Source organism: Helianthus annuus, chromosome 7, assembly GCF_002127325.2.
Source record: "Helianthus annuus cultivar XRQ/B chromosome 7, HanXRQr2.0-SUNRISE, whole genome shotgun sequence".
In the NCBI taxonomy this organism is placed as follows: Eukaryota; Viridiplantae; Streptophyta; class Magnoliopsida; order Asterales; family Asteraceae; genus Helianthus; species Helianthus annuus.
The window spans coordinates 31958267-32102445 of NC_035439.2; the positions used below are offsets into that span (position 1 = coordinate 31958267).

General features: G+C 37.7%; 4 protein-coding genes, 1 non-coding gene and 1 pseudogene across 7 annotated transcripts; 2 read left to right on the forward strand and 4 right to left on the reverse strand.

Annotated features, from left to right (window-relative positions):
- Window positions 1–1522, forward strand: part of LOC110887719 — a 25711-nt pseudogene extending 24189 nt beyond the window's left edge.
- Window positions 1523–26157: 24635 nt separating this feature from the next.
- LOC110887720 lies at window positions 26158–26727 on the reverse strand. Its single transcript, XM_022135292.1, has one exon. It carries the CDS (start codon window positions 26725–26727, stop codon window positions 26158–26160), a length of 570 nt encoding a protein of 189 aa, XP_021990984.1.
- A 23218-nt stretch (window positions 26728–49945) lies between these two features.
- On the forward strand, window positions 49946–56205 carry LOC110868115 (AP-5 complex subunit mu). Of its 2 annotated transcripts, XM_022117200.2 has the most exons (7): window positions 49946–50096; window positions 50242–50388; window positions 51140–51451; window positions 52552–52835; window positions 53919–54862; window positions 54981–55028; window positions 55742–56205. In XM_022117200.2, exons 1-7 carry the CDS (start codon window positions 50029–50031, stop codon window positions 55811–55813), a joined length of 1875 nt encoding a protein of 624 aa, XP_021972892.1. In that variant the 5' UTR covers window positions 49946–50028; the 3' UTR covers window positions 55814–56205. The 2 variants fall into 2 exon arrangements, with proteins under 2 accessions (XP_021972892.1, XP_035831572.1); XM_035975679.1 differs by lacking the exon at window positions 52552–52835 and having other exon boundaries at window positions 51140–51456; window positions 55742–56095.
- A 156-nt stretch (window positions 56206–56361) lies between these two features.
- Window positions 56362–58909, reverse strand: LOC110868116 (probable protein phosphatase 2C 35). Of its 2 annotated transcripts, none has more exons than XM_022117202.2 (3): window positions 57457–58909; window positions 56881–57012; window positions 56362–56783 (listed from the first exon to the last, which is right to left on the reverse strand). In XM_022117202.2, the coding sequence occupies exons 1-3, from the start codon at window positions 58366–58368 to the stop codon at window positions 56607–56609; spliced, it is 1221 nt and encodes a 406-aa protein (XP_021972894.1). In that variant the 5' UTR covers window positions 58369–58909; the 3' UTR covers window positions 56362–56606. The 2 variants fall into 2 exon arrangements, with proteins under 2 accessions (XP_021972894.1, XP_021972893.1); XM_022117201.2 differs by having other exon boundaries at window positions 56362–56786; window positions 57457–58906.
- Window positions 58910–84197: 25288 nt separating this feature from the next.
- LOC110868114 (S-adenosylmethionine decarboxylase proenzyme 4) lies at window positions 84198–85524 on the reverse strand. The gene has a single exon (XM_022117199.2). It carries the CDS (start codon window positions 85487–85489, stop codon window positions 84479–84481), a length of 1011 nt encoding a protein of 336 aa, XP_021972891.1. The 5' UTR covers window positions 85490–85524; the 3' UTR covers window positions 84198–84478.
- A 3992-nt stretch (window positions 85525–89516) lies between these two features.
- LOC118480680 lies at window positions 89517–89622 on the reverse strand. The gene has a single exon (XR_004863658.1). It is a non-coding gene; the product is annotated as a small nucleolar RNA R71 (small nucleolar RNA).
- Between the last annotated feature and the right edge of the window lie 54557 nt (window positions 89623–144179).

Here is a 144179-nt window from a genome sequence, read left to right on the forward strand (position 1 = left end):
TTCCCGGTGGTTTGGGAAACGGAACTACAAACAACACTATCCCCCTATGAGGGATACAACTTACTTTTCTTCCCTTGTTATTGGGAACCTTTGGTTAATTACTGTTTATACGGATTGCAACTAACGGCACTAAACGAAACTCTATCACTCAAGTCCCTACTACATAATACCGATTAGTCGCCGGGGCCAGGCGAACGGGTTATTAGTTGATAGCGCTATTTAGGTTTTACCAACCTCACACCGTGCCATGGTTTGGGATCGGTCGTGAACTAATGTACTCAGGCATCCGTCAATGATGATAGAACATTGACATCGGGGCATCCTGCGGAAACGCAAACGGTTACCTAGTGTTCGGTATTGGAAAAACAGTTTAGTCGCTAACTTTTGGGGTAGCTCCCCTTGGCATGTATAAACGAGTAAATTAACTGGTGAAACAAGTTTTTGGTAATTAAAACTGGACAACTAGTGAACTCACTCAGCATTATTGTTGACACCTTACTGCATGCTTTGCAGGTAACCAGTGACTGAGGAGCTGCTGCTTAGGGATGTGTAGTGTTCGTCAAAACCCGTGTGTTGGGTTTTGCTTATCTTGAACCATGAACTATCTTTTAAAACTATTTGGTTTATGCTTCCGCTGTTTTGTTTAAACTTACTATTAAACTTAAACTAAAACGTTGCCAACTACTTTGGATAGCAAATACTTTACTATTAACCAATGCTTAGTATAATTGGTGGCTGGATCCTGGTCAGTCACGCCCTCAAGCGGATGTTACTCCGCAGGTGGAATTTGGGGGTGTGACAAACGAATTAACGACTTAAACTAATGTGACACACGACACCATATCATGCATAGATTCGCTTATAGGATGAAAATATTTAGGTTATAGGCGAGTGAACGTGGTTAAATGACAAAAGATTCATGTATCTCATGTCTGCATGCTTGAAATTGTTAAAGAGGTATAACACATTAGACAAATGGCTACTTTCATGATTTTAACTTAAGTAACATCTCCTTTTTTGTATGATCATAGAATCATGATTATCTTTCTATCTTTCAACAGAATTTGCGCGATATGGCATTGGCAGAGGTAGGTGAAGGGTGCCCTTTGCTACAGGATATCGTACTATCACATTGCCGTGAGATAACAGACGTTGGTTTAGCCCATCTTGTTAAAAGATGCAAATGACTCGAGTCCTGCCACATGGTCTACTGCCCCGGTGTGAGTTCAGCCGGGGTGGCCACTGTCATTTCAACATGTGTGAATATCAAAAAGGTTCTGATCGAGAAATCAAAGGTTAGTGAGAGGACCCTAAGGCGTGCAAGGTCCATCATCTCCTACCTTTCGATTGATCTTTGAGACCTTAAAAGCGTTCACTTTTATTTATGGTTGTGTTAGTTTTATTACAATTTATAAAGGGCTTTTATATGGTTGTGTTAGGTTTTTATTACAATCTATAAAGGGCATAGTTTAGCATTTTTAAGAATACTTGTACATCAAGACAGTATACTTCTATACTCAAATTTGGGTAGAAATAAAATTATATTGAGTATTTGTTGAATCTATAATCTATCTATATAAATTATAATAAATCAAAACCAACTTTAGCCACATGTCCCTTTTTAGGCTTTTAAGTGCCACGTGTCAATTATACATCCATTCTTTTTTGGTTCGAGCGGCAAAACCAAATGCTAAAGACACGGTTTCTTCGTCACCGTTATTTATGGTATAAGTATGCAATATTCGTTTTCCTCTCACGCAGCTTTCTCTCACAATATTGTTTTCAAAATATGAAACCCTTTCCTTTCTACATTATTAATACGTAGAAAGCTAGTTTAAGAACCCGCGAGTTTCGCGAGTTGCTTAACACAAATATATAATATCTACTGGCATTGAGATGAACTTTGTAATGAAAGGACTTTTCAATATAAACGAATAAAAAATAAACTGAAATAAAGAAATTATAGATAAATAAGTACATGGTAAAGGCATAATAATCGCCAATTCTGTCCAAACATGGTACGATGACAAAAAACTTTAAACATGATTAGTATCGGCATAATTGTTTACTGCTTATATTATTGACAAAACATACATTCCCTAAACGTTGGGGTTAGCAATCAGCAACCTGTAGAGATTCCTATCATAACGAAGCACGAATTGACCTCCATTCTCCAAGCCAACTTGCAACATGAAGTTTTCCCATCCTCTTAACGCATACCTAATCTTGCCATGTGTAGTTTCTTCCTACATCTCCAAAGTCATTGAAAAGCCGTCTTCAGTTTGAATTGTCATTTCATCAAAACGAAAAGTGACATGCTATGTTACTTCGTACTCATCAGGGTGACCAACAACTGGTGGAATAGGTGGAACATCTAAAACCTCTTGTTCCAAGACATATTCGGCTTCTACAACTGGGACATTAGGCGGAACATTTACCACATCATCTTCCAAAACATCTTCTTTTGCTACTTGATCATCGTCCAAATGCTCGCCTTGTAAGGCCACATCAGCATTACCATCGCTGACATCTTATTGTTCGTAATTCATGTCCTGTTGAGAGCCATCTACTAAGTAATCTTCAGTGAGATCCATTTCTTCACTTTGTTCCTGTTCGTCAACACCAACAGTAAAAGCAGAATGTTGAAAACATGACTGGCAACTAACTCAAACACAATAAAATCACCAGGTATGAGATGAAGATCATTTGTGATTTGTGAGAAATCAACAATGTAATAGTTGGACCCCCACAACCAATTGACTTTAACACTCCACATATTATTGCTTCCAAAACGAATAGTAAATCCAAAGTCTAAAGTGTCAGTCTTGAAATAACGCTCCATGAAATCTTTCGGCAACCACTACAGTTAACATACAAAGTATATCATGACATCAGTTGGTAAGAATAAGTAAGAAAGTCTGAACATAAAAACTGCACCAATTTTGCCATGATACTTCCCTAGACTTCGGCTTTGATGATACTAATCAAAGGGAGCCTCCTTAATTTCATCCACCATTTTGAAGAATGAAGTAACCATTCCTTTGAATACCTTGTCATCCTGACACTGCCATAATCTCCAAATTGTTAAATAGAAAACATCAAGAACTATTTGTTTTCTTTGTGCATACATACCAACCTAATGTACACTAAGAGTCACCTCCTTAATGGATTCATAGCTATTGCACATGGGCATTTTTACCCACGCTCAAATCTGCTACCATACGGATTGTCGCCATACAATGAATAAGAATGTGGTTAGCCAAGTCTAGTAAAGAACCACATAACTAACAGGACATGGATAGAAAAGTCACACCTCTTGCCCCCATCGCATCCAAAGTAGGAATTATCCCATTATTAGCTCGCCACACGAATTAGTTGACTTTGGGGGTAGCTATCTGGTTCCAGCAGAATACCTAGGCCCGACTGATTTATCTCTAGCTCCCTGTCTAATTGTTCCTTCACTTGCTTTACAGAGAATATTTAATCCGGTCATCCTTCCACTACCACGCATCTTTGTTATCTGTAACTTTTTTATGCCAATACTGACACAAGTGTTCAAATTCGGGCAATTCCCCTCATATACAATTGTTCTTATCCAGCTCCACTCTCGTACCTCAAATTCGACGCGAACCTGTTTTGACACATTAGATATACCTAATTATTAAAAGAAGTTATGTAATTATTTGACATGGTAATAGTTATTCTTTAAAATTTTGGAAACGAAAAGGTGATTGGATCATCCTAACCCGACCCGAAGCTGTTTTGATCAAATAGTGAGATTCCAGGATCCGGCTGGTTTGATGGAATTTTGGCTCCGAGATAACTGATTCGGTAGAATACTATTGATAAGAAAGGAGTAGAAGCACCGAACAAGTTAATTTAAACTGGTTTCTATTCAATGTTTGAAGTTACAAAACCGCGAAACTAATTGGACAGAGTTTTCCCTCTAGGAACCAAAACTTGTCCAAATGAGGAGACCTCATCCCTATTTATAGGCATAGCCCATCCGTGAATACATGTAAGGACAGATGGACATTACATGCAGATGTACTATAGGGACGGATGGCTCTCTCAGACAGTTGTGATGTCCCATTTGTGCGAATCGGCCATCCGCACGAATGTGACATTTACATTACAAAACCTGGTCCGTTTTCACACTAATCTATAAAATATTCAACACATGCTCGATCTAGCCTATTCGCACAGCGGTGGACATACAAAATAAGCACCAACAGATTCCCCGTTGGCCGTCACTATCGAATCTTGAACTTTGAAAATAAGAGCCGTGTTTTGAATATTCTGCAACTTTAATCAGGCATATTGAAATCATCAATAGATCCCCCCTTGATTGATGATCCGGGCTGCATTATCTACATTTTGCACAAATTCCCCGTGAAATGTATCTTCAGGTCTTTGTTTGCACAGTTCCCGACATTCTCTGATTAATTACAGTACTGCAATCTTCACGGCTAATCACCAAATTGAATTTAATCAATGAAGTATCTCTGTTTCGACTTTAACCACATCCGCGTTCGGTTTTTGATTTAACATTTCAGTTTCATCGTGCATTCTGCCTGCTCGATTATCTTATCTTCAAAAACCCAACCGGCAATTGATAGAAACTTTGAACACTACACCGATAAACCTCAAGTTTATGAATACCCATGAAAATTTGAAATCCCGTTTTTTTAAGCACCTTTTTGAATGACTGGTCAGTATAAATAGTAATCTTCACATTAGTAAATCTTCACCGGATAACAAATCATCTGGATTTTAGAAACAATCATCCACGATCAAATTCACATTCTTCCTCTTCAGTCACGATAACAGATATATAGTCTTCTCCGCTAGTTCCAGCAGCAACTTAATCAACAAACATCTTCATTCCCTGACATTTAATCCGAAAAACAATTCATCTGCTCGAAGATTAACCATTCTGACACTCTAGACTATCATAATGCTGTGATAATAAGTATCCACAATACAGTTGCATCTACTGACGCTAATCCTGCTGACCTGCTTGACGAAGACCCGGGACTCAAACCCTAAGACGTCAATCTGACCCTGATCTGTAGAGTCTGAACTTCCTATGATCACGAATTCACTAATCCAGATCCTATGCATCCCCAGACAATCTGAAGTTGGAACCACCAAGAATGTTGTTGCATTGTCACGAATTTCAAAAATGTTGGAATTTCAATATGAAATTTTTATTCCACCTCATTTTTTGTAAATTCTGACATCTTATCACTGAATTCCCCCTCAAATTGAGCAATTCAGTCTTTTCTTATCTTTGAAAAACTCGACTATACTGAAAATATGACATTTTGACATCCAGAAGTCAGTTTTTCAGCATTGCGGATTTTACGTTAAGGCTCCTTAATAGTCAGATAACCCAGATGATAAACATTCTATACCAGTAGCATGACTACCCCACTAATTTCCACAATCTGTGATCGCATCATCATATATATTCTCTGAGGAGCCAGACGGTGTCCCCGAACAACCAACTTGGTCGTAAAAACTCGAAAAAATTTTCAATCACCAAATTTTTCCTGTAGACTCATCTCGTCATTGCGATCAAAAAATGCAGTTTTTAAGCATTTGCTCATTCGTGCGAATAGAGACATGATTGTGCGAAAATCAATCACGAACCTAATGATGTCTTCAATTTCAAATTCCATCCGTGAATTGACCTTCAATTTGATGTTTAACGTCAAAACCTCCTAAAAATCCAAAATTCATGAGCGTAGGTGATTCAATCAACTGTTAGATGGATTGAATCGGTACCGTAGCTCTGATACCAACTGAGATTCCAGGATCTGGCGGGGTTGACGGAGCTTTGGCTCCGAGATAACCAAGTCGGTAGAATATTATTGATAAGAAAGGAGTAGAAGCACTGAACATGTTAATTTAAACTGGTTTCTATTCAATGTTTGAAGTTACAAAAACATGAAACCAATTGGATAGAGTTTCCCCTCTGGGAACCAAAACTTGTCCAAATGAGGAGACCTCATCCCTATTTATAGGCATAGCCCATCCGCGAATACATGTAAGGACGGATGGACATTAAATGCGGATGCACCATAGGGACGGATGACTCTCTCGGACGGATGTGATGTCCCATTCGTGCGAATCGGCCATCCGCACGAATGTGACATTTACATTACAAAACCTCGTCCATTTTCACACTAATCTATATAATATTCAACTCACACTCTATCTAGCCTATTCACACAGTGGCGGACATACAAAATATGCATCAACAAATAGATATACCTAAATACAATAAATCCATTTACTTTAATCTACTTGATACGCTAATTATTACTTTGGACCTTCTGGGAGATGATTAAATGTTGACGTGTCAATTTTCGACTGGGGTTGTCCTCTATATATATGGTAAAGGAATCTTGTTAGCGAAACCAAATGTGGCTATAGCTTCCCCACATAGTATCATCATCTTAGATTTGGTGTTCAACACATAAGCTAATTGATGGTTCTAGATCGTTTGGATTTTCAACCTTTATTCTCGGTTTCAATGACCCAGTCTCAATTGCACCCTAAACCATTTATAATACTCATAAAACAATGTCCTAAATTTTCTTTCTTTAAGTAAATACTGACTTTAAGACTTAACAAACCTGTCCACGTCGCCAATGAAGTCGAGGACGTGCAGCCTTGGCAAGAATCCTCAGTTCCAACTCTTCTTCCAAATTCAGATTATGAAGCTCAGATTCGTTAGAAATAATTAATGTAAGAACCTAAAGTAACTCAAGCTACAAAGATTCATTAGAAATAATACATAACCTTTTAAAGCTCTATCATATTACATATGGTATCCAAATCAAATGACTTACAAATGGTATCTTAGAAGTGTTGTCAATCAGAGTAGCAATCAATCCAGTTGTAAAAAAAAGGAATCCCAATCCACTACATAACTGTAAGAGCCATCATCTTTGTTAATGATTCTTCACGTACACAACCTCTTGAATTCAGTTGATTGTAACAAAGTTGACTTTCATAATTATTAGTGGTTCTGTTCTCACTGCTATTCTAAGATTTCATATGCACGCAATTTAACCACCACTTCCGATTGCAATCTACCCACTTCACCTTTCTGATACAAACCAGACGAACATGGATCTTCAAAGTCTCGTCGTTGTTCTAAAAGCAACACTCACTCACTCATACCCTTACCTGTAGGTACAAACCACAACATAGATAAGAGAAAAGGAATCATGTCAATCAATAGTGATGTTATACATAGTTAAAGAAATGACTAACTTACAGATAATCTGATTGCTAGCTACATAGACATTATCGTAGAACTCAACAAACTCGCCAACAACACCATGCTTTCTTAACATTTGGGTCACAGTTAAGTAGTTAACACCAATAGGTGCTTATGACACCAATTTGTAGCTTTATAGACAACTTGAATACAACAACACCAGGCAAGACCATGCTCATGAGCTGTCAATGTCAGAAAGAAGTCAAGCATTTACAGTCAACCTGATTAAAAGTTAGTCATTGTATACGCGGTTAGGTACACAGTACATGGCCGCTCTGAATTACCATATAAGTTGCATAATTAGAACAGTAACAATTGAAAGCAACATGCTATTTACTTAAAACATGATGTTATTTACTTAAGTGTGATGATGAATAAGTTATTACATATCTATTATATATAATAGCTAAATGATGGACCAAAAGTAGCAGATGCAACTCAATCCTACCGTAAGATCACAAATATTACTTCACCTCATCGATATAAATAATTATGGTATCTTCATTTCGGTCTGATTTAAGTTAATAGCCACCTCATAGAATGTACAAAACCTGTCATTTAATCCAGCACCTTTGTCACACCCCAACCAATGGCGGAAACATCGGGATGAGACGAAGTGTGAAGATTGCTAGAGACATCATAACGCTATTTGTGACAATATTTAATAAACCGATTTCATTTCATAAAGTAAATTGTCAACATTACAAGAAATTCAAATACAACAAGTTCAAAGAAGTACATAACAACATAAGCAAAATTGATACAACATATTAAACCTAAACGTCTATATGTGTATCTAGGCCTCAACGCTACTTCTTTTCATAGCATCGTCATCATCAACCTGTAACATGTTTAAAATACAATTCAATGCAAAAACAAAGGCGAGTATACAAGTTTGGTATGTACATAACAAAAGATAAGTTTTAAACACATTCCTCATAGCAAGCATGTGATTCAAGATAAACAATAAATTTGGCATGTGTCTAACATATCAAACCAATGATGAACGCAATATGCTCATGACATAACCACAAGTCTACGGGCGGGTCATTAATCCTATAGCGCTACATATGTCATGGTTAGGCTCGTACGAAGTTAATGATAAGTTTAACACATAATGTCCTCAACCCAAGTTTAAAGTATCAAGCAATCACGTATACAAGTATGTTATAGGAATGTTCATGTGTTTAAGCAAAATGTTCATGTGTAAGTTTTTGATAAGTAAACATGTTACACCCCAAAAAGTGGTAAAAGTAAAGAGGGGAATACGAGTATACTCACGGTTTTGCAAGTTGTTCCTACTTGAATCCGAGAGTAAGTTGGTTGTTGGATTAGCTAGTTGGAGCACCTTGTCCTTCTACACAAAGGAACAAAGTGTACAAGTTTGGGGAAATCGGAAGATTTTAAGGATTCGGAATTAAAAAAAATGATATGAAAGTATTATATCAAAATAATCGTCTTTAATGCACAACACTTGTATGACACTTGGTAACCACAAGGGCTATAATGATTTCATGAGTTGAACACTCATAAGAATCATAACAAGGTTTAGCCTTAGATGACGTTCTACTACTTTGACAAATGAATATGAATTCAACATCAAAGGTTCGAATGTACATAGATATTATTTAGGTTATATAGTATATATTATTAAGTCCAAATGTTCAAGTATTTCAAGCATGAGGTAGAAGATTATATCTTCATTTAGGTACCTCAAAATGTGTCATAGAAGTCATGTAGGAGGTACGAAGAACGAGCTTCCATTTAGGCACCTCGTATGCGTTCACCAGTACACTTGTTGTAAAAACAAACAAGGAGGGTCATGAACTAAGACTAGTACAATAATGTAAACAATCTAAGCTATGAGAAATCATCAAATCATGTGGGGATTTTATGTTGGAAAAACCCAAGTTGTTCCATAATCACTCCTACATCAAGTTTGAAGCTTGAACATGACTTGTGGGTTAAAACCCTAATCAAAACAGAATTTATTTGAGGTTTAACCTCTGATGTTGTATGTCTCAGCCCCGTTTTTAAGCTTAACTAACCATATAAGTGGTTGTAGGCATAAGCACGTGGGTTTGAGTGAGTTAGACTAATGTTTAAGCAAGGATTAATGAAAACAAACTTGAACAGTGGACTTTGAAGCCTTTTTGCCGGAGTTCCAAGGACTTGTTTGCTGTGAAACACCCCTAGAATCGAAGCCAAGGTCAAGCCAAGTGTTCTGGAAAAAGAATGAGCGAAAACGGTTGAGAAACGAAGAAGTTATGCATACTTTTGTGAAGAGATGCAATTCTGCTCGAACTTCTGCTTGGCAGCTTGTTTATGACGATTTGAGAGTGATTTAGAGTGATTTGATTGTATTTTCAAAGTGAAATGAACTTGGAGAAGGGCTTGTATTTATAGGGAGGAGTTTAGGTTAGTTGTTTGTTGGTTATTTAATGCTAAACTTGTTCAAAAACACAAAAAGAGCCAAAAAATCGCGCCCATTTACGAGCTGGAACAACAACAGCGAACTGGGCTAAGGTGGCGAGCCGCAAAACAGATCTGAGCCTGGCCGTGGGCCGCCAGGACTTGAGCGGAGCGGGTTCTTAAATATAAAGGGGGCCGGTTTACGTTCGATGTGTAGCTGCAGCTCAACTGGTTGGTTTGCGCGTGTTTGGGGTGGTCGACCCGGGTTCGAGTCCCGTGGTCCTCCATTTTTTTATTATTTTGTTTTTCAAACTTTAAAAGTTACACCTTTGGTCCCCTAACTTTAACTAACCCAGTTAATAATTACCTTAAACTAACTAAGTTAATAGTTAACCTTATACTTAAATTAACTAAGTTAATTATAAAATCTTAATCATTTAGTTTATTTAAACAATTGATTAATTAATTTAACTAGGTTATTTCTTAACTTTAGAATCTAACGGGACTAACTGGATTATTAGAAAATAAACTTTTAAATTTACAAAATTACCATATTTTATGAGCAAACTTAAATTAGGAAAAATTCATTAAACGGTTATTCATTTTACGAGACTTCCACTCTCATTATTAATTATTTTAACGAGCATCAAGTGTCGGTCAAAAAAATGAATCAAGAATCCTTGAACAATATTTCGTTCAAATAATGCATTATTCACAAGTTTCATGTATTTGCAATATTAGCACAAGGTTTCCAAGAATTACGAATACGCATCGAATGTATCACGAAATTAAACGTATGAGTATGTATCAAGTATGTATAACACGAAATTAAAGACATACGAATTTTATTCATGATTCAAGTCTCGGATTCACAACGATTAAAACGAAAGAAAAGATTACAAGAAATACAAGATTTCCGAAAATGGAAGTACAAACAAGACTTGCTATAAATGGAAAGTACAAATAAGCAGGGCGTTACAGTCTCCCCTCCTTTAGGGAATTTCGTCCCGAAATTGAGGAAGACTTAGGGAAAAGATGTGGATACTTCGCCTTCATATCACTCTCGAGTTCCCAAGTAAATTCAGCGCCACGTTTTCCTTCCCATCGAACCTTGACAATAGGAATTTGACTGCGCCTCAATTGCTTGGCTCCTCAGTCCATGATTTCGACCGGTTTTTCCACAAAGTGAAGTGTTTCGTTGACTTGTAAGTCTTCGAGAGGAACTTGTAGTCCTTCGTCAGCTAGACACTTCTTCAAGTTGGATACGTGGACGACAGGGTGTACATTGTTGAGTTCTTCAGGCAGTTCTAGTCTATACGCAACCTTGCCAATCCTCTCGAGAATTTTGAATGGACCAACATAGCGAGGTGCGAGTTTCCCTTTCTTGCCAAATCGAACCACGCCCTTCCAAGGGGATACCTTGAGAAGCACGAAGTCACCTGTCTCGAATTCCAAAGGTAATTGTAGACCGTTTAACGAAATTACCAAGGACGCCCAAGGGCCATGATACAATTTGGGTAATTGTAGACCGTTTAACGAAATCTGCACACTTTTTGCCAATCAAGGAAAAAGACAGCACGACCAAACTTGCTGAGATATACATGAGAGAGATTGTTGCACGACATGGAGTGCCTCTCTCAATTATCTCTGATAGAGATGGACGCTTTGTGTCAAGGATTTGGCAATCCTTTCAAGAGGCATTTGGTTCTCAGTTAAATCTGAGTACAACATTTCACCCGCAGACAGACGGACAGAGCGAACGAACAATTCAAACATTGGAAGACATGCTGCGAGCTTGCGTAATGGATTTAGGAGGGAGTTGGGACACTCACCTACCATTGGTTGAATTTTCATACAATAACAGTTACCATGCAAGTATTCAAGCCGCACCGTTCGAAGCTCTCTATGGACGCGAATGTCGATCACCGATTTGTTGGGCTGATGCGGGTGATAGACAATTAGTTGGTCCAGAATTGGTCCAGGAAACGATAGACAAGATTGCACAGATCCGAGAAGGAAACCTCTGGAATTTGAGGTAGGAGATATGGTGTTATTGAAGGTTTCACCCTGGAAGGGTGTGGCACGCTTTGGGAAGCGTGGGAAGTTGAATCCACGTTACATTGGCCCATTCAGAATCCTGCAAAGGATTGGGCTTGTAGCATACAAATTGGACTTACCTGCTGAACTTAATGGCGTTCACGATACATTTCACGTATCTAATCTGAAAAAGAGTCCAACTCAAGAGACAGTGGTCATTCCTGCCAATGAAGTTCATATCGACGACACGCTCCACTTTACTGAAGAACCCCTTGAGGTTACTGATTGGAAAGTTAACAAGACACGCCAGAGTAGTGTCAAACTCGTCAAAGTTCGATGGAATGCACGACATGGGCCAGAATTCACGTGGGAACGTGAGGATCGCATGAAGGAAAAGTACCCACATTTATTCCCCAAGACCCCTGCATCTCGTAGCAGAACTAAAATTTCGGGACGAAATTTCTCTAACAGGGGGAGAATGTGACAACTCTCACAATTTCAGGTACCGTACAATTAATTAATCTTAATTATGTGCTTAATGACTGTGCTTGATTACAACTGACAATTTAAACTGCTTTATGATTTCTGTATCATACATACATATGCATCACATTTCATACTGTCACTTCATATATTACACACAAACTTTAGTGACAAACTCGATGCACAAAGCACAGTTAGCACAGTGAGCGGATAACCCAGAAAACATGCTGACAATGCCAGCACCTAGACAGACAATGTTTTTGAGGCCAATATGAGTCAGAGACAGGACACTACACTAGTAGGGAGTGTAGGGAAGTGAGGACCATAAAACTGCGTCACTAGGTGATAGTTAAAGTGCCAGGAAGTGCCTAAAACCCACTCTAAATGCAGAATTCTGCACTTATTATCAAAATTCAGCATTTAAAGGTGCCAGTAATGTGCAAAAACTTGACAAAATGGTCCTGTGTACTTTCCTAAGTGTCAGGAATTGAAAGTGTCACTAAAAGTTATATAAAAGACACTTTACGGATTAATTAAGCACTTTAACGGAACAGTATCAAACCGAACAACCGGACATTACCCGAAACACCAAAATAATGCTAGAAGCATTGTTTTTATTTTTCTAAGCTAGTTAGGGTACCCGAACACCCTAACACACTATATATTACACCACACACATAAAACACCAACTTAACTTTGGATTTCAAACTAGACCACTAACTATTTAGTTGAAACCCAACCAAGCAACCCCCCCTTCTTACGGTTTCAAGGGTGGTACCCCACCCTTGATTTTCTTCATTTGTTTATTTGGTTTGCCATGTACTTAGGGAGCATTAGACCTAATGGACAAAGAAGTGTTGGAAGACTTTCTATTTAACCATAAGATCAACACTCATTATCATCATTCACTAAAACTCAACAACACTTTCCTCTCTCCCTCTCTTCCTTGTTCGGCCGACCCCAAGAGACACCACTACCATCATCACTTGATCATCTTCAACCATTTCAAGAGTGTACAAAGGTGTTAAAGTGCATACAACGAAGCTCGGTGTTCTCGGAAGTGGAAGGACCTCCCTTATCTTCTTTTATCCACTCAATTTCTTCACTTGAACTTCCCTAACCTTGAGCTAGTGGTAAGAACTTAGATCCTTTCATTTTTCATCTTATTTAAGTGGTTAATGATGTATCACGATCAAAAATATTAAGAACACTAATGAATCATATGAAGAAGACATGAACATAAACTTGCTAGATGAAGATATCATGACGAATATAAGTTGATATGCATGTTGATCATTGTTTGTTGGTGGAAATGATGTGAATCATCATGTAGTCATGCTAGATCATGATTAAAAACATGATCTAGCAAGATGTGAAAGTAGGAATGTTGTAGGATGATGGATCATCCACACATAAACCATGAACTTGAATGAATAAACGGTTTTCTTGAAAAATAAAGATCAAAGTAGATTGATAAACATGTAGATCTAAAGATCCATAGGTGGTTTTTTTTCAAAAGAACCAAGTTAAAAATATAAGTTTAATAAAATCTTGGATATTACATAAACTAATCTCATTCTTGGTGGGTAAACAAGTGTAGAAACACTTGTGTAACAAGAAAATTTCATAAAGAAATATTTTTCAAAAATATGATTGGAAGTTGTAAACACTTAAACTCTTTAAAAATAAAGTTTTTAAAGAACTAATCACATTTTAAAAGGTAACAAGACTTACTAAGAATGCTAGTAAGTTACTACATATTTTTACAAATATTCAAGTTCATGAAGTAGTGGTTATTACTTGATTTTGGCAAATTGGTAAGTAAAGGTTAATTGTTAATGATTGTGAATGGATTGTGATGATTTTTACAAAAGAAAATGATATGCTTATAAGCATGGACAGCTCCATTTATAAAGGAACTCTGGCGAAATTTTTCTAAAAATCCAACACTTAATAAAAATTGATAAATATATATTTAGTATATAAATTGTATACTAAAACGCTTGTGTGAATATATGTATGTTTTGTGAACTAGTTATATTATTTTAGGGTAAAATAATATAACTTGACAAATAGCATGAAAAATTACAACTCGAAAATAATACCAAAACTCTCACGGAATAAATATTTAAGTTACGCATTTGTTATTGCAACACGGAATGCTAAAACGTAACTTATGTAATATTTCAGAAAATACTCTTACACGTACATTTTTGGTAAAATATTATTTTGGAAAATTAATGAAGTAAAATATATTAATTTTGGAAATATATATATATATATATATATATATTTTGAATTAAGATGTGTTTGGACAAAAAAAATTTAAATATATTTTTCTAAGTGGGACTTAAAATATATTTTTCGGAATTACAAATGTACATGTATAAATACCCCCATCCTTGGGAAGGAAATACACATATAAAATACTTGAGAATTGTGGATACGAAATAGTTGCCTAACTATTATTCCTAAAAACAAAATTTAAGTTAAAATTATTATTATTATTTTAACAAGAAGTCACAACTTGGAATAACATCAAAGTAACATAACTCAAACCCGTAAATACAAAAGCAAGGCACGACCCGTTCGTCTAATAAACAATAGTACGTTGTAGGTCGCCAGGTAGCTGATCGATTTGATTGACGTTACGATACAGGAGATGCACTTCAGTGAGTTCATGTCCCCCTTTTCTCTTAACTGTTTCAGTTTTATACTTCGGGGGTGAAATACATGTTACAATTACTACAGACATTTACTTACATGGTATGGTTAGCTTAAGGGGGGTTTTTACTACGCGATCATATGAGTGGTGGGCATGACACTTAAGGCCATTAATCCTCATTGTAGGACCAAGGGACATGAGTGATAGATCTATTTGGGTGTAGCGAGCCCACACCCGTGAGGCCGGGGCGGCCCATAGTGGTGACTATGTCTTCATACCGGAGACAAATTTGCTAGGTTTGAGTCTTCCTGCACCAATTTCACACATACCTTTGGCTTTGCAACCCATTGGTGATCAGTTTTTCCTTAATTGCTACATACCAGGGATTTTTATACATACAGACATTTTAAAGGTTTATACATACTCACTTACACATGAACTCGCTCAACTTTTGTTGATTTTTCAAACTACATGTATTTCAGGAAATTAGTGGATCTGGCGGAGTATGCGCTGCGTCTAGGATGCGTAGTGAATAAAGATGTCATCCGAGTGGTTGAGTTTAGGAGGTGGATCCCTTTCCTGAACCGGATACACAGTTCTAAACTTGGGTTTTTATTTACGTACTTTTGATGAGTCTTTGTGAACTCTGTTAATCATGTCATGGTTGTAACTTATCTTTGTGAACATCTTGTATTTTGTATAGTTGTATATGTTTTGTATGTAAAGCAAGTCAGGATACGGCGGCGTTTTGTTAAGTGCTATAGCTGCCAGCCGATCGGCTAGCCCAGCCGATCGGACAGCCCAACTGATCGAGGAGGCTGTTCGATCGGTTAGCATTGTCAGCCGATCGGCTAGCCCAGCCGATCGGCCAGCACTCTCATATCCTGACCTTGCCTATAAATAGCTGTTCGATCAGCTTATTTAGAACCTTTTAACACTTTCACTTTCTAGCAACCGTATGTCAGTCTGAGTTCTCTCCGGTTCTTGTACATTTTCATATCATATCAATAGAATATCAGACGGTGATTCAGAGTAGAATTTTGTCTTCGTATATCTGCTATGTGATTACATGAATTCCGCGCATTGATCACTTACGATTCAACTACGTTTTCGAACAAGAAGATCCCATACGAGGGACCAACAAGTGGTATCAGAGCATTAGGAAGCTGAATCGAGATCTACAAAGATGAATTCACCGGAATTCGAGCCGTTCTTGTTGATTTAAAGACGAATTCACCGGAATTCAAGCCGTGTTTGCTGTTTTAGAGACAAATTTCGTCGAAATTTGTTATTTCTACCGATTCAACTCAAATTTCACCGGAAATTTGACCGATTCTTCTACTCTCTTCTCAGATCTAGCTTTATTTTTCACTTTGTCACCATAAAATCCGAAAAATTTAAAATTCAGAGAGATTTTACGGTTAAAATTTGACAAATTTACTATAGATCGATTCGCAATCATCAGAATTACAATCCTACAAGTTTTCATAATCAGATTCAACCTAAAACTTGTTCAAATCGATCAAAATCTATGGAAAACTATTCATGTTTGCTGATGTCAGCCGGTCGAACGACCTAGCCGCTTCATATACTTGCTGACGTCATCATTCTGTTTGCATAATCGTTCAGATATTTTCAGTTAGAAAGTGTTGCTGACATCATATTGCTAGCCGATCGAAAGAGCAAATCGATTGAACAGCATTGTTGAAATTTGATATTGTTGCTGACATCATATTGCTAGCCGATCAAATACACCAATCGATCGGACAGTAATTGAGTGCTGTTTACATAATTCTGTTTGTCATTCGATCGAACTAGCTGATTGATCGAACGAGCCAGCCGATTGAGGGTGTGTTGATCGATCGAACGAGCCATTCGATCCAAGTGTCTTTGTGATTACATCTTTGAAATTTAAAAATCTTATAAGTGTTTGATAAACATCTCAGGTACTTAACAATGGAAGAATTCATGAACCCGTTCAGTGAAATGTATGCGTTTGCTGGTAACAGTGGTGATGATTCAACAAACCAATCGAATGAGAATACTCCAAGTATGAGAAAGACGTTGTCTGATGCACTTAGTGTGGAAAGCGCTTATGGAACCTATAATAAGCCACCAAAGCTGTTAGCAATTGAAGAATATAATCGGTGGGCAAAACGATTCGAGGAATGGTTGAAAGCCTTCGCGTACCCCAGTTGGAAAAGCTTAAAAAACGGCTTTAACAATGGAAGAGAAGACTTTGAAAACATGTCAGAAAATGAAGAGATCGAATACTTTGTGGCTGAACAGAAATGTATAGCTTTGATTAACCAGTCAGTGAGAGAAGATATAATCTCACTAATTGAGTATTCAAACGCAAAGGATCTTTGGGAAAAATTACAAAAGAAATGTGTGGGTACTGCAGAGATCATCAAAAACAAAAAGAAATTACTAGAAAAAGAATTTGATCTGTTCGGATGTCTTAAGAATGAGTCTGTTCCAAAAATGATTGAACGTTTCGGACATCTGAAGCTGGAGTTGGCGAGACATGGAGTCCTATACTCTCAAGAAGAACTAGTTGACAAGTTATTTGACTCTCTGCCAGACGAAATGGATTGGCAATACTTCGCATTGATGATCAAGAATACAATCCAGCCAAATGTTCTAACAGTTGATTTGCTGATAGAGAAACTTGAGAGTCATGAGCTCGAAATAAAGAAAACACATAAAGTCAATCACTCGTTATATCAACAAAATGTGGAACTTTATTATCCAAAGAGCTTGATTCAAAAGACAGGATCTCCGAAAACAGCCTTCACTGCAGAAAGTTCACAACCAAAGAATCAAGAGACCTCACACAGTGGTTTTCATGGAGGAATGTCTTCCAACACTACAAGTCAAGGACCATCTTCAAGCACATCAAACCAACAGCAATCAGCACCAAAAAATGTCTTTCAATGTAACATTGCAGTTGATTTGAAAAATGGTCAAAATTTCAGTGAGGAGTCAGTGAAACAACAGATGGTTTTCTTAGCATCTGTATTGGAGTCATATGAAGGGTAGTAGCTGGGAAGATTGGTAATACCAACCTGACGAAGGAAGATTATGATCAGATAGATCCTGAAGAAATGGAGCTGATCGATATTCGTTGGGCTATGGCCAGTGCTGTTCGTCGAGCACAGCGTTTCATGGAAATCACCGGCAGGAAAACAATTGGTGGTCCATCTACCAAATTGGGTTTCGATAAGTCTAAAGTGACATGCTTCAAATGCAAACAAAAAGGTCACTTTAAACGTGAGTGTAGAAACGAGTATGCTGACGAATCTGCTAATCCGTTCTGAGAAGATTACTATAAGAAAGCCATTTACCATCAGAATAAATTGGAACCTCCTAGGCTGAAGCAGATTGAAGAAAAAGATAAGGAAAAGTCAAGAGCTCTAGCGGTCATTAGGGGTGTTCAAAAAACTCGTGGCTCGCAGCTCGCTCGAAACTCGCTCGAAAAAAGCTCGAAGAAAGCTCGGCTCGAAATTGGCTCGGTTGTAAACGAGCCAGCTCGGCTCGGCTCGATTTATAAACGAGCCGAGCTCGAGCTTGGTCTGGCTCGGCTCGTGAGCTCGTGAGCTGGCTCGATAAGGTTTACATCCTTCATTTTTTTGTCCCACATCGCTTAGAAAACAAAAACTAAGAGTGTATCTCCCCTATAAAAGAAAGTAATGACAAGGAGAAAGTGAATTAACTATTTATATTTGCATATTTAGCCATATGGTTAAATTAAATGGCAATTATGGCCCTTAGGCTATGAAGAAATTCATTTTTAAAGGCTTTTTAAGTAATAAATTTTGCGGTTCTTTGTTAGTTCGAGCTAGATCGAGCCGAGCCGAGCTAGCTCGAATTCTAATCGAGCCGAGCTCGAGCCTCAAATCTCAGCTCGATTTGAAATTCGAGCTCGAGCCGAGCCAGCTCGAATCGAGTTCGAGCCGAGCTCGAGCTGAGTCTAGCTCGGCTCGACTCGGCTCGTTTACAGCCCTAGCGGTCATTCATGACGATGAAGGATATGACTGGAGTGAGATATTGCCTGAGGAAGACGCAGTTGGTTACGCGTTTGCAGCAGGAAAGATTGTTCCGTTTAAAGACACAAGAACAGAAGAAGAAAAGTTTGTGAACAGAAGAATGAAAGCCCAAACAAAAGTAAGCAGAATCTATACCATTTACAAAGAAGCAAAAAGGGCTAAAAGGTGGGATCCAGACAGAGAATGCTACCTTGATCCTCAAGGTAATATCGCAATCGATCCCAATTCACTCAGTGTTGATGCAATCATTCAGCAATATGCTGAAGAAGAGGAAGCTAGACAAAGAGAATGGTGGGGTGAAGGTGAAAAGAAAGTGGAAGAGAAAGAAAAAAAGGTGAAGTCGGCAGAAAAGAAGATCGATGGTGGGTTGATAGATACATCACAGGAGCTCACAGCCGAAAATCTGATGAAGATGGCGGACAAAGTTCTAGCTGCAAAAGAACTGGAGGTAGATTCTAGTTTTGGAACTAAGTCAAACGGCCAGGTCAGTCAGATTAACACAAATGAAGTGTCAGGTAAGAAAGATAAAAGCGAAAGTGACTGCAAGAATTGCAGGAAAAACTGCAAAGATTGTAGTACTATCGCTTACCTCAATAACAAAAAGGTTGAAGATCTGACAAAAAGGGTCAGAGAGGTAGAAAACCAGATCTTAAACCGGGATAAATTGCTAAAAGCTTCAAACGATCGTACAAAAGAGTTAACTGAAAAAAATGAAAGTGATAAAAGTGACATAGAAAGAACAAAGAAAGAAAATGAAAAACTCATTCTTGAAAATCGTCACATCACTGAAAATTTTGAGAAGCTTAAGCGAACGGTTAAAGATTCGGATGATCGAAATGGCAAAACAACAAAAGAAAATGTTCAATTGTCGGGTGTGTTAAGGGTGAAAGAGGAGTTAATAAACAAACAATTGGATGAAATTGCTAATCTGAAGGTTCAATTTCAAGAAGCAAAAATTGAAAACGAACGCATCCAATTAAAATTAACTAGCTACAATTCCGCAAGCTTTGTTTTGCAGCACATTGTTCCCAAACCCATCGGGAAAAACAAAGCTGTCGAAGATGTATTTTCGGACGGAACTGGGGTGGGATATCATCAAGTTCCACCACCTGTTTTAAACAATTTTTCAAAGAAAAAGTCTGGGCTGGTTAATGATGAGGAAGAGTTAAAAGAAATAAAACTTCCAGAGTCAATTGATGTTACATTCTCATCATCATCATCTGATGATAGTGTTCAGACTGATATTGTCAAAAGCATGGCAGAAAGTGTTTTAGAGTCTGATTCAAATGAAGATGATGGATGTTTCTTGGATAAATACATTCCGAAACAAAAGTCCAAGAACAACTTAAATGAAGAACCAAATCTTGTCATGTACAAGATGTTGGGTTCAGATAAGTTGTTTTCAGATTCTGAGTTTCCGATTGAGAATGTAAATGTGAACAAATTGAAAAATGTTTACAAATTGGTCGAAGTTGAGTTGTCAGAAGTGAACAATCTGAACCAAACAAAAAGACAAATGAGCTTTGAGAAAGATAAATCTTACTACAAGAAACCTGTAGTTCCACCACGTTTTTCTAATAACAAACGAAACAACTGGTCGGGTGGATATCAGGGGGGTAAGTCTTATCAGAAGAAAAATGTTCAAAACAAGAAGTCTGTTGTCACACCCCGATTTCCACGTGTCTCACCAGTGGGCCCGGTGGGGGATTACCGTGACGTAGTTGGCAACAATATAGTCAAACCACACAATATATGAATGCACAGCGGAAGCAAAAGATAAATATATTATATTCCGAATAAAAGTAATATCCAAGTATTACAACGGAAAGTAAGGGATCCACAGGCAGATCTATAAACATTGTTCTACAGACTTTAGACGCCTAGAACTTGCAAGATTCCTTATTAATGTCCTGAGCAGCTTCCAGCCTATTACGTACTTGTACCTGTCACTTAGACTTTTGAAAATACGTCAGTTTTCACTGATAAATACACTCAACTGACTCATTTGAAAAGAGTGTAAGAAAATTGATTTAGATGCACCAAGCACAAATTATTTTGACACTTTGATTAAAATGCACAGAGGCAAAATTAATCTTTTATAACTTGAGACGATCATATTTATGATCCTGTATACAGATTTACATGTTCGTTGTACGTTCAGGGCCCGATATAGAAACCGAGTCAAGATTAACAGACACGTCACAAGTATAGGCCCACTGAGTGTGAGATACCGTTTCCCTTATGCAGCTGTCAGGTGTATGCCTACACCCCGTGCATAAGACGTGACCATTTTATAATACAATGATGTCAAGGATATCCGGGACATGGTCATTAACCCCTAAAGGCTTTTATTTCAAACAATACAGATCAAACCGGGTTACCTCAATAATTTAATCACAATCCGATTAAATATTCAATACCCGACCAAGCGGTATTATTATACCGTATCCCAAGCCTGTATAGGGAAAATAAGTTAAGAGTATTTACCTGAGCTAGCTCCTGTCTTAAATAGCAAGAATAATAACTCAGCCGTATTCACTTAAGTAAGCGTAGGTACAATTTACCGGAAGGCTCTAGTCTGGAACGATGGTATAAATAACCAATTAGAATGCTAACAGGTCTTTAATTAAGCCTAAGCTTAGACCGGTTAGTCTTAAAGAATTGTTACGGTTTAATCGCGTGAAAGGCGAAAACCGTGAATGGAGTGTGATTTTGACCCAACAAGTTTGAAGACTTGTTTCATATGGGTATAACAATCATACTCTGGATTTTGGGGTTAAAACAATATAGTTTGACCCGTTTCGGCTAAATTATGTAAACTAGTTACATAAGCCGAATCGTGCGCGCAATAGGCGCAACGGGTAACCGTGAGAGTCCTACGCTTGTTTCCTAATTCAATATGCCTTAAAGAGGTTGTGGTATCAGTAGGATACCTTCCGTGATGCCCGAAACGAGTTTAAGTTGGTGATACGCCCCGTAGGGGTTTTTCGGTCATTTTAAAGATTTTTAATGGGTTTTTCGAGTTCTACAGGAAATCTGAGTTTCCCGAACAGTTTATAAAGTCCAAAATAATTTATTTATTATTTAAAATTAGTAGCAACTGGAATCGGGTCAAAAGACCTTATAGAACTCGATTTATGGCCGAAAAGGGCATATTCGGTATTTACCGAATCGCAGCCATAACCGCAGGTTATGAGCAAGGTAAAAATAATTAAAAATCTTTAAAAATCCCAAAATATTATTTTACATCAGTGAGTAAAAGGTTTGGTGTCGAAATCCGAGTTTAGATAGGCGTTATGCTACTAATTGCGCTATTTAATTACTAAAGTTTCGCAAATTGCGCTAACTGGCATAACTCTTATTCTGGACCTCGGATTGACATGAAATTTTAGGGACATGCTTAGAATTCAGTAACCAAGGTCATGATCCGTTCACATGTCCGAAAATCTCGTTTAAATTTATAAAGGGCGTTACGGTCAACTTTTAAGTAATTAACGGAAATGCGTAAAAGACTTGGACAATTAACGAACCGGTCACAGAGGCTTATACCATCATGTAACCTGGTCCTAAGAGAGTCCTAAGGCATATCTACATTGTACTAAAACGGGTCAGAACCGTAGTCAAAGCAAAAGTCAAACTTTTGCGACTTTCGGTTCCGAACCGGGTCAATATAGCAAATGGCCGAATCAAACGGGTTTAGATAAGTTTATATACTTAATATCATGTTTTACGAACATCAAAACAAGTTACATATCAGCTACATTACAGATTATGCAAGAAATCGCAAAATGACTTTCTGTTGACTTTTTAAGTGCACGTTTGACTCGACATTCGACATAGTTAGAGCGGTGATCAGAGGGAACCCCTTTAGGGGTTTATTACCCACATAAATACCAACTCATAACTACTTTTGATCCGACAATTCACTGGACCATTTGTGAATTATCGCTATGACAACCGTTCATTACGACGGTTTGGTTTATAAGCTAAAACCATTGAAAAACGAGACCACAAAAGGTTAGGCAACTTACAAAAGTTTAATGCGAGACTTAGGAATATAGAAGGAAGCTTGAGAGCTCCAAGAATGATCAGAAGTAGTGTTGTGAGGTGTGTTCTAAGTTGTGAACTATGTATGCCTTTTTATAGTAAAGTTTCACCACAACTTTTGACACACAAGTCCCCCAACTAACCACAACCTTCCAACATGTGTTCCTAATGCTTAGGGGTTGTTTAGGGGTCAATTGGAAAGATTTAAATGCATCTCATGGCTTTTAGAAGGCTGAACAGCCAATTTAAGCATGTTTCTGCATCTGGGCGCCTGACGCGGCCCGCATGGAGGAACCATACACATATTACGCGGGCCGCCTGAATTTTAAAAATCGGGCGCGTTCAGTCATAGGCTCGCGGCCCGCCTCAACTTAACCCGAACCCTTACGCGGCCCGCGTTAGGTTTATTTTTCAAGTTTTCTGAATCTTTTATAATCATGACTAAATCTTGGTAATAATAACAAAATCTTTAGTAATTAATAATGAAATCTTTAGTAATCATTAACTTGCCCTTTCGGGTTTTGAAGGGGTAACTTTGCGATTTGGTCCTTGATTATTTACTGCTAAGGGCCTCGTGTTATTTACTCGCTTAGTTAAGTCCCTGGTTAGTTTATTTAATTATTCTGAAAGCCTTAACTTTCATTATTGACGCTTTTAACCCTCCTCATACGAATTCGATCATAACTTTCTCGTTTTAAAGCGGAAACTTCGCGGAATTTATACAGTATATTCTAGTGAGCGTATAATACTGTTACAAAGCCTCGGGAGCGTTAAAGGGTCACTCAGAGGTATAATTAAACATGTTGACACAGTTAACCCCTGTAGCTTGTAATCTCTCACTTTCTTCCACGTTTCGCTTCCGTACGATCCATGATTCATTCGTTTGAAGGTATAAGCACTACTTAGGGTTACTATACAGTATATTTACCCTTGTTTGACATTTATAACCCTCGAATTTACATACATTCAAGGTTTGTCAATATTAGTCCTTTATTTAATATCAATGCCACGTGTAATCAAATGACACGTGTTAACACATCATTGGACACAAAAATTCGAGGTGTTACATCCTCACCCCCTTAAAATAAATCTCGACCCGAGATTTACTCAAATAAATAGGGGTACTTTTCTTTCATTGTGGCTTCGACTTCCCACGTATATTCGGGACCTCTACGAGCATCCCATTTGACCTTTACAATCGGTACGCGCTTTCTTCGAAGCTTATTCACCTGTCGATCTTCAATCGACAAAGGCTTTTCTACAAACTTTAAGCTCTCATCTATATGCACATCTGTGTGTGGGATCACCAATGATTCATCGGCGAAGCACTTCTTGAGATTGCAACACATTGTGAATTCCATTGAGCTCTTCAGGCAAGTTCAACTTATAGGCGACTGATCCGACACGTTCAATGACCTCAAAAGGTCCTATGTATCTCGGACTCAGTTTGCCCTTCTTGCCGAAACGCATCACCCCCTTCCAGGGTGATACTTTAAGTAAAACTTTTTCACCTACTTCGAAGTGAAATCTTTACGCTTCGGATCTGCGTAACTTTTCTGCCTATCTCGGGCAACTTTGAGACGGTCTCGAATCTGGACAATCTTGTCCGTCGTTTCAAAGACTAGCTCTGGTCTAGATAATTGGACATCTCTAACTTCCGCCCAACGAACAGGCGATCTACACTTTCTACCGTATAATGCCTCGAAAGGCGCAGCCTTAATGCTGGTATGGTAGCTATTGTTGTAGGAGAATTCGATTGGTGGTAGGTTCTTATCCCAACTACCACTCAAATCGATAGTACATGCACGTAGCACGTCTTCTAACGTTTGAATAGTACGATCACTCTGACCGTCTGTCTGAGGATGGTAATCCGTACTAAAATTCAAACGTGTGCCCAAAGATTGCTGGAAAACTCTTCCAGAAATGCGACGTGTATCTAGTGTCCCGATCAAAGATAATGGACACAGGCATGCCATGCAAGGCTACGATCTTATCAACGTATAACTGGGCTAACATGTCGGAGCTATAAGTCTCCTTGATGGGTAAGAAATGAGCTGACCTAGTCAGTCTGTCGACTATAACCCATATCGTGTCATTTCCTTTCCTCGTTTTGGGTAACTTGATAATAAAATCCATTGTTACACATTTCCACTTCCATTCAGGAAGTTTAGGCTGTTGTAGCATGCCAGACGGCTTTTGATGCTCAGCTTTGACTTGCGTACAAGTCAAGCATTTGGCTACATAAGTGGCTATAGACTTTTTCAAGCCTATCTACCAACAATTTGCCTTTAGATCCTGGGCATCTTATGGAAATTCTTAGTTGTTGCTTAATTGGGGTTGCGGTCATTAATATATAAGCAATATGAACCGTCTTTCTTATTTAATAACATAAAACTTTCAGAATATTGAGTCAGGCTATATGAGCCTATATCTTAAACCCCACTTAATCAAGGTTTCGATTGTTCTATAAGCAATATGGAGTTTTCGTAATACCCCAGCCCACAGCGGGATGTTAATATTAATTCTACCTGCCTTCCAGGAGGTAAGCAGGGAAAACTTATGAGAAGATAATCTAGATACAGGGAGACTACAGAGATTTTTCATATCTCAGGCTCCAGTTCATTCATTATTGTTTGTGCCAAACAAGTGACACATATAAGTCCACGAATTTCCAATTCTGGAACATTTACTTGGGCAATACCATTCTGGATATCTTCTTTGAATACTACTAGTCGACATTAGTACAATATGACCATTGGGATATCTCATGTGTTCCATGTATTAAACCCCCATACTGATCAGGCATGGAAGCAATCTATGGGACACACTAGAATACGCCAATCCTCATAATGCACTTTTATCAAACATAGTTTGGCATTCGCAGGCGATAGAAAAACAATGAAAGAAGAAAATAATTAAAATAACATATGTTGTTGTACTCTATGCGAAGAAAGAGTACTTTTAGATTTTTCAGAAGGATTTCTTGCCGATACTAGAAGAATCGGTTAATTTGGTTTCCTTGGTAAGTTATACCTTGCGAATAATATAAAAGTTTGCTAAGCTTATGGTTTATTGGTATCCAATCCAAAATAAAACTCTTAGCATTTAAATTTCTGATAAAAAGATAGGGAAAGTACCTGAGACCATTATTTATGAACTAGCTCAGGTATTTAGGCGCTTTCGTTCTTAGGCTTTCCTTCATTAGCCGCTTTTCTTTTGACATATTTAGGGCACGTGGTCTTGATGTGGCCCTTCTCATTACAGCCGAAGCAGACTGCATTCTCCATATCCCCGCAGTCCAACGTTGTATGTTCCCCCGATTTGCAGATCCCACATACCCTTGGTTGTGATCGGGATTTCGGTTCGAACCTGCACTTCCCATAGTGGCACTTCTTGCAGGTCTTGCATACCGGTTTCTGGTTGGACTTTCGTTTGTTCTTCTTTATAGAGCTCTGGGAGTTCTTTTCCTCCCTTTTTCTTTTTAGCTTATCTTTGGCATTTGAGGTATGAACAAGGTCCTCCTTACGAGTAAGGAAATGTGGTCCCAGATAAAATTGGGAACGAGTAGCCTGGGGCTCCTTGAACTTTTTCATAGCTTTCTTCACAGCCTTTCCAACAGTTGCGTCTACCATAGTTTGGAGAACGCTTTCGGAAATTCTAAGGCTCACAATTGTAGCTTCATTGGCATGTGTCACATCATTCATAACACGATCGACGGCTGTCTCATCTGAGTTTGCCATTTTCGATATTGGTCCCTAACACCAATAAAAATAGCTTCTTAGCTGCAATCCAACAACCGCTATTCTTTATCCTGATGGCCTTAAGATATACTAACCATGGTATTTATAGACCATATAGGCTAATATAGTATTAACATTCTCAATGGATGTTATTTAACATATATATTCATTATGTTTAGCCTAGGTCACGAAAGACCATCAATGGCGTTTAAGGTTTGGGCCTAATTCATCATCTTTTTGACAGGGGATCAAAACGTCACATCTGTTTTTATTATATTGATGAATTTTTGGATGGCTTGGAAGCTTGCCATAAGGATATCAGAAAAGAGTGATTCCTAGTAGATACAAACATCAATCTAGGATTTGTTGGAGCGTTTTCTTAAGTATCAACGACAAATTTCCATCTCGTATTAAATGATCGGAGTCCTAAATAGGCGGAGACAACAGTTCACAGCAACTATGATTCATTATAGAATTATATGTGTCAGTAATAACTAATTTCTGCATAACTGCTTGATAAGGAAGGTACCTGCTATATATTTATCATACTGCACTATCTCCCGGGAGTTCATCCAGACGACTCACGCGTTTGTTCTTTTGGCTTCTTCGGGCTTCTTCTGATTCCTAGGGCAGTTGGTCTTGATATGCCCCTTTTCGTTGCAACCGTAGCAGGTTGCATCCTTCAACTCCTTGCATTCCAAGGTTTTATGTTCCTGAGACTTGCAAATTCCACACGGTAGAGGCTGAGATTCAAATCTGCATTTCCCGAGGTGGTATTTCTTACAGGTTTCGCACTTGGTCTTCTCAACCGACTGCTGGCTGTCTCTTTTAAACCTGGTACTCTTCCTATCGGAGCGATGATAATTCTCACCCTCCCTTTTTCTCTTTCCATCTTCAGAGGCCTTGGCAGCCTTGTTTCTAACCACATCGAGTGTGAGAGATAGCGACAGATCTGCTGTTGACCTGAATGTAGTAGGTCTCGAAGCCTTAACACTGGCTTTGATTTCTGGGGCTAAACCCCCAATGAAGCGAGCAATCCTCTTGGGTTCTGGTGTTACTAGGTAAGGAACCAGTCTGGACAGGGTATTGAAATTGGTAAGGTAAGCTTGACAATCTAAGTTTGTCATAACCAACGATAAGAAATCCGATTCGATTCTTTCGACCTCATGTTGAGGGCAGTAGTTCTCCCTAATAAGAGTAACAAACTGCTCCCATGTCATGTTATAGAGCGGGATCTTCCCAGCAGCTTGAATGAGAGACCTCCACCATGCCAGTGCCTCTCCTTTGAACGATTGGGATACATACTTTACTACATCCCTTTCAGCACAACCGCTGATGTCCACCACCGTGTCCATTTCTTCCAACCAAGTCATACAATCTACTGCTCCCTTTTCCCCCGTGAAATCTCGGGGTTTACAGGAAGCAAAGTATTTATAGGTACAAGACTTGGTACGTTGTTCATTATCGAACACTTGCTTCTTGGATGGAACACTGTGTCCATTTGATGAATGACGATCGTCATCCTTCTTTGGTCCTTCATTCTTAGAGGGCGGCTCGTTATGAGGCTCTGAATGAGTTTTAGAGACAGATTTAGAGTGAGGTATAGATGAGGCTTTACTATTAGTCTCACTATATTCCCTAAATCGCTCCTCTACAGCTTTAGATACCGCTGAATCAATCAATGTACGAAGCTCTCCTCTGGTTATATTAATCCTTTCATCATCGCGGTTATCCAGAGAGTGACTGTTCTCTTCCTTTGACCTAGCCATGTAGCTTTATATGCTACATAAAATCAAACAAGGGCAAGGTTTATATGGAAGCTCTTACAGTTTTATCGTCTTAAACGATTTATTAACCATGGTAATATAAACCATATTGGTTAATTTGTTAGTTATATTTAATTATCATCTTCATTATAATTTATCCTAGTTATAAAACATCAAGGATATTAAGGTGGCGCAGAGGGCCTAGTCACAAGGACAAATTTTAAATCATAAGCCATGATTTCAAAGAATCAAGGCCCTTAAATCTATTAGCACAACAGGCTTAGTCATAAGGACATATATAATTTATAAGCTATGATTTCAGAGAATCACAACATGAAGGTATTCTGGCACAATAGGCCTAGTCACTAGGACATTTATAATTTATAAGCTAGGATTTCAGAGAATCAAAGCCTTGAGGTTTGAACCTAGTTCATTACCTTTTTCTGACAGGGAGTCATAGCCTACCACTGCCTTTTGTCTTATACGACAATTAGTATGGCCCGTAGGCACTACATCACTATTGGATGTCTAATAAGTTTGGCCCGTAGGCACCACATCACTAATGGATGTTTAATAAGTTTGGCCCGTAGGCACTACATCACTAATGGATGTTTTAATAAGTTTGGCCCGTAGGCACTACATCACTAATGGATGTTTAATAAGTTTGGCCCGTAGGCACTACATCACTAATGGATGTTTAATAAGTTTGGCCCGTAGGCACTACATCACTAATGGATGTTTTAAAAATGATCATCTTTATTGACGATTTAACCCATGATTTATAAATCATTAATTTGGGTTTTGGAATCCATAGAAGGATTCTCTTATAGGAATGACTTGTGCGATTTTTAATGAATCACATCTGCCATGGATGTTAACATGATCACAGAGGTTAACTGGAATTCTGAATCTTTTAATCAGGTCTTACCATCTTGGCCCGGTCTTATAATTGACCCGAAGGCTAGGTTTCACACTTAAGATTCTTAATTAATAATTATCGCAGATCAATTTTTTTAAATTGAGGTGTTAAATATGGATCTGAATCTAATTATGGAACTACCATCTTGGCCCGATCTTTACAATGACACGTGGCTAGGTCTTGCCCTTTTTAGATTTTGCCATTTTATTATAATGGTAGATCCTACAATAGGAAATATTATTTTCCATTTATTTAATATTCTTGTTTAGAATGAAAGTTTAAATTTAATCATTCCACTATATGAAAATAAAAATATAAGGTTGCCTTAAGCGGGACTCGAAAATAATAATGTTGTCCTCGAAGGGACTGAAAGGTAAATATGTTCTTATAAAGACTTATTAAGGAAACGATCTTCAGCAAGAGGAGTTTCTTCTTCATTCATTTCCTGAATGCTTTCTCCTTGGTTGCACGTTTCATCCTGGTCGCGGTACGAAGCTCAGCAGTTCAAGACTCCGGATGTGGAGACTTCCTATTACAGCTCCTTCGCTTGGCGACGTATAAAAATTTGGAAGCAAAATTTCCAGATCAGAATTTAGAACATTCCTATGTTAAGTCTAGACTCGAATATGTGCAATTGTGTGTCATTGAGATTAAACACATAAGGATAGTGTTTAATTCACTCAATGTTGGCTCTGATACCAACCAGTCACACCCCGATTTCCACGTGTCTCACCAGTGGGCCCGGTGGGGGATTACCGTGACGTAGTTGGCAACAATATAGTCAAACCACACAATATATGAATGCACAGCGGAAGCAAAAGATAAATATATTATATTCCGAATAAAAGTAATATCCAAGTATTACAACGGAAAGTAAGGGATCCACAGGCAGATCTATAAACATTGTTCTACAGACTTTAGACGCCTAGAACTTGCAAGATTCCTTATTAATGTCCTGAGCAGCTTCCAGCCTATTACGTACTTGTATCTGTCACTTAGACTTTTGAAAATACGTCAGTTTTCACTGATAAATACACTCAACTGACTCATTTGAAAAGAGTGTAAGAAAATTGATTTAGATGCACCAGGCACAAATTATTTTGACACTTTGATTAAAATGCACAGAGGCAAAATTAATCTTTTATAACTTGAGACGATCATATTTATGATCCTGTATACAGATTTACATGTTCGTTGTACGTTCAGGGCCCGATATAGAAACCGAGTCAAGATTAACAGACACGTCACAAGTATAGGCCCACTGAGCGTGAGATACCGTTTCCCTTATGCAGCTGTCAGGTGTATGCCTACACCCCGTGCATAAGACGTGACCATTTTATAATACAATGATGTCAAGGATATCCGGGACATGGTCATTAACCCCTAAAGGCTTTTATTTCAAACAATACAGATCAAACCGGGTTACCTCAATAATTTAATCACAATCCGATTAAATATTCAATACCCGACCAAGCGGTATTATTATACCGTATCCCAAGCCCGTATAGGGAAAATAAGTTAAGATTATTTACCTGAGCTAGCTCCTGTCTTAAATAGCAAGAATAATAACTCAGCCGTATTCACTTAAGTAAGCGTAGGTACAATTTACCGGAAGGCTCTAGTCTGGAACGATGGTATAAATAACCAATTAGAATGCTAACAGGTCTTTAATTAAGCCTAAGCTTAGACCGGTTAGTCTTAAAGAATTGTTACGGTTTAATCGCGTGAAAGGCGAAAACCGTGAATGGAGTGTGATTTTGACCCAACAAGTTTGAAGACTTGTTTCATATGGGTATAACAATCATACTCTGGATTTTGGGGTTAAAACAATATAGTTTGACCCGTTTCGGCTAAATTATGTAAACTAGTTACATAAGCCGAATCGTGCGCGCAATAGGCGCAACGGGTAACCGTGAGAGTCCTACGCTTGTTTCCTAATTCAATATGCCTTAAAGAGGTTGTGGTATCAGTAGGATACCTTCCGTGATGCCCGAAACGAGTTTAAGTTGGTGATACGCCCCGTAGGGGTTTTTCGGTCATTTTAAAGATTTTTAATGGGTTTTTCGAGTTCTACAGGAAATCTGAGTTTCCCGAACAGTTTATAAAGTCCAAAATAATTTATTTATTATTTAAAATTAGTAGCAACTGGAATCGGGTCAAAAGACCTTATAGAACTCGATTTATGGCCGAAAAGGGCATATTCGGTATTTACCGAATCGCAGCCATAACCGCAGGTTATGAGCAAGGTAAAAATAATTAAAAATCTTTAAAAATCCCAAAATATTATTTTACATCAGTGAGTAAAAGGTTTGGTGTCGAAATCCGAGTTTAGATAGGCGTTATGCTACTAATTGCGCTATTTAATTACTAAAGTTTCGCAAATTGCGCTAACTGGCATAACTCTTATTCTGGACCTCGGATTGACATGAAATTTTAGGGACATGCTTAGAATTCAGTAACCAAGGTCATGATCCGTTCACATGTCCGAAAATCTCGTTTAAATTTATAAAGGGCGTTACGGTCAACTTTTAAGTAATTAACGGAAATGCGTAAAAGACTTGGACAATTAACGAACCGGTCACAGAGGCTTATACCATCATGTAACCTGGTCCTAAGAGAGTCCTAAGGCATATCTACATTGTACTAAAACGGGTCAGAACCGTAGTCAAAGCAAAAGTCAAACTTTTGCGACTTTCGGTTCCGAACCGGGTCAATATAGCAAATGGCCGAATCAAACGGGTTTAGATAAGTTTATATACTTAATATCATGTTTTACGAACATCAAAACAAGTTACATATCAGCTACATTACAGATTATGCAAGAAATCGCAAAATGACTTTCTGTTGACTTTTTAAGTGCACGTTTGACTCGACATTCGACATAGTTAGAGCGGTGATCAGAGGGAACCCCTTTAGGGGTTTATTACCCACATAAATACCAACTCATAACTACTTTTGATCCGACAATTCACTGGACCATTTGTGAATTATCGCTATGACAACCGTTCATTACGACGGTTTGGTTTATAAGCTAAAACCATTGAAAAACGAGACCACAAAAGGTTAGGCAACTTATAGAAGTTTAATGCGAGACTTAGGAATATAGAAGGAAGCTTGAGAGCTCCAAGAATGATCAGAAGTAGTGTTGTGAGGTGTGTTCTAAGTTGTGAACTATGTATGCCTTTTTATAGTAAAGTTTCACCACAACTTTTGATACACAAGTCCCCCAACTAACCACAACCTTCCAACATGTGTTCCTAATGCTTATGGGTTGTTTAGGGGTCAATTGGAAAGATTTAAATGCATCTCATGGCTTTTAGAAGGCTGAACAGCCAATTTAAGCATGTTTCTGCATCTGGGTGCCTGACGCGGCCCGCATGGAGGAACCATACACATATTACGCGGGCCGCCTGAATTTTAAAAATCAGGCGCGTTCAGTCATAGGCTCGCGGCCCGCCTCAACTTAACCCGAACCCTTACGCGGCCCGTGTTAGGTTTATTTTTCAAGTTTTCTGAATCTTTTATAATCATGACTAAATCTTGGTAATAATAACAAAATCTTTAGTAATTAATAATGAAATCTTTAGTAATCATTAACTTGCCCTTTCGGGTTTTGAAGGGGTAACTTTGCGATTTGGTCCTTGATTATTTACTGCTAAGGGCCTCGTGTTATTTACTCGCTTAGTTAAGTCCCTGGTTAGTTTATTTAATTATTCTGAAAGCCTTAACTTTCATTATTGACGCTTTTAACCCTCCTCATACGAATTCGATCATAACTTTCTCGTTTTAAAGCGGAAACTTCGCGGAATTTATACAGTATATTCTAGTGAGCGTATAATACTGTTACAAAGCCTCGGGAGCGTTAAAGGGTCACTCAGAGGTATAATTAAACATGTTGACACAGTTAACCCCTGTAGCTTGTAATCTCTCACTTTCTTCCACGTTTCGCTTCCGTACGATCCATGATTCATTCGTTTGAAGGTATAAGCACTACTTAGGGTTACTATACAGTATATTTACCCTTGTTTGACATTTATAACCCTCGAATTTACATACATTCAAGGTTTGTCAATATTAGTCCTTTATTTAATATCAATGCCACGTGTAATCAAATGACACGTGTTAACACATCATTGGACACAAAAATTCGAGGTGTTACATCTGTTGAAAAGAAAGTGTTTGTGAACAGTTCGAGTTCATTTTCTAATGAAGAACCTAAATTTTTTTCAAAATCAAACAAAGAGTTCTTTGAGGAAAAAGCCTCACAACCTCGGTCTGAAGGCACAAGTCGGGTTGCTGACAACCGAACATGCTTCAGATGTAATCAAGTTGGGCATATTGCACGAAAGTGTACCAACTTGAAGCCTAAGACTGAAGTTGTTGAGAATCAAAAGAAGAAAGATGTTGTGAAAGGAAAAGCTCCATTGGTTGTTGAGAAAAAGAGTTTTAAAAATGACAACACCAAAGTCAAAACTGAACCCGTAAAGAAGGTGGTAACTAAAAATGACAAATTTTACAAACGGGTCGCAACAACTCAACAAACATGGAAGCCGAAAGTTGCTGGGATGAGAGCAAGTGGTTCAAAACCAAAGGTTTCTGAGATGGAAAAACAATCATCTTCTACCACATCGGTAAAGATGAGTGTTCCTTTGGATCTTTATGAAAAGCTTGAAAGAGAAAAATCAATTTCTGAAAAGAAATGGGTGGCAAAGAAAGACCAACCATCTGGTCAACCTAAAAAAGATGAGTTGTTCACACTTAAAGACGTTGAGGTTGAGTCTAAAGAAAGCTTGAAATTAAATGATAAAAACTTTCCGCCACTCTACACAACAAAATCTCACATCAAACTTGAGTTACCTAAGTCCAAAGAAGCTTGGGTAGCAAAATCTGTTTGATTGTGTATGATTTGCCGGAGCTTCCTTGATCGCGAAGCATGAATCGGCATCCTTAATTGAAATGTTTTAATCAGGTTGGTTTATGTGCAGGATCTTCCACAACTTGTTTCAAGATGGATCATGGATAGTGGAGCTTCCAGACATATGACACGGAAGACTGCATTGTTGTACGATGTAAGGAATATAAATGGAGGATATGTTGGATTCGCGGGTAATCAAGGTGGTCGGATCGTTGGTGAAGGAACGTTATCCAATGGGATTGTGACGTTTGAAAGAGTAAATTACATTGCTGAGCTGGAGAATAACCTACTAAGCATTTCTCAGATCTGTGACAGAAAGTATACCACTCATTTCACTGACAAAGAGTGTTTGATTCTAAAACTGGGATTTGTTCTTCCTGAAGAGTGGGTCATCATGAGGGCACCAAGAGTCAATGACCTGTATGTATTGGATATGAGCATAGCAACGACAACCACGGGTCAGGCTCATTGTTTTGTGTCAAGAGCAACTGAGAAGGAGTCAAGATTGTGGCACCGAAAGATGGGGCATATACATCTTAGAAAAATGAATTATTTGGTGCACAATGATCTGGTTACAGGAGTTCACATCAAAGGTTTTCATCTGGAAGGGGAGTGTATAAGCTGCATTAAAGGCAAACAGAAGAAAAAGTCGCACCCCAAAAAGCAAGTTAATTTAGTTTCACGACCTTTGGAAAGACTTCACATGGATTTATTTGGTCCTGTGAATGTCAAAAGCATTACAGGAGATTACTATTGTTTGGTCGTCACTGATGATTATTCCATATTTTCTTGGGTTTCTTTCTTGAAGACAAAGGATGAAACGTTTGACAGTCTGATGGCATTATTCAAAAAGATTGAGAATTTGTACCAGAGGCGTATCCGAAGAATTAAAAGTGATAATGGTACTGAATTCAAAAACAACAAGATGGAAGAATTTTGTGAAGAAAGAGGTATACTGCGTGAGTTTAGTGCTCCGTACACTCCGCAGCAGAATGGAGTAGCAGAACGCAAAACCGGACACTAATCGAGACAGCCAGAACAATGCTCGCAGATTCAAAACTTCCAATAAATTTTTGGGCTGAAGCTGTTTCCGCCGCATGCTATACTCTCAACAGAGTTCTCACTGTCAAGAAATTCAACAAAACATGCTTTGAATTGATCAATAACCGCAAGCCAAATTTGAAGTATCTTGAACCGTTCGGGTCACCCTGTACGGTGATAGAACCTTTTGGAAAGTTTGGTCCGAAGTGCATTGAGGGTATATTTGTTGGATATGCAAGTCCTTTGCGTCGTGTCTTCATGCCAAGAGAAAAGCGGATTATTGAAGCTGCAAATGTTGAATGTCAAGGTCATACGATGCCGCCTCAGAACCCAGGAGATTCATGGCGTTATCACTACGACACTTTGTGGGATTCATTTGATGTGATGGAAGAACCTGAAGATGAAGAAGACTTCTTTGATGGGTTTGGTATTCTTAGAGACTATGAGTCATCAGAAGAAAGATTTCCAGCAAAGTATTCTAGGCAATCTCAGCAAACTTCAAATGACGATGAAGCGGGTCCTAGTAATGTTGGTGAACAAGATGATAATCCACATTCTCACGATAATCAGACGGCAACAAATGATGAAACAACATCTGATGTCGGTCCAACATTTGATCATGGTGATTCAGAATCTGAGGGGGAGCAAATCCAGATCTTAGATCAAGCAGATCCTATCAGTGAAGAAGGTGCAAATCAAAATGTCACTAATCTGGAAGGCAATGTAGATGTTTCGAGTGAAGTAATGCCCAGAACTCTTTCATATCATCCAGAGGAGCTGATCATCGGAGAGCTTCAATCAGGAGTTCGCACCAGACATCAAATTGACCAAGGGCTTACAAGTTTTTATTCCTCAGTAGCACCTTTACAAACTGAAGTTTCATTATGCTGTTTTATCTCGCAGATCGAACCTCGAACTTACAAAGAGGCGCTTAATGAAGATTCTTGGGTCAACGCGATGCAAGAAGAGCTGAACCAGTTTGAAAAATTGGGTGTCTGGAAACTGGTGGATCTACCAGAGGGTCACAGGAAAATCAACACCAAATGGGTGTTCAAGTGTAAGAGAGACGACAGAGGAGTAGTTGTGAGAAACAAAGCTCGACTCGTTGTTCAGGGCTTCAGTCAACAGGAGGGAATTGATTTTACTGAAGTATACGCTCCTGTGGCACGACTAGAAGCAATCAGAATTTTCCTAGCGTTTGCATCGTGGAAAAACTTTAAAGTATATCAGCTTGATGTGAAGTCGGCCTTTCTCTACGGCAAAGTGAAGGAGGAAGTCTATGTCGGCTAGCCACCGGGCTTCGTCGACCCATACCATAAAGACAAAGTGTATCTCTTAGATAAAGCGTTATATGGCTTACACCAGGCCCCGAGAGCCTGGTATGAGACATTATCTCAGCATCTGTTAGCCAATCACTTCATCCGGGGAACAATTGACGCCACCCTCTTCACAAAGATAGTCGACGGTCACCTGCTGATAGTATAAATTTATGTGGATGACATAATTTTTGGGTCAACAAACGAGAACTTGTGCAAAGATTTTGAACAAGTGATGAAGCAAAAGTTCGAAATGTCATCAATGGGGGAAATGAAATTCTTTTTGAGACTCCAAGTTGATCAACTTCCTGAGGGAATTTTTATACACCAGACGAAGTACGTTCATGATATTCTAGAGAAATTTGGAATGTTAGGTTCTACTCCTGCGGCAACCCCATTAGCAACAAATCATGGGATTCACCCAGATCTCACCGGAGATAGTGCAGATGAAACACTTTATCGTTCCATGATCGGTTCATTGATGTATCTAACTGCTTCAAGGCCCGACATTATGTATCCGACGTGCCTCGCAGCAAGATTTCAATCTAACCCGAGAGCTTCGCACTTGATCATTGTGAAAAGGATATTACGCTACCTGAAGGGAACTCCATCGTTGGGGTTGTGGTATCCTAGAAAAGGCGACTTTACGCTCGAAAGGTATTCCGACTCGGATTTCGGATGCTGCAAAGTCAATGCTAAATCAACAACTGCAGGATGCCAGTTCTTTGGACCTCGCTTGGTTACCTGGCAATGTAAGAAACAAATGTCTGTGGCGCTATCCACATGTGAAGCAGAGTACATATCTGCCAGCAGTTGCTGCTCTCAGATCCTGTGGATACAGCAACAGATGCGCGACTACGGTTTGCAGTTTCTTAACACTCCTCTTTTTGTTGATAATGAGGCCGCAATAAATATAACAAAAAATCCGGTACATCACGCTAAAACCAAACATATAGAAATTCGTCATCACTTTATTCGCGATTGTTTCGAGAAAAAGTTGATACGAATTGAGAAAATCCACACTGACGAGCAAAAAGCTGATCTTCATACCAAAGCATTTGATAGAACACGTTTTAAATATCTTTTAAAACTGAATGGTATGATGCTATTATCGGTGTCGGATGGAATCATTGGCGTTGATGAGGATACCACTGTAGATGATGTTGATAAACAATCTGCAATGGTTTATCGATTTTTTACCAGTTTTGGTCTTTAGGGGGAGATAGGTATATTTGTATATACTTTTAGAAAATCCAAAAACATTAAAAAATCAAAAAGCCAAAAACATTAAAAAATCAAAATCCAAAAACAATAAAAAATGAAAAAGAGCTTGTGTATAAAGGGAAAATGATAGTACATCAGCTAGACTGTTACGGTATAGATTTGTAATGTCTTAAAAGGATTAAACAATCTCACTAATGATGTGTCGATAGGTTTTTACACAGTTAGTAGATTTGTTTAGGATATAAACTTAAAATTTCATAACGAAACTTATTTCGTGGGGAACACTACTTGGATATATAGGTAACCCCTGAAATCTCGTTTGATAGGTCCCTTATTATGAGATACTAGGTCTTTATACTCAGTGATATCTGGGGTATTATTCCGGGACTTCTACTGAATGGAAGTTCTGACCTAGTCCCCGAATAATACTTTCCACAAAATGCTTGAGATATAGCATCACCCTCAGCAATCTGATGAAACAATAAAATTGATAGTCATTGTTGTTGTAACAAAAGATCCTCTAAAGGGGACACACCGAAAAGTCGAAGCCGTCATCTCTTTGCGTATACGGAAGTATCGACCTGAGCTCTCACGGCCCTCGCATTTAACCCCTTACAGATATCATCTGTGGTATACTCACCTGTAAATATTGGGAACTTGATACATGAGTATATACAAGAGGTGGGACACACAAATGAGTTAAGTTCATAAGACATCTAAATCGTATCCTGAATAAATTGAAATCTGTGAGAAAACTTAAAATTGATCAGTATATCGACAATCTAGGTGAATTGTTTAATTCTAAGTATGAATTAAGCTTAACGGTACTTGTAACATGTCATTAGCTGATATGATTCCCTAACACGCTCACCAAAAATATGTCTGTAAATAGATTACTTTCATTACATTCTGTATTTCAGTTTCTGTTATACTCTTCTAGTTTAGAATCTGCATTGAAAACTCAAAAAGATTTTGCATTTCTGCTTTATTTTTGACAAACCAAAGCGGAGAGTTGATCTTCAGATTCACAGTCTGATGCAGATGCAGGAAATTGTTCTGAGCTGAAAAATGGGTTGGGAGCTAATCTTGATACAAACAGAAAAAATAAAAAGTCAAAATGCAAGTTCATTAATTTGAAACTTGTAAATTTTTTTTAGAAAAATGATTGATCAAAACATCAGTATGTCTTTGCTTCGGGTCAACCAAGGTCATTAAGTTGAACTTGGTAGACAAATTAAGTACCTAGGGTCATTAACTTGGACCTAGATGCTTAAGTGGATTTCTCGAACACTGATAATGTGAAAAAGGTCAAAGACTCAAATCGGTTTGAAAGTCAAAAGTGACATGGATCGAACAGACCAGCCGATCGGCTAGACCAGCCGATCGAATAGCCTAGCCGTTCCAGTGCCACCCTATAAATAGGAGTTCTTGTCTCATTCAATCGGTTACACACTTCGATCGAACAGAACTTTCTCTCAGCCGATTCACTAATTTCACTAAATTATTTGATTCTCTTTGCATCATATCATTGATTTGTTGGTTTGCTCATCATTTTCAATGGCAAAGGTATGTGTTTCACATTCAAATCCTTGAATTCATCATGTTCATCATGTTCTTCGTCTGTCGGTGCTTTAAACTTAGATCTAGGAAGATTTAGGGCACTTTGATGAAATCTGTTTATAGGGTTTTGATCGCACTAGCAAGATCTACATGTTTACCGTTTCAATTTTTGAAAAATCATGATTAAATTTGATAGATCTGAGTTCTTGTTAATACGGCAGTCGGCGGTTCTTTAGAGAAATTAGACACTTAGTAGGATGTTTTAGATAAAGTTAAGCATAGGGTTTTGATCGCGACATCATTAGGATTCTAGATTTGTGCTTAATTTGTGTTTTTGAGGATAAAATTTTTGAATCATCTGATAGTGTTGTTCCTAGCCGATTCTGTGACAAATGCTAGCCGATCGGCTAGACCAGCCGATCGAGCAGCAATGAAGATTATGTGTTTGTGTTGATGCATAGGGTAGTTTAATGTTGATGCCTTGAAATTTGTGCCAAATGTATGCTATGAAATCTGTGTGTTAGAATCTTTTGATGAATACTGTTTGATCATAGCATTGCCAGCCGATCAGCTAGACCAGCCGATCGAACAGCAATTGCTAGCCGATCGAACAGCACGTCATCATAGCATTGCCAGCCGATCGGCTAGACCAGCCGATCGAACAGCAACTTCTAGCCGATCGAACAGGAATTGCTAACCGATCGAAGAGCATATGCTAGCCGATCGAGCAACATTATTGATAGGATAGCATCCATTTTTCACCTAGATTTCTGTGCATAAGTTTGTCAACCGATCGAAGAGCATCTGCTAGCCGATCGGACACCATTTGTAAAAACTTCATTGACATAATTTGCTAGTCGATCGAATAGCATTTCTAACCGATCGAACATGATTTCCTATTCGATTCAAAAGACATGCTAACCGATCGAACAGTCATTATCACTTTATTCATTTCCAGCCGATCGAACAGCAATGCTCCTCGATCGAACAGGCAGTTGATTCTCTAGTGTTATCACATAGAAATTCCAAGTGTTAGAAAAATTTTAAAAATTTTCATCCTTATGCCTCTATACTTGTTCAAATGATTTATACTGAATATTCTTGCAGGGACGAGGTAAAGAAAAAGACAAGGATCATAATGTACCTTGTGCAATTGATGCTGAGTCGACAACTGGTTCTGTGGTAGAAAAGATGGCAACATTTTTTAGAGAGAGCAGAATTACTAAAGCGATGTCAAATAGAACTGTGGTTTATGAATCACATGTTAGAGCATTCTGGGATACAGCAAGGTTTGATGAAACATATAAGATGATTCATGCTGTATTAAGAAAGAAGGACAAAGATGGAAAAGATATAGATGTTGGGATTGAATTTAGTGTTGCAGATGTGAGAAGAGTTCTTGATCTACAAGATTCTGATGATGATCCTACGATCATGTCAGAACGTCTTGTAAAAGGTTTATGGTGCAGAATGGGTTTCACCGGGCACATAAATGGAAAAATGTACAAAAGATGCTTCTCCAAAGCGTATCGGTATTTGATGCATTGTATGGTGCATTCAGTGGGTCATAGAAAGGGTGCTTATGATGAGGTTGCTGATTATATCATGAACATCATAGCAAGCTTGGTGTTGAACAGAAAGTACAACATTTCTCAAGTAATATTTGAGTATATGAAGGAGAACTACAAAGCTGAAGGAGACAAATACATCATGTATCCTAGATTCATCATGATGATATTAAATGACAAAATCAAAGATCTTCCAAAGGACAGTGAGGATGTGATGGAGATGAGCATTGTAAATAAAGTCACAATTGGTAGAATTATAAAAGATAAGGATGTGAAGACCAAGCAGATGATATGCAGAATAAAAGATAAAGAGTATGTTGCTCCTGAAAACGATAAGTGGAGGCATGACAACAGTGACTCAGACAATGAAGATACAAAGATAAGTGAAATGGTTGAGAAAAAGACTAGATGGTGGTGCGTCAGAGATGGAAAAAGAAAAAGGACACCTAAGTCATCCCCTGTGGTTGTTATTCCGAAAGATGGAGAAAAGGGTATAGTGAAAGGGGGAGCATTAAGACAATTAGATCACATGTACTTTAAATGTTTCTAATCTTGTTGTCTATGTTTGTTTTGTAGGGTCTTCTAGAGAGCCACAACAGAGGCTAGTTGATGAAACAGTTTTAGAGCCATCTGTGGTGATTGAACAAGGATCTGATCTATTAAAACAATCTTTGGAAAGTTATTTGAAAAAGAATGAAGAGGTTGCAGCACAACAAGCTCAAGGAACAAGTGCTCATGCTGAAAAAGCTTCAAGAGTTGAACCAGAAATAGAAACTCAGAATAGTTCCAGTGATGAAGATTCTGAAGCCACTCAATCTGATTCTGAATTGATTCCTGAAACTCTTGGAAGAGGAAAAGCTCAATTAAAGGAAAGACCTTCAAAGAAACAAAAGGGATCAGATGAAGAAGATTCTCCATATGATCCTGAAAAATCAAAGAAGCAAAGAAAGAAAAGAAAAGCAGCTCCAGCTGGAATAATTCCAAGAAATGTCAGGGCGAAGAAATCGGGAGCTGAGTCTCAAAAAGACAAAGATGGAAAGAAAGCTCAACATGTTCAGAAAGAAAAGACTCCTATTGTTGATATTCCAAAAGTGACAAAAGAAGTTCCAGTTGTTGAAACAGAAAAGAAGACAGGTGATGATGATTACGTTGAGATCACAGGATTCAAAGCAGCTAGTCCTAAACCTGTTCAACAAGATATTCCTGAGTCATCGCATCAGAAAGAAGATTTTAACTTCGATTTTGATAATCTTGGTCCTGCTATTGGTATTTTCTCAGAAGATCTTCCAGGAGAAAGTGATATGTTCAATGATAAAGCTGTCAAAGAATTAATTCAAAAGGTGAACAAGTTGGAAAAAGAAAAGGCAAAAGCAGAATTGGAACACAATATTCTGAAGAACCAAGATGATGATTTGATGAAAGCTCATGATAAAATCGTTGCAGCATTGATAGAAAAAGAGAAAAGAATGAACAAAGTGAAGGATGATGTCGATGATAGTTCTAAAATGTTTGAATTGTTGACACTTGAGATATCTACCTTGAATGCCAAGATAAAGGAACTGGAGAATGTGAACCAAACTTTAAATCAGCTTCTCAGTGAAATGAGTGAAGCTTCTTCAAACGAGATGAAGGCGATGAAGTTGGAGATGGAAGCTATGAAAGCTGATAAAGTGATGAAAGATCAACAACTTCAGATGCTAGTTGCTGTAGTTGAAAGTCATCTAAAAATGAACATTCACGCTGCATTCGAAGAGATTGATGTGATAAAGGCAAATGAAAGAAGAATGGAGCGAGAACGTCGTTTAGCTGAAGAAGCAACCCAAAAGAACAAAGGTGTGGTTGAAGAGGTTGAGGTGGTTGATGGGTCTTCAAGTCAACTTGATGCTGGTGGTTCTTCTTCACAACCAGATGTTGATATGATCGAAGTTGTTGAAGTTCAAGAACAAGTTGAAGATGATCAGGAGATGGTTGAAAATGAAGAGCCTCATGAACCAGAATTCTTAGTTGTTGGTGAGCCTTCTGAGCCAGTAGATGTTGAAAATATTCTTCGAAGGGTTGAAGTTATTCAGAGAAAAAGAAAGGCCAGGGAAGTTCTACTACTTGAGTGGAAGACAGACAAATTTGTGCTGGTTGGTGATGCTTACCCTGTGCCATACAATTCAAAGGAAGTGGCCAAGTTGTTAAAATTTCTTGATCTGAAAAGGAAGAGAAGGATAGCTCGTGGTGAGATTGTGGATGAAGAATCAGATATAGAGATGTTTGGAGATGAAGTTGAGGAAGATGAAGATAAATCTGATGACAAAGCTGACGATAAGTCTGATAAAGATGATAAAGACGATGACGACAATGATCAAGGTGCTTCTGGATTGTTAATCAGAGATCCAGCTGTTCAAGAAAAGGTGGATGAGTTGATGAACAATGAAATGAATGAACAGGAGGATGAAGTTCAGAATGAAGCATCATCATCTGGAAAACAACCTGTTGATCAGGTACTTCTTTCGAATCCTACTGTCATTTATTTAAATGCTCAACAAGGAGAGGTAGAGGTTAGAAGAACAAGGGCTGAAATGCTTGAGGAATTGGGGTTAGAAGATGGAAAATTTAAGTTTGATATTGAAGATGAAATTCCCCAGTCTCCTGCAAAGGATTTTGAGCCCAGATACCCACATGAAGCAGATCATTATGATGAAGTAATTGTTGAAGATGCATCTGATTCAGAGGAAGATGGGATAGATTTTCACTATGAAGGGGAAGATGCTACATTTCCATCGTTTGCAGAAATGTTTAAAGATAAAAATGAAGATGAGATCAGGAGAAAGATTGTTGAAAAGATTTCTACTGAAGATATTCCTGAACCAGTTCCAAGAGAGATTTCTGCAGAAGAAAGAAAGAGATGGTTCAAGAATATGCCGAAGGAAAGAAAAACTCTCAGGGCTCTTCAATTTTTCACTCATAGCAAAAACCTTTCTTGGGGAGACATCCTGTCTTGGGGTTATTTAGAAGATCTTAAAGTTTATGCTATCAGACGGGAACAGGGAGTTCAATATTTTGAGTTCTTAGCTGATATTGCTACTTTACCTTGGTGGGACGTAGATGAATTGGTGGTAACGAAGAACATTAAACAGTTCTACTACGGTCCAGGAGTACGTAAGCATGATCAGGAACTGTGGAACTACATCAAACTACAAGCATCGAATAATTATCCAGATTGGAAGCCACAGTTCCCAAAGCAAATTGTTACTTACCTGGAGAACAGAGAGAAAGATATTACTTTGGATGTAAAGCCTCCCAGGTGTTTGAAGAATATGCCGCTCAGAGCCATTGAACAAGATTTTCATGATATATTTTTAGCATGGCTATACAATCCATCTACAGCTGAGGCAATAATTTCTTTGTATGACAAGTCCACCGGAGAATCTCAAAAAATCTGCATCTTGGATCCTATGTGGCTGGTGAACTGTTCAAAGAAAGACATAGACTGTTTGTTTATCAACAAGATAGTTTATGATAAGAAAGACAAAGAGATAGCTATGCAATATCAAGGAGTAGTAGATGTTTGCTTCGCCAAAGAAATCAATTCAGGAAGATACTGGAAGTCGAAATGGAGAGATCTTGAAATTGATGAGTTCTAAAAGATTTACAAGCGAAGTCAAAGATCTCAAGAGATAGCTAAAAGAGCTGCAGAGCTGGGAAGACGAAAACTAGGTTATGTGCCGCCTTCTGATCAGACGCCAATCGAATCTGAAGAGAACAAGATACCAAAATGGGATCGAAAGCGTGATGGCGACCCAGAATATCGAAAATGGTGGATAACTGAGGGCAGACACAAAAGAAGAAGAATGCTAGAAGAAAGAGCAGAACAAAGAAGGCAAAAAGCTAAAGAAAGAAGACGCAACAGGAGGAAGTAAAGACTATGTTGGAAGGAACTACAGCTACATCCGAGGGGGAGTCTGTTAGTGCAATAACGTCTGTAGCTTCCGTCAACATGTAGTCATATTTTGTATAGTTGTATATGTTTTGTATGTAAAGCAAGTCAGGATACGGTGACGTTTTGTTAAGTGCTATAGCTGCCAGCCAATTGGCTAGCCCAGCCGATCGGACAGCCCAACCGATCGAGTAGGCTGTTCGATTGGTTAGCATTGTCAGCCGATCGGCTAGCCCAGCCGATCGGCCAGCACTCTCATATCCTGACCTTGCCTATAAATAGCTGTTCGATCAGCTTATTTAGAACCTTTTGACACTTTCACGTTCTAGCAACCGTATGTCAATCTGAGTTCTCTCCGGTTCTTGTACATTTTCATATCATATCAATAGAATATCAGACGGTGATTCAGAGTAGAATTTTGTCTTCGTATATCTGCTATGTGATTACATGAATTCCGCGCATTGATCACTTACGATTTAACTACATTTCCGAACAAGAAGATCCCACCCGAGGGACCAACAACTCCTTTGGTCGTTTAGTGACTTCAGGTCGTTGGAGTCCGTCAAGGCTTTGGTGAGAGTTTTGTAAAACCATGGATAAGTCGTCAAGGTTAGGGTTTCACCCCTGGCTTGACAGCTTCCCTTCGAAAAATAGAGGAAATTATTCATCAAAATATGGATTTCACTCCTGATTTGGTATAATTCTCCCCGTTTGTAAGTAAAACGCGGGTCATTAAGCAGATCATGGTCGAGAGTTTGCGGTTTTCACACCTATTCTCGACTTAATCGCTTGTCTTTATTTGAAAATTCGAGTGTTTGATAGTGTAGTATAAGCGAGAATGGTTAGGTATAGCATATAAGCTCGGTCTGTTGGTTCCTAACTATAGTCTAGGTCTCTAAGACATCGACCCAGACTAGGTCGAGTCTTGCCTAATTCCCTATAGTTATGGCTCTGATACCAATCTGTCATACCCCAATCGATGGCGGAATCATCGAAGCATGGCACTGAGTGAAACAGATTGTCCAGAAGTTTCCATAACAACTATCATTACTATTTAATTTAAAATAATACGTCCCATACCGTATTTCAAACAGTAGACAAATTATTACAGACCAAATCCAGGCAATTAATTCTATTCCGACAACTCAGATTTAAATAAATAGCAATTGTTTATCTGCTTCTAGAGACCCTTGAATTGACTACTACAGACAACTATTTGTTGGACTCTAGAGCTTTATTCTAGCCTCGCTTTCCTAGCAGATAAGCATCTTAAACACCTGTCACATATGTTAAAATAAAGTCAATACATAAAATGTAAAGGTGAGCATACAAGTTTGATAATAGCATATAGAGTTCGAAATAGTTTACGCATAACCAGCACGTACACAGAGGAAAACGAAGCATGTTAATTATCGACATGGAGCTACCGATACCAATGACTGCGGGTTGACTGCCCGAGGCAGTTCGCAATACATGATTACCACCGTAATCCATGCAAGTAGTTGTCCTTAACAACCCCCGTGTGAACGGGTGCTGAGTCCAAACTATAGTACTATCGTCGTTAAGGCAGGTAGACAGCATTCCACGTGTAAACATAACAACAAGCATTCATTTTAGTATGCGATGACGGTTTGCGTTTAAAGTATTGAGTAGTGTGTTCGATTGTGATTTAGAATAAGTAAAGTATGTAACACCCAAAAGTGCTAAAGCAAAAAGGGTTCGAGTATACTCATAGTGGTTGATGGATTGAAGGGAGCGCTTGAGAGTAGGGTTAGCCTGAATAGTTTGATAGCATAATGACAAGCAACGCGTAAAAACGGAAACAAGTGTTGGAGGATCGGACAACTGGTCGATCGGACGATAGTCCGATCGGACGGCTGACCGTGCGGTTGACAGTCCGTTCAGACAGCTGTCCGGTCGGACGGTAGTCCGATCGGATGGCTGTTCGAGTGGATTGTTTCTTCCCTTGAGTAAGATGTGTTTGTGTATGATGGTTTGACTTTTGAAGTTTTTGTTGTAGCATTTGAAAACATTGAAGTATCTTTACCTTTCAGGTCGGTCGATCGGACGGTCGTTCGATTGGCCGGCAACCCGATCGGCTAGGTACCTCAGCAAAACAAGTTCACAGCAGGGTGTCACCTGATCGGACGGCTGTTTGATCAAGTGGCACTCTTAGTGCGTCAAACATGTTTTGAAAAATCGATTAAGTGTTGAAGTCAAGTATCTCATGATCCGAAGAGTAATCTAATCGGACGGTAGTCCGATTGGTTAGCCGTTCGTTCAATACCCAACTTCAAACAAGTTGATTAAGTGTGGGACCATGTGCTAGCCGATCGGATGGCCAGTCGATCGGCTGACTGTCCGATCGGCTGGCTGTCCGTTCGGACAGCAGTCCGATCGGTCAACACCCTGACCTGGTCGGCCTGTTCGCCTAACACTTGGTTGTTCTGATTGTTTGTCGTTCTATTGAGGTATTTTGACAACGAGTCAAACCACAGAACCCTCGTCTTTACTTGGTTCTCCTGATCGGACAGGAATCACCCAAATCCGGTTAGCGAACGGTTCGAGACGGTGTTTAACGTTTAACTCGAAATCGGTGAACCTCATGGATAGAATCCGGATCTGGGGCCACGCAACCACCGGAATGATTAGCAAGTTCGCACAAGCTCCGTTTCTATCGGTTTTGAAGATATTGAGTGTAAGAGAGTTGAGAGAAAGTTGGAAAACCATCTTTCAATCTCTTTCATCGTGAATATGTTTAGATCTGTGAAAGATCTTTGTTTGTTTATGTGGAAATCGGTTAGATCCAAGTTATTCTTGGTGGATTGAGGCCAAAACATGAAGTTCTTCAAGAACACCATGATGACATCATCCTAGAACACTTGAATCTTGATGATTTCACGGTTAAAAGTTAAGATTTGAAAGATAGAAAGGTGTAGGAGTGCATGTAGACCAAGAAAGTACAAGATTTAGGACGAGATCTTACCGGAATTGAGAGAAATCTGAGAAAAAGTGAGCTGAGCATGCTGGTCGGACAGAGGTTTCCAAAAGTAGAAGGTTTGACAATGACAGGGGTATTTATAGGATGCCAAAAGAGGTAAAGGCTGGCCGATCTGCCAGGCAGCTCGATTGGACAGCTTGTCCGATCGGACAGCAGTCCGATCGGCTGGCTGTTCGATCGACTGGTAGCCTGATCGTTCTGCTGCCTGATTCGAGTGTTCGGTGCGACGATTTTTGATATTTCGATTTCGATTGCGAACGATGCGAGTACGATAGAGTTTCCTATTCAAATTACTTTTAATCCCAACTATTCATATCGAGCACTATCCTTTCTCCACTAATTATCATGGTCTGATTTCGATTGAGTTCGATTGCGTTTCGATTGCGATTGAGTTTCGATTGCGATTGAGTTTCGATTGCGATTCGATTGATTACCACACATAACATAAAGTAAACATGCACAAGTAACACATAAGGCACACACATACGTATAACAGTAACCATAAATGCGATATTCGAGTTTCGAGTTCGATGATGATTTGATTAGTTCGATTATTGGTTAATTGACTTTATCGCATTGTTACTTCCTTCTTATTCACAGTCGTAAAGCGTTTCGTAGCGATAAACATTTGATTACTTCGATTATAATTAATTACTCAACATAATACAACTAATTAAATCATAAAATAGACTAACTACAGTCAAAGAAGTCAAAACAGTAGTTGAGCAAGGAGTGATAGATCGCAATTAGCGATGTTTTCTTCCTTTGACTTCAATCTTGACTTTGACTTTGACTTTCGAAAACACGGGGTGTTATATTGAGCAAGGAATAAAGTGAATGAGCTTGGGTATTTATAGTGTTCTAGGATTAATGAGATCTTGCAAGTGTTTTGTGTGGTAGCCAAGGAATAATCTCAACCTTACAAGTGTTTGGACCAGGTTATAAGCCTTGGAGAACACTTATCTTGCCCACAGGATCACAAAACAATCAAAGGAAACCAGCTGCAAACAGCTTAGAAGCTGTTTGGAACTTTCTGTCACTGGCACTCTCTCGCTCCCCATGACCCAGATAGATAATTCTCTTGCTGGCTGCCAGCCAGTCCAGATAGAACTTTCAGTTTTTGGCAAAACAGGCCCCTGCATGCTCCGAACTTGTTTTTTCGACGCGTTTAACCCCCGTTAACCCAATTTTAAGGCTCTACAAGGATGTTAAAACATAGGGAACTTGAAATATGCTTGGAAATATCATGGATGTCGGTTCGTTGTACGATCGCGTTTTTCGGTTAATTATGACGAAACTCGAACGGACGTGAAAACGATCAAAATTACGCGACGAATGGTATTTTTGCATTCCCATCACTAAAATACAATATTTTAGGGATTACAAAAATTTTTTGGATGTCCGAATATGGTCAGAACGCAAGATATGCACGCATTTGCATACTTTAGCAGTTTGACGCTTTTAGCCCCTGTGATCAAATAAGCGTATTTTTGCATACCGAACCCCTCAAAACTTATTTCTAAGCTATGTAAAGGGTATTTAAGGTATGTTTAGCTTATGATCTTGTTCTAGAGTGTACGTTGCTACACGAATTGGCAGACTTTTGCAGTTTGTCGCAAATAGTCCCTATGATCGAACACACTTGTTTTTGCCATATCAAACCTTTCAAAACTTATTTCTAAGTTATGTAAAGGATATTTAAGGTATGTTTAGCTTATGTCACTATTCCGGAGTGTACGTTGCGTTAAACTGATTACGTTTGCGTAATAGTTTACGTAAAACTTCCAAAAAAGTTTCTCGAGAGTTCGAAATCATTCGAGATTTGATATGTGTAATTGTCGCATGTCGTTATACAAATCCCGGGAATAAAACACAAGATTTCTTTGGATTCGTATTTGTATGATGGTTGTTTTTAAATGACTGAGGAAAAACCGTTGAAATGACGAAACCACATAAAGCAAAAGGGAAGTTAACTATAAAAAGTGTTTGTTTTAAGGAGTAAAAATGAAGTGAAACCTGTAGAACAAACAAACCCCTATCCGTAAAACGAACACCAGAAATCAACGATGCCAATTAGTTGCAGCATTCGAGCTCTATGGATCCTCAACAATCAAGACACCGTCGTCTTCTCTCGGTAACTTCAATCACTCTAATTCATAAATTGCTAGGGTTTCATATGCCTTTCACTTTAACAGATCCAATTTACTCGCTATAAGCATCTCACTTTTCAATTTCTACTTCTAACCGTATCATGTGTTTTTGCTGATGTAATTGAGCAGGAGGTTTTCGGTAGTTGAGAGACGTTGGAGTGTTGCTGTTAAGATAGCAAATGAGCGGTCTAAAGATGATCTAGATTTGAATGTGTTGTCTTCGTCTCTCCCGAATGATTCGGAGCTAGCTGCTGCGTTTTCGGAACGAAAAAAGAGGTTTTCTGAACTTCAGATTTGTTGTTTTTAGTTTGTATTTGATACAGAAGTAGATATGATTTAGGTTGTGAAACCTGTTGAAGTTAATTAGATTACTATATGAACTTTCAGTTATGGATTTAGTGTTAGAATTTTATGCATAATTCAACTGGTTATTGTCATGGTTGCAGTAGTCGCTACATGCTACCAGTTCGATCAACTAGGGAGTTGCGAGTACTCGGACTAGGCATCGGACATGATAAATTATAAAGAAATTTATTTTTGGTAAATCATATATATGTGTTAAATAACCTAAGTTTACTTATTATTTAAAACAAAATACCTGAATATTAATATACATAAAAAAATACATGTTCAAATGCTAAAGTATTTCAAAAAGTGATATTCGTTCATTGAAATATAATATTCATTCTTTAATATTATAGACATAAGAATTATGATTTATTATTTTTATAGTCAACCTCATCCCGAGTTGACCGGCTAGATCCCCGATTCTGACCGAGTTTGATCGATTCTGAGTAATTAGGCGGAGTTGAAGATAATTGCCTCGGCACCCTACCTTGTAGCGATTACTTGGCGAGTACTCGGCCGCCTATACCCTGTTTTACAACATTGGTTATTGTTGTATTTTCTTGTTTATAACGCGGACTTCCTTAAGTTACTTGGTAATATGTTCAAAACATAGGCATACACATTTGTCTAACTGTAAGCTGTCCTTAGCAACACTTAACTGATTCAGTACATAATGCAGGGAAGGGTCTGCGCTTGGGTATGGAATACGGGTCAAACAGTCTACTGAAGGATCAGATTCATGGGTTGATGATCCAATTATGCGTCATATAGTAAGTCTTCATGCTAAGAAAGAGGAAAACGGGGAAGATCATACACTGTGGCCGCTCATTTTGCATGCCAAGGGTCAATATTACATACTTGTATTGCCATTGGTTGAACCCGATCATTTAAAAACATACAACACGCTATGTAGGAGGTCTGATTGTGGCAATGGTGTTGGAGTTGATGGAAAATTGTCTTCCCTCTTGCTTCAACTTCCATGCATCACAGGGTATGGTAAGTTGTATTTGCAAATTTAGCTATTAGAGGAACTTTTACCAAGTGTTTGAGATGTTCGTTTGTCCACTATCTATATTCGTTATGTTTGCAGCGTCTAAAAGATAGGCCTATTTCTATGATTAATTTTCTTTACCACCGCATTAGTTGTTGCTTCATCGCATCCTGTTTGGGCATTTATATGTTACTCATTTCTATACCCTGCTCAAGATATTCCTTTTTGGTTTCAACAAGTCTACCGCTTTTGAATATATGCCTTTTCCGTATGATGTGTTTCTCTTGAATTGCACAAGTACGTTACTTAAATTGATAGAATCCTTTATCCCAAGCATCTAGTATATGCTAAACTTTATTAGATATTTAGATGTTTAAGTAATTATTCCACAATATATTCCATGACACTATTTCTCCCCAAAGAACAGTACTTGAAAGCTCTTACAAAAACATACAAAAGAGAGCCGCTGGCAAGAACAAAAGAAAACATATGGCAAACAAATGACATCGACAAAACAAGCAGTTGAAACATTATTACCCGAAAATGTTTAGGATCATGTGTTTGGAGTAAGTGGTCTCAATAAAATGTCTATTTTTCTAACAACTACACCTTTTTAAGCTTGTGTGTGAGTGTGCTATAATGCAATAGGATTGATGACTACCAGGTTTAGTCGATAAAATGGGTTCTTAGGCATTATCATTCCTCAAAGTGCACAAAAGTTATGTTTGAATTTTAACACAAAAGCCGCTGAAATGAGAACATAGTTCAATATAAGCCAAGTCATTAGAGAGAAGTCATCAGCAGCAGAAGTAACTAATCAGTGAAAAGAAACTTTCTTGATGTAACAGGAAAAGGATCCCAAACGCCTGTTTGAACTAATTAAAAGGGAGAACTAAGTTAATGTATGACGTTTTATCGAATACAAAACCTTGTACGAGTTTTTTTCTTTACAATTGACTTGTAGACAATATGCGTCTGATCCCTCTAGCCTTAAGATACCTGCATTGCTCCTGCTTTAGCTTTTTCTGTATATCATCTATTAAGGATATTGTTTTTTTTTTACCAATCGCATTAAGAAGGTTTTTCAATTTTCTCTACAGAGCATTCATGGTGGCCCATGTTCTAGGCGACATAATTACATCAGATATCCCAGAACCAGAAGTGGTTGTAAGTGCAGGACCTTCTGTTGGAGGCTTATTAGATTCCCTAACCGGAAGTATCGGCATTTCCACCAGACCGAAACCAGTAGCACCACCAGTTGCAGCTTCTACTAATTCCACCGCCATTGGCGGTGGCTCCAATACATCAGACGCTCCAAAAGTTGGTCCCAGTAACCTCGATAAAGATGCACTTCGAAGCTTCATAAGCACCGCAATGCCCTTCGGTTAGTCAACTTCTGTATTTTAAAATCTTAATTCTATCCTCATCTTCGATATGTTCATTACTAGTATTTTGACCCGCCGCGCGTTGCAGCGGCGTCGAAACTTAAAGTAACTTGAACTTATACCGTCAAATATTGACCCGACTCGTTTTCGAACGAAATTTACGTCAAAACGTAGACCAACTGAAAACGCACATGAAAATAAGCACGAAAACCTATTATAATTGACCTGACTCATTATCAATAAAGTTTACGTCGAAATGTAAACCAACTTGGATTTATAATGAAACGTACTTAAAAAATAGCACGTAAGAAAATAGTGCTTTTTACGTTAAAGAATGGTACCACGCGTTGTGGCGGAGTGCAAACGTAAAGTAACTCGAATTTTTACCGCGTAGTGAAAACGTATTATATTTGACCCGACCCTTTCCGAACAAAACGTAGACCAAACAAAAACGTACATGAAAGTAAGCACCGAAACGTATTATATTTGACCCATGAACATATTACAAAGTTTTTAGAAAGTTGAGGGGGTGTAAGTGGCAATGCTTTGGATCATAGTTATTAAAGGCGCTAGGCGCACTCAAGGCGCATAGGCCTCGCCTTAGGCCTAGGTGCAAAGCGCAAAAAAAGCGAGGGCCTGAGAAAAATAAAGCGCATAATGAAAAAAATAAAAAAAATATATTATGTATACGACAAAGAATACTATTCTTCAAATAAAATAAACAACATGTATTATATAACACTTTATATCATCTATTTAGTACCAAAAGTCATAAAATATTAGTGTAGAAAATAGTTTTCCCTAGATAATAGTAGAAATCTAGCGAGATTTTTGTCAGAATGTAGAGAATTTGGCTGGAAACTCTCCAGAATCTAGGAATCTCGCCGGAATGTGAGCCTGAACCATCACCTGGAGAATTAAATCGCATTTTTCTCGAGTTAAAGCGCAATTTCCTCGACTTAAAGCGCAACTGCCTCGCCTCGCCTGAAAAATGGGCCCAGGCGCAAGGGGCGGTGGCTTTTAACAACTATGGGTTGGATGGCATTGTTGTAAATTTGACATGCTACTTGTTTTACATATAGGTACACCCTTGGACCTCAGCTACTCGAATATAACTGCAATTAGGACCAATGGGTTCTCACCAGCTGACGTGGCACCTGTAGACAGCAAGCAACCAGCTTGGAAGCCGTATCTTTATAAAGGAAAGCAGAGACTGCTATTCACTATTCACGAGATTGTTAACGCAGCAATGTACGACCGAGACGAGATTCCCGATAGCATATCGGTCTTGGGTCAAGTAAACTGTCGGGCAGAATTAGAGGGACTGCCCGACGTCCTGTTTCCACTGACCGGATTAGACAGTAAACGGATCGAGATATTATCGTTTCACCCATGTGCTCAAGTTCCCGAACAAGGTGGCGGTGATAAACAGGCAGTGATGTTTTCACCACCACTAGGTAATTTCGTATTATTACGGTATCAAGCTCCGTGTTCTGTTCCAGTGAAGGGATTTTACCAGCTTTCAATGGTGTCGGAAAACGAAGGCGCTTTTTTATTTAAATTATCTTTAATGGAAGGTTATAAGGCGCCGTTAACTATGGAATTTTGTACGGTGAATATGCCTTTTCCTAGAAGAAAGGTAATTTCATTTGAGGGGACGCCTTCCATTGGTACGGTTTCTTATACCAAGCACTCTGTTGAATGGAAAATTATAGCGAGTGGTCGAGGGGTTGGTGCGAAGAGTATTGAAGCAACTTTTCCGGGAACTGTTAAGTTTGCTCCGTGGAAAGGTCAAAGTGCAGTTGACTCTGGATCTGTTCAAGGTGGCGATGAAGATAGTGATACGGAGATAGAGCAGGGGAGTAGCATGGTTAATGTAGAGGACTATTTGGTGGAGAAAATGAATAAGCATCTTCCAGCTGTTGATTTAGAAGAACCGTTTTGCTGGCATGCATACAACTATGCAAAGGTTTCTTTCAAGATGTCGGGGACATCTCTTGCAGGAATGATGATAGATCCTAAATCTGTGAGTCCTATTACTGCAACCTTAAGAATACAGAGAAGCATACATAAACTTTCTATAATATCTTTTTTTTCTTTTATATTCACGGAAAAAAACATTCTTATGGTTAATTGATATGTAGGTAAACATCTTTCCATCTGTGAAGGTTCCTGTGGAGTATTCAACACAGGTCATTCTAATCCTCTCATGGCTCTCTTTTACTATCGATTTCGATTTCTGAGCTGGAATTTGCTTGAACTCGTGCGTGCCCGCACGTCCTGCGGACACGAATGCAGCTCCGAAAACCCAGGCCCGCGTGCGGCAGTTTTTGCCCATTTAAGCTTTCGTTCGTTTTTTTTGCTGCCAACTGCAGTTTGTATATTAAAAAAAGTGTGAAAAACTGGCCCAGGCGAGATATCGGCGAGAAAACCGATACACGTTTTGCAAAATCTCGGCGATATATCGGTGTTTATCGCTGGCCGAGATAACACCGATATTTCAAAACGATTTTGCCCTACCACCGATAACCGATATATCGGCGCTATAACCGATATATCGACGCTATAGCGCCGATATTAACTGCATAGTCTAAAAGTATTAGCTAAAAAGTGAACCGATTAAAAATGCCAAGCAGGTCAAAATGGCCAAAAAGTTGCCTTAACTGTATAACAGTAATGGTATTCTCTTTGTAATCATATAAAACGCATGAAGTATTGTCTAGTCTACTATTAAAATAATCAGGCATAAAAGTGTTATTAGCCAAGCTTACTTGACCCTATCTGTTTTAAACCCCTGCCTGACCCGCTTGACTCACCGGATTTGCCACTTTCAGCTGTAGAAAGTTGTATATGCTTTTGAGTCCTTGTCTTTAATAATATATATTTTTTTTTTTGTCACATACAGGTCCACTCTGGGGATTATATCTTATGGAATACATTAGGAAAATGCCCGGTTGCTGTTACACCAGCAAACTGATAACTTTTGTTCAATCCTGCAAACATTTAACCGCGAGGTGCTCGGTTTCCTTTCTTTTGTGTATCGACGTGGAGTTTGATTCAAACTCGACTCAAGTGGTGTGCAAGTTTTAGTTCTTTCATTTTGTTAATGCAGTTTCCTCTCAACATTTATTTTTTAAAATTTTCCCGCTTTTTGTTGGTCGCATTATCTTCTCAAATTTTAATCCATATATGAAAGACCTCCCAAAACAGGTTGTTTTGTTTACTCATTCTTGAATTCCTTCAAAAGCAACTTCTTGTATGCTGTTATTGTTTTCTATGCTTGAGATAGTTCATAGGTTAGTTATAGAAATAACTCTACAGGCTTCGTATGTTTGACATGAAGAGAATCAATGGAAAGTTTAATGATTATGTACAATGTCTTATTTCGCCGGGTTGAATCATATCCAACATTCCGTGAACCAAACGCCCTAAGATTAAAACTAAAGCTGATTCACCCTCGACGCTCAAGTCTGTTTGCATATATATGTATATGTAATGCTATAAAAGAAGAGGTGACGCGATGAAGACATGATTAGGCCCAATGGGCTGAAGCCCGACCCAAAACGTAGAACATTTTTCGCAATGCTTTCAAACATTAGCGTTGTTTTACAAAAAGAACTCCATTTTTCTTCTTGAATCGTTAAAATCATCCACCTATGGTAACTAGACTAGTAATACCACATAATGTTACAATGATCGTCGTAGTAACACGACACTGATACAAAATGCTGCTACATGGGTTGACCATGCCCGACAAGACATGCAAACTATCATCTGGGTGGCTCGAGACGCGGTTTCTTATCATTGGTTAACAAAGCTTGATGGAAATGAAGAGCCTGTGAGAAATTGCTTCCCACTGACCGGAACCTCTCTGACCGCGGTGGTGTAACATCCGTTGGTTCGACACCACTGCTTCCACCTTCTTCATCACCATTTGTAACACCTGACTGCTGTAGAGATAATTGTTTTGCAAGTTCTAATCAGAATACAGCTATTTTACCATAATTTGCAATGAAAACCGAAACTAATTATATCATTTCTCACATTTAATAAGCCGTTAACATGTACAACAATGATGGTTATATCATCTGTACGATTCTCATGCTCTAACCATAGTTTGTATGATTCTGCAGCAACTGCAGCACACGCGCTCCTAGGATCCATGTATCTATCAACCTAGACAGCAACAAACCGAAAAACGGGTTAGTAAATAATGTTATTGTTTAAACAAAAAAGAAAAAAAAACACATTCTACATAACTACAGCCAGCTATTCCTGACACGACATGAAATGATCAGGTTTTGGGTTGTCATGTCTTAACCCGTTAATTAGATTAGGTTTTGTCCCTTTTAAACAAGTTTAACTAAACAGGTTGACTAGGCAACCCATTCTGGTTAAAAAAAGGTTAGACCCATCAACCCGCTTACGGCCGTTTAACCCATTTAGTACAAGCCTCCAACCCGATTACAACTTGATTATAACCCGTTTTAGATTGCGTGATTTTAAGTGTATCCGGGTTAAAATTATCTTTAACACAAGTAATAATATGGGTCATGTTTGGTTCAACGTTACCCATGAACCTAAAACCTGACACGACTGAGACGTGTAATAACAACGTACCATATCAACGACAGCTTGGCTAGACAGGAATTCAAACACGCCGTCACTCGCAAGTACAAAAGACGGGTTATTAGCGGTGAGTTGAACTACTGAAACTTCAGGAACCGCCACAACACCAATCTTTTCCGCAATGCTATCACCTACACTACGAGTAAACGCAGTTCCTGGATACATCGCATTCCGCATCCATAACCGTGGTGGATCACTACCCGCATTCTCTTCATCACCCCACGATTGAACGCTCGGATCTTTCACACCTTCAACTTGATCAACACTCAAAACCCTAGCCCCGCATTCTTTTACCCTCTCACATTCATCATTCCTAAAAGGGGTTTGATCTTGAGACAAATCTTGAGCAACAACATGACCATGATCATCTTTTTTAACAGCAATCACAGCTCTCGAATCACCCACATTAGCGACGTAAAGCTTATCCCCAATAACAAGAACAGTAATCGCCGTCGTGCCACTCATCGAATCATCAATGTCAGGATTTTCATGGAGCTCGGTATTAGTCGTTGAGAAAGCTACGTTAAAAGCATTAACAGGATCTTCAACTAACGTATCGTCATTGCAAAGAAGCTCGACGAGTCTGTTTTGTACGAATTCTGAACATTGTTTCCCGGCATGACCATGCCCATCAAAAACACCAAAGAAATGGACATTTGGGTTACCTTGAACACTTGTTTTGATACAAAAACAATCTTGGTTTTCTTTATTCGGCGTGTCGGGATAATACCCTCTGCGCGTAAGCACAGCACACTCAAGCTTGAAGTTATGAGAAGGAATGGGGACAACTTCTAACAACTCATCTGCAGCTGCATTTCTATCTTTCTTCCCCTTTATTTTCTTCCCACCATCCGACCAAGACGACGGAGCTTTGCGACTACATTTGCAACAAACACAACCCATGTTTCAAGAACTTAAAGCCCACTTCCAAGTTTCAAAAACCAAAACCAGATAAAAACTTGCACGCACACCACGTGTTTGTGAAAAGTCCCAAGAGAAATCACAGTGCCGATCAGACCCAAAACATATTCATGATCAAAATTAGCACGCACACCACCTGTTTGTGAAAAGTCCCAAGACAATTCAAGAACCAGAAGGTGAAAAAATCAAGCCCTGCTGTGTTTGTGAAAAGTACTGAGAGAAATTACGCAGCCGATCAGACCCAAAACAAATCCATGATGAAGAAACAAACCCTAGAAGCAAGACACCCCCTTCAAGGGGGTTAATTTAATTGCGAATTTGTCAACATCTGTCTCGATTTTTGTGATATTCTTGCTTCCGTCAACGATGATTGCGATGTTTTTGAAAGAATTTTGTCACTTTTCAACGGGAATAACCCAATCAACACGTAATTAGATTTAGATTATTATTATGTTTAAAATGTAACAGGAAGGTTCTTGGAATTGATGGGTGAAGGAAAATGAACATGAACGGGGAAACTCCAAAAATCAAATCTCATACAAAAGGTAGAGTGATTAGTGAATTAGATTTTAGTTTGTAAAATTAAAAACTAATTAAAATTTATAAAATATAATATATAGTAATATATTTAATCACATCGAGAAAACTCCAAGTTGTTCATGTCGTGTGTTCAAAATCTCGGTTTCAATCTCTAGCCATTATTATGGATGACGGTTTTGTTGTCCATTTCTTGTTATTTCAGTTCATGATTAACTCAGTTTGTTTTCGTTGTAAGAAAAAAGTCACTTATTTTCCATGTGAGGGATATTCTTGTCGTTTCTACTTCCCTTGCTAAAAACAAAATGACGCTTTACAATCTCCATTTTTCCCTAATTTATCATCTTTATGCCATGAATGATTCTATACTTCACGCTTTGTTTTGCTTGAAATGAACTAAAAGACAATGATAACATTTCGACATCGAATTATGCGTATTACCTTTGGTTTATTGAGAATAAAGGTGAAGACTTTGACCCATACGATATATGATGAGTTTACATTACTTTGTATGGTGAGTTTACATTACTTTGTTTGACATTTTCTATTGCGCTTTGGTGTTTGTAGGATTTTGTGAGATTTATCATGCATATTCTTCAGTTTACTTGTAGAGCAATACCTTTCAATTTTCGACTAAAAGTTTGCCATGAGGATCGTTTATGAAGATTACACGCTTGACGTATATTAAGAACTTAATTGATACTAGTTTTTCTTTTTTTTTTTTTTTTTTTTTTTTTTTGACGTCGTGCGTTGCGGCGAAACCGAGCAAATGATAATGTAAAACAAACGTGATTTGAATATATAACATGTTGTTTAGAAAACCAAACTATTAGAACGGTTTAGTTTATCATTGTACCGTTTTATGATACCAAATAAATACTTTATTTTAAGTACAACTTCGTTTTTTACAAAACTTATAACGGAATATCGATTGAAAAAATTAAACACAACTACGTACGTAATATTTAGTAAAAAAGTTATAAACGTAATTTATTAAAGAAGTGGCAAATTAATTGTTAAATTAATATATGTTCTAAAAAAGGAAAAAAATTATTAAAAAAGTTGGTAAAGAAAATATACGGTTTAAAAAAGGAAAAAAATAAAAATATGTTATTAAAAGTAAATATAATAATAAACTATTATAATATTAATTAAAAATAATAATAAAAAGCTATATATTATTATAAAAATAAAGTTACTATTCATGGCACTTCGTTAACAATATATATATAATATATATATAATATATATATAATATAATATATATACTAGGTTATGGCCCCGTGTGTTACACGGATTGATTAATAAAAACGATATAATTTATTATTTGTATATACTTATTATTTTTAATATACTCTTGATAGTTTTGATTGAACATACATGATAAATTCATAAATTATCATTAATAACATTGAATTTCATGGGACAAACCTCTAATAACATTAAATTTCATGGGATAAACCTCTTAAAATTATAAAATAGAAACAAAGTCATCAAAATTCACACCAACAAAAGTGGGGAAAAGTTGAATTAAAGAAAGAAATATTAGATTTTAATAATCTCAACTATTCGTCGTTGGCCGCTAGCAGTTCCAATTTAAAAACTGCCTGTCCCAACTATTAACATATTGGCTTCCAATGGACACTGACTAACAGAACCCTAATGTTGTTAGTCTTCCATCGCCGGAAAAGGTTCATAAAGGTCCGATCTAAGGTTACAAAAAGGTTTGGGACGAAAATGTTGAGTTTTCCGGCCAAAAACTTGAGTTTTCCGGACAAAAAAAAGTTTTCCGGCGATGAAAGAATTTACAGCGACCTCAATAATTGGAGCTTTTAGTAGAAAAAGGTTCATTTATATTTTTAAATTAAAAATCTAAAACATTAGTAGAAGCCATGAGTTACGTATTCTTATTTTATTATAATTCAATTTTTTTAATCACACTATTATAAATCACATTATTATAAAGTAAAGACATGATAAATATAAATGAAAAAAAATAGTAAAAGATAAAATTCATAGATTAAAATAATATATATTCTTTATTTGAATTTTATTAACAAATATTATTTAAATCTATTTGTTTAGGATATATTCTTTATTTGAATCTTATTAACAAATATTATCTATATCTAGATATTTAGGGTAAAAGATAAAATTTATGGATTAAAATAATATATTTTTTATTTAAATCTTATTAACAAATATTATCTATATCTATTTATTTAGGCGGGAAAAAATAGTTGAGATCACCTAATAGAGCGCCATGTGTCCCCATATGATTTACTTTATTATATGTATAGATAATATATATATAATATAATAATATAATATATATATATAATATAATGGTAGATTATGGTGAGTTTGAGTTCACGAGGTTAATGTTAGAAGAAGTGATATATTATCATTCTAAGATTCTACAACAAGATTTGGATTTATTTTAAGAACTCCTAAAATTGATAAAAGATGTGCTTAAATTTTTAAAAGATGTGGGAAAATTAAAAACTATTGAAATATATACTCAACATTGAAAGATCAAACTTAATGTCGGTCACCTCATAATATACAAGCTTTAATTGAGGAAGTAGTTGAAGAAGTGGTTGCCCTTTTGATGTGTTTGAAAGACAACATAGTTTTTAATGTCTAAAACCCTCATTTTTGTAGTTGTTTATTGCAACCACCTTGAATTGGTTAAATGTTGCATAGTGGTGTTTTGCAGGTTTTTTGGTTAAAAAGATGGATTTCCAAGTTAAAATACAAGTTTAATTGAAAAGATCAGAAGCTACTGGATCAGACCCAAGTACGAGCCGTACCATTCGGAGTCGAGTACGGATCGTACCAGGTGAAGATGGGTTAGAGCACACCGCCTTTAGAAGTTGAAACCCTAGTGGGCCCAACTGCTGACGTAAGGATATGGGTGGTGCCTGATTAATGATCGTACGTGTCGTACCCGGTTCAAAACTTGTGTGGAGCCTATAAATAGAACATTACGCACAAGAAACCCTAGTTTACGAAGTTGGGCGACTAAAAGAGAGAAAAAGGGTTGTTCAATGTTTTCATTCACATTTAAAGATCCAGAGGAGAGGACTAGAAGATCTAGCATACATGAGATCGCTTTAGTCATTCTTACTAAGTTAGAACCTTTATATTTACAATTTCCTGAATCTTATCACGTATTCGATGAAATCTTGTTATTTAGTTATGTGTATGACTAGCTAATCGCCTTATAGCCAGTTAGGTTGGATGAATCTTAGTATTTTGTTGAGTTGAATGATTTTGTTTATGAAAGTGTGATTTTAGATAAGTGTTTATCATTGAACTTGTTATGTGTATATCTATATGCTATGTATTGATCTTTGGATGAGTTTGTGTAGATACTCTAGGTCTTTCTATGGGGTTATGCATGTTTGATCTGATTAGTCTATCTCTAGGTTACATATCGATCATTAATCTAGGGCCTGAAACTTAGTAGGTAATAGATGAATTTGTCCCACGGTTGATATAGTGTATGGGTTACCTATGGGAAGAACTTAAATAAAAGAGTTTGGAAATTAGTTAGAGTTTGCTTGAAATTGAGTCATGTGGATAGGAAATCGCTCAGTTTGTAAATCTGTGCAACTAAACAATAAAAGAGGCTCTAAATCACAAAGGATAGGTAATTTACTTAGCTACTTAAAACCGGATAGTTATGTGTGCCTATAACCTTGTAGGGTAATGATCTTTTAGCAATCCACACCTCATTCATGGTTTCTACTATAATGAGTTTTCCATAAATACACAATCTGATAACATTGCAAAAGTATTAGGAGGACCCTGATCCTGATTAGTTATTCTTTCTTACATTTGATTTTTTAAAACCGTTTTTTAGTATTTTGTCTTTAATCACTTTTCCAATTCACAGTTACATAGGTTATATATTATTCAAAGGTTTAGTACTAATAGCTCTTGTATCCTAGGATTGATACTTGGTAACTTACCTGAACTATACTATATTCTGATAGGTATGCTTGCTTGTTACATGGGTAATTAGTAGTTATTAGGTCTTTTACCTTAAAACTGGTCTGTACGTTTTACTATCTAAGCACATCAAATTCTTGGCGTCGTTGTCGGGGACACATTACTATTTGTGAATTACCTAAGAGTAGTAGTTTAACCATGTTTTGTTTAGTATTCTGTTTACTTTGTTCTTTTCTGCTACTTGTGTTTTTCCTTTGTACATTAGTACCTTAGACTTTACATTAGGATGGCAGCAGAATGAACCATTCAGAGCATGTACATCCCTCTGATGACGCGATTCGGACTACCATCGTTAGACCTAGGGTGGGAGCGAACAACTTCACCATTCCACCTCAAATTATCTTGACAACTCAACGCTCGTGTCAATACAGTGGACTTGAGATGAAGACCCCGATTTAAAATCCAAGATGTCACTGATGATGAAGTGAAACTACATTTATTTCCCTTCTCACTCGTAAGAAAAGCTCGTTCATGGCTTAGTTCTTTAGCACTTGGTTTTGTCACTACCTGGGCAGACATGGCATAAAAATTTCTACATAAATTATTTTCTCCATCTAAAACAATCGTTTAAGAAGTAGGATATACGCTTTTGAGCAAGAAGATGATGAAAGCTTTTTGGATATGTTGGATCCTGATGTGCGTGAAGTGTGTTATATTTTTAGATATATATTTAAGCCCTTTTTACACTTTTAGCCAAGTTTTAAATTTATAAAACACGATATTTACTAACACTAAACACACATATGGGCAAGTGCACCCATCGTGGACGTAGTATAGTGTTGGTAAGATACCGAGGTCGTCCAAGGACACAAGAGCTTTTAATACCGGTTTATCCTCAACGTCTAATCAAATCAAAAGGTTAGAAAAAATGATTTAAACTAAGAAATAAAAACTAACTAAATGCTGAAAAATAAAATAAAATAAAAACAGATAGACAAGATGAATCACTTGGATCCGACACGTGTATTAGTATAACCTTTGATTATTTTCGCACTTTTGCACTTGTTTAAGATATTATCTTAGTTATTGTAGTAGGCCCCTCTTTTGAAGGCGACGTTACCCTCAACCCAGTAGTTTGAGTCAGCAAGGATACAATCCTAAAGGGTCGGATTATTGAAAGATAATGAATTAAGTTATTAATGCAAATTGTGGTAGGCCCCGCTTTTGGCGGTGACGTTACCCTCGGCTAAGTAGTCTGAGTCAGCAGGGATACAGTCCTAAATAGCCGGGTTATAGTATTAATAGTAGTTAGCTTATGAGGGGGTCAAAGAGTTTGGATCCCCGCCATCCAATACCTATGGGCATTGAAGGAGATCCTACTAAATTTGACCCAGGTCCCAAGCAGGACCTCTAAACGCTGAACAAGGGCAAGACCTTTACCAAACCGTTCTCTTAACCCCCGACCAGGTAGCCAACATACCTCCATATAGACCGTGGAGATATGAATGGTGAAAATCTTTTATTTTATATAGACAGTAAAATAATGCCAAGACACCACGGACAAACGATAAGGAAAGATCACCTTCAACATAAGTAACTAGTTATTAAAGTCATTAATACAAAACCAAATAAAAAGTGCAAAAGATTAAAAATAAAAAGTATTATACTAAACACTTGTCTTCACCAAGTGATGTAAGAGACTTAGGCAAACATGGCCTTGATTGTCAAGAACTCTTACGATCAATCTTGGATCCCGAGACGACTCACACACTCTACGATGGACAATGGATGATGGTGGTGGATGATGGTGTTATGGTGGTGGTGGGTGGTGGATGAGGTGTGAGAGAGGTGGTGTGCCAAGGGATGAGGGAGAATGAAACCAAGCTCCTCTATTTATAGGCTGGACAGAACGCTGGACACGGCCCCGTGTCCACTGGACACGGCCCCGTGCCCGTCTGACACTCTCTCTCTTCATTAATTGTAATTGCGAATTACAATTAATGCGCCTGCTGTACTTTCAACACGCCCCCGTGCCCGCTGGGCACGGCCCCGTGGTGAGCAATGGAAGCTTCTACTGGTTTGTCTTTTCTGCTGCTTCCTGGGCACGCCCCCGTGTTCGCTGGACACGGGGCGTGTTCAGACTCTGTTTTCTTCTCTTTGTTTTGGGAGGTGCCGTTGAGGGTCCGGGCAGTCCACTTTTGTTCCTTTTCTTGTATTTATGGTAGAATTAGTGGTCTTTTTGCTTCTTTTGTGATTTTGAGCTCATTTCATCCTGAAAATACAAAAGGAAGACAAAAACACTCTTTTTCCAACATTAGTACTTAAAAAGGGTTAGTTTTATGCCTTAATTGATGTGTTTTATATGTTGCATTTTACACACATCAAATACCCCCACACTTGAACTTTTGCTTGTCCTCAAGCAAAACTCTTTTAATGTGGCTTACACTCCCAAATGGAATAGGTAGAAGAGAAGTTTTTTAGCTTGTCCTAGAGTGTCGGGAATCCAAGTTTTTTTATAGGTTTTATTTTTATTTTATTTACAATCCTATTCGTTATGATTTATTTTGAACTTTTCATAAGATAAACTACTTATTTTGGCATAACATGCCTTATCAAAATTCCATTTATATACAAGTTCACATACCTCACGGGAGATCACTCAATCACTCGGCCGAAGGTGTATATTTAAGTGAATCGCTCGAGAGCGGCACGGACTTACGTTTTCCATAGGCTTGCCAAGCGATCAATCCTCCTCCTTTTTAACTTTTTACCTTTGTAAATATTAAGAGGACTTTTGGGGTGAAGGCTTGGGTTTAAAGGTGGGTGGTTGGTTAGTGGTTAGTAAAAAGGGCGAAAATCGTAATAAGTGTCGGTTTTCATAAAATACCTTATTTTTAGTGACATTTATTTTTGAAGTATTTCTCCAAACAAGCTTTTGTAGCTTTTGTTTGTTTTTGACTTCATTATTCATATATTTTTTTTTTTTCGTCACGTAGAGGGTATGTTTATGAAAAACCGAGCTTGTTACTAAAATAAGGGTGAAAAAATGAAAAAGGTTTTTGGTGGGTAAAAAAAAAATTGTTTTGGGGGTAATGAAATGAAAGGTTTAGGCTCAAAGGGGTTTTTCTAGGGGGATTTTGGGTAGGTAAAAAAAATGAAAAATAATGGTTTTTGAAAGAAAAATAGTTAGTCCTAATGCCTCCATCATTTACTTACTTGGGTTTAAGTTGGTAAGGACCGGGAATGTATCGTCGTGGCAAGTTCTAGATTTGTAAAGACCGAGCGGCTATTCACACAAGAAACGAAAAATGAGCATTTAATCTAGATATGTATATTTTTATGCTCAATAAAGGCTCAAAACTCACTTTTGTGGGAATGGGTTTTTAATGTGACCAAGCATATATAATCGAATTTTAGCTAGACTTGTTATACCGTTTCATAATTTTCTTATGTTAGTTCTTTTTATCACGACGCTATCGGTTGTAAAAAAAAATATATAACCCTTTTATAACTTGTTATTCCCAACTTAAACTAAGACAAGTAAATAAAATTTTTTTTTTTTTTTTTGAAAAAAAAATTTTGGGGTGTTTAGCGGTTCCAATAGAGTTTTGTGTAAGGCTTGTTTTAGGATTTTGCAAAATTTCAAGGTTTTAGCACCCCCCCCCACACTTAAATTACACATTGTCCTCAATGTGTCCAAAAATAAAGTTTTTGGTTGATTAGAATATGTAAAAGTGTGTTTAAAAACAAAGATTTGTGTTACTGGCACTCTGGACACGGCCCCGTGTTGACCGGGCACGGCCCCGTGGTCAAGTGCCAGTAACAAAAATTATAGAAGTGAAACAGAAGCCTGGACACGGGGGCGTGTCCGCTGAACACGGCCCGTGTCCAGTTACCTGAACTGGGTGATTTCCTGCAGGGGGCTCAGCACGGGGCCGTGTTGGTTGGGCACAGCCCGTGTGGAGCCTTCTGTTATGGAGATTTTTGTCGGTTTGTTCTGTTCTTCTGCATGGTTCCATTTTTTTTCTCGTTCCCTTTTTCATCCATTACCACCACGAGTCCATAAATCATAAAAACCATCATAACATTGCTAATAGAGAGATTACATAAAGATAGTTAATTAACTAAGGGGTACATAAGGTTATCATAAAGGTTCTACTTATTTAGGAAAATTTCGGGAATAGCTTCCCGATGTAGAAACATTCTTCAGCCCATGGCTCCTTGGTTTTCACTCAAAGCCATTCTTCTATCTCCCTTGGGAGGTAGAAGGTAGCCTCATTCTCGTCGGTATCTTGAGGAGGAGCGCTTACCGGGACTCCTTGCACTATCCTTGGTTGCGGTACTTGGTGCAAGGCGTGCCATTCTGCTGGGATGATAACCTCGGGTACTACATTCCACGCCCTGTGTGTTATCACCGGAACCAAAGGCGGGGAAGCAAGAAGGTTTAACCTTTGGTGCAGAAGGTTCACTTCTTGCAGGCAGCCCTCCAAACTTATCGTCAGATGATTAACGCGGTCCACTAAAGCTTCTTCTACACTTGTCAATTCGTCCACGGCTTCCCTTAAAGCGTAAACGTAGTTTACTAGGGAATCCTCTGCGGTGGACGATCTCCTTCCATTTCGGTTATTCCTTGAAGATGCTCCGCTGTTTCGGCTGGCCATTTTCTGCGAAATAAGCCGAGGATAACTAAATTTTTGCAAAACAGTACCTCGAACACGGCCCCGTGCTCAGTGAGCACGGCCCCGTGTTCAACTGTCTGCAGGAATTTTTTTGTCTAATGGTTCTAGGTTTTTAAATTATTTCTATATACTTTCGTCGTGTTATGAGCTCAGATAATTTAAAAACAAAGTTATAGAACTAACTTTAGACAAGAATCCATAGCGAAAATTCCTACAAACCTTGCATAGAAGGTTGGAATCATGGGTTTCCAAGCTTCCATGGAGGTAGGGTTTGAAAAATTTTTGGAAGAAGAGGAAATGAACAAAAGTGGAAAAGACAAGATGGTCCTTAGGAACCTTCTTTTGGTACTTACCTAGGATGGTATATGTGAAGATTCCAGGGATCTCTGCTTGGTGGAGTGGTCAAAAATGAGCAGGATTCAGGCTGCATTTAAAGAAAACGACAGCACACTGAACACGGCCCCGTGTCCGCTGGACACGGCCCCGTGTGCAGAGAAAATCCTGACACATTTTGTCCGTATTCTGACAGAATCAGCAGAAAATCTTCTGAGCGAACATGGGGGCGTGGTGGCCAGACACGGCCCCGTGTCGGAGGGCTGTTTTATGGAGTTTCGTCTTTTCTAAGGAGCTAACTTTTATCGGGTGGCTCCTGACTTGTTGGAACAACCCCAAAGTGCCTAAGATACCTTAATTGTCCTATACTAAGGCGAGAACGCAAGAGGTTGTCGGTGAGGGTAATTCCTATTTTCATTCTAGGTGGACAAGTCCAACCCTTTCCCGGGCTCTCGTTAAAGAAGGCGTATGCCGAATCGCTCAGGTCTATGTATGCACCGAACGAGGTCGATGGGGAGTCCTTCACGGCACAATCGGCACAGGGACGACTATCGTCCACGTCTTGTTTAGGAAGAAAGGTATTTTCGGGAGCAACGAGGTTGTCAGAATGCGATTCCAACATTTCCTCATGGTCATCTTCTTGGGATGGATCTAAAAAATCCTTCCTAAGTTCTTTTGACCAATTTAGAAGTAGTTCTTCTAGTTGAAATAGCTCGTCAAGGAGCATTTCTCCTAGAATGTCTGGCTGGGCGCATTCAAGGGAGAAATAATGTTTATTTTTACTTTCGCCCCTCTTAAGGTTACAAGGAATTGGTGGGTCTATATAGTGTGGCCTATAAGTGAGGAAGAAACATTTTATTTCCTCGTGTTCGCCTCCACATATTCGACACCACAAACCATAAGAGTGCCGAAAGTAAAAAGAATCATTATTACTCATGTTTGTATCAGAAATTACCAACCGCCGGGATCAAACGGTTCTGTTTTCAGCAACTGAATCTTGGGCACGGGGGCGTGTTGAGTGGACACGGCCCCGTGTTCAGCCTACTGTCTGATATAAAACAGGATTGCCAGTTCCAATGATTGGGCACGGGGCGTGTTCAGCGGGCACGGCCCCGTGCTGAGCTCTGCAGAAGCTGAAAAATCTAAAAAAAAAATCCTAAAAATTAAAGAAAAATAAAAAGATGATTAGGCCGTTGATTCCTAACTTTCTTAAAATCCTTGTGTCCCCGGCAGCGGCGCCAAAAACTTGATGTGCGTGAAGTGTGTTATATTTTTAGATATATATTTAAGCCCTTTTTACACTTTTAGCCAAGTTTTAAATTTATAAAACACGATATTTACTAACACTAAACACACATATGGGCAAGTGCATCCATCGTGGACGTAGTATAGTGTTGGTAAGATACCGAGGTCGTCCAAGGACACAAGAGCTTTTAATACCGGTTTATCCTCAACGTCTAATCAAATCAAAAGGTTAGAAAAAATGATTTAAACTAAGAAATAAAAACTAACTAAATGCTGAAAAATAAAATAAAATAAAAACAGATAGACAAGATGAATCACTTGGATCCGACACGTGTATTAGTATAACCTTTGATTATTTTCGCACTTTTGCACTTGTTTAAGAGATTATCTTAGTTATTGTAGTAGGCCCCTCTTTTGAAGGCGACGTTACCCTCAACCCAGTAGTTTGAGTCAGCAAGGATACAATCCTAAAGGGTCGGATTATTGAAAGATAATGAATTAAGTTATTAATGCAAATTGTGGTAGGCCCCGCTTTTGGCGGTGACGTTACCCTCGGCTAAGTAGTCTGAGTCAGCAGGGATACAGTCCTAAATAGCCGGGTTATAGTATTAATAGTAGTTAGCTTATGAGGGGGTCAAAGAGTTTGGATCCCCGCCATCCAATACCTATGGGCATTGAAGGAGATCCTACTAAATTTGACCCAGGTCCCAAGCAGGACCTCTAAACGCTGAACAAGGGCAAGACCTTTACCAAACCGTTCCCTTAACCCCCGACCAGGTAGCCAACATACCTCCATATAGACCGTGGAGATATGAATGGTGAAAATCTTTTATTTTATATAGACAGTAAAATAATGCCAAGACACCACGGACAAACGATAAGGAAAGATCACCTTCAACATAAGTAACTAGTTATTAAAGTCATTAATACAAAACCAAATAAAAAGTGCAAAAGATTAAAAATAAAAAGTATTATACTAAACACTTGTCTTCACCAAGTGATGTAAGAGACTTAGGCAAACATGGCCTTGATTGTCAAGAACTCTTACGATCAATCTTGGATCCCGAGACGACTCACACACTCTACGATGGACAATGGATGATGGTGGTGGATGATGGTGTTATGGTGGTGGTGGGTGGTGGATGAGGTGTGAGAGAGGTGGTGTGCCAAGGGATGAGGGAGAATGAAACCAAGCTCCTCTATTTATAGGCTGGACAGAACGCTGGACACGGCCCCGTGTCCACTGGACACGGCCCCGTGCCCGTCTGACACTCTCTCTCTTCATTAATTGTAATTGCGAATTACAATTAATGCGCCTGCTGTACTTTCAACACGCCCCCGTGCCCGCTGGGCACGGCCCCGTGGTGAGCAATGGAAGCTTCTACTGGTTTGTCTTTTCTGCTGCTTCCTGGGCACACCCCCGTGTTCGCTGGACACGGGGCGTGTTCAGACTCTGTTTTCTTCTCTTTGTTTTGGGAGGTGCCGTTGAGGGTCCGGGCAGTCCACTTTTGTTCCTTTTCTTGTATTTATGGTAGAATTAGTGGTCTTTTTGCTTCTTTTGTGATTTTGAGCTCATTTCATCCTGAAAATACAAAAGGAAGACAAAAACACTCTTTTTCCAACATTAGTACTTAAAAAGGGTTAGTTTTATGCCTTAATTGATGTGTTTTATATGTTGCATTTTACACACATCAATCCCTACTAGGAGTTGCAAAGGAATTTCCCTCATCATGGTATGGAACCTTGGATGGTTATGAGTACTTTTTATAAGGGTTTGTGTGTTCCATCTAAGAAAACCCTCAATATATTAGCTGGGGGAGTATTCTTGGATTTAACCCCTATTGCTGCTCGTTCTCTCATTGAGAAGATCATTGCGAATGATTACCCATCTAGGTGAGAATCCAAGTCTTCAAGGAAAGCTGATGTTCACCATGTTGAATCTAGTTCAATTATGTTAATCCAAGTTGAAGCATTTACTGCACAAGTTGGGAAGCTTACTTCTAAACAAGAAATGTGTAGTACATGTGGAGGATCTCATGCTACTAAAGACTCTCCTACTGCTATGCAAGCTGAAGAAGTTGACTTCATAGGTGACCAAATTAGGTATCAATTTGGTGCCGACAAAGGGAAGCCTAGGATGAGTTGGAGAGGTAATATAAATTCTTTTCCAGATGGTTACTCACAAAGTGGAGCATTCTAGCCTAGAAACTAAGGAGAAAATGAATAAGCAACATCAAGAGCTAGCTGGAAATAGAATTAAAATTCAAAATATTGAAAAAGTCCTCATTCAACTAGCTATAAAAGAGTCTAAAAGAGAGAAAGCCCAAGTAAAAGCTATTACCCTAAGAAGTGGTAATATTACTAAAGACAACACTCCCCTTTAGATGTTCATCAAGAGAATGAGACTAAGACTTCAAACTCTAATTAGAAAGAAGAGTTAATAATTAGGTAAATTAGTGAAAAGAAGAAGAAGACAAAGGTTAAAGAAAATAAGTTTAACCTTCCATATCCTAAGTGATAGTTAAAAAAGAAGTTTGAGAAACAGTATGGTAAATTTCTTGAGATGTTCACGAAGTTGCATGTATATCTTCCATTTTCGGAAACATTGGCCAAATGCCTAAGTATGCAAAATTTTGAAGGACTTACTTACTAATAAGAGAAAGTTATAAGATCTATCTACTGTGACCCTTAATGAAGAGTGTTCACAGTCTTGGGGAACAAATTGCCACAAAATTAGTAAATCCTGGTAGTTTTACTATTTCGTGCTTAATATGAGATCTCTTTGTTAGCAATGCATTAGCTAATCTAGGTGCAAGTGTAAAGTATTCGCTAAGAAAAGGGTAATATAGCCATTTAACACCGGGGGGTAATATTGCAGAGTAGAACAAAACATAGGGGGTAATAAGAAAGGGTAATATAGTCATTTAACATACCATTTAACAGAACTATTAAGTTCTTTGACGGTGGGGGTAAGAGTGCAACGTTTTCCATTAGTTGGGGGGTTAGAGTGCGAAATTTCCTTGGGAGGGGGTTAGAGTGCCAATTGGCTCTAACCCCAGAGGGTAAATTGCAATTATTTGGGATGTTAAGTCAGATTATATTCTGAGTTTAACTTCAAGTTCTTGTATAATGCTCTTAAATGACTATAATGCCCTTATGGCACTTAAAATGATTTTTAAACATGAATATACATACAAAATCTTTTACTTACTGATATGTTATGATAAATAACATATTTTAATTATTTAAACCTGGTCATAACATCAGATTTCATAAACCATCACATAAATCGTCATTTAACGACTTTAACGCCGTTTAGGCTCAATGTATGGTTTTAAACCATATTTAACAATCAGACTTGTTACCTACTGATTTTATAAATCATTTTAAATATTTTTATAGTAGGTATAAGTCATGAACTTCGAATCCCAAATAAGTTCTCAAAACTATGTGTGAAATAACCAAAATGCCCCTACGGTGCATAGTTTGGTCTTAAAGCATACCTACACATATATTTGATATCCTACTGATATTATATCATAAAATAACTATTTTTCCAGAATGTTTATGACCACAACATCAGTTTACTTGCAAGCTCCTTTTATAAGTCGTAAAATTACCAAAACGCCCTTATGGGGCTTAATTCAATTTTGAAACCTTAACGGGCATACATGTTGATATCCTATTGATATCACAACATGTTTTAAGTATAATAACATTTGGAACTTGTATATGACTCATCCAGTTACCCGTTAATGCTTATACGCGTACGGTTCGACTTATGTAACTAGTTTACATAAGTTTGCCAAAAAGGGTTTAACCTTATCATTTTAACTTCAATTTGCAGAATGTAATTAGTTTACCCATATTATACAAGTCTTCATACTTGTTGGGTTTAAAATACATTCTATTCCGGTTATCGCTTAATCTAGCGCATTATACCGTATTTCATTCTTTAAGCTAGTCGGTCTAAGTCTATGACTTAAATAGGACCCGTTAGCATTCTAATTGGTTAATATTACGATCATTCCAGACTAGAGCCTTCTGGTAAAAGCTATCTACACTTGTCTAGTTAATTATACGACTGAGTTATTTAAATCTTGCATTTGAATTGAGTTATAGCTTAGGTAAATACTTTTAACTTATTTTCCCTATACGGGCTTGGGATACGGTAAATTATTGCCGCTTGGTCGAGTATGGGATCACTTAGCCAGATTGTGGCTATCAAATTTGCATAACCCGTTTAAATCTGTTTTGTTTGATAACTTAAACATTGGGGGTTAATGACTGTGTCCTGGATATCCTCGGCTCATTTAAGTTACTACTAATGGCCACGACTTAACCACGGGGTATAGGCATACACCCGACAAATGCAAATGCTAAAATATTTTTACCCACAAGTTGGGGATAACTCCTTTGTGGGTTTATAAGTGGCGAGTCAGTTAATCATGTCACGGTTTCTATACTGGGCCCCATATGTATTGACAAACATGTAAAACTGTATACAAGATTAAAATTCTTAATTGTCCCAAGTTATAAAAGACTTTCATATGCCTTGTACACTTAAATCAATTTTGGAAATGTTTTCAAAATGTGTCAGTTAGTTGTATTTACCAGTGTAAACTGATGTATTTCCAAAAGACTAAGTTACAGGTACTATACTAAATAGGCTGGAAGCTGCTCGGCATTGATATGAGGATCTTGCAAATCCTTAGAATGCCTAAAGTCTGTTGATCATCATTTTGTACATTTATTTGATCCGCCTGTGGGTATTTCATTACAACCGTCTGTTTATTATTTTGAACTTTGAACACTTCGGTTTGTAACAGTAATTTTATTCCAAGACTTTCACTTTTCTATTCTGTGTTTATTGACTATGATGATATCAACTTACGTCACGATACTCCCCACCGGGCTCACCGGGTTGTGTTGGAAATTCGGGGTGTGACAATAAGTTGAGCTTTGCACCCAGTTCTAATGGTTCCTTTATTCCTTGTTTTGTATAGCTTTCTTGACTTTGAATAAGCATCGTCTATAACTAATGGCTTATGTCCCTCTTTCGAGCAGACAAAATATTTAGTTTTGATTATTACACCACTGTGGGTTTCACCACCTTTGCGGGAAGAAAAACCAGCTAACTAGCATATGTTTGGTAAAACATGTATGCTCGTTCGATAGAAATAAATTGCATTCCAACCACAGGTGTAGCTGATGCTTCAACCACCGGAATATAAAGCCTTTCATCTGCAAAATTAAATAAAAAGAGAAACCAACATGTTTTATATATAATGAAAACTACATGCGATTTATGGTATCATTCTATGCGAAACCAACATGTTATGAACGTGCGAATTGTTGGACTCATAACATGCGAACTTGGCATTTTGATTCTATGTTTTATACATGCGATTTATGATATCATAACGTGCGAAACCAACATTTATTCCTTTTGTCACATGCGAATTGTTAGACTCATCACATGCAAAGTTAAAACACTTTGATTCCATATTAATTACCCTCTAATAACATTAAAAACCTTCTAATCAATTACAATCATACAAAATTCATTACACCGAGTATACAAAACAATGACATTGAACATTTAAACATCTGAATTAACAAACTTACTATATGAACACTCATTGACACCATTTGCATTTGCAGAATTAGGATTTCTGACTTCCTCAATCGTAATTCTCTGATCAGCAGCCAATTGAACGTGATCACTGACGAATTCAGCATCTTCAAACTCAACATCTGTGTTCCGTCCGGTACTGCTTTGTGGATCCATTGAAAACAACAATCGATTAAACCCTAAACGCACAGAACGAAAACCGCATTGTATTGTTTTAAAAATTATGAAAATTTGAAACTGATATGATTCATAATTACCGGGATAGTGGTGTAACAAACTTCTCGCGATCTGCTTATTGAAGGAATAGTCTAATTTGCCCTCTGCAGATTGAATGGATTGTCTAATATACTCTTATGTAAGAAAAATAAACCAGGGACACATGTACGGCTGTGGGCATCGCGTACGTAATGTATGATTAGGGGATTTGAATTCTACACTTACCCTCTCTCTCTCTCTCTCTCTCTCTATATATATATATATATATATATATATATATATATATATATAGGATAATGCTAGATAAAAAACCCTAAAATTCTTAGAAAACTCTGGAAACCCAAATGGGAAGCCATTTTTACCCAACCTCCCGACATTTTTTTTTTTGAAAAAAATTACACATGTAATATACATGTTTTAGAGTGTTTTGGGCCAAAAAAAACAAAAAAGCGCCGAAGGGATTTTTTTAAAAAAAATAAACAAATTTCAGCTCCTAACACGTGTTAAGCAAAAAAGACATATTTTCGCTGAAAATTGCTGAAACTTGTTTTTTTTTTTAAAAATATCCCTTCGGCGCTTTTTTGATTTTTTTGGCCCAAAAGTCTTAAAAACATGTATATTACATGTGTTATTTTTTTCAAAAAAAAAAATGTCGGGAGCTTGGGTTTTCTCGGGTTTTTTATATATATAGGGTTTTCTATCTAGCCCTACCCTATATATATATATATATATATATATATATATATATATATATATATATATATATATATATATATATATATATATATATATATATATATATATATATATATATATATAGGAGAAGGATCCGTTAGGAACCACGGGAACCAACGTGAACACAACCAAAAATACCTAAAAAACACACAATTTTTTTTAATATTTTTTAAATTAAAATCGCTATATTTCGTTATTAAAGAAAAATTAAAATCTTTTTTTAAAAAAAATATTTTTTTGGCTACTAAAAGTAGCGATTTTTACATAAAAAAAATATTAAAAATTTTTTTGTGTGTTTTTTAGATTTTTGGGGGATTAGTTTTTAGCATTTTAGCTTGGGTGGGGGGTGGGGGAGGGGGGGGGTTAGGTGTTTTTTTTGGGTTAGGTTTGTTTAGATTTTTTTTGGTGTGTTCACATTGGTTCTTATGGTTCTCACAATAAAGGTGGTTCTCAAATGATCCTTACCTTATATATATATATATATATATATATATATATATATATATATATAGAGTAGGGTTCCTGCGGAAAGTGTGTTTTTTCTAGAAAGTCTAGGAAGCGATCTGGGCCATCCGATTGGTGTGTTTAATGGTTGAGATCATCTTAGTGGCATTTTGGTAATATGTGTGTGATAATAATTAATTGATTTAATAGATTGGGGGTATTTTGGTCATTCAACGTCTTTAAATCAATTAACAAACTGTCAAACATTAACCCACGTCCTAAAATCACGCGATTTTCTCTCTACCCACTTCCTAAAACCCTAATCCATACCAAAATTCGCTAGTTTCATGGATGAAGATAACGAAATTCGAAAAAAAAATACAAGCGTTAGTTGCTATTTAACTTGTTGATTGTGTTCTAGAACTCGAATTTTTATCATCTGCGTGTTCTTTTTCTGGTAATTTTGAGGTAAGAGATTCAAGATTATTGAAACAACGAAGAAGATTGATATTCCGATGTGTTCCAAAAAACGTTCCAATCAGGCGTCGTCGATCATAGGTGCGTTTTTTTATGTATTTTTCAAAACTAGGGTTTCAAAATTGTGTTTATTGTAATCGATCATTGCTGGCTGTTGATACCAGTGTGTTATATGCAAATATGAATTGTGTGTTTGACAATAGATTTTATATAGGTGTGTTTTACAATTATAATGACTTGTAGTTGTGTTTAAGGTAAATGTGTTTTACGGTGTGTTTATGTTGCTGTGTTTTAAGGTTTATGTGTTTTACCATTTTAATGTTGATGATGACAGTGTGTTGAAGACGAAGACACTAGGTTGTGTTGAAGACGAAGACACTGACAGCGTGTCCAGCAATCTGCTTGCTGTTAAAACACAATGTCAAGAAATCTGCTTGCTGTTAAAACACAGCGTGAAGAAATATGCTTGCTGTTAAAACACAATGTCTAACAATCTGCTTGTTGTTAAAACACAGCGTCAAGGAAATCTGCTTGCTGTTAAAACACAATGTCAAGAAATCTGCTTGCTGTTAAAACACAATGTCAAGAATCCCCCAGCAATCTGCTTGCTATTAAAACACAGCGTCAAGAAATCTGCTTGCTGTTAAAACACAATGGCCAGCAATCTGCTTGCTGTTAAAACACAGCGTCAAGAAATCTGCTTGCTGTTAAAACACACTGTCAAGAAATCTGCTTGCTGTTAAAACACAATATCAAGAATCCTCCAGCAAATTTGCTTGCTGTTAAAACACAGCGTCAAGAAATATGCCTGTTGTTAAAACACAATGTCAAGAATCCTTCAGCAATGTTTAATCTTTTTTTACGAATTCGTGTGAATATGTTGTATGGATTGTATGATTTAAAGTGAAACTATCAATTTGAATTAAATGGGATATTTAGTTTCCATAATTTTATGGTTAGTTAGTTATCCTAATTAAATAATCCATAATTAAATTAATATTCAAATTACACAATTACCCTTTTAGTTAAAATCCTACAATGCCACATGTCGCGTTCTTATTGCTTCCTAGACTTTCTAGGAAAAACACACTTTCCACCCAACTCCTACTATATATATATATATATATATATATATATATATATATAGGTAAAGGGTACTGTACAAATTCCCTTATCGTACATTACGTACGCTATAATCTCAGCCGTCAAATCATCTTCCCGCAATGAAAATCGCATGTTGTTTTTTTTTGTAATAATTTCGCATGTGATAATTTTGATGAAATAGCAGGTTGTTTTTTGTAACAATTTCGTATGTGGTAATTCAATTTCGCATGTGATAATTTTGATGAAATAGCAGGTTGTTTTTTTGTAACAATTTCGCATGTGGTAATTTAATTTCGCATGTGATAATTTTGATGAAATAGCAGGTTGTTTTTTGTAACAATTTCGCATGTGATAATTCAATTTCGCATGTGATAATTTTGATGAAATAGCATGTTGTTTTTTGTAACAATTTCGCATGTGTTAATTTTGATGAAATCGCATGTTAAAAAACCAACATGCGAAATTGTTACAAAAAAATAACATGCGATTTTCAATGCGGGAATATGATCTGACGGCTGAGATTGTAGCGTACGTAATGTACGATAAGCGCATTTGTACGATAATCAGCCCCTATATATATATATATATATATATATATATATATATATATATATATATATATAGGGGACCGCTAAAATGAGAACCACCTCGAGTTGTAAGAACCGTGAGAACTACACCGTGCGGGGCGAGGTGGACCAAAATTTTTTTTCAAAAACGTAGTTGCGTGTATTATAAACACATTTGTAAAAAAAAATTCAAAAAAAAAAATGTCGTTTGTGTAGTTTTGAGCACCACAAGTTTGTGTTTACGGGTACCGTAAATCTAACCGGAAAATTTACAGGTACCGTAAACACAAACTTGTGATGCTCAAAACTACACACACGCCATTTTTTTTTGAATTTTTTTTTACAAATGTGTTTATAATACATGCATCTACGTTTATGAAAAAAAAATTTGGTCCACCTCGGTCCGGATCAAAAAGTTCTCGCGGTTCTTACAACTCGAGGTGGTTCTTATTTTAGCGCAATTCTATATATATATATATATATATATATATATATAGGATTTATGCAAAACGGTGGAAAATGTAAGAACGGTGAAAACACTTATGGATCGTCCGATCAAAACAATCTATGGACTAGATTGGCGTGGTGGCGTTTTCGTAAATAACACGAATTCTATTAAGTGGACGCGCTTCATTAAGGGTAAATGGGTCTTTACACTTCTATACCAAAACACCAAACTAATGAATAAAACGCCATTACGGGCAAAAACACATCCCTATATAAACAAAACATCTCAGACATAAAAACACACCCCCCCGAACCTGAAACGCCATATTTTCTACTATATACCATTCATATTACAAACGCCAAAATCCCCAAAACATCAAACACACCTACTCAAAACACCATATTTTACTATATACCAATCATCTTAGAAAACGCCAAAACACTCAAACATCAAGGATTCCAAAAAATCGACGTTTCTTTCAGATACACTATTTCCTCAGTAAAACGCCAAAAATGGCAAATACTGTTTCTTGTATATTCAATATTGTTCTACGCGAAGTTTCGGAGAATTCATTCTTCCCTGAGGTGCTGTGACTCAATTAACATTTTGCTGTATGAGATGGTGTTGGTGCAGTTGTCTGTCGACTACATCTTAGTTCGAGTCTTAGGATAGGGCAAATTGTATAGTGAACAGTAAACGAGAAATCATGTTGCTTATTGGGCTTTAGATAGCTTTTGTGGCCCAATTAGATAGCAGGATCGCTCATATGGCATTAGATCTGGACCGCTAATGTGTCAATGGGCTGGACCGCTTATGTGGCAAGTGTATGGGTCGCTTATTGGACCAGGTCTTATAAGCGATCCCCAATGTCTATATATAGGGGGTCCATATGAGCGATCCAGGTAGAGAAGTCAGTGTGTGTAAAGGCGAAGCCCTGTCCATTTGTCTCCACGAGCTTGTAATCAGTCAGTGAATCAATAAAGGAGACGTTAAAGTGTGAAATCAAGCTTTACAAAGACTAATTCAATGAATTCCGCCTCTGAACTAGTCTAAGTTCTCTTCTGAACGACTCATCGGGTCAGCAAACGATCCTACAGATGGACAAATCATAAACAAAAAGATGCTGGTGTCAGACTTATGTCATTTTTGTGTTTTGTTATTGATGAATATTATAATGGCATGAAGAGACGAATGACACTGATAAGTGGTTTGAAAATACATATTCAAAAAAAAAAAACTCATGTCATTTTGTCTTTCCAAACGGCCACAAAAACACAAGCATGACAAAGTCAAACCGCCAGTAAACATGTTTCAAAGAAGAAAGAGACTGGTGACAGTGAATATTTGGAAGATTAATTGTTTCTATTTTTATTTTTATTTTTCTGTTGTTTGTTATGTATTTTTCAACTTAGAATAAAAAAATACATTATATTAATAAAACACCAAACAGTCATAATGCTTGTGAAATGCCATAATGCAGTAAAACGCAAAAAACTCCAAACTATAATAAAAGTAATTTGGAGAAGTATTATTAAAAGCTAAAAATGGAAAAAATGCCAAAAACTACTTAAAGCCAATTAAAAAACGCCAAACTTGAGAGATTGAACGTCTATAAGCCTAAAAACTCATAAAAAGCTGAACAAAAACAGTAAAAATACACACAGTAATTGAAAAGACGGCTACTTTATTAATATCATTTATTATAAATAAAATCCCGTCTATTCTTCGCGCCAAAAACATCCTATAAGAGAGACATCTCTGCACAATCAACTGATCACAAACCAAAAACAACGCCATGTTTCCTAGAAACCATTCACTTTAAAACGCCAAAAAATAGTTAAAAAAGCCACATATGCAGAACCTCGTTTCTTCTATATTGAGTATTGTTCTGAATGAAGTTTCACTAAATGGATTCTTCTTTGAGGTGGGTATCTCTATAAACCTTTGCTAATGAGATGGACAAATATTCATGAAAAAGAGACTGATGACACTGATATGTCATCATGTCACTTTGTTCTTGATGGATATATTGATGGCATGAAGGGATCAATACATTCGAGCAGACGTTGATCTTCAACATGTCACCAAACAAGTATATATCAAACCACAATAAAAGATGCCATAAAAAATAATCATCTTTTAAAGACGGGCGTTATGTAGGAAAATAAGGATCTACATAAGGTATTCAAAACAGGTTCAAAACCCAAAAAGGTTAAAAGTAGAAGAGGCTGATGACAGTGAAGATTTGGATGAGAAATTAGATTATAACTTTTTTTTTTCATTTTCTATTGTTTTGTTATCTAATTCTCTGTTGTTTATTATCTAATTTCTACTAGTAAAAAAATTGAGTATAAAACACCAAAAACTACAAACACCAAAACGCCTGATAGTTGAAAACTGTGAGAACGGATGCTAGCAAAGCACGATGTTGCTACATAAAACGCCAAACAAAGTATTACTGGGAAAAGCAACACTAATTGACAGATGAAATTGAACGAAACAGTAATTGCAAAACAGTAAAATGAATAGACAGTAACATTATTGCCAAACATTTATTATATTAAAAGCCACTACATGGAAAATTGAATTTATTTATCTTTTCAAAACGCCATAATTGCCTGTCACATTATAGGCCTGCATCCTACATGGCACAACACTTGATAGAAAAAAAAATAAACATCAAGAAAATTACTGATGTTTTTTACATTATAGGCCTGCATCCTACTTGGCACAACAATTAAAGCCATACTTAGTTAAAACACCAAAATATTTACTATGATTCTGATCTAAAAACAATAGAAACGACGTGTATTTGTTAAACGCTAAAAAATGGAAAGGTAATGTGACACACGTTTAAAAAAAGAATATGAAAGGACAAAAAAGCCCCTGCGCCTTTCTCTATGTCGCGTGACACGTGTTGGGTCAGGATGCGTTCTCACCGTTCTCACACTTTTGGACGTTTTCTCCCGATCCCGTTTCTATATATATATAGTGTAAGGTTCAATAAGAAAACACACAAAAATAAGGAACGATGTAAACAATTCATAAATAATTCATTTTTACATGTAAAAAATTAACTTTTACCTAATCTTTTGCGGAGTTTCTGAATCTAAACACATTTAGAAAACACGTTTTAATAAAAATAGTTAAAAAAAGCCTTTTTTATTTGAACGCCTTCTATTTCTATATGTATTTATATTAAAAAGCTCGTAACAAATTATGTATCTAAATGGTTTTTAGTGTTTCATGATGCATCCAAACCACCCTCTCTCTATATATACACATAGATATATAGATATATGGAAATGCTACTTTGGCATGCAAAGGTAAGTCACTTATTCTGTCCTTAGTTTTTGACACATTACTAACTCTTTTCCCTCTCAAATATATTTACAACTTACATGAAACATGATTATGTTACCAAACAACAAGGCCAAATATGGCAACTTCTCAATCTATCAGATTTTAGACCACATCATAATATTTCTTTTCAATCATTACTCATTTTTTTTTCTAAACTTAGACTTCAATTTTTGAAACTTATAATTATGACTGTTTAAAACTTAACCTAATAAAGACGTGTTGTCAACTATTTTTTATTCTCTGTACCTAACTAATTTACCAACCAAATCCACAAGTAGGATGTGTTCGTCACCTAAACAAATGATTTTTTTGACTCCATAATTTCGAACTTATAACTAGAGTCTAGAAATGAACTCATATTACCCACAATATAAAGAATATATGGTATCTAAGGCCATGTGTAGTGGTTAAACAAAATAATGCCCTCATCATGGGGCATTATTCGACACGTGGCAGTCCAGTCAACATGGGGTGTTATTGCAAAAGTGGCGTAGTGGGAATAATGTCTGATAATGCCCCTTCCAATCATTAAACAAAAAAAAGCAAACTATTTTCTCATTGGTGGGTCAAACCCAGTCAACCATTCCACAAACCATGTTAGGCGTTTTATATATAATGCCCCACCAATTTTTTTTTTCAAAAATAATGCCCTATAATGCCCTATCTAATGGGGAAGGGGGCGTTTTTTTTGCCCTATAATACCTTATAATGCCCCAATACACATGTTCTAACAAATATAATTCCAAATCTTTTGCTTTATAAATCCAATAATAATAAATATACCATTTCCCAAGCCCACCTTTAAGGTTATTTCTGTTAATTTGTATAAAAAATTTGTGATTAATATATAGGCCGCATGAAAGAAGATATGTATATATCAATAAATAATATGATGCGGGCTATGTGTTGTCACCCTCGTGTATATGCACGCGTAATTAGTTGAACTTGTCTACGTGCCAACAACTATGTGTAGTAACAAAGATTTGATTATCAATCTGAAAAATTAATATCACTAATAATCAAGATTTGTCATGAGTAATTAAGTTAAGTTTAATTTAAAAGACCATCAAAACCGAAATGTTGTAAATATTAAATAGGTATCTGATTAAAAACTTTCACAATTTTTACAACATAGGGAGGATTTTTAATTTTTGACCTAAGATATTATTTGATTATCAACCTCATTTTACTTACTGAGTTTATTTGAATATGGCTTAAATGTCTTAAACTATCATATTTAATTGATAACCATGGTAAATATTAAATAAATCATCTAATATTTGATAAGAACTGAGAAGTAGAGGGGGTTTCAAGTGGTCTATGAGAAAACTTTTATTACTTGGAGTATCTAATATTATTGCAAACAAAGTCGTTGTATTTTATCTGCTTTAAGGTATGTCCTCTTAAGTAACCGTTATGGTTCTAATCATATGATGGGCATCAAGGTGCAATTTCAAGGGGGTATAAATTGTATTCCCGTTGTTAAGTAAGGGTTCTAATCATATGATGGACGTTAAGCTACATCTAAAAATAGGTTTAAAGGATACGTGAGACTTGCTAAAAAATATGTATTTACATATCATATGTACAGGTGTATCAGTGTATATATATGATCACTACAAGAAAAAGGACCAATAGCAACGACAGCCACTATGTTGCCGCTATTGGCCTTATTCACACCCGGTGTCCCACGTTAAACACTAGCCACACGTTTCTTATCATCATCATCATCCAATATGTCGCCGCTTGGTCGATTTTCTTGTAGTGTAAATCGTGTAATTTAAACAAATGTGATGAAAGAAACACAAAAGTGTGAATGCAAGTAAAGGAATGTAGTACCTCCGTCTTATTAAAAGTGTCATATTTTGAATTTTCAAAGTCTTTATCTATAAACTTTGACTTTAATTATATATTTTTTTTTGTTATATAAAACATGATGAAAATTAACCTGATAAAAACACTTGTAAAACACACCCAAATCATATAACTTTAATCAAGTATTATCTAATACAAACAAAATTATTTAAGGTCAAAGTTTATAGATAAAGAGTTTGAAAATTTAAAATCTGGAGTAATAAAAAACCAAAATATTTTCCACTAGAAAACACATTCTTCAAAATCTTAGGCGTGACAAGCCAAAGTGGGTTACATTATCATGATGCAGATGAACAATCCCCTTAAAATTTTTCCATATCAAGATCCTCTCTAATTTTTTTTTTCTTTTTTTGGATTTTAAAATATTTTTTTACACAAGTCAACCCCACCATCCTATAACATGCACATTGTTATCACTCATGCAAAATCATAACACCATCCTCATACTCCACTGGCCCCTCATGTTTCTCTTTTTCTATCATATTCTATTCCGGCGAGTTGTAAATGTTTGAAACACCACCGTCCCGGCTGCCGGAAACTCATCCATACTCCAACTCCGGCATTTCATTCCGAGCTGCTCAACCGCATTCTTCATTCTCAGGCACATGTCGTTACTGGCACTCGTTGTAGCAACCGAAACAGTTCCTGGACAAAAAACTTTCACCGCTTTCTTCACCATGTCAGCTATATCACCATCATAGACTGATCCAACGCACTCGAAGCTAGCATAGCTGAATCCATCTTCAGGTGTCACATGAATAGTCGAGTAGCGGTCACCATCAATAGCATTCATGGAATAGCCGCATGGATCAAAAGCAAAATCGCATATCTGCGCATTAGGGTTAATACGATTAATACCTGTTGCTTCCGTCATCTCTCTTCCAGCAGAATCACCATTTTTCCCATCGTTTGGATGCCGGAAAAACTTTCGAGCTAGGGTTTGATCAAGATCCGTCATGCACACCTCAACAGTGTATAGAATATCATCAGAATATTCAACAACTGCAGCAGAAAACACATGCCATGAATGAGAAGTGAGCTTTGAGGGGATCACAGAAGCCTTTCTGTAACACAGATTTGCAGGAATGTTGTCCTCCAAATAGACAACTTCTTCATGGAAGCTAGTGTGAGGGTGGGGTTGTGCTTGTGGGAATATAAAGCTTCCACGCGTGTAACGAAGAGCAACAATGTGAAGATTAAGAGTTCGAGCAAGATGAATGAAGGGTTGAACAGATTTCAAGAGTTGTGTGGTGCCACATGTTTTGATGATGATCTTAGTAGGGTAAACAAAGAGCGATGACTCTGAAAGTACGTAAGAATCAAAGTGTTGGTTGCCAAGTGCAGAAACAACAGTACATTGTACTAGATGAAGCACTTGTTCAAGTGATTTGAAGTCAAGTTCCCGGAGACCGATGCCGATAACCGGATCATGACAGGAGAATTCAAGCTCTAGGCGTTTTTCAAAGCCTTCAAAACCGGAAACAGCCATTGAAGGTGGCGAAGAAAGCTTATGAGTTATGAGTGTGTTTTGAGATGGTAGAAGAATGGAGTGGGGGGAGGGGAGTGTTATATAGGGGTGTGGTTATGGAGAGAGAAAGGGTGGTGGGAGGAGCATGCGGGCTAGACAACCAAGAGATATGATTGGGAGCATAATGAATACAAGATTTAAGCTTGTGAAGTGCTCAACAAAGATAAAGTTGGCATTGGGTCGATTGTGTCTGCTACTAATGCTATTTCACAAACTAGGTTCATCCAACTAGACACAAAAACTGTACTTGGAAAGGGAGATTTTGTAACTTTCACCTATAATATTAATACTTTTTGAATATTACACAATCTTTTTCTTTTTGTTAAAAGGAGACAAGTGTGAGTACCAGTAGGAGTGGGATTGGAACTACAATGCCTATGCATGTCCTATTATACTTACTCTATGCGGTATGGTGATGGTTCTCCCTTGGATGATGATCCGCCACGTAGGATGAGTGTGAGGATGAAGCAAAGAGGATGGAGGTATAGAAATGGGTGGATGGACCTAAAATGTATATGTAGTATGAGAGAGGGAGATTGATGGTTTTTGTCTTCTTGTGGATCGTCACCATCATCCCATACTCGACGCCGAGGACGAAGCCGTGGGGGGGGGGGATGGTATTCCCACCAGCGCCGTTCCGGAACAATCCGGGGACGGTCCCCATACCCATAAGCCTTACAAAATATAAAATCATAGTCATTGACTCGTTTCACTTTGACTATCTCCAATGTTAAGAATGCCCTTAGGCGCCTTTAACTGTCAAGTGAACTGACACATCATATCCTTACAAATCATTAAAAATTATTAAATTCCTTACAAATTGTGACTACTGTGCCTACAGTTATCACTAACCAATCCCGAATAATTTCGTTAGCAATAAAACCTTATACTTTATTTATTGGATTGTGTCATTATCCATGATATTTGCACATTTTCAATTTCAAACTCTTTAACATTTTTTGGAAAGTTATTCGTAAACTGTTACGTAAACGTAATCAGTTTAACGCAACGTATGCTCCAGAACAATGACATAAGCTAAACCTATCTTAAATACCCTTAACATAACTTAGAAATAAGTTTTGGAGGGTTCGGTATGTGAAAAATATGCTTATTTGATCACAAAGACTATTTACGACAAACTACGAAAGTCTGCCAATTTTCATAGCAACGTACACTCCGGAGCAAGAACATAAGTTAAACATACCCTAAATACCCATAATATAACTTAGAAATAAGTTTTGAAGGGTCGGTATGGCAAAAACATGTTATTTTATGCACAAGGACTAAATGCGTCAAAACTGCGAAAGTATGCCAATTCGCGTATATTCTGCATTCTGACCATATCCGTACATCCAAAAAATTATTTAATCATTAAAATATTGGGACAAGCAATGGGTAAGTGTGGAGATGTGACGGGTGGTCCGTAGGACAACCCTTAAGGCCTTTAAATAGACTAAAATACCATACTTTACCCGGTTAATAGCTTGAATTTGGTAATCACAAGATGTTTGATGTTACAGGTGTTAAAGAGCTTAAAATGCAGGTTTTATGGAGCTTGGATGGATGCTAGAAGTTGGCGGTGTTGGGATTGAAGAAATGGTGAATTAAATGAAGGAAACAAGGAAAAACTAACACTCAGCACCGTAACCTACGGCACTTGGCCGTAGGTTACGGCCCCAACCTTTGCAAAAAGCCTTCGCCGTAAGACAGAAGCCACCCGCCGTAAGGGAAAGCTGCCCGCCGTAACCTACGACCCTCTGCCGTAGGTTACGCCACCGACTGATCCAATTTTGTAACTTATGCATTAAATTGTCATTTCATGGGTTTTTATGGTGTCTAATCATCTCATTTCGGTTACTATTGGCTTGTGAACGAATTTGGGAGATTAGCTAGAAGAACACTTGTCTAATCATTGGTTTTATTGTCTTGGATCTTTATGAACATTGAAACTTTTGTTATGATGTTGTTTCAAGCCATGAGTGGCTAAACACTTGGTGATTGTCCTGGATTGAAGGTTTGGTTGAGACATTTCATGTTTGATTTCTCTAATTTCTAGAATAACAATCTTTATCGTTACGATTTGTTGTTATGGTGTGTGATTGTTTGTTAGTAACTTGTTAATCCTTATGTTGAACTAATTAGAAACCATACGTTCTTGGTGCCGTTGGCAATCGAGATATCATGGGTATAGTTAGGTTTGGGTAAGGGTTGATTGATCATCGGGTAACAACCTCACGTTCTAGGAATCTGAGTACTTAGTTCCCTTTCATCACTGCAAATAATCACACATGAGCTATGTCTATGTAGTTCTTTCTAGTGAAATGATAATATGAATGTCGAAACAAACCGGAAATCTAGGATGGTCATTTGTCTCTAATTTGTTTACAAGCAACACTTTCATTTTGCAATTAGAATAGTAATGTTAGTTTTAAAACTCAAATCAATCAAACCAACTCTTGAACTTTATTTTCATTGCAATTAGTGTAATTTTACTTAACTTAGATAAACCTTCAAATAACACATATTCCACAAACTCTCTGTGTTCGATACCCACTTGCCACTATCTATTTAGTAGTAATTGGATTAAATTTGATTGTGACCACGACATCATGTCAAATTTTGGCGCCGTTTCGGGGGAGTAGTGCGCAACGTGTGTTATTTTTGATCTTTTTAAGTTTGTTATTTTTCTGGTTTACACTGGGTGTGTTAGTGTGCAGGTATTTACAGGTGTATGCGTACTAGAAGCTCTCACAAGCTTTCACCATTAGCATTTGATCTGGAAATCGAACGAACTTTACGAGCAAACAGGATTTTGTTAAGAGAAAATACAATCAGCGGTTCACCAACAACACTAATTACACCGATTACACCACTGAGATACATGGATCGGGATACACCACCACCCACTACGGGTGAACGTGTTCCACCATTTATACCAACATCCACTCAACCTTTACCAAATACCACCATTCCAACCAATACTACTGAACCCACCATACTTCAAAATGTCACACCAACCAACACCACACAACCCATTACTACTCAAGAAGAACCAACCATTACTTTTAACCCTGCTACTACTATTCCACCATTGTCCCATTTCTTTCCGGGTGCAGGTCAATCATATTCGAACTATACTATAGCACCAAACTCGACCATTGTCCATGCTTCATCGTTTCTACTAGTCGGGTTTTCAATACTCGACTCTTCCATTTGGGCAGTCTTCGGGAATTCAAGGAGATGGTTATGATGTGGGATATGAGGAATTTGAGGGTTTTGATGAAGATGAGTATGCTTATGGGGGTGATGGAGACCAAGGAGACTTTGGTTATGTGCAAGGCCAACTTCAAGGAATGCCAAGTGTTGGTGGAGAGCCACAACAACAACTCATACCACAACACATTAGGCCAAGGCCACAAGGGCCACAAATGCAACGTCCTATACCATTGCAACAAGTTCGTCCACAGAATGTACAACCTCAACTTCAAAGGCCAATTCAAAATCACCGATGCCACAACAACAATTTCAACAACTAATTGCACTACAAGGGCATATACCAAGACCAATGGGTCAAGTTCGTCCAAGGGGCGGTTTGGTGTACCAAGAAGGCATCTTAGAGAACATGCGAGGGGTATTGAAGCGCATTTTAGGCCGGTGATTACTCATAATCCTTCCCCGGTGGTTATTCCTCACAACAATCAAGGAAGAACTTTTAAAGTAAGGAGTATTTCCTTACAAAGTTTTCCGAAATATAAGGGTCTAGCAACGAAGGAGCCTTATTTCCATTTGGAGGCCTATGACTCAATCTGCAATACTCTTGGGAGTCAAGGTTTTTCGGCCGATGATGTCAAGTTGGTCTTGTTTCAATTTTCGTTGGAAGATAAGGCAAAGAAGTGGTTCTACACTTTGCCTTCAGCATCTATTTACACTTGGGCGGAAATGCAACAAATTTTTCTAGATGAATTTTACACCGCTCAAAAGACCAATGATGCAAAAATGGGGTTGAGGAGTTTTCAACAACAACAAGGCGAAATGTTTCATGAAGCCTTTGAGCGTTTCAACATGATGATCAAGAATTGCCCTCATCATAGAATTGAACTTTGGGAGTTGATGAATGCATTTCACGAGGGGTTGAGTGCCGAAGATGCGCGTGATCTAATGTCCATGACAAATGGGACTTTTGGCACAAATTATGAAAATGATGATTGGGAGTTCTTGGAATAAATGGCAATTACTTCGAAGAGAAAAGCTCAAGCATCAAGGAGAGCACGGCCGGCCATTACCCGAACACAAGTGCATGCGGTTGATGATGGTAATGTACAAACTTCTAATCAAATTTATGATGTTTGTGCTATTTGCAATGAAATAGGTCATGCGGCTGAAAATTGCCAAGGAAGTGATGGGCAATACGAAGAGGTTCATGCTGTGCAAGGTCAAGGAGGGGGTGGTAGAAATTACAACAATATGAATTCTAACACTTACCACCCCGGGTTGAGGAACCACCCAAACTTTCGTTTTGGGAACCCTTCAAATCAAGTTAACCCGAATTTCTAAGGAAACCAAGGATTTCAAAGGCAATATCAAACGGGTCAAAGCTCTTTGGGTGGAAACGAAGTAATGGAAATCTTGAAGGCGATGCAAGTTGAAATGCGACGAATGAATCAACGTGATGAGGTTCGGATGCAAAAGGACGAGGCCCGTGATAAAGCGATTCAAACTTTGACCACCCAAATGGGTCAACTTGCAAGTGAAGTGGCGATATTGAAGAAAACAAAAGGCCAGTTACCAAGTGACACGGTGATAAATCCCAAAAACATTAAAAGTGTTAATATCAATGTGGTAAGCACCGTTCCTAGTACTAAATTTAATGAAACATTGCTGACTTCTTCGTATCAAGTGAATGCGGGTTTGGAAAAAGATGCCAAAATCGAGAATGATAAAGAGTATGCAGCGCCAATCGTGCCTATCCGAGTGGGGAAACTAAAAATTCCTCGTGCATTGTTGGATTATGTGGCGAGCATGAGTGTGTTACCGGGTGAGCTATATGACATGTACGATTTCGGTCCGCTTGAAGATGCAGACACCATGGTGAGCTTGGCGGATGAGAGTTGGAGGCGTCCACGGGGAATAGTTAAGAATGTTATGATTTGATTGGGAGAATTCGAATACCCGATGGATTTTCTAGTTCTAGATTATGCTTCTACCAAAATGGCAGCACAACAAAGGGTAATTTTAGGTCGACTGTTTCTATACACAGCAAATGCTCAAATCAGTTGTAGAGACGAGATTATTACCATGACCGAAAAGAACCGTAAGTTGTCCTTTGATGTTCAAACTAGAGTGATTAGTTATGAGTCCATTGAGGGGAAGAGTGGTGAGTCTAGTGATTGTATAAAAAATGTGTGTCAAAGAATGAAAATAAATCACACACCGAATCGTGAAGACACGCATACGGGATCAAGTAGGATTGTACTTGATTACCCACCGAATCGAAGCGGGACGGATGCATTTTACGAAATGACACGATGTAGTGATGGAAGTGGCAGAAACCGATTCTTTGAGCCACCTTAAATGGGGGAGGCACGGTCTGGCTGAAGACCTGGAAACTTAGCGCTGCTCGGGAGGCAACCCGGGGTTTTATATTGATCTTGCTGTTTTTATCTTTCTATGTTTCAGGGCCATGGCGACATTCAAGTATGGGGAAGATGTACGGATATTTGGGTAAAAGTGGTGATAGGAAGTCGGATTATCTACAACATCTGTTGTGGCAAACTTCACCAGGTCAATGTACTCTTTCCTTAGTCTTGTTGTGTTCTTTAGCTTTGAAATATTGGTAGTTAGTTTGTTTGATTTGGTTTAAAAAAATACAAAAAGAAAGTTGGGGTTGAGTTTATAAGCTTTTAGTTGGTGTTTAAGAATTTATGCGATCAAAGTCTCTCAAAACCATACATTGGGGTCAATGTATCCCAAGTGTGGGGATGGGGAGAATTTTGAAATATTTTTTTAAATCAAGCAAAACATGAAAAATTTGAACACCATAGTCTAACCCCAGATGATGCACCGGCAACCCTTAATACCCTTTTGTTCTTGGTGAGAGTTGAAGCCACACTTGTACATAAATAAAATTTATCTTTGATGAGAGTGGCAACGGGCGGGGGTGCATTAGAACTTGTGCTTGAATGCGGTTTGAGTCCTTAGTTGGACGTGAATGTGAAAAGGATAAGGGCATTTAGGTAGCCTCGTCTTTAGTGTGTGTGAGTGTAGGATTTGGGGGGTTGGACCTCATAAATTATATATATGAGCATGGTTGTGAGAGGGGTGGGGGTTTGGACATTTAGTTGCCCAATTTTGTGCCTACAAGCCTATCGTTTGTTACTTCTAGTTAGTTACCTAAAAATTTACCCGATTTGACCCGGTCTTATAGTATTAGTGGTTGTTTAGTAGTTTGTGAGTTAGTTTGTTTTATAAAAAAAAAGAACAGAAAGAAAAGAAAAGAAAAAGAGAAAAAGCAATGAAAAATGAAAAAAAAAATGAAAAAAAAGTGATGTTTAGTTGCCTTGTATATAGTAGTTAAGTTTGATAGTTGTTTGTTTGTTTCTTTAGGTAATAAAAGACCGGGTTAAGTTTTCGCTACTTCATATATATTCCATTTCCTACACATTCGCCTAGCCTCGTTACAACCTTAAAAGCCCCTTTGATTTGCATTCATGTTTGGAACTTGTAGGAGGAGGACCGATTTAGGTACAAGCCTATAGTTGTGCAATCACCCGTTTGCCTATTGTGTGTCTAGCTTATCTTTGCTAGTACTTACTTGTAGCCGAGAGGAGAGATTTAGAGAGGGGTGTATTGTTTTGGGTGTTAAGAACGGGTTAGTAAAAGGATGACATGTTTTTGTTTAGTTTATGTTGATCGCGCATGTGTTGAAAATAGTTTTTGAATGAGTTACTTGGGACAAGCAATGGGTAAGTGTGGGGATGTGACGGGTGGTCCGTATGACAACCCTTAAGGCCTTTAAATAGACTAAAATACCATACTTTACCCGGTTAATAGCTTGAATTTGGTAATCACAAGATGTTTGATGTTACAGGTGTTAAAGAGCTTAAAATGCGGGTTTTATGGAGCTTGGATGGATGCTAGAAGTTGGCGGTGTTGGGATTGAAGAAATGGTGAATTAAATGAAGGAAACAAGGAAAAACTAACACTCAGCGACGTAACCTACGGCACTTGGCCGTAGGTTACGGCCCCAACCTTTGCAAAAAGCCTTCGCCGTAAGACAGAAGCCACCCGCCGTAAGGGAAAGCTGCCCGCCGTAACCTACGGCCCTCTGCCGTAGGTTACGCCACCGACTGATCCGATCTTGTAACTTATGCATTAAATTGTCATTTCATGGGTTTTTATGGTGTCTAATCATCTCATTTCGGTTACTATTGGCTTGTGAACGAATTTGGGAGATTAGCTAGAAGAACACTTGTCTAATCATTGGTTTTATTGTCTTGGATCTTTATGAACATTGAAACTTTTGTTATGATGTTGTTTCAAGCCATGAGTGGCTAAACACTTGGTGATTGTCCTGGATTGAAGGTTTGGTTGAGACATTTCATGTTTGATTTCTCTAATTTCTAGAATAACAATCTTTATCGTTACGATTTGTTGTTATGGTGTGTGATTGTTTGTTAGTAACTTGTTAATCCTTATGTTGAAGTAATTAGAAACCATACGTTCTTGGTGCCGTTGGCAATCGAGATATCATGGGTATAGTTAGGTTTGGGTAAGGGTTGATTGATCATCGGGTAACAACCTCACGTTCTAGGAATCTGAGTACTTAGTTCCCTTTCATCACTGCAAATAATCACACATGAGCTATGTCTATGTAGTTCTTTCTAGTGAAATGATAATATGAATGCCGAAACAAACCGGAAATCTAGGATGGTCATTTGTCTCTAATTTGTTTACAAGCAACACTTTCATTTTGCAATTAGAATAGTAATCTTAGTTTTAAAACTCAAATCAATCAAACCAACTCTTGAACTTTATTTTCATTGCAATTAGTGTAATTTTAGTTAACTTAGATAAACCTTCAAATAACACATATTCCACAAACTCCCTATGTTTGATACCCACTTGCCACTATCTATTTAGTAGTAATTGGATTAAATTTGACTGTGACCACGACATCACGTCACTGTTGCAAACTGATTTCCAACTTGGTTTTTGCAATCTTGTGGGCTATTTAAGTGTTCCCCAAGGCTTGTAACCTGGTCCAAACACTTATAGGGATAAGATTAATCTTTGGGCAACACATAAATACTTGTCATGATCCTATGATTCAAGGATTTGTATAAATAGCCAACTTCATTCATTCTGCAACTTGCTGATTCAAGGCTTCTTAGCTGAGTTTCCTTCTTCCTAGAACACAAGTGAGTGTTCTAACTAGTCTTGTTTATTTATTTTTAGCTATTTCAAGCTAAAAGTAAAACAGTGTTTGACTTTTGGCTTTGACAATGAATTGGTCAAGACAAAGTTCAATTGAACTTTGCAACGTGATCGTAATCATGATGGTTATAATCCCTTGCGATTATACCTACTGATTACCACGTTTACTAGTCATAGTGAAGAGTCAAAGTTTCGGTCAAAATGCACGTTTATGTGCATTTTACGACGGAACTATTTTCGGGTATCAAAACACTTTTTTTTATACCAAATCAGTTTTCCAACTAAGTAAAACATGTTTTGACATGTTTAACTCGTCACTTCTAGTTTAGTGCTTATTTAGGGTCATAAGTCGAGCGGTCTTGACCACCGCTTTGACTTTCGAATCCGACCCATTTGGTCGATCTTAGGATCCGACCAAACACATGTAGGTGACCATATTTATATAGGGAATAACCTACTGAGGTTATACCTTATGCCCTTTAAAAATAACCAAAATGCCCTTTTTGAGCATTAATTCATTTTAAGCATATGTAACCAAACTTTTGGTATCTAAGCTGATGTAATAACATTTTCAACAATGTTTGGACATATAACACTTATCATATGACATATATAATCATCCGAACGCGTTTTTACGCAAAACGACACGTTAAAGTAGCGTAAACCACCGTAACGGGTCAAAACGGGTCAAAAGCACTTAGGATGACTTTCTAATCTGAATGTAAAGTTTATTAAATAATGCCATATGAGTTCCAAAACTCATTTGTTTTATAGAACTTCATTCTATCCTACCGTCGGTTTAGGACCCGACTTATTAACATAGTTATCAATACTAGGTGCCACTTGATTCCTTGATTCCCCAAGCTTTGTAGTTCACTTGATTCAAGGATACTTTGCAATCCCAAGTGAGTACATAGACCCTTCTTTTACTCTTTGCAAATATTTTAGGGTGAAACACTTGTGCCTGTATGTTACTTTCATGCTTTCATGACATATACATGCTATGTTCATCTAGTACACATATAGTACATGATTTCAATTATGTTTTGCTATGTATATTGAGTTAACATGCTAGCACATTTGATTTCAATGATACTTCTGCGGCATATGTTGACTTAGCATATGAGCACATTGATTTACATTACATTTTGCGGCATATGTTGACTTAGCATATGAGCACATTGATTTACGTTACATTTTGCGACATATGTTGACTTAGCATATGAGCACATTGATTTACATTGCATTTTGCTTCGTATGTTGACTTAGCATGCTAGCACATTGATTTGATTGACCCATTTTACTTCATATGTTAACTTAACATATTTAGCACCTTGATTTCATGAACCTTTTACTTCGAATGTTGACTTAGCATACTTAGTACATGGGTTACAAAAACATTTTACATGACATGCTTACATTGATTATGACATTTTGGTATGTTGATTGAGACATGATACATTCATTAACATTATCCTGCCGACCAGTAGTATGTATGGTTTACCATAGGTTTGATAACCTCATTCCCGCTTCCTAGTTTGTTTGGAAGCATCCATTTGGGGACATTTGATAAACCTTTGTCTTTATAAGGGTTTATCCAATATATAACAACCCTTAAATAAACCGACACCCTCCTAAATATTTTTCCGACACCCTAAAATATATTAAAATATCCCAATATGTCACAAAATACACCCCATATGTGAAAACAGGGCCCGAATACCTTTATTTTCATTAAAATTAATTAAAAACAAGAAAAATAGGGTCCTCGCGGGGCGCGTAGCCTTTGGCTACTGCCTACGCGGGCCGCGACAACAAGGGATCAGACCGAAACCCTAGGGCGCCACGTGTCGTGACGCTTGTGGAGTCTACGGTCCGAATCAGCAACCCTAGGGCCTACCCTAGGGAGCCTCGCGGGCCGCGTAAGCCCTGGAGTATGCTACGAGGGGCGCGACGGAACCAAAGATCAGCCCTATAAATTGAGGGCATCGGCTTCAGTTTTCGATCGCTCATTTCTTTTCTTTCTTACGAATTTTCACATAGATAAAGTGATTTCCGGGCATAATACCCCCCTAAATAACGAAGTTCTGCTCCGTTGTAAGTATCATAACCCCTGGATACGTATTAGATACGCTGCCCGATTGATCTAGGGTTCCGTAACGGCTGTCGTGGTTCTGCCCGATGTAGGCGTCAGAATGCCATCTCGGGGAGGGTATTACTAATGTTAAAATGGGTTATGTGCATTTGTGTAATTTATAGATTGTCACCAGGAAACCTTTACAGAAAACTTAAGACAACAATGTGAGTAATCCTCTTTTTGTGTAAACCTTTTGTGAGTAATCTCCTTTTTGCAAACTGTTTTTACAAAACCTCACTTAATTAATATTACGTTAAATAGTTATTGAGTGTTGGTAAGGATACAGTTATCGTCGATATGTTGGGGTTTTGTATACAAAATTTGTTACTACCTTGCGAGGAGTAACATGACCACAAGTCGGGTTGACAGTACTGTGGGTGATAATTAGTATGACTTGGAAACAAATGTAATTGCGTGAATGCCCTCAATAATGTACAATTGTTTTTATTAAACTTGATTAAACTGGGATTCACTCACATGTATTTACCACTGACAAAATGTTTTTAAACGCATTTCATGTTACAAAATGTGAAAGCCAAATAGAAGCCAGCTGTACAGCATTGAAGGCTTGGAAAAGTGGCAATAAAGTTACCTAAAATAAATAGATGTTTTCGTTAAATAAAATAGGATTTTATTCCTATGAAAATGTGTGTATTTAAAACATGGGTTTTGTCCCATGTGTTTAATATTATAAAAGTGTGGTATTTTACTCTGATAAAATATTTCCTAACTACGGTCCTGATGTAAATTCCGCTGCCAAAATGGATAAACACAAGATACCCCCAAAACTGGTCCTGATGTAAATTCCGCTGCCAAAATGAATTAAACTTTTGTTTATTCAAAGACATTATTTTGTACATGACATTTGGTTACACAAGACATTTGGTTATACATGACATTATTAAATGTGGTTTGAGTAAAGACTTTTTACTTGCCATACAAGACATTGGTTATTATTAGACATTTGTAATACAAGACGTGGTTTATACTTGACATTAGACATGGTTTATACATGACTTTTGACATTGATAAGTGATTTAAATAACGAGTCGTGTGTAATGTGATAAAAGCATGGTGGATACGCCACTGGTACTTCCTATATATAGGTGCTTTTATTACATTACACATCGTGGCGTTATCTAAACCACTTCGACAAAGACAAGACATGACATGACATTTTTAGACAAGATATGACATTTTATACATGACACGACATGTTTTACACAAGACATGATATTCTATTTCAAGACACGACATATTTTACACAATTTATTACCATTTGGTTATTTATTTAACCATGCATTATTTCTTTTAAATCATTTAATTTTCACATTGATTTTCATATGATTTTACAAAAGAAAACATTTTTACAAAAGTTCATGGCTACTTTTTAGTTAAACAATTCTTTTAACAAAATCAAAGCCATGAATCCTCAACAAAAAAACCTATGTTACTCACAGGCATTTTTATGCAGACGTACCTATTTTCACATGTGTTTCAGGTGCTTAAGTTTGACTGTGAGCATGCTATATGTATATTATTATTTTATGTCATTTTGAAAATTTTCTTAGTTTACAGTATGAGTGATCAGGGTACTTCTGACGCTTATCGTCATCTACCTCATTCTCCAATGGATGAAGGAACATCCCAACCAACCACCGGATACACAGCCGTTTCTGAGGATATCTTTGTTTTTAAAGCTAAATCTGAAGAACCTTTTCCCCCCTAAGAAGAGAGAGTAGTTTAGTAGAGCAAAAGTGGAGAGGAGAAAAAGGATGAGAAAAATACAACAAGCAATAGTGAATAGAGCTGAGAGAAATACCCAAAATCTAGAAGCTAGACCTCTATGGGAAGAAGAATTGGCTAGGCAACTAGCGAACTTTCACATGTTTGGAAATGCAGAAGGAGAATTTAATTTCAACCAAGTAGCAATACCAAAACCACAATTACTTCCTTTATTCCCTAACCAACCCATGAATCTAGAACAAAACCAGGAGAACCACCTTCCAATCCCAACCTTTGATCCAAATGGGATACCTAGGATTCCAGCATCGAACCCTTTAGATCAGTGGTGGGCCAACGACTGGGCAATTCAGGAATTACTGAATAACCCATATCCCTACGGAGAACCAAAACCACTTTACCCTGAACCCGTGCCAGCCCCAATGCCACCAATGAGCCATGAGAATGTGGAAGAACTTCGCCAGTATGGTAAAGAGTTGGTTGAGGAAGGAAACCAGATTTGCCAAATCGGGGAAAAGCTTGTCTGGAAATATGACGAGAGGGAAATGCAATATTAGAAGTCAACGCCTACTATACTATATATATATGTATATGTGTAATTTTGTTGCTTTGATAAAAATATATATATACATACATATATATATATATATATATATATAATATATCAACTAAAATAGATATATATATATATATATATATATATAAATATCAGCTATAAATATATATCGATGCATAGTTACTAATGTTTAAATTCTAGTTATAGTTTGTAATAGATGCATATATATATGGAAAGAGTAAAAGTCGCAATGATCGACGTTTTTTGGTTCAATATGCTTGAGTGTTTATTGTTTAATTTACTCTGTGATATTAATACCTGATAAATATTTACAATTCAGATGTCAAACGAAGTAAATCAGGAAATCCAGAATAACAATAATAACGGGAACTAAGTGGATAAAAGTGTTATCGAGCACATAGCAGCTCAAGAAATCATAGATGCTATTCCCTATATTATCGAAACTATTAATAAAAAGGCAGAAAATAATTCCATAATCAGAAGTAAACATGCACCCACTGACCTAAGTCACAGCGTGAATGGAAATCACGGACTGTTTATCCAAGCTCCATTTCCAAAAAGAAGAAGGACCATCTCGTATGGTTATTCTTATAAAGAATTCTTATCATGCGAACCGATAGAATTCTCAGGAAATGAAAGAGCCATTTCAGCCTTGCGCTGGATAGAAAAGACAGAAGCAGTCTTGTCACACCCCCAAAATCCACCGGCGGAGTACTACCGCTTGGGAGCGTGACTGACCAGGATCAAGCCACCAATCATATTGAACATAGCATATAATAATAGAAGTAGTTCATAAAAATCCACTCAATACAATTGATGTTCAAACCAAACGTAGTTTTAGTAGTGGAAGCATAATATGAAAACTCAATGTATGTAATAAGTTCAAGTGTTATAAAGTTTAGCATGGCATCCACGATCCATGCTCCACAACGACCTGCTCCTCCCTGTGCAACCTCCATATGTACCTAAGGTCCTGCAAGGCATGCAGCAGAGAGTCAACAACTAGTTGAGCGAGTTCACAGAAAGTAAGTTCGGAATAGCAAAATCGTATGTTCATTTAGTGGGGGCTTCCCACGTATGTATGTACTAATAGTGGGGGTTTCCCATGATTATATTTATTACTAATGGGGGCTTCCCATGTTTATCCTTACTAGACTATTTACAACCATGATTGTTCTTCTTAACCCGAGAACAGGAATACGTACAAGGTCACGTAGGTTTTACGTGAGTGCCCTTCCCCGAGGACAGTGGTACGCGTGGGGTTTATGTAGGTTTTACGTAAGTGTCCTTCCGACCCGGAAGACAGTAGTAGGTATGAGTTTACGTAGGTTTTATGTAAGTGTCCTCCCGACCCGGGAGACAGTGGTAGATACTAGTTTACGTAGGTTTTACGTAAGTGTCCTGACTAACCTGAGGACGATGGTATATAGTCTAGCAATAGCGTAAGTACGAATAATTATCCAATTCAAATCTTCCAACCCAATTCCCAACCCGGGAATCCCATGCCTTGGCTGTGTGAACTCACCTTGGTTTGCTCAGTATGCTAACTATGTGCTCACGAATAGTCAATCACGTCCTATAGTATGCATGTATATTAGATCAGTTCAAGTTCGCATGCCATTTATGTCACGAAGTGTGTTTAAACAGTTATCACATATCACGTATGCAGTTTATCAAAATCGCACCATTTATGCTTGACAGGATTAACAGGCAGTTAACATACCCCATACAGTTAACGCACTTAACAGTGTTGCACACTTTAACAGAGTCAATAGAGTTAACAGAGTTAATTGACAAACAGCATTCATCAGCTCAACTTAACTGAGTTAATAACTAATCATGTCATCTGCTTAGCAAAGTTAACAAGGTTGATATCTTAACCAGACTTGGACCAGTTGCCTTAGATTAAAACTCGGGCCAATTGATTTAACACTAGAGTTCGGATCACCTTTATACTAGCCAAAACTCGGACAAGGCTTTTAAAGCCTAAAACTCGGACCAAAGGGTCTTGTTACAAAAGGTCGGACATGTTTACATACATATAAAATTCGGACAGTTAATAACCCTTACAATATTCGGACAAGGCTAAACACTACTCAAAACTTGGACATATTCATCAAACAAAGTCGGACTAGGCAACACTATAACAAAGTCGGACCCATGCTTTCCATGATCAAAAGTTCGGACAAGGTATGTTAACAAAAGTCGGACCATCATGATAATCAATAAAGATCGGACAAGCATCTTATGCACAAAAGTCGGACTAAGTCCATTAAACCAAAACTTGGACCCTTATAACTTATAAAGGCCGGACTTCATCCCTTTTTACAAAACTCGGACATATGGTTTCACATAAAACTCGGATAAAAGCTTTAGTAAAATTCGGACATAAGGCTCATGCCTTTAAAATTTGGACATAATGCTCATGCCTTTAAAAATTCGGACAACACATTAACAATAAGGTCGGACACTAGGCTCCCTTACTGAAAGTCGGACCATTCAACACTTTATAGTTAAAACTCGGATCCTCATGCAATTTCATTCAAAATTCGGACTAGGTATCATACACATATAATGTTCGGACCTTTTAATCATTCTAAAACTCAGACTTTTCAATCATGCGTGAATTCCAAAGATCATGTCACAGAATCAATAGAACAGTTACATTTTCACAGACTACGATCCAAAACCCTAATTTCATACTTTCACAGTGCAGGAATCAAATTAACCATCAATAGTTCCAACATATCATACATCTTAATCATCAGACAAATGATAACACAACAATCATATTCATTTCTCAATAATCAGAATAAATCAATAAGCACAGAATATCATATGAAGAACTAGGGTTTAGCATGAATCAATCAATCAACGATTAACAATAAACAATGATTAAACAATTACCTTGGATTGATTCTAGACAAAGTGAGGAAAGAGTGATGAAGAGCTTGTGTCAATGATGAAGATGATTGTAGAGAGGATTAGAGAATGTGAAAGTACGTGTTTTGATTCTTGGGTGATGATTAGTGAAAGGGATTAGGGTTAAGAATGATTAGAATTTCACTATTAGCACTAAGCACCCTTAAGAATTATTTATCACATATTACATGCACAAGATATGCAATTTACAGTTTCATCACCACATTCAAGTATTTGACAAATCAATCATAAACCTTATCAAATCCAAAACGTATACAGTTACAAAGCAACCAGTTGTGCAAGTAAACAACTAGACAAACAGTGAAGGTGCAATAAATGCGAAAGTGGAATTTTGGAAACTCGAGTTGTCACATTATCCCCAACTTGAAAGAAATTTCGTCCCGAAATTTAGCATGCGGTTACTGAGGAAGCTAGGTAAGTTGTATCGTTTACTGGTTTTCCTAGGGTGTCACATCATCCCCCCGTTGATTTGGAATTTCGTCCCGAAATTCTGTAGTAGTAGCTTCAGCCTTAGTAATGGTTGCATTGGTTTCGAATAACTGGGGATACTTGAGTTTCATTTGATCTTCACGCTCCCAGGTGAACTCTGGGCCGCGACGGGAGTTCCAACGAACTCGAACAAGAGGGATTCTCGTGTTCTTAAGGACCTTAACATCCTGGTCCGTGATTTCAACTGGTTCCTCGACGAACTGCAACCGCTCGTCGATAGTGAGCTCCTTCAAAGGAACTATGAGGGTCTCATCTGACAGGCACTTCTTCAGATTCGACACGTGAAAAACATTGTGAACTGCACCGAGTTCAGCTGGTAAGTTTAGTCTGTAGGCCACTTTGCCTATTCTTTCTGCGATTTCGAACGGTCCGACATACCGCGGATTGAGTTTGCCCCATTTCCCAAAACGAACCACACCCTTCCAGGGTGAGACTTTAAGTAAAATCCGGTCCCCGACCTGAAATTCCAATGGCTTCCTACGCTTATCCGCGTAGCTTTTCTGACGGTCGCGTGCTGCCGCCATGCGTTGCCTTATCTGTGCAATCTTTTCCGTGGTGTCCACTATAAGTTCTGGACCCATGATCTGACTATCCCCCACCTCTGCCCAACAGAGAGGTGACCGGCATTTACGCCCGTACAATGCCTCAAATGGAGCGGCTTGTATGCTGGTGTGGTAGCTGTTATTGTATGAAAACTCCACTAAAGGGAGGTGCTTTTCCCAGCTGTTGCCAAAATCGATAACACATGCCCGAAGCATGTCTTCTAAGGTTTGAATCGTGCGCTCAGACTGCCCATCCGTCTAAGGGTGATAAGCCGTGCTCATATCTAACCGAGAGCCAAAAGCCTTGTGCATTGCTTGCCATAGTTCTGATGTGAATCGTGCATCGCAATCTGAAATGATAGAGGTGGGCACCCCGTGCCTTGAGACTACTTCCTTCAAGTATATGTCTGCTAGTGTGGAGAACTTGTCTGTTTCTTTGATTGCCAGGAAACGAGCAGACTTGGTGAGTCGATCCACGATCACCCAAATAGTATCGTTCCCACGCTGGGATCTAGGTAGGCTAGTAACGAAATCCATGGAAATTTCCTCCCATTTCCACTGTGGTATCTTTGGTTGCTGAAGTAAGCCTGCTGGTTTCTGATACTCTGCCTTGACTCTTGCACAGGTCAAGCATTTGCTGACGTAGGTAGCGATGTGGGCCTTCATGCTAGGCCACCAATACGTTGTTCTGATGTCGTGGTACATTTTATCCGACCCTGGATGTACCGAGTAGCGAGACTTGTGAGCTTCATCCATTACCAGCTCACGCAGGTTGCCATAAAGTGGAACCCAAATACGCCCTGTTACATAGTAGGCGCCGTCTTCCTTCTGTTCTAACCGCTGCCTTGAGCCACGTAAGGCTTCTGCCCTGACGTTTTCTGGTTTCAATGCTTCTACCTGAGCATCTCGTATCTGTGCAGGAAGACTAGATTGGATAGTGAGCTGCAATGCTCGTACGCATCTAGGCGTAGTGTCTTTCCGACTGAGGGCGTCAGCCACAACATTGGCTTTGCCTAGATGGTACTTGATGGCGCATTCATAATCATTCAAAAGTTTGACCCATCTTCGTTGACGCATGTTCAAATCCTTTTGCTTAAGGATATGCTCGAGACTCCTGTGATCGGTGTAAATAGTGCACTTGGTACCGTACAGGTAGTGCCGCCGTATCTTAAGCGCGAAAACAACAGCTCCCAGCTCTAAATCGTGCGTCGTGTAGTTCCGTTCATGAACCTTGAGTTGTCGAGAAGCGTAGGCAATAACTTTATCCTGTTGCATCAATACGCAACCAAGCCCCTGTATCGATGCGTCACAATAGACCACAAAATCATCCGTGCCCGCTGGCAATGAGAGAATGGGTGCGCTGTAAAGCCTATCCTTTAGATACTGGAAAGCGGTTTCCTAGGGATCTCCCCAACGGTAGGTGACACCTTTCTGTGTCAATAACGTAAGCGGCTGAGCGATCTTTGAGAAGTCTTTAATGAATCGCCTATAGTAACCCGCCAAACCCAAGAATTGGCGTATTTCCGTTGGTGGACGCGGTGCATGCCAGTTCCTGATCGAATCTACCTTGGATGGATCAACATGAATCCCATCCTTGTTCACCACATGGCCTAGGAAGTGGACTTCACGAAGCCAGAAGTCGCATTTTGAAAACTTGGCGTACAGTTGTTCCTTTCGAAGGAGTTCCAAGATAAGCCGTAGGTGCTGCTCGTGTTCCTCCTGACTCTTGGAGTAGATCAGAATATCGTCGATGAAAACTATCACAAATTTGTCTAAGTAGGGCTTGCACACTCTGTTCATAAGATCCATGAAAACTGCAGGCGCGTTCGTTAGCCCGAATGGCATGATTAGAAACTCGTAGTGGCCGTAGCGAGTTCAGAATGCTGTCTTGGAGACGTCCTCATCCCGGACTCTCTGCTGATGATAACCTGACCTCAGATCAATCTTGGAGTAGTAGCTCGACCCTTGCAACTGGTCGAATAAGTCGTCAATACGTGGAAGAGGGTAGCGATTCTTCACTGTGACTTTGTTCAGTTCGCGGTAGTCTATGCACATTCTGAATGTTCCGTCTTTCTTTTTCACGAACAATACTGGAGCTCCCCAAGGCGAAGAGCTTGGACGAATAAAGCCCTTTTCCAAGAGCTCTTTTAGCTGCTTTGACAGTTCTTCCAGTTCAGTGGGAGCTAAACGATATGGTGCTCGAGCTATGGGTGCTACTCCTGGAGCGAGCTCGATTTGAAATTCGACCTGACGATGAGGCGGTAGACCAGGTAAATCTTCAGGAAACACTTGAGGAAATTCGCGTACCACAGGAATATCCTCTATTCTTTTCTCTTTTGTTGATGCATCAGTAACTAGTGCCAAAATGGCAGTGTGCCCCTTTCGTAAGCACTTTTGGGCCTTCAGGAAGGAGATGATGACAACCACAGCACCACTCTTGTCGCCTTGAACTTCGAGAGGTTCTTGACCAGAACGAGGAATGCGGACTATCTTTTCCTTGCATAAGATCTCTGCGTGATGTTGGGATAACCAATCCATACCAATGACGATGTCGAAACTACCCAAAACTATGGGTATGAGATCGATCGAGAAGGTCTGACCAGCTAAGACAATGTTACAACCCTTGACTACATGTGCGGCTTCTACACTTTTACCATTTGCTAACTCTACGACATATTTGGTGTTTAGGGGTGTGGGTGTACGTTTTAACATTTGACTAACTTTTAAAGACACATAACTGGTATCCGCACCCGAATCAAACAAAACAGTAACGTAAAAGTCGTCAAGAAGAAACTTACCCATGACCACGTTAGGATCGTTCCTTGCGTCACCTCGACCCAGCACAAAAGCACGACCCCTAGCTTCATTGCCGTTATTGTTCCCACCATTGTTGTTACCATTGCCTTGGTTGTTGTTGTTGCAATTCTGGTTCTGGTTTAACTGGGGGCAATCACGTTTGAAATGACCTTCCGCCCCACACTGGAAACATCCCCTGTTGCCCCGTTGTTGTTGCTGCTGTGGGTTTTGTGGAGCTGGTAATTGCAGTTGCTGGTTATGATTCGCAGGCCGTGGACTCCTACAGTCTTTGGCCTCGTGACCCATCTTGAGGCACCTCTGACAACGACCCTTGTTGCACTGGCCGCTGTGATGCCTGTTACAGTTGTGACACTTGGGGTGAAATCCTTGATATCTTTTCTGCCTATGACCACCAGAAGATTGCTGACTAGGACTCTGGTAGTGGTCAGTCTTCTGTTGCTGAGCTTGAGACTGAACTGTTGCTGAACCTTTGCTAGAATCCCCCTCCCACTTTCTTTTGTTGTCACTGGGGGTAGTAGGAGTAGCAGCTGGAGTGGTAGCACTGATGCGTTTGGGCAACTTTTCTGTTCCACCGCCTGATCCGTGAGGCGATGAGCAAGACGCTGGATGTCTTGGATGTTGTCGAGGTTAGCCGATGTCACATGGCTCTGAATCTCTGATGCTAGACCCTTGAGGTACAACTCAATGCGCTTGATCGGAGGGTCCACCATGGTTGGACACAAGATGGCCAGTTCGTTTGACCGTTTCGTGTAAGCTTCGATTTCCGACCCCGTCATTTTCAAATGATAAAGCTCCACCTCCAACTTGTGGATGTCATCACGTGTGCAGTATTCCCTTTTAATCAATTCCTTGAAATCGTTCCAAGGGGTGGCATTAGCAGCCGCCAGCCCTAGAATCTGTACTTGCGCATTCCACCAGGTTAGCGCAATCCCTTCCAACGTGCCAGTGGCGTACTTTACCCTGCGAGCCTCAGGGCATTCACACATCTCGAATACCGACTCGAGCTTTTTGAACCAATGGAGGAGTCCCACTGCTCCTTCTGTGCCACTGAATGTGCTTGGACGACAGTCCATGAAGTTCTTGAATGTGCAGACAGGTTGTGGGGCGTGTTGACCTATTGTGTACAAATAGGATAAAGTTTAACACAAGAGTTAATGTAGGATCTAAAGATCCTAGTGTGAATCGCATCCGCAGGGTATGCTACCTGCTTGTGCAGCTGCAAGTGCCGCAGCTACTTGTTCATTGATAAGAGCCGTCAACTGGGCTTGAGTCATGTTCACACATCCAGACATGATCTTCATAGTAAAAGTAGAATAAGTGAGAATGGTTCGCGAGTAGTGCGATGACAGAAGAGTGTAAGCACATAGGTATTCTCAAGTAATAACGAATAGTAAGCAATGTAATCTAAGCATACTACGAGCAAAGTTCTATGTAGTTCTAGCAAGCAGGTAATAAACATAAACCTTATTACCTAGGATGTTGAGTCTTGCACGTGGAGCGAAGCGTCATTGTGGATCATTGAGAGCACTGTTCTGGTTATAGTCTGGTTTTAATAAAAACGTTTTTCCCATATTAAAACCAATTTCTCTATAACCAATGGCTCTGATACCAATCTGTCACACCCCCAAAATCCACCCGCGGAGTACTACCGCTTAGGAGCGTGACTGACCAGGATCAAGCCACCAATCATATTGAACATAGCATATAATAATAGAAGTAGTTCATAAAAATCCACTCAATACAATTGATGTTCAAACCAAACGTAGTTTTAGTAGCGGAAGCATAATATGAAAACTCAATGTATGTAATAAGTTCAAGTGTTATAAAGTTTAGCATGGCATCCACGATTCATGCTCCACAACGACCTGCTCCTCCCTGTGCAAGCTCCATATGTACCTAAGGTCCTGCAAGGCATGCAGCAGAGAGTCAACAACTAGTTGAGCGAGTTCACAGAAAGTAAGTTCGGAATAGCAAAATCGTATGTTCATTTAGTGGGGGCTTCCCACGTATGTATGTACTAATAGTGGGGGTTTCCCATGATTATATTTATTACTAATGGGGGCTTCCCATGTTTATCCTTACTAGAATATTTGCAACCATGAGTGTTCTTCTTAACCCGAGAACAGGAATACGTACAAGGTCACATAGGTTTTACGTGAGTGCCCTTCCCCGAGGACAGTGGTACGCATGGGGTTTACGTAGGTTTTACGTAAGTGTCCTTCCGACCCGGAAGACAGTAGTAGGTATGAGTTTACGTAGGTTTTACGTAAGTGTCCTCCCGACCCGGGAGACAGTGGTAGATACTAGTTTACGTAGGTTTTACGTAAGTGTCCTGACTAACCTGAGGAAGATGGTATATAGTCTAGCAATAGCGTAAGTACGAATAATTATCCAATTCAAATCTTCCAACCCAATTCCCAACCCGGGAATCCCATGCCTTGGCTGTGTGAACTCACCTTGGTTTGCTCGGTATGCTAACTATGTGCTCACGAATAGTTAATCACGTCCTATAGTATGCATGTATATTAGATCAGTTCAAGTTCGCATGCCATTTATGTCACGAAGTGTGTTTAAACAGTTATCACATATCACGTATGCAGTTTAGTCAAAATCACACCATTTATGCTTGACAGGATTAACAGGCAGTTAACATACTCCATACAGTTAACGCACTTAACAATGTTGCACACTTTAACAGAGTCAATAGAGTTAACAGAGTTAATTGACAAACAACATTCATCAACTCAACTTAACTGAGTTAATAACTAATCATGTCATCTGCTTAACAAAGTTAACAAGGTTGATATCTTAACCAGACTTGGACCAGTTGCCTTAGATTAAAACTCGGGCCAATTGATTTAACACTAGAGTTCGGATCACCTTTATACTAGCCAAAACTCGGACAAGGCTTTTAAAGCCTAAAACTCGGACCAAAGGGTCTTGTTACAAAAGGTCGGACATGTTTACATACATATAAAAGTCGGACAATTAATAACCCTTACAATATTCGGACAAGGCTAAACACTACTCAAAACTCGGACATATTCATCAAACAAAGTCGGACTAGGCAACACTATAACAAAGTCGGACCCATGCTTTCCATGATCAAAAGTTCGGACAAGGTATGTTAACAAAAGTCGGACCATCATGATAATCAATAAAGATCGGACAAGCATCTTATGCACAAAAGTCGGACTAAGTCCATTAAACCAAAACTCGGACCCTTATAACTTATAAAGGTCGGACTTCATCCCTTTTACAAAACTCGGACATATGGTTTCACATAAAACTCGGATAAAAGCTTTAGTAAAATTCGGACATAAGGCTCATGCCTTTAAAATTCGGACATAAGGCTCATGCCTTTAAAAATTCGGACAACACATTAACAATAAGGTCGGACCCTAGGCTCCCTTACTGAAAGTCGGACCATTCAACACTTTATAGTTAAAACTCGGATCCTCATGCAATTTCATTCAAAATTCGGACTAGGTATCATACACATATAAAGTTCGGGCCTTTTAATCATTCTAAAACTCAGACTTTTCAATCATGCGTGAATTCCAAAGATCATGTCACAGAATCAATAGAACAGTTACGTTTTCACAGACTACGATCCAAAACCCTAATTTCATACTTTCACAGTGCAGGAATCAAATTAACCATCAATAGTTCCAACATATCATACATCTTAATCATCAGACAAATGATAACACAACAATCATATTCATTTCTCAATAATCAGAATAAATCAATAAGCACAGAATATCATATGAAGAACTAGGGTTTAGCATGAATCAATCATTTAACGATTAACAATAAACAATGATTAAACAATTACCTTGGATTGATTCTAGACAAAGAGAGGAAAGAGTGAAGAAGAGCTTGTGCCAATGATGAAGATGATTGTAGAGAGGATTAGAGAATGTGAAAGTACGTGTTTTGATTCTTGGGTGATGATTAGTGAAAGGGATTAGGGTTAAGAATGATTAGAATTTCACTATTAGCACTAAGCACCCTTAAGAATTATTTATCACATATTACATGCACAAGATATGCAATTTACAGTTTCATCACCACATTCAAGTATTTGACAAATCAATCATAAACCTTATCAAATCCAAAACGTATACAGTTACAAAGTAACCAGTTGTGCAAGTAAACAACTAGACAAACAGTGAACGTGCAATAAATGCGAAAGTGGAATTTTGGAAACTCGAGTTGTCACATTATCCCCAACTTGAAAGAAATTTCGTCCCGAAATTTAGCATGCGGTTACTGAGGAAGCTAGGTAAGTTGTATCGTTCACTGGTTTTCCTGGGGTGTCACAAGTCTTAAAACTAAGTAAGTGTGCAGATGAGGATAAGATCATGTATGCTTCTAATCTCTTTAAGAATGCAACATTAGAGTGGTGGAATACCATTCTTCAGTCCAGAGGAAGTGATAGGGTTTACAGTATGGAATGGAAAAACTTTAAGGAAATAGTTGAAAGGAAATTCTGTCCTCCTCATGAAAAGGAACATATTGCTAATAGGTTCCTAAATCATAGAATGATTGGGATAGATTGTAGGGAGTATACTACCCCTTTCTTTGAATATGCAAGGTGTGAGTGCAAATGTCTATCGCTTGCGTCAATCACGTATCGTAGCTTAATCAGATGATAGAAGACCAGTGCTAAACAAAACAAAAGGATAAAGTGATGTATGTTGAAGTCCATTCGGACGGATAGACACAGAGTCCATCCGAACGAATGTGCCAAAGGATCATCCGGATATGTGTTGTAAGAGTCCACCTGTCCGGATGGAAGCTTATTCATCCGGACGGAGGTCATCTGCTGATATTCACCAATTTATACATATTATAGCCCCCCATTTTATCCCCATTTTATGCGTTTTCGGCCGTAAAACCGTCATTCGGATACTTAATCAGGTATACTTTTGTTTACAGGTCTAAAACAGCATGGCAGAAAAGATGATAGTGAAAACGAGGACTTTCTGGACGAAATGACAAAGCTGCGAATATTCTGTGAAGTTTCTGTCCTGGGCGTTTGGCACGGTCGTGCAATGAGTGGAACGACCGTGCGGTTCCGACAACATAACCAAGACCGGCACTAAACGACGGTGCGACTCGAGGTGCAAGCCTTTCTCGGAGTGGAACGCTCGTGCGACTTGCGGCACCCCGTGCAAAGTCGATGACCAAGCCAACCCGGAGATGCACGGCCGTGCCTCCAACAGAACGGCCGTGCGAGTTCGAAGACCAGTCAACTCTGCTGATGTCACAAAAGTATGGTGCAACGTAATGTAAAAGTGAATGGTCGTGCACTTTATTGGCACGACCGTGCGATCGCAAAATGTTATAAAAAAACAGACAATAGCATTCTGTTCGCAACTCTGGATATTTTGGGAGCTCTTCAGGCGATTTTCAGGCTCCGGAGGCATTAGCTTTCACCCGGATTCAAGCCACATTGTGCCGATTAGCTCCGTTATCTTCCGGGTTCTTAATCTAGTGCTTGTTTATGGTTTGGTTTTCTAATCTTTCCATAATTTTGTTAATGTTTCAAGCATTTAGATTAATGTTTTATGTATTATTGTAAGCCTTTTGGCAAAAACACTACAATCCCCTTGCTTAATTACAACCATTAGTATTTTAATCTAGTTTGTAATGACACTTTGAAGCATTTTCTATGTTAATCTTTGATGATTAGTTTGCAACCTTGTTTATTGATGTTGATTTCTTGATTATAAGTAATTATCTTGGATGATTAGTATATGGTTAGTTGAGATATTTGAAAGAAGATGCTTAATTAATCATGTATTAGTAGACTTTGAACTTGGTTAACTAGTTTAACTTGGTTAAAATGTGTGCACCATGATACTAGAAATGATTAGTGATTTAATAAGGGGTAATTATTGTTAATCAAGAAAGCTTTCCCTCACGTAAGGGCCTTAACGGGTTAAATGGTGTTGTTATGAATTCTTGTCATAAATTGTTAGGTTAGTTAGTAGTTTAGGACAAAATTGCTATCTTGGTGAATTTATGTTCAAGATTTGTAAAATGAACTCGGTTGTGATTTAATCTAGTTTATGCTTGTCTCGGTGGTTGCATTGTGTTCATCGGTGTCGCTTTCCTTCATTAAGTGAGGTTAGAAAACTCCTAACGGATGACTAGCTTATCTTTAAGGGATTTCCATAGACATTTATCAATTGCACATTAAAGAACAATTTTAGGTGGTTAAAGTGTGTTTATCGTTTAGCTTTCCGAATGATTGTCATGTTAGGATCCCAAAAAGGGATACTAATTGTCTTGAAAATGGAAAATTGACCAAATGTTTCAAGTGACAAAACCGACTTAGTTTATGTACTCTGGTTGTGTATAAAGCAAGGCTATATACTTATTTTCTTATTTGGAGTCTATTATGTTTTTATAAATATTTGTTTATGCTTATGTTAGTTTTTAGAAAAATCACTCACTTATCTTCCTACCGGTGATTTAATGACAAAGGTCTTGTATTATTTCTCCGCCCACATCCTTGGATCGATACTTGGTTCTTACCGATACTTTACTACATATATGACGGGGTACACTTGCCCTTTCGTGTGTGTTTTAAATCTTGAAGTATAAATCATTTTTATAAATTTAAAACCGAATCGTGTGTTAGATTCATTGTAAAAACATGTATATACGCGCACACGTCATCCGCCAACCTGGTCATCCGGATGTGCAGGGTCTATAAATAGGAGAGTAGGTCTTGATCATTCAACGGTCAAGGAATTCATCCAGATCCTGAATTCACACAAGGATAGTACCAACCCTAGCATCACTAGAACTAGTATTAATCTCCCGTTACATCTGGGGATTAATCAGTGAGATCAAACATGTAGTCAAGGCAGCTAGACCACAAACCATAGAAGAAGCAGTGGAACTTGCCAATACCCTGACAGATGAATTGGTATGCACACAAGAGGAAAACCAGAAAAAGAACCTAGCTCAAAAGATTACCCAAGAACTATGTTATGGTAACTCCTATCGCGGAAAAGGAACAGGTTCTTCCTTTTCACCCTACTGCAAGTCCTGTAAGAAGAAACACTTGTGAAAGTGTGCTGTGTCCCGAATATGCTAGTACCCGAATATGCTACAACTGCGGAGAAGCCGACCATATCAAACCGAATTGTTCGAAACTAGCTCTAGCGGCAAACAACAAAGCAAAGGCAATAGAATGACCTAAGAAGAATGCCAGAGCATTCGTTCTGACCGCTGAAGAAGCCAAGATGATTCCAGATGTGATTGCCGGTACGTTTTCAGTTAATGATGTTTATGCTAAATTATTATTTGACTCTGGTGCAAACCAAAGTTTTATCAATACTTATTTCTGTAAACTTCTCAATCAACCATTAACTAAACTTCACCAAGACTGTCTGGTGGAGACGGCAAATGGAAATTCTATCAAAATAAGCGAAATCCTGCAGGGAGCAAGGATAGAAATTTTAAGTCATAATTTTACCGCCAACCTCTTATCAATGGATCTAGCCGGATTCGATGTGGTAATAGGAATGGATTGGTTGGTAGCCAATCATGCATGTATTTTATGTGATCAAAAGTCCATAGAAGTATGTACACCAACTGGCGAAGGGATCACAATTAAAGGAGACAAGCCAACGAGAATAACAAAATTCATCTCTGTGATACAAGCTGCAAGCTATGCACAGAAAGGAGGAATGGTGTATATGATTTATGTAATCATTAAGACTAAAGGAAAAGAATTAAAAGATATTCCCGTAATACCTAAATCATCAGATGTCTTTCTAGAAAAGTTACCTGGATTACCGCCAAATCGAGAGGTTGACTTTAAAATTCACCTGATACCTAGAACGACACCGATTGCCAAAGCACCCTATCGACTAGCACCAACGGAGATGCAGGAATTGAAGATACAGCTTGAAGAACTACTTGGAAAAGGTTTCATACAACCTAGCTCATCACCATGGGGAGCACCGGTGTTATTTGTCAAGAAGAAAGATGGATCGATGCGAATGTGCATTGATTACCAAGAATTGAATAAGGTTACAATTAAAAATCGGTACCCACTACCGAGAATCGATGATCTATTCGATCAACTTCAAGGAGCCCGATTCTTTTCTAAGATCGATTTACGCCTAGGATATCATCAATTGAAAGTACAGGAATAGGACATTCCTAAAACTGCTTTCAGAACGAGATATGGTTAATATATGAATTTACCGTCATGCCATTTGGTTTAACCAATGCCCCAGCTACATTTATGGACATGATAAACAGAATATGTAAACCATACCTGGACAAATTCATAATTGTCTTTATAGATGATATTCTAATTTACTCTAAGAGTAAAGAAGAACATGCGGAGCATTTTCATATACTCCTAACATTATTGAGAAAGAAAAAGCTTTATGCTAAATTCTCAAAATGTGAATTCTGGTTGCAAGAAGTGCAATTCCTTAGACATCTGGTTAATCAAGAAGGAATTCATGTGGATCCTACAAAGATCGAAGCGATTACCAAATGGAAAGTGCCTGAGTCACCTACAGAAGTGAGAAGTTTTCTTGGATTGGCAGGTATTATAGACGTTTTATTCAAGATTTTTCTAGAATAGCCATTCCATTAACCAAACTAACTTGCAAATCAGTTAAGTTTGAATGGGGACCAAAATAGGAAGAAGCATTCAGGATTTTGAAACAGAAGTTAACTAACGCACCAATACTCGCGTTGCCTGAAGGAACTGAAGACCTTGTAGTCTATTGTGACGCATCCAAATTAGGATTTGGATGTGTGTTGATGCAACGTCAAAAAGTAATTGCTTATGCCTCTAGACAACTTAAGAAGCATAAAGAGAATTATACAACCCATGATCTGGAGTTTGGAGCAATACTTTTTGCCCTTAAGATTTGGAGACACTATCTCTATGGTAGTAAGTTCGTTGTACTTACGGATCATAAGAGTTTAAGATATGTCTTTGGACAAAAGGAATTAAACATGAGGCAAAGAAGTTGGATGGAAATTCTTAGTGATTATGATTGTGATATCCAGTATCATGCAGGAAAAGGTAACATAGTAGCTGATGCTTTAAGTCGAAAGTATCATGAAAAGCCGAAAAGAATACATGCTCTCAGACTAAACCTGCAGGTAGATTTAAATGAACAAGTGAAAAAGATACAAGAAACAACAATCAAGGACGATGTTGAGGGATTGAAAGGAATGATTAAGGAATTAGAGAAAGGAACAGATGGGATTTGGAATTTTCATATGAAAAGAATTTGGATACCTATCCAAGGAAACCTACGAAACTGAATTTTAAAAGAAGCCCATAAGTCTAAGTATACAATGCATCTTGGAAGCGATAAGATGTATCAAAACTTAAGAAAGAATTTCTTGTGGATAGGTATGAAAAAGGATACAACAAATTATGTTGCTAAATGTCTAACATGTTCACAGGTTAAAGCTGAACATTAAAAACCTTCAGGATTACTTCAGAAATTATAAATGCCAATTTGGAAATGGGAATTGATAGCAATGGACTTTGTTACCAAATTGCCCAAGACACGAAAAGATAATGACACAATCTGGGTGATTGTAGACAGATTAACCAAATCTGCTCATTTCTTACCAATGAAAGAAACTTTCAGTATGGAACAGTTAGCTAAGCTGTATGTAAATGAAATAGTTTCATTACATGGAATTCCTTTATCTATTGTGTCTGACAGAGACAACCGTTTTACTTCTCATTTTTGGACCAGTTTCCACAAAGCAATGGGAACTAGATTAAATCTAAGTACAACTTATCATCCTCAAACGGACAGACAAAGTGAAAGAACCATTCAGACGATGGAAGATATGCTTAGAGCTTGTGTGATAGATTTTGGAGGAAATTGCGATGATCACCAACCTTTAATAGAGTTTTCCTACAACAATAGCTATCATACCAGCATCAATGCTGCACCATTTGAAGCACTTTATGGAAGAAAATGCCGAACACCAGTATGTTGGGGAGAAATAGGAGAAAAGCAACTATCAGGTCCTGAAATCGTGCAAGAAACAACTAACAAAATTGTTCAAGTCAAGGAAAGACTGAAAGCAGCACGAGATCGACAAAAGAGTTATGCAGATAACAGACAAAAGCCGTTAGAATTTCAAGTTGGAGACAAGGTATTATTAAAAGTTTCTCCATGGAAAGGAGTTGTCAGATTCGGGAAAAGAGGAAAGCTAAGCCCAAGGTATGTTGGACTTTTTGAAATTATCAAAAGAATATGACTAGTAGCTTATCAGCTACAGTTACTAGAATAAATGGCAGGAATACATGATGTATTTCATGTATGTAACCTCAAGAAATGCTTAGCAAACGAATCGTTAGTGATACTTCTTCGAGATATAGAGGTAAATGAGAAACTTAAGTTTGTAGAGAAACCCATTCAGATTGAAGATAGAAAGATCAAGAATCTCAAGCATAAGAGATTAATTCTGGTCAAAGTAAAATGGGATTCAAAGAGAGGCCCAGAGTACACATAGGAGCTAGAATCAGAAATGCAACGGAAGTATCCCTATCTATTCCAGTGAATCTCGAGGATGAGATTTAAAACAAGGTGGTGAGGATATAAAAACCCACGAAAATGCCCTAAAATACCCCGTATGTGCAAAACTGAACCCGTGTAACGTTATTTTTTAATAAAAAATGAAAAATCAAGGAAAATGCACCTGTCGCGGGCCGCGACAGGTTGATGGTAGGTCTGTCGCGGTGCGCGACGACCTTGTCTTGCCAGACACCCCTCGTGCCACGTGGCACAACACATGTCGAGGCTAGGCTCGTGACTAGTCGACCCTAGCCGTAGCTAGGGTACCCTCGTGGTGTGACAACCCTCACCAAACCAGGTATCCGTACGACTTAATTAATATTTAATTACTGCTTAATTACTGTGCTTGCTTGAAATTGTGGATAAACTGCTACCTGAATACTGATACATGTACTTACTTGCATCATACTTTATTTCTTGTCACTCCATTATTTACATACAGAACTTAGTGACAACCTTGATGCACCAAAAGCACAGTAGCACAATAAACGGATAACCTATTAAACGTGCTGACATAGCTAGCACTAGGCAGGTACTGCCTCTAAGGCCTGTATGAGCCAGAGATAGTTTACTACACTAGTAGAGAGTGTAGGGATAGAAGGGTTGTAGAACTGCGTCACTAGGTGATTATTACAGTGACCGGATGTGCCTAAAACGTACTTTAAGTACAAAATTCAGCACTTTAAATAAAAATTCAGCATTTAAAAAGTGCCAAAACTTGAGAAAAATATTACTAGACACTTTCCAAAGTGTCGGGAATAAATCGTGTCACTAAAAATAATAATAACGACACTTTAAAGCTTTGTTAAGCACTTTAACGGATCACTATCCAACCGAACAAACGGACTTAACACGGGACATAAAAATATTGTCATTGACATAGTTTAACTTTTACTGAGCCAGTTAGGGTCCCCGAATACCCTAACACCCGGTATAAATTACTACACACTAGTAAATGGGTTAGCCTCCTAACTAACCGACTAATATTTAGCAAACTAGTTCAAACCCAACCCCTAACCCCAACCTCTTATCCCAATCGGCTCCCCCATGGGGAACACACACCCTTACATTTGTGATTATTTTAATTGCTTGGTTTAGTATCTACACTACATAAGGACTAATGGACAATAGTGGAAAATGGTTTATATAACTACATGCTAGACCACTTCACTTCACAAGTCACAAAAAATAAATAAATAAATAAATAAATGAAATCCATCTTTCCCTCTCTTCTTACAACCGGCCGAAGACCACAACACACCCCACCACTTTCCATTTTCTTTTATTTTGGCAACTCTACATAATTCAAAGGTGTTAGAGCTCGTATAAGGAAGCCCGGTGTTCACGGAATCGCAAGAACCTCACCTCAACGCTATTAACCGCCTATTTTTCGACTAGTCTCTTCCCTAGCCTCGAGCTAGTAGTAAGTGACTCTAAACACCCTATTGTTCGTATCTAAAGTGGTTAATAAGAGTTTTGTCGGTTAAAATTCATGAACATGTAAGAACAAAATTAAAAGTTTACTAAAGAAGATGAACAAGGTGGTTAATGTTTGAATATTGGTGTAAAACTTATACAGCTTGTTTTGTTATGATTATTTAGTGTTGTTCTATGCTAGTGTTAGTTCGGATCGTCATCTAACCCGACTAAGTCATGTTCATGGAACATGACCTAGTGTATGTTAAAGTGTGAAAAGTGGTTAGATGAAGAACACTACTACTTATAACCATGAACTTGTGTAAAAACAATTTTTCTTATAAAATGGAGTCCGAAACTAGTAGATCTACAGATCTACAAGTGGTATTTTCAAAGGACCCAGTGTCAAAAGAAATCATATTTTTAAAGCCAGATCTTTTCTAAACAAAAGTGATTTTTGTGAACACACAAGTGTGTAGATACTTGTGTAACCAAAAGTTTTAAACAAGAATTATTTTTGTAATTTTTGACAAAAGTTGTAAAAATGTATCTTCTTTAAAAACAAGGTTCTCGAAGAAACCAAGTTTATTTATAAAAGATCTACTAAAAATATGGGGAAAGTTACTATATATTTTGCACAAACCACAAGTTCATGTGTTTTGCGATTTATATTTATTTTGACTATTTTGATGATGAAACTTTGTTATTGATGTTGGGAACATTGTTGATTTGAAATTTTAAAAGAAAATGATACGCTTGTAAGCGTGGCCACCTCCAGTTACAGAGGAAACTCTGGCGAAAATTTTCCAAAAATCTAACACTTCTAAATATTTTTAGCACAAGTGTTGTGGATATATTTTTAACTTGTTTTCCCAAATAACGTTCTCCACGATTTTTATTACGAAACTTCCAAGTGTCGGAGGTGGGATTTTCACCAAATAAAACTTGCTAAAATATATATTTAGTTTATATTTTTTCATACACAACGCTTGTGTAAATTTTTATGATTATTTTGTGAACTACGTAAATATTATTTTTAGGGTAAAAATAATATTACCAAATGTTAACAACTCCAAAATAATACGAACGCCTTCACAATAAATATTAAGTTACAACGGTATTATTAATACCACCCGATCTTTAAACATAACTCACGCATTTTTAGAAAATACTCATAAGTGTGTATTTTGACGAGTGTTATTTTGGGGAAAAATTTTATGGAATAAATATAATATTTTTGGAAAAAATATCTATATTTTGGAAGTAGAGTATTTTAGACAAATGAAATAAAATATAATATTTTTCGGAAAGATATTTATATTTTGGGGATAGAATATTTTGGACAAAAGAATTAGAGTATATATTATTAAGTGGGACTTAATAATAAAGTCTTGGAATTGTATAAACGCACATGTATTAAAACCCCCATCCTTGGGAAGGAATATATTTACCAAATAATTCCGAAGTGTAATTACGAAACAGTTGCCTAACTATTTCCCAAAGACATTAACCCTTAAGCTAAGGCACGGCCGTCCGTCTAATAAAGTTAGTACGTGTAGGTCGTCGCACAGCAGGTTGACTGGGAGATACTTTTTAGAGAGGCACTTCGGTGAGTTCATGTCCCCCTTTTCTCTTTACTGTTTTCAGTTTTCTAAACTGCGGGGGTGAAATACATGTTACTATGATTACAAGTACTTTTTACATGGTATGGTTAGCGTAAGGAGGGTTATTACCTAGATCATGTGAATGGGTAGGCTATTTTCGTAAGACCATTAATCCTTGTATAAGGACCGAGAGGCATGAGTGATAGATCTATCGGGTGTTGCGAGCCCAACACATGAGCGAGCGTGTGGCTGCATGTGGTGACTATGTCGTTCCGCCGGAAGGACCGGTATGAAATACGCGTTACAAGTTTGAGTGTTTCCTAGGCCATTTCACTTATTAATGTATTAGCTACACATTAATTGATCTCTTTTTCCTTATTGCTGAATACTAGGAATTTTCATACATACAGACATTTTACAAAGGTTTTACTTACTCACTACACATGAACTTGCTCAACAATTTTTGTTGAATTTTCCAACTTACATGTATTTCAGGGAACTAAAGATCTGGCGCGGTATGTTACGTTTTCCCGCTCCATAAGGGTTATGAGGTCATCAAGTTTAAGGGATGTGACTTTTTCCTGGACGAGTCACAGTTCTTAAACTGCGTTTATTTCATATTGATGTTTGTGTCTTCCAAACAATGTTTTATGTTATCAGGTTGTAGTTTCCGTTGCATGAGTCAACGCCTTAAGACAATGTTATGTTACTTTTGTTTTAAAACTTAAATCAGTGGATGATCTTGCATGGTTTTACTTTCATATATCTTTGTTATGATTAAGCTATGGTATTAAGAAGTCGCACCAAATTAATCACGCTTCCGCAAAGCCAGGGTGTGACAGCTTGGTATCAGAGCTCTGATCATAGCGAACTAGGATTCTTTCTCGAGTCTGGACTATGATCACTAGGGCTCTCACGAAAACATTTTTACATTGCATACCACTTAAGTCCAGATCCAAAACGTTTTTACAAACAAATGTTGAGCACATTTTATTTATTATTTATAGGCTCAGTCTGGGAGGCTGAGGCTCGGTCTGGGAGGCCGAGGCTCGGTCTGGGAAACCGAGGTAGTTGTCTAGTGGGACTAGGAAGAGCAGTCTGGGAGGCTGGGAGGCTAGTGAGACTAGGAAGATCAGTCTGGGAGGCTGGGAGGCTAGTGGGACTAGAAAGAGCAGTCTGGGAGGCTGGGAGGCTAGTGGGACTAGGAAGAGTAGTCTGGGAGGCTGGGAGGCTAGTGGGACTAGGAAGAGCAATCTGTGAGGCTGGGAGGCTAGTGGGACTAGGAAGATCAGTCTGGGAGGCTGGGACTATTTGATTGCGTATTGGTGACTAATATGTTTATTTGACTATATGATTGATTATTTGTGCATATGCGTGTTTGTATTACAAACGACCTGCCTTCATCCGGCCTTGGAGAGTCGGACACCACAGACCCCATGCCCATAGTATCAGACGGCATAGTCTCATCAGAGCACGAGGTGTATACCTCAGATACTACCAGCACGGACAATGATGATTTCCAGCCATTTGCGCTGCCCAATGACGTGGCTGAGCCCGCTGATGGCCCTATCACTAGGGAGTTGCCGCTCGCGGTGATCCATGCCCCTGTACCCCTTGCCGCTTACCCTATTGTTGATATGCCCTTGACGAAATCGCTGACGAAAACGGCGACTTGTTTGATGAGGACCCACTCGAGGATGACTTGGAGGGTGAGGCCCTTACTGCTGCTGGTGATCTCCTACTTCTCGCTGATGCTCCTGCGGAGGAGGCACCCATCCACTCGCCGACCCCGACTCCTTTGAGTCCGTGACATCTGCACCTTCACATGCGTAGGGAGTGCAACATCATTCGCACGACACGGACCCTGATATGGCATCATCCGCTGCACCTGCCCCTACCCCTAGCTTTGAGTATGGTCATGACGTTGATAACGATTCGGATCCTGTTTTCCCACCGGGCTTTGATCCCGATCATCACATTGAGTTTATTCAATTAGATCAGCCCATGAGGGACCCTGTTGACCCCATGTTCGCTGATCCCGCAGATTTTTGAGATGAAGTTTGGCAATCCGGAGCCTGCAGTGGCCCCGAGCCAGTAGTTGCTCCAGACCCGTATTCGAGCATGACCCTATTCATGCTGATGTACCCGCTGTTGATCCTTTGATTGATGATGTTCCTATCGATGATCATCCTATTGCTGCTCCACTGTTGGAGGATGAGCATGCTGTTGATGCTCATGTTGATGCCCCTCACATTGCTGATATTCCCGCTGAGCCTGTTGTTGTCGCCCCTCTTCCTGACCTTGTGCCTGTACAGTTCGATCATGCGCCTTTTGCGACCCATGTTGATCCTCGATACGCACACCCGAAATGGGTGGATAGACGATGCTAATGGTCACCCATTTTTCGAGTTTCCTGTGACGCCCCCTTGTGACTCCTGTTTCAGCCCCTGTTTCAGTTCCTATGGAAGCACCTTTGTTCCCACACTCACCACACCGTTACATGACCAGGAGCCTGCACTCGAGCCAACTGCTACACCATTTGGGTCAGCTTGATGTTGCGCCTGCTGAACCTACACCTTTAAGTGATCACGATCCTGTTTCTTTTTGGTCTGCTATACATTGCACCACTTATATCTACCAGCATCGGAAAATCTCCTCATTTGTGAGATGTTCGTTTTTACACCCGCAACCGCTGACATTGCTCCTTTCCCCTATGAAGACCAATGTCCATTGCGCCAAGATGCCTATAGCTTCCTTTCAGAATATAACCGCACCTCGGGGAGGTACTTCAGGTCAGCACCCGCATAACGATTCATCTACTACAACAGCATATTCCCAACTGCACAGGTCGCACCATTTGCTACATTCACCTCTACAACATCGGACGAGCCATCTCGATGATTCCTATTGTACACTGTGCTGAAGTTAGACCCTTACATTATAAAGGCCACACGCGAGATGAGTTGCTCCTGTAACATCAACTACAGTTAAGGATATGAGTTACAAAATGTTGGAGCTTGAGCTGACACCACAATTGGCAACTTTAATTGCGAAACATTACATGACCGAAACATGACTTGAGTGTCTACATCACAAAACCACATATTGTCTGAAAAGTTTATGCAAAATACCACGTTCTCCAGCCTGTCTATCACCAGCATGCTTTGATCCGCCGCATACATCAAGACTCCTTTGTGCTCTTGACCTTTGCTCCTTCACCATTCCTGGGATTCTGATGTTCATTTCTAAACTATCAAGCGGCAGAGCAAATAATTACTTCAACGTATATACAAACTCGAGGAGGGACTCACGCACGTTAACAGTATACTTTTCTTTCCTCCTCCACCTCAGTCACCAGTATAGTTGATTTCTGGATTAAGCGGATTGCATTACGCTTGGGAAAAGACGCTAATGATAAGCGGGGATTGCGGAGACTTTTGAGGATCACTTCTGACCACGTAATTGTGATGCACTGATATACTTGTTGGACAAGGGTAGGGTGACCCTGTGTCCCTTCTGATGTGATGCATTTTGGTAAGACACAGTGATTGTGGCCGGAGGATAATGAAAGCCCGATCATCTTTAAACACGCGACAATACTTATGACTAATGACTGACGAAAAATATCGTCGCTATGCTCTCACTAAGCACGTTGATGATCTACATATTTGTGCTATAACTATAATACCACAAGTTTACTTGCTACGTTCCTATTTGCAAGCTGTGCTATAACTGTGATGATATGTGATTAATTGTTAAACAACTACGTATTTACGTAAACGTAATATACCTCTGAGGTCTTATTCGTTAAATAGAGACTTATGTGCTCGTGTCCTTACTAAGACCCGACATAATCGACTTTCTTCTAGGAAGATGGCGACTCGAGGGAACACCGATACCAACAACCCTCTGCCGACGATAGAGGCGGAATTTCAAGAACGTCTCTTACAGTTCATCGCACATTACGAGGCCTTTCGCTCCGGAAATAAACCAACCAACGGCTGCACCTTCAAGCAGTTCTTGAGCTGCCAGCCCCTACATTTCGACGGCACTGGGGGTGCCGTAGCCTTCATGCGCTGGATTGAGAAGACGGATTCTGATTTGCGTGCGAGCAAATGCACCCCAGAGGATCAGGTCACGTACATTTCCGGGCTGTTCCGAGATGGGGCTCTGTCATGGTGGAAACTCCAGGTTCAGACGCTGGGCGAGGATGCTGCGTATGCCTTATCATGGGACGAACTGAAAGAGCTAATGCGTAAAAAGTACTGTTCGAGAACATAAAGCCAGAAGGTGGAAACTGAGTTCTGGAACTTGAAGATGGAAGGTCCAAAAATAGCTGAGTACGTGGAGAAGTTCCAAGTTCTGTCGCGTATTGTTCCATACATGGTAGATCCAGAGTTTAAGAAGATTGAGCGTTTCATTTGGGGATTGGCACCTCAAATCATGAGCATGGTGACAACATCAAAGCCTGCAACGATCGCTGAGGCCATCAATCTAAGTGTGGCCTTGACTAAAGAGGGCAATCAGGATGAACAAATTTTCAACCTCTGAGGAGAAGAAGGAGACTCATGCAGAGTCATCTGAGGATAACAAGAGAAAGTTAGCAAATTTCAAACAGGGTACCCAAACGAGTAGCGACAACAAGGCCAAAAAGAGAAAAGAGTACATGGGTAAACTACCTAAATGCGACAGGTGCCAACGCCATCATACTGGGCGATGTAAAAATGGGAAGTGTGACAACTATGGCAAAGTGGGACACAACAGGGAAACGTGTTGGCGTGAGACGAAACGTGGAAAGAAAGGAAAAGGAAAAGATAAGGGATGTTACAACTGCGGGGATATGAGGCACTATAGGAAGGATTGCCCAAGGGAGATTAAACAAAATTATGGGAAAGATGTCTAACACCGGGCTAGGGAAGCACGCCAGGAATCCAAGCATGGATATCGGTACGTCCCATATTACTCAATGCTATGCATTTGCGCTACTTGATCCTGCTGTAAATTTTAGCTTCGTATCTCTAGAGTAAGAGTATACTTGGTTTAGTAGCAAGTAAGATAAATAACCCGCACACGATAGTACTAGCTAACGGGAAGCTAGTGGAAGCCAACGAAGTAGGTGGAATTGGCAAGAGAGAACTTGGAGAGCGTAGGTTTATGCTAGATCTATTGCCAGTTGAGTTAGGAAGATGCAACGTGGTAACTGGGATGGGTTAGTTGCCAAGCGATCGAACAAAGATTGAGGTTCGCAACCAAATGACGAACGAAGAAACGATTGGGACTCACGAAGCAGGATACACCTCCACAGATCACGAATTGTTTGAAGGCACGAAAGATGTTGTAGGAAGGATGTGTTGTTCTCCGGCTCATGTCGGGGACAAGGGAGCCGAAGAACCAAATCTCGAAGATACCCCCGTGATCGGAGAATATCCTGAAGTCTTCCTCGAAGACTAGCCAGAATTATCTCCTCAACGACAAGTTGAATTTCACATCGATTTAATTCCAGACGTAGCGTCTGCTGTTGATGCACTTTAGCGACATACACCTTCGGAGATGCAGGGATTGCCAGTGTAACCTCAGTGGTTGCTAGAGAAGGAAGATAACAGACCAAGATTCCCTGTTGGGTAACCCCATTTCTGCTCGTCAAAAAGAAGGATGATGATTTTCAAGTAAACGTCAACTACCAGGAGCCGAACGAGCTAACCCACCAGAGTCAGTGACTCTTGCTAAGGATTAACGAACCTCTTACATAACTGACTATGAGGACCCAACTACTACTACACGACTGATCGACGATCGAACATCGTTAGCGGAGAAAATTCAGGGAGTATACCAGGATGAAATTGTGGGACAATGACTGTGCTTAGACATAACCAAATGGAGCTTCCTACACAATGTATAAATCAGATCTACAAGGGACGTAGAATCCGGAGAAACTAGAAGCCTTACATCTAGGAACCATATCTGTCAACTCAAACAAACATCATCAACTTGACCAACTTGTCATTGCAGTTAACGAAACCGAAAGTGCTTAAATTTTCTTCCGTTGAAGTCTTCACTTTCACTTCTAACGAGTAGATATTTGCGTCTCTATTCCCCTCAATGTAGTTGCATCACGTTGATTTCAATCGCTGAGAGCGAACACACGCTTGCTTCGTATACTTGGTTACTTCTCTCTTTTGGTAGGAGCGCATCGCTCCATCACTTGAAAACTTATGTATAACCCATGCACCGTTTGCTTCACATGCGGTTTCATTTCGAATAAACGCTTCATGAATGTTCAGATATTACGTCGTCAAATCTAATTACTAGTTTGTGATTCGAATGACCTACATTTTTTTGTCATTGGTGACTCTTTTGTTATCAAGTCAACACACTCTTTGAAACTACCTTCTTTCAAGATACATGTTGCTATCATGTCAAGATTTCCTTGTTGATATGTATGTTTATTGTTTGGTTACGTTGAAACTAGGTTCAACTGCTTGAACTTATCCAGTTCACATGTTTGATTTGAGACGCCATATGATGTATTGAGAGCATCATATTCTAATACTTTGGCATACATTCTTTTGTTTCGAGACATAGTAGACTTGTTGGTCTATGGCTCTATTAAATCGTTGATAGATTTCGATACCTTACAGTGATACTTCCACAGAATGGAAGCTTGCGCTTATCGGACTACTCACTTCGTACACAGATTTAATTAATTCTTTGACAACTTTCCCTAAATCCGTTTTGTTTATCACAATTAAATCACTCTCAACACACTGCGCGCTGAGTCAAAGGTACATAAATTCATTTCATATCATGGTGTACCTCCTAACGATTCTTTCGTTATCAATCAAACGCCTTGCAGTACTTAGTTTCACCTTCCAGCTTGTTTCAGTACACCTTCATCTGGTCTCAAACTCGGTGAAATTGTTCAGTCACCGCTATTATGGAATCATGTCGTTGCGATACCTTGTGGTGTCATTACAAACTTGCAGCTTGTGCTAATCATGGTCAACCGTCTCACACCAAACTGCATATCTTTTCGTTTGACCTGCCATTTAAACGTTTCTGATGCAACTACAAATCAAGGTAAGTATACACCAGATTCGTTTGTATTCACTTGGCGTAATCTATTCAAAATTTACAACACACTAAATTTTACTATTCACCTACTCGGGGGTTGACAGATCAATATACCATTTCATTTAAGTTGATAATTTTTGAATTTATATAGCGGGCGCTCTGTTTCGTGAAAACTCGCTTGGATACTGCGATCGATCGTTTGAGGATCTTATTAGTTGAAACTCCTCTCTTGTGGAACCCCCTGCTAGCTGGGTTATATTAGGTTATACGTCAAGTACGTCTTGTACCTCTGACATCAACTACTATGTGCACACACCTTTTAACCCTAGAATTCGGGTTGATATATTCTTGGACCCACCAAATGTGAGTAAGGTTTGATTTAGTTTGATGATTATCTACCTCGATGTTATTTATAAACATACATGTGTGACGTAACCATAAGGAGTTAAGGTAGTACAAATTTCGGGGATGAAATTTCTTTAACAGGGGGAGAATGTGACAACCCTCACCAAACCAGGTATCCGTACGACTTAATTATTATTTAATTACTGCTTAATTACTGTGCTTTCTTGAAATTGTGGATAAACTGCTACCTGAATACTGATACATGTACTTACTTGCATCATACTTTATTTCTTGTCACTCCATTATTTACATACAGAACTTAGTGACAACCTTGATGCACCAAAAGCACAGTAGCACAATAAACGGATAACCTATTAAACGTGCTGACATAGCTAGCACTAGGCTGGTACTGCCTCTAAGGCCTCTATGAGCCAGAGATAGTTTACTACACTAATAGAGAGTGTAGGGATAGAAAGGTTGTACAACTGCATCACTAGGTGATTATTACAGTGACCGGATGTGCCTAAAACGTACTTTAAGTACAAAATTCAGCACTTTAAATAAAAATTCAGCATTTAAAAAGTGCCAAAACTTGAGAAAAATATTACTAGACACTTTCCAAAGTGTCGGGAATAAATCATGTCACTAAAAATAATAATAACGACACTTTAAAGCTTTGTTAAGCACTTTAACGGATCACTATCCAACCGAACAAACGGACTTAACCCGGGACATAAAAATATTGTCATTGACATAATTTAACTTTTACTGAGCCAGTTAGGGTCCTCGAATACCCTAACACCCGGTATAAATTACTACACACTAGTAAATGGGTTAGCCTCCTAACTAACCAACTAATATTTAGCAAACTAGTTCAAACCCAACCCCTAACCCCAACCCCTTATCCCAATCGGCTCCCCCATGGGGAACACACACCCTTACATTTGTGATTATTTTAATTGCTTGGTTTAGTATCTACACTACATAAGGACTAATGGACAATAGTGGAAGATGGTTTATATAAGTACATGCTAGACCACTTCACTTCACAAGTCACAAAAAAAAAAAAAAAATAAATGAAACCCATCTTTCCCTCTCTTCTTACAACCGGCCGAAGACCACAACACACCCCACCACTTTCCATTTTCTTTTATTTTGGCAACTCTACATAATTCAAAGGTGTTAGAGCTCGTATAAGGAAGCCCGTTGTTCACGGAATCGCAAGGACCTCACCTCAACGCTATTAACCGCCTATTTTTCGACTAGTCTCTTCCCTAGCCTCAAGCTAGTAGTAAGTGACTCTAAACACCCTATTGTTCGTATCTAAAGTGGTTAATAAGAGTTTTGTCGGTTAAAATTCATGAACATGTAAGAACAAAATTAAAAGTCTACTAAAGAAGATGAACAAGGTGGTTAATGTTTGAATATTGGTGTAAAACTTATACAGCTTGTTTTGTTATGATTATTTAGTGTTGTTCTATGCTATTGTTAGTTCGGATCGTCATCTAACCCGACTAAGTCATGCTCATGTAACATGACCTAGTGTATGTTAAAGTGTGAAAAGTGGTTAGATGAAAAACACTACTACTTATAACCATGAACTTGTGTAAAAACAATTTTTCTTATAAAATGGAGTCCGAAACTAGTAGATCTACGGATCTACAAGTGGTATTTTCAAAGGACCAAGTGTCAAAAGAAATCATATTTTTAAAGCCGGATCTTTTCTAAACAAAAGTGATTTTTGTGAACATACAAGTGTGTAGATACTTGTGTAACCAAAAGTTTTAAACAAGAATTATTTTTGTAATTTTTGACAAAAGTTGTAAAAATGTATCTTCTTTAAAAACAAGGTTCTCGAAGAAACCAAGTTTATTTATAAAAGATCTACTAAAAATATGGGGAAGTTACTATATATTTTGCACAAACCACAAGTTCATGTGTTTTGCGATTTATATTTATTTTGACTATTTTGATGATGAAACTTTGTTATTGATGTTGGGAACATTGTTGATTTGAAATTTTAAAAGAAAATGATACGCTTGTAAGCGTGGCCACCTCCAGTTACAGAGGAAACTCTGGCGAAATTTTTCCAAAAATCTAACACTTGTAAATATTTTTAGCACAAGTGTTGTGGATATATTTTTAACTTGTTTTCCCAAATAACTTTCGCCACGATTTTTATTACGAAACTTCCAAGTGTCAGAGATGGGATTTTCACAAAATAAAACTTGCTAAAATCTATATTTAGTATATATTTTTTCATACACAACGCTTGTGTAAATTTTATGATTATTTTGTGAACTACGTAAATATTATTTTTAGGGTAAAAATAATATTACCAAATGTAAACAACTCCAAAATAATATGAACGCCTTCACAATAAATATTAAGTTACAACGGTATTATTAATACCACCCGATCTTTAAACATAACTCACGCATTTTTAGAAAATACTCATAAGTGTGTATTTTGACGAGTGTCATTTTGGGGAAAAATTTTATGGAATAAATATAATATTTTTGGGAAAAATATCTATATTTTGGAAGTAGGGTATTTTAGACAAATGGAATAAAATATAATATTTTTCGGAAAGATATTTATATTTTGGGGATAGAATATTTTGGACAAAAGAATTAGAGTATATTTATTAAGTGGGACTTAATAATAAAGTCTTGTTATTGTATAAACGCACATGTATTAAAACCCCCATCCTTGGGAAGGAATATATTTACCAAATAATTCCGAAGTGTAATTACGAAATAGTTGCCTAACTATTTCCCAAAGACATTAACCCTTAAGCTAAGGCACGACCGTCCGTCTAATAGAAGTTAGTACGTGTAGGTCGTCGCACAGCAGGTTGACTGGGAGATACTTTTTAGAGACGCACTTCGGTGAGTTCATGTCCCCCTTTTCTCTTTACTGTTTTCAGTTTTCTAAACTGCGGGGGTGAAATACATGTTACTATGATTACAAGTACTTTTTACATGGTATGGTTAGCGTAAGGAGGGTTATTACCTAGATCATGTGAATGGGTAGGCTATTTTCGTATGACCATTAATCCTTGTATAAGGGCCGAGAGGCATGAGTGATAGATCTATCGGGTGTTGCAAGCCCCACACATGAGCCAGCGTGTGGCTGCATGTGGTGACTATATCGTTCCGCCGGAAGGACCGGTATGAAATACGCGTTACAGGTTTGAGTGCTTCCTAGGCCATTTCACTTATTAATGTATTAGCTACACATTAATTGATCTCTTTTTCCTTATTGCTACATACCAGGAATTTTCATACATACAGACATTTTACAAAGGTTTTACTTACTCACTACACATGAACTTGCTTAACAATTTTTGTTGAATTTTCCAACTTACATGTATTTCAGGGAACTAAAGATCTGGCGCGGTATGTTACGTTTTCCCGCTGCATAAGGGTTATGAGGTCATCCAAGTTTAAGGGGTGTGACTTTTTCCTGGACGAGTCACAGTTCTTAAACTGCGTTAATTTCGTATTGATGTTTGTGTCTTCCAAAAAATGTTTTATGTTATCAGGTTGTAGTTTCCGTTGCATGAGTCAACGCCTTAAGACAATGGTATGTTACTTTTGTTTTAAAACTTAAATCAGTGGATGATCTTGCATGGTTTTACTTTCATATAGCTTTGTTATGATTAAGCTATGGTATTAAGAAGTCGCACCAAATTAACCACGCTTCCGCAAAGCCAGGGTGTGACACGTGGGGCGTAAGAGGACCAGGGGAGGGGGTCGTGGGGCGTGAGAGAGATCAGATTCAGCTATAAATTGAGCTTCAGTCTGCATTCTCAATTCGTTCAAACTTCTTTTCTCCCTCTGTCCCTATAATGCGACAATTATAGCGATTATAGCCCCTAAAACACGAAGCTCTGCCCTGTTGTAAGTATTTTAAGCCCCGATCACTAATTCGTTACCCTACCCGATTGATCTAGGACCCACCAACGCATGTCAAGGCTCTGCGTGACTAAGTTTGTTGGGGTTCTGTCTTGTGTTGTATGGCTAATGTGATTTGGGTTATTTTACTAACACGCGTGCATTGTATGTTTTCAATAGAAACTCAAAAAAATAATCAAGAAATATCATTAGGAAGCCCGTAGAAAAACATAAGTTTATAATTTGAGTCCATTCTCTTTTCTCGCACTTTGTGAGTCATTATTTCAAATGTTTTACAAAACCCTAAATGTTTATCACTTATGCTTACAGTGATTAAGTCTTTGTATTCTACAAAATACTACCGGTATTATGGGGTTTTGTATACACTACTTGATAACCTTCACAATTGGGCATGGGTAGCCAACGTGTGATATGACCATAGTCACAGATCCATCGAGTGACAAGTACTTGGAGTTTTTGGTTAGATATAAACATTATAATCGCTCTTAATACTTTGAAGTTATAACAATATGTTTTTATAAATGGAATGTACTCACCAGTTTGCTAATGAAATCTTTTTAAATGCGTGTCAGGTAACTTGATGTAAAAGCTATTAGAAGCCAGCTATGGAGCACTGAAGGCTTAAACAAAGTGGCTATAAAGTTACCTAAATAAAAAGTTTATGTTTTCAGCAAATAGGGTTTATCCCTATAAAAATATTATGAATGAAATATGGGTTTTATCACATTTGATTAATATAAAAGTTTGGTGTTTTGAAACTCAGAAATTTATTTCCTAACTACGATCCTAATGTCTCATTTCCGCTGCCAAATCAATAAACACCGATACCACTGGCTCATGCTCGCGGCTCCCGCTCTAGGGGTAGGGGTCGGGGGCTGCGACAAGTTATTACCGTCATACCTACTTTCTTTGGAACTACTCGGATGGGACTTACCCATGGGCTATCGGAAATAGGATAGATATATAACAACCCTCCAAAAATTATTTTCGACACCCCTAATATAATTAGAGTGCTACTATAAGTCCTAAAATACACCCCGTATACGAAAACCAAGCCCAAAATACCGTATATAATTAAAAATTAAAAAAATAAGATGTTGGGGTCGCTCGCGGGGCGCGAAGGCTTTGCCTTCAGGCTACGCGGGGCGCGACAGCTTGAAGCTGGACAACACCCGGGGCTGCCACGTGCCACGACACCCGGATAGCCTACACGTGTGACTGATCAAAGTTAGAGCCTGGACCCCCTATGTCGCGGGCCGCGTAAGAGCACCCCTGAGCATACGTGGGACACGAGAGACTGGCGGATCAAAACTATAAATAGAGGCCATCAACTTTCGATTTCAGTCGCTCACACACAACTTTCTCTCTCAATTTCTATATAGCTAAAGTAATACCCGGGCATAATACCCCCTAAATAACGAAGTTCTGCCTCGTTGTAAGTATCATAACCCCCGGTTACGTATTAGATACGCTGCCCGATTGATCTAGGGTTCTGTAACGGCTGTCGAGGTTCTGCCCGATGTAGTCGTTGGAATTCTGTCTCGGGTAGGGTATTACTAATATAAATATTGGGTTATTATACTAACGCGTGTGCATTGTGTAATTAATAGATTATAACTAGGAAAACAAAAGGAAAACCCTAAAGTAGCAGTGTGAGTAATCTCCTTTTTGTAAACCTTTTTGCAACTATTTTTACAAAACCTTAGTTATTTTAAATTATAAATAGCAGTGATTGAGTCTTTGTAATTCTTCAATTACTGCCGGTATGTTGGGGTTTTGTATACAAAATGTGGAACAAGCTACCATTGGACAAAGAGTTAGCCAATGTGTAATATGACCCACCAGTCATGATTGACAGTACTGAATGAGTAATTGTGTAGATATAAACATTGTAATCCCTCTCAATACTGTTAAACGATAAAATTCTTCTTGATTAAACTGGGATTCATTCACTAGTATTTCTCACTGACAAATGTTTTTAAACGCGTTTCAGGTAATAAAATGTGAAAGCCAAATAGAAGCCAGCTGGACAGCACTGAAGGCTTGGAAAAGTGGCTATAAAAGCTACCTAAATAAAGAGATGTTTTATTTAAATAAAATAGGGTTTATCCCTATGAAAATGTGTGTACTGGAAACTTGAGAATTTCCCATGTGTTTAATATTATAAAAGTGTGGTATTTTACTCTGATAAAATATTTCCTAACTACGGTCCTGATGTAATTTCCGCTGCCAAATTGATAAACACCGATACCACTGAAACTGGCCGCGGCCGCTCGTTCCCGGGTAAATAAGGGACGAGGTTTGCGACAGAAGGTGGTATCAGAGCTAAGCCACTGATTCAGCCACAGAAGTGTTCTGCTGACAACAAGATATTACTCAATATGTTAGGAAATTATCTACAGAACTATGTGCATATTTTATTGTTTTGTGTTATTTGACTATTTGTTAGTTTACAGTATGAGCAACCAAGGACCTTCAGACGCTTACCGTCAGTTGTCCAGCTCACCTAGGGACGAAGGCACCTCTTCACAGCCTACCCTCTCAGGGTATTCGACTGACACTGAAGACAGGGTTTTCGTGTTCAAAGCACAATCTGAAGAGCCATACCCTCCTAAGAAGAGAGGATGGTTCAGCAGAGGAGCCCATGAACATAGAAAAAGAATGAGAAAACTTCAGCAACAACGTGCTTTAGCAGCCGCTAATAGAGAAACAAATGCTCACACTCAAGATATGCTCAATAGGAGTCTAGCGAATTTTCATATCTTAGCAACTACAGCTGCAGACCCTAATCTAGAGCAACTCATAGCACCCCAACTGTTACCACTATTTCCCACACAACCCATGGATTTGGAACCAAACCCTGTAGACCAAATTCCAATGCATGATTTTGACCCAGCAGAAATACCTAGAGTACCAGCACCCCATCCCCTAGACTATGACCCATGGTTCGATAACCATAGAGATTATGAACAACGCTACCCAGTACTAGACGAACCCATGCCAAACCTAGCAGCTTACCCAAACCTGGACCCCCTGGACCCGTATTATGATAATGACCAATTCATTAGGGAAATCCTAGAGAACCCTTACCCACCTGAGGAACCCATGCCCCAGTTCCCAAACCCAATACCAGCACCCGCACCACCCATGAGCACTGAGAATGTGAAAGAACTCCGAATCTTTGGTGAGGAGATTTTAGAAGGAAGTGAGAGGATGAGACAAATAGGGGAACGACTTGTCTGGAAATATGACGAGCGTAATATGGACTTTTGGATGAACCCCTATCAGTAGTAATATATATATATATATATATATATATATATATATATATATATATATATATATATATATATATATATATATATATATATATATATATATAGTAGGAGTTGGGTAGAAAGTGGGTTTTTCATAGAAAGTCTAGGAAGCAATCAGAATGCGACATGTGGCATTGAAGATTTTTAACTAGAAGGGCAATTGTGTACTTTCACATTCTATTTTTCTTTTTGGAATTTATCTTCATTAACTAACTATCCATGTCCATATTTTGTAACAGTTTTTCTCCATGATTTTCTGAATAATTTGTTTTCGAAATCTAAACCAATTGCATATTCCATTGTTCAGAAGATTACTGGAAATTATCAGCATGTTCTTGGTGCTGTGTTTTAACAGTTTACAGGGCTAAAGTCATTTTTTATAGATCCCATAATATAAAGATGGTAAAACACAGCGTATGAATCTGCTCGCTGTTAAAACACAACTGTATGAATCTGAATGCTAAAACACAACTGTATGAATCTGCTTGCTGTTAAAACACAACTGTATGAATCTGAATGCTAAAACACAATTGTATGAACCTGTTTGCTGTTAAAACACAATTGCATGAATCTGAATGCTAAAACACAACTGCATGAATCTGCTTGCTGTTAAAACACAACTGTATGGATCTGAATGCTAAAACACAACTGTATGAATCTGCTTGCTGTTAAAACACAACTGTATGAATCTGCTTGCTGTTAAAACACAACTGTATGAATCTGATTGCTAATACAGTTGATATGTTTTTGTGATTAATTTGTGCCACCTCAGCTTCACCTCACCAATACCGTATGAATCTGCTTTTGACAATCTTCTTGTTGTTTACTTAAATAGTTTATATTTAAGTAAATTAATTTGTTAAAATCAGTTTCTAGTATTTGTTGGCGTAGTTGTAGAGCACCCGCAAAAGAAATATCGGTGGCTCTGATACCATTTAGGGTGGTAGTAGCCGAAATATTTTGTCGGTTCAAAATCGTTACTTCATGTAGGTAATTACCAAAATAGTTTAAAAACATATCAAAAGTTCCTATAGTTGTTATTTTTATTATCCACATATTGTATAATTAATTTATATCTTAGAAAAATCAAAAGACATAGTACACCTTAATTTGAGATTAAAATTTATATTATCATCAAAAAGATCACAAAATTTAATTAAGATTTTCTTTTGTTTGTAAAATATTTCCTTACAAAAACTAAGAGTAACAATTATTTAGTGATATTTCAAAATTAAAAAGAAAAAGGGTCCAACATGCTTCCGTACCTTTTTCCCGTTTTGACCAAGATATCGCCGGGTTATACCAAGAGTCTTTTTACTAGGCTCTTTCAGACCAAACCTAAGTTGTCTTAGGTAACTCCTCTTTGGCTCCTTCAGCAATATCCAGCACAACCTGGTTTCGTTTCCTACCTCCGGTGTAAGGAAAAAAGAGACAGTTTGGGGTTGGAGGATTTTTCTTATTAAGAGAAAAATATCTCTAAATAAAGATGAACACTCTCAGAATTTATAAGGAAATCAAAGACTTTTATTCCATGGTGGAAATCTTACAAAGGGAAATATCTTACAAAAGGGAAAATAAAAATACTCTAAACACTCTTGAAAATACAAAAGACTTTTATTACATGAAAGAAAACATTTTAAGACATGAGTGAAGACCGATGCCTTTCCTCCCTCTCTTTTCCCTTTTTTATAGGCCTTTATTCATGATGAGTCTTCTTGTTGCAAGATACGTGTCCTCTTTTGCATTTCTCTTGGCTAGGTGACTTTATGGCTTGCCTTGAAGTGTCCCATCTCTTATTTCAAAGTTGCCTTGGGAAGTTAGACATTTAAGACCTGCATCTTTTGTCTTTATGGACATGTCTACCCACTTTATTTATGTCAATCTTATCTTTACTTTTTCCAATACCAAGTTTTGTACGTATCGGTTAGAAATCTAGAAGAGAATCTTCTTTCATAATTAGGTGTTTAAACTCACATGTTTAAACCCTTTAATCTATGCTTAATGCCTATTCATTAGAATTTAGGCTATCCCTTGATGAGTTGGTACTCATATTGGTCTTATTAGGAGAACATGATGGGCAGGTTCCAGGAGGGTGTTTCCTATATTGACAAATTTTATACTGTGCCTCCGGACTTGATCTGACTGAACCAGTTTCTAACAAATTAATCTTGCTATTTAAAAATTTTATCGCTGCATCTGGTGATTTTCGGGCCGGAGCAATCATAACTGGAGAATTTTTATATTCTCCTCCATAAGTTCTGAATGGTTTTTTAAGAGTAGATTCCATTCCCTGAATTACTACTCTTATCCCAATAGCCCTTCTGTAGTGAATATCATTTTCATTAAAGTTTGTAAATTCTTTTCTTTTGGAATCGATTTTGCAGGAAAATGCTTGACATTTTTCAAGATGTATAAAATGATAAGCAGGGTAATAGTAATCATTGAAAAAATCTGGTCCTGCAGATAAAAACTTTAGAGCTAAAGTATCTCTAGGGGTCATGGTTGGGTTATTTTGATAACAATTTTTCACTGAAGTTATGACCCATCTTGGTAAATCTGATAATTCAGGAAAATCAGGTGAGGTAAGATAAATCATGTTTATGGCACCAAAATCGTACCAATATCTTATCTCATCTGCTGGTGAACCTTGCAGATAATTTAGTCTAGGGTATACCCCTGTAAAATCAACATACCTTGACTCAGTTTGAGCAAGGCTGTATAGTTCTATCATTTTATTCCTCTGTCTAGCAACAGGATCTAATAAAAAAGGTTGTTGTTGGGGAGGAATCTGTGGTTGGAGAGGAATCTGTTGGGGAACTTTTCCAAAAGTGGTTGTTTTATCTGAATGAGGTTTAAAAGAAAATTTTTCTCTTACCTCTTCTTCAATGTCTGGAGCATTTTCCATCACATGATCTCCCGAAGAAGTAGATGGAATATCTGTTTTTTCTAAAATAAATGACATATCTACTTTTTCTATCATTTGATGTTTTATCATAAGCTTCATCTTCATACTATCGAACTCATACATGGTAACTTTGTTACTTATCATCCTGAAGTGGCTTTTCACAAGATTTTTTATTTCTGCAATATGTTCAGGAATGGTTTCGATTATATCTATGAGTTCTCCCATATCGGTTGCAATTTCTTTAATTGCTTGTATCTGTTCGTCCATCATCTTTAGACGGCTATCAAGTTGTTGTCCTAATTCTTCCATCTCTAGTCAAGAAATCTGCCAAAACATTTTTATCAGATTTTATTATTTCAATATCAAAATTATATTCAGATAAAAGGGTTTGCCATCTTATGAGCCTTTTATACTCAGGTTTAGAAGGCAAATTATTCCTTATAAAAGCTTTTACCTGGGTATTATCAGTTCTTAAAAGAAATTTGTTAGGTAATAGGAAATAATAAAACTTTTGGCAGCTTCTAATAACTGCTAGTAATTCTTTTTCATTAATATGATATCTTGTTTCAGTGTCACTAAAAGTCCCTGAACAATATCTACAAATGCTTTCACCAATTTTTTCTTCTTCAGAGTTATAATCTATCCTTTTAAGTATCCCACTCCAATAATATTCTGAAGCATCAGTTTCTAAAATTAAATCATCCTTTTCTTTGGGTAATTGTAATTTTGGTAACCTTTTACAATATTCTTTTATCTTTTTTACTTGTTCTTCTAGGCCTTTATCAAAACTAAATACTTTATCCTTTTTAAGAAGAGCTTGAAAGGGTCTTCTTAAAGCTGCAAGATTTTCTATAAAATCAGAAGCATAATTTAATATCCCAAGAAAACTTTGAACTTGTTTTTTATCAGTCAATTTATTTGGGAAGGCAGTTATTTTTTCCAAAATATGGCTTTAAAGTTCTATCCCCTGGCCATCTATCTTCATTCCCAAAAAATCTATAGTTTCTTGTAACAAACTAGTTTTTCTTTCTGAAAGAGCTAATCCATGTTTCATACATAAATCTGTAAAAATGTCAAGATGTTTTAAATGTGAATTAATATCATCTGATAGGATTAGGATATCATCTATATATACAAAAATAAAGTCATAGTTTCGAAATATAATATCCATTTTTCTTTGAAATATTTGAGGAGCATTTTTTAATCCAAAAGGCATTACAAGCCATTCATATTGCCCTTGAGGAGTAGAAAATGCTGTGTAGGCAATACTATCAGGATGCATTTTTATTTGCCAAAATCCACTTTTGCAATCAAATTTTGAAAATATCTTTTTGTTTCTAGTCGAATTTATTAAACTTTCCTTATGAGGTAGAAAATACCCATCAAATACAGTGTTATCATTTAATTTCTTATAATTTATTACCATTCTAGGTTTACCCCTTGTAACCTCAGCGTGTTTCCTTACCAAGAAGGCAGGAGAGCTGTGTGGGCTATGACTAGCTCTGATCAACTTTAAATCTAGGAGTTCTTTTATCTGGGACCTAAATTCTTTTTGGTCTTCTGGATTGTATCTCATTGGTTTTACTCTAATCTCCTTATCTTTATCTTTCATTTCTAGTTTTGCTGTTATCTGATTTTTATCCCAAAATTGTAACGGGTTACTTGTATAACATTGTTTTAACTTATCTTTTATGTTTTCTATATGGTTATCCAATCTTCTTAGATTTACTTGATAATCTAAGGGTTCTCTTAAGTAATATTCCAAGACTGGTATCCCTTTTTCTAATTTTGGATTTTGTTTGTATCCAATATCACCACGCTGGCTTGCGCGTGTTGTAAAGTTAATTGGAAATTTTCTTCCATATGCATTTTTTATTCTTTTAACTACTATCAAGTGATGACATGGTGTTTTTAGAATAATTTGGTAGGCTACTATATCAAAAGTAATTTTGTTAAATCTTTCTAAAAAATCATTTCCTAATAATACATCTGATCCAGAATTATAGAAGTAAAATGGTGGACATTTAACCATATATGATCCAATTATTATTATTGGATTTTTTATTCCTCTTTTTAGGGGAACTATAGTTTTTGAAAAGCTAACTCCATTACATGGTGTTAAATCCTCATGATATTCCTTTGGGAAGCAATCTGGTTTACATATACATAATCCTGAACCACTATCTATATAAGCAGCAAAGTATTCAGCTTTGTAATCTTTATAAGTAATACCTATTGGGATGTATATGCTTTTAGGGCTTGTCATTTAGGTATATAAATCATTTTGCCATTGTATGTAATTTTTAATCCATATGAGGTTATTTGATATGGTTTTACATTTTCTAAGAAAGTTAATCCTAACATGATTTCTAATGAATCGTTTTCATCTTCATTACCTATTAAGAGTCTTAAAGGAATTTTTTCTTCTCCAAACTTTATTATGGTTTCTACAGCTTCATTAATTTCATGTAGTTCACCATTAAAGTTTGTGTATTGATGGGGTTCTTCTAATGGATATTTTTGTAAGTATTTACAAATTTTATGGTTTATATAATTCCCATTAGCACCTGTATCTATTAGCATATTTACTGCCGAAAATCTTTTTCCATTGAAATATTCTCCTTGAATTTTGTAATTCCTTACATTATCTTCTTTTTCACTAATTATATCATTATATCTACTTGAATTAGTTATTCTTAGAGGATAACTTATTACCTCTTTGTTTGAGAACAACAATCTAGGGGTTATCTGGTTAGAAGACATCATTGGTTTATCTCGTAAATCAAGACTTAAAGGTCTTGAATCTATTTCTTCTATTTTAGGTAAGGTCGGTATTTGTATTTGACAAACATCGTTAAACAAATAAGGAAAATCAATAGAGTCTTTTATACTAAAACATTCAGAATGATGAGTATTTGACACTGCATAAGAAATAGCATATGTAATAGAATAAGGTCTATTTTGTTGTTTAAAGAAATCTTTTCTCTTAAAATCTTGTAATAGACTTAAAGTTTTATCAAAATCTTTATCTTGAATATTATAGGAAATTCTAGGATAGATATTAAATTTCAGTTTTCCATATTGTAAATTTCCTCTTAATATTCCAAGGCATGCTTCTTCTCTATTTTGTATTCTATTATCCATAACAGCTAATTCTATAGGGGTATCTATACCTTCTTTAAAGGTGGATTTTATTATTATTTGGATAGCTCCTACATGTACCCATCCCAAAGTGTTTCTTATTTCTGGTTTTATCTTTTGTAATTTTTCTTGGATATCTTTTTTAGATAATAAAGGTATCATAACTTTGTTAGATGTTATGTTAATATCTAAAGCCCTTTCTTGAATATTTAGCCCATAATATAAATGATGATCTCTAGGTTTTATTCCTAGTTTTTGTAAAGTATTCATTTTAAATCCTGAATGGTTTGATAATGAGAAATTTTCATGTTGTATTTGTTTAAGTTTTTTCTTATCTATTAATATTTCTTGTTTATATTCTCCAAATTGTTCATTTTGGCAATCAATTATATCATCATCTATTTTACTAGTGGTGGCTATATCTAATCTATTCATCTTCGGATGATGTGTATTCTGTTTCGGTTAATATAAATATGCTTTCATCAGAATCTTCATTATGAAAATCATTAATTTGTATAAATTCTCCTTCATTCATCATTTTTTCAATGTCTTCATCTATTTCAAATATCTTGAGATTTTTATTAAATTTCTTAGGACATTTATTTGCATAATGTCCTTCTTCATGACAAAGAAAACACCTACACTTTTTAGGACTTTGCTTTCTTTTATATGTAGGTTTAAAAGTCTTTTTATATCCTTTTCTTTTATAAAACTTTGTCTTGCGTTTTTTGAAAAATCTTTTTCTAAAATGAGTCCTTTTCTTATATCTTCTTTTTATCTTTCCGTAATAATAAGAACTATCACAACCTATCATTAAAGGCATTTTTGGGTTACTACAACATAAAGATATTTTTCTTTTTAATCCTTTGCTCAATTTAGCTAATATTGCATCCCCACACCACTCGCTTAATTTGTCTCTGACATGTGTTATTCTTTTTCCTAAGGTATCTGATGTTCCTGGGTTATAAGTATTTATTAGTTTTTGTCCCCAAGGATCAGGTATTTTTGCAAAAAATAAGGGTAAATAATTACCCGTATCAGGTACTTGATTATAGATATGGTAATAATAATCTTGAAAAACACAAATATATCTATCAATTTCACAAATATCACATAATTGTAATCTTAGTAAAGCTGTTAAATATTTTTGTATAGTTGCTGGGTCTCTTATTATATTACCTTCTCCACAAAACTCTAATCTAAAAGCCTCTACGGCTCTTGTTATTATGTTGGCCAAATCTTCATCTGAATTAAATATATATTGTTTAGCATCAGAACTTATATTTTGCCAATATCTTAAAGCACTATTTAATAGGGTTCTTTCTAAAAATCCTTTTATTGTTTCAATATCCATTTTATTAACAGAAACGGCTATTCTAAAAGCGGTTTCCCATTTATCAATTGCTTCTTCCGTGTTATTAACACAATCTAAATCTAAATATATTCCAAAAGGATTTATTGGTTCATTCTTCATTGAAGGATAAGGTCTATAATTATCTTCCTGTCTTATTGTTGATTTTATAGCAGCATATCCTAGGGATGGTCTTTGAGATTCATTTCTTATTGGTAATCTAGTGCTTGTACTAGCTGTATCATTTATATTAAAATTTTCTTGAGTTTTAATATTGATGAAATTATCATTTAATTCCATATCCCCTATTTTTGTTGTTAAATTTTCTATTTCAGAATCGTCTAACTTAGGAATTATATTATTTTCACTTTCCGTATCTGAATTCATTTTAATTGTTTTTATAACCTTTAGGTATCTTCATATTTTGTAAAAGTTGAACTAAAGGGTCTTGTAAATTAGTTATTGTTTCTTTATCTTTCCTACTAGGATAGGCAGATTGAAGTAATTCCATAATTTTATCTAGTCTAAATATTATTTTATCTCCATAAAAAATAATTGTTTTTTGTATTTCTATTATATCTTTATCTATTTTTAAAGAATTTTCACCTTCTTTTAGTTTATTAAAATTTTTGTTTTCCATTAAGAAGAACTATATTGCCAATCAGTATCATCATAAGTAAAATCAGAACTTGTCCATTCATAGTGACTAAAATTAAAATCTTCATCAGAAATATAATCATCATCAAAATCAGTATTTGTGCTCAAAACTTCACTTTCAATAAAATTAGTTTGGGTATTTAGCTTAATAAGTCTAATTTCATTATCAATCAATTTTATATTTAAGTAAATTAATTTGTCAAAATCAGTTTCTAGTATTTGTTGGCGTAGTTGTAGAGCCCCCGCAAAAGAAATATCGGTGGCTCTGATACCATTTAGGGTGGTAGTAGCCGATTCATACAGTTGTAGAGCCCCCGCAAAAGAAATATCGGTGGCTCTGATACCATTTAGGGTGCTAACACAACTGTATGAATCTGATTGCTAATACAATTATCAAAAGAAATCAGTTTGGGTATTTAGCTTAATAAGTCTAATTTCATTATCAATCAATTTTATATTTAAGTAAATTAATTTGTCAAAATCAGTTTCTAGTATTTGTTGGCGTAGTTGTAGAGCCCCCGCAAAAGAAATATCGGTGGCTCTGATACCATTTAGGGTGGTAGTAGCCGAAATATTTTGTCGGTTCAAAATCGTTACTTCATGTAGGCAATTATCAAAATAGTTTAAAAACATATCAAAAGTTCCTATAGTTGTTATTTTTATTATCCACATATTGTATAATTAATTTATATCTTAGAAAAATCAAAAGACATAGTACACCTTAATTTGAGATTAAAATTTATATTATCATCAAAAAGATCACAAAATTTAATTAAGATTTTCTTTTGTTTGTAAAATATTTCCTTAGAAAAACTAAGAGTAACAATTATTTAGTGATATTTCAAAATTAAAAAGAAAAAGGGTCCAACATGCTTCCGTACCTTTTTCCCGTTTTGACCAAGATATCGCCGGGTTATACCAAGAGTCTTTTTACTAGGCTCTTTCAGACCAAACCTAAGTTGTCTTAGGTAACTCCTCTTTGGCTCCTTCAGCAATATCCAGCACAACCTGGTTTCGTTTCCTACCTCCGGTGTAAGGAAAAAAGAGACAGTTTGGGGTTGGAGGATTTTTCTTATTAAGAGAAAAATATCTCTAAATAAAGATGAACACTCTCAGAATTTATAAGGAAATCAAAGACTTTTATTCCATGGTGGAAATCTTACAAAGGGAAATATCTTACAAAAGGGAAAATAAAAATACTCTAAACACTCTTGAAAATACAAAAGACTTTTATTACATGAAAGAAAACATTTTAAGACATGAGTGAAGACCGATGCCTTTCCTCCTTCTCTTTTCCCTTTTTTATAGGCCTTTATTCATGATGAGTCTTCTTGTTGCAAGATACGTGTCCTCTTTTGCATTTCTCTTGGCTAGGTGACTTTATGGCTTGCCTTGAAGTGTCCCATCTCTTATTTCAAAGTTGCCTTGGGAAGTTAGACATTTAAGACCTGCATCTTTTGTCTTTATGGACATGTCTACCCACTTTATTTATGTCAATCTTATCTTTACTTTTTCCAATACCAAGTTTTGTACGTATCGGTTAGAAATCTAGAAGAGAATCTTCTTTCATAATTAGGTGTTTAAACTCACATGTTTAAACCCTTTAATCTATGCTTAATGCCTATTAGAATTTAGGCTATCCCTTGATGAGTTGGTACTCATATTGGTCTTATTAGGAGAACATGATGGGCAGGTTCCAGGAGGGTGTTTCCTATATTGACAAATTTTATACTGTGCCTCCGGACTTGATCTGACTGAACCAGTTTCTAACAAATTAATCTTGCTATTTAAAAATTTTATCGCTGCATCTGGTGATTTTCGTTAAGTTCTGGAGAATTTTTATATTCTCCTCCATAACTGGAGAATTTTTATATTCTCCTCCATAAGTTCTGAATGGTTTTTTAAGAGTAGATTCCATTCCCTGAATTACTACTCTTATCCCAATAGCCCTTCTGTAGTGAATATCATTTTCATTAAAGTTTGTAAATTCTTTTCTTTTGGAATCGATTTTGCAGGAAAATGCTTGACATTTTTCAAGATGTATAAAATGATAAGCAGGGTAATAGTAATCATTGAAAAAATCTGGTCCTGCAGATAAAAACTTTAGAGCTAAAGTATCTCTAGGGGTCATGGTTGGGTTATTTTGATAACAATTTTTCACTGAAGTTATGACCCATCTTGGTAAATCTGATAATTCAGGAAAATCAGGTGAGGTAAGATAAATCATGTTTATGGCACCAAAATCGTACCAATATCTTATCTCATCTGCTGGTGAACCTTGTAGATAATTTAGTCTAGGGTATACCCCTGTAAAATCAACATACCTTGACTCAGTTTGAGCAAGGCTGTATAGTTCTATCATTTTATTCCTCTGTCTAGCAACAGGATCTAATAAAAAAGATTGTTGTTGGGGAGGAATCTGTGGTTGGAGAGGAATCTGTTGGGGAACTTTTCCAAAAGTGGTTGTTTTATCTGAATGAGGTTTAAAAGAAAATTTTTCTCTTACCTCTTCTTCAATGTCTTGAGCATTTTCCATCACATGATCTCCCGAAGAAGTAGATGGAATATCTGTTTTTTCTAAAATAAATGACATATCTACTTTTTCTATCATTTGATGTTTTATCATAAGCTTCATCTTCATACTA

Bases quoted from the DNA above. Each gene is read 5' to 3' on its own strand.
- LOC110887720 (XM_022135292.1), bottom strand. From the start codon at position 26,727: ATGGCAAACTCAGATGAGACAGCCGTCGATCGTGTTATGAATGATGTG.
- LOC110868114 (XM_022117199.2), bottom strand. From the start codon at position 85,489: ATGGCTGTTTCCGGTTTTGAAGGCTTTGAAAAACGCCTAGAGCTTGAA.
- LOC110868115 (XM_022117200.2), top strand. From the start codon at position 50,029: ATGCCAATTAGTTGCAGCATTCGAGCTCTATGGATCCTCAACAATCAA. The intron at 50,097-50,241 runs GTAACTTCAATC...GTAATTGAGCAG, and splicing joins GACACCGTCGTCTTCTCTCG to GAGGTTTTCGGTAGTTGAGA. The intron at 52,836-53,918 runs GTTAGTCAACTT...TTTTACATATAG, and splicing joins AAGCACCGCAATGCCCTTCG to GTACACCCTTGGACCTCAGC.
- LOC110868116 (XM_022117201.2), bottom strand. From the start codon at position 58,368: ATGGGTTGTGTTTGTTGCAAATGTAGTCGCAAAGCTCCGTCGTCTTGG. The intron at 57,013-57,456 runs GTACGTTGTTAT...GTTGCTGTCTAG, and splicing joins GCCAAGCTGTCGTTGATATG to GTTGATAGATACATGGATCC. The intron at 56,787-56,880 runs GTGAGAAATGAT...TTATCTCTACAG, and splicing joins ATGTTAACGGCTTATTAAAT to CAGTCAGGTGTTACAAATGG.